The sequence below is a fragment of the Episyrphus balteatus genome, chromosome 3 (assembly GCF_945859705.1).
Source record: "Episyrphus balteatus chromosome 3, idEpiBalt1.1, whole genome shotgun sequence".
NCBI lineage: Eukaryota > Metazoa > Arthropoda > Insecta > Diptera > Syrphidae > Episyrphus > Episyrphus balteatus.
Genome location: NC_079136.1, coordinates 93,009,816 through 93,139,445, shown reverse-complemented (window position 1 = coordinate 93,139,445; position 129,630 = coordinate 93,009,816). Strand labels below are relative to the sequence as shown.

The following is a 129,630-nucleotide window of genomic DNA, read 5'->3' as shown; positions in this document are numbered from 1 at the left end:
TTTTGTTGTTTTTAACATTATGTGTTGTGTATGACTCAAAAAGTTCAAATTCAAAATTCATTTCTTTATTTAATATCAAGCAGATCTGCCCTTGCAAGATCCAAAACGTTCAAAAAATGTATTGTCTCTAAGCAGATTGCATATCAGCTCTGTAATAATGTCTTAACAGGACACTGTCTCAAAGGTAGACACGCCATAAGACTTGGCGTAGTCTCTATCGACTTCTGTAGAAGTTGCCTTGATGAGGAAGAAGAAGAAACAATCCAACATCTTCTCTGCTCATGTCCTGCCCTTTCCCAGTAGACGTAAAAAATACTTGGACAAATATTTCTTAGAAGATACTATAGTGAATTAATTAATACTGACATCTTCAACCTTCACCGCTTCATTAAAAGCTCCAACTGGTTTAATTAGTCAGGAATTTCCTTGCAAAATCATGGTATCACAACGGACCAATAAGTGGTCTAAGTCTAAGTGTGTCAGTCGTTTTCCTGACAGCCATTTCTACCTAACCTTATTTAATATTTAAAACCTTAAGATTTTCTTTTGTAAAAAATCAAGGTATAAATATTTGAGCTTCTTATTTATTATTATTTCGATGAATGAACATTGTAAGGTCAAGAAAATTGCATCAGTTGCAATTCATTTTTTCTATAAAAAACATAGTTTTTTAAGTTTTTCAAAATATGTAGCTTTACTCCTTAGAATTAACAAAAAAATAAAATTTTAAATCTGACTAAGAAAGAAACACAAAACAAATACAATGGTCGGAAAAAGTATTTTGACAAAATGAACATTTTTTTAACTGATGAGAATAATCTGTAACGGTTAAACATAAAATAAGGAAGTTGACGGTTACTTATTAAGTATATAATGGTGAATATCATGATGGTCAATGTCAGTCATATAGTTGGTATTATGCTTCGAGGATGCATTTTTTGTATAAAAAGTACTAAATTTTGAGGGAAAAAAGTATTTTGACAAACGTTCTTTTTCAACGTTGGTAAGGTAAGGTAATGCATTTTACATGTTTCAAGAACGTAAAAAACTGACAGACTTGTTAAGGCTCCGATTTGTAAAAAAGTGGACAAAACGGCGGAACTTAACATTGAATTTAGTGCATCATCTGTTGCAAGTCATAATTTCGGTGTGTCTGTTAAAAAAAACCTGTGGAGAACTGAATTTATCGCGGGAATCTATAAATTACCAAATATAAAGACACAAAAATGTAATTATACTATGCAAAATTTAAAACGAATGGACAAAAAATGAAAAAATGCACTAAAAAAACAGACGCATTTTGAGGAATTCACTTAAAATCAGGGACTGAGTCCAAAATCCCTGAATTTGGAAATGCCATTCTTTCATCAAAAACTTTGTTAGCAAAAGTTCCCTTTGCAGGAAGCTCGAGGAAGACAGTTTTGCATTATTTATGGGAAGATAGTACAGCATTTATCTCATAAAACAAAAATTGAAAAAAACTGAATTCTCAAAGAAACATATTGGTATGCTTCTTTCGTTCAAAAACAATGTTTAATGGACCACATTCTCACAAATTTCTAAAACAATGATCCGGGAAACGAAAATGAACTGTTGAAGCTCCGTGAAAATTTGGTCAAGTTTGTTCCAGAAGCGAAAAGCACAACAACATGTCCCTTTGAGAATTCAATTTTTGTTTTATGAGATAAATACTGTATTATCTTCCCATAAACATGGTAAAATTGTTTTCTTTGATCTCAATGCAAAGGGTACTTTTGCTAACAAAGTTTTTGATGAAAGAATGGCATTTCCAAATTCAGACTTTTTGGAGTCAATCCGCGATAAAGTGAATTCTTCAAAATGCTTCAATTTTTCTTAGTGCATTTTTTTCATTTTTTGTCCATTTGTGGTAAATTTTGAATAGTATAATTATATTTTTGTGTTTGTATATTTGGTAATTTTTAATTTCCCGCGATAAATTCAGTTCTCCACAGATTTTTTAACAGACACACAGAAGTTATGACTTGCAACAGAAGATGCACTAATTTCAATGTTAAGTTCCGCCGTTTTGCCCAATTTTTTACAAATAGGGGCCTTAACAAGTCTGTCAGTTGTATACGTGCTTGAAACACGTAAAATGCATTACGTTACCTTACCAACGTTGAAAAAGAACGTTTGTCAAAATACTTTTTTCCCTCAAAAATCAATACTTTTTATACAAAAAATGCAGCCTCGAAGCATAATACCAACTAAATGACTGACATTGACCATCGTGAGATTCACCATAATATACTTAATAAATAACCGTCAACTTCCTTATTTTATGTTTAACCGTTACAGATTATTCTCATCAGTTAGAAAAATGTTCATTTTGTCAAAATACTTTTTCCGACTCTTGTAGGTTGTACTAAAACAACGACCAAAATTATTGTGATTTGTACTCTCTAAATTACAATTATTGTTGAAATTTAGAAATTATAAGGCCGAATATTTTAAGCCTAGTTGTTTTAAACTTAGTAATACAAATTTTTGTGGTGGTACACACAGTCTTAAGTAAAAATAAATTGCACGACTGGGGTCGCACGTACTTGCTCTTAGAGTTAAAGTTGCTTAAATTTTTAAGACTTTTTATATGTATAGAAATTTGGAAAAAAAATAAAATTCGTTTAAAAAAAAAATAAAATAAAATCTGAAATTAAATTGCCCTCCAAAACAAGTATGCAGTTTTGATTGATATATTAACATGCATTTTTAGAAAAAAAATTTTCAAAATCGTTAGAGCCGTTTTTTAAAAAACTAATTTTTTATAAATAATTTTTTGGAAAAAAAGTTTTAAAATAAAATTGGTATGCCATTTTGTAGAAATCACTAATCAACATCTAAAAACAAAATTTCAAAAATATTCAATATCCCGTTTTCGAAAATTTGATTTTTCAAAAAAAAATTTTCAAAATTTTTTTAAAAATCCAAAAATTATTTTTTTCAAAATTTTATTTTTGGCTTATATATAAATTATATAAGTGCTTCTTCACAAAAAGTTTCGTTGAAATCGAATAAGCAGTTTCTGAAATAATCGGATTTAAAAAAAACGGTTCTATGGCAGGTACCGTTAATAATGATTTTCAAAATTTTTTTTTTTCATTGGTAGACCTTAGCTTAAAACTAACATTTGAATTTTTTAAACAAAATCGTTGGAGCCGTTTTCGAGATATTTCAATTTTACTAAAATTGGTATATGACAAGTACCGTTATTTTTGGTCCAAAAAAATTAATTCCAAAAACCCCTCTGGAGAGTCGCCAAATAACGCTACATACCAAGTTTCACATTAATCGGTCCATCCGTTTAGGCTGTAGCTCCTTATACAGACAGACAGACAGACTGACAGACTGACAGACAGACAGACAGACGGACTTCCGGGACCCACTTTTTTGGCATTGTCTACCATCGTAATGTCATGGAAAAATGTTATCTCAACTTTTTTTTTTTTTACGAATGCATAACTTGATATATAGTACCTATATCGCAAGTAAAAGAGTATTTTGACGTACTCTATCAGAGATATAGATTATAGAGTACACATACGTGAAATAGAGCAGAATACTTTTTTTTAGAGTACGGTTGGCAACCCTACTTCTTAGACTAGAAGCTAATGTATCTCTTTAAAGTCAAATTGTGTAAATTGATGACTCTAACGGCTATATTATTCACTCTGGATTAAAGTTAATTTTAAATACAATCATTTAAATCTGAATTTGATAAATCCAAAGATTTAATTTTTTGTTCATATTACACTGGTCTACAAAATTTAATTTTTTTTTTTTTTGGTGCCGAGACTATGATATACTTTTCTATAAGTTTTTGATGTGCTGAACTCGAATCTGAAGTCAGAAATATCCTATCAGCTCCCGTTTTTGAAATACAGTGGAATCTCGCTAACTTGAACACATACGAAACCAGGCCTGTTCAAGTTATTGGATTGTTCAAGTTACTGGAAGATATAAAAAAGTCTTCGTTTTGTATGAATTCAATTTGTTATTATAAATTAATGTAAATGACACACAACACGATTACAAAAGTAGTATCCTATATTGAGGAAATTCAAACTTCTGTTGAAATACAATTTATTTGTTCAACTTAAAGAGCTTCGAATATTTAAAATATTCAACTTATAGAGTCAGCAATAAAAAAGTTCAGCAAAATAGGATGTTCAAGTTATTGGATTGTTCAAGTTATGGTATGTTCAAGTTAGCGAAAGTCTACTGTATTACCGTTAGAAAGTTCGAAAAAAATCGTTTTTTGACTTTTTTGGAGTTAACAAGATCTTACCCACATGAACCAAAATATACTTTTCGGAAGGTTTTGGGTGTGTTGAACTCGAATCTGAAGTCAAAAAAATCCTATCAGCTCCCGGTTTGGAAATATTGCCGTTAGAAAATGCAAAAAAAAAACGATTTTTTACCACTTTTGATGTTATGCCTTAATTTGAGGAATTTTTTAAAAATATAATTCATAACAGTTCCTATAAGAACTATTTTCCTTCTTTCAAAAACTGTTTAAATCTTTGCAATATCTTTTTTACTGCCGGAGATATCTTAAAATGAAGTAAGTGTGTTTTTATCAAGAAGGAGATGAAAACGTGATATCTGTTTGATACATTACAATAACCCAAAAAACTAACGATATCTCGAACAATAAAAAAGATATCGAAAACATTTAAAAAGATCTTGAAAGAAGGAATATAGTTCTTATAGAAACCGTTATAATTTATATTAAAAAAAATATGTCTTCACATAAAAGCATAACCTCAAAAGAAGTTTTTTTACATCTTCTAACGGTATTATTTCAAAAACGGGAGCTGATAGGATATTTCTGACTTCAGATTCGAATTCAGCACACCGAAAACCTATAGAAAAGTATATGATAGCCTAGGCACCAAAAACCTTGTAGACCTGTGTTATTCACTCAAAAAAAAAAAAAAAAAATGATGTGATTATTCAATAAATTTTGTATAATTTGCATTTCTCTTTATTTTTCCTTCACAAAATACTAATATACAACTGACCACTGTGAAAATGAATTTTACATCTGGATTTATAAAGCTAAACAGACCGCCAGAGAGCAGTTTAAATTTATTTGGAATTAACGAGATAGGATTTAAAATTTTGGATTTAAGTTTTAGTAAACAAATAAATAATATGAAAGCAAACTTTGTATTTAGTTATTTAGGGGTATTCATGAAACGGCAAAGTGGTAAAGTGGTAAATTTGTCAACATTTGTATGGTTTTGACAGCTATTTACCATTTTTACAGGTTTACCGAAAGCTTACACTGTTTCATTGTAATTGTAATTTGTCGAGGTGGACAAACGATTGCGTTTGAATATTTGAAAAAAAGTAATTTTTAGGGATTTTAAAATTTTCAGTAGATACACTGTGGTGTATGCGTAACTTTTATTGAGAATTTTGTTTTTTGAATATCTTCTCTAGGTGGACAAACGACAGCAATTTGAATTTTTGAAAAATTGATTTTTTGGGATTTTAGGGGAATTTCAATTTTTCAGTGCAAATTTTTTTTTTCGAATTGCTCCTAAACAGAGGTTGGAAAAACGATAATATTTGGTATGTATAAAGAACTCGAGGTGGACAAACGATTGCAATTGGTTGTATACGTCTATCTAAAAATTTGAGCGTTTGAGACGATTTTTCATTTTTCAGAAAAACGAATTAGCTTTAAAATTTTTTTTGAAGGGTGGACAAACATGGACAAACGAATTTGTTTCAAAAATTTTGAGGTCGCATTTCGGGCTTCACGGAGCCTGGTTTAATGGCTATCTACTATAAACTTTGTTGATGAAGTGTGAATTATATCATTATTGTGAATGATTTGTTTGATATACTCGGTATTACGCATTACAACAAAATAGATACACATTAAATTTAATATCATATCAAAAACATTTTGATTCGAGTATTTTATTAGGCAAAATGCATAAAATATAAATGCGTTTGCATGGAAACATTTTATTTTGGAAATTACTTTTTGTTGACAATGTTTACTTCCATTCAAGCTATTCAGTTTCAATTCGACAGCTTCTCAATTTCCCATTTTTTTGCAAATGCTGCTTTTGACAACATCGCCATTGCAAGTTCAGGATTTTCCAAAAAATTGAATTCTGTTTAATTTTTTGAAATTTATTTTGTTACTGTTTCTAGATTCCAGAAATTAACCCTTTTATAGGAAGTGTTCTTGTATTTAGGGTTGCCAGCTGAATTTTTGACGTGATAACGTCTTTAAAATCGATGAACCATGGCAGCCACCACAAAAAAGTGACGCCATTATCTCCCGTTCCACTCTCGCACTTTCGCAGTGCGGCAAAAATTTCAATTAAAAATAAAAAATAAACTGTTAGAGAAACAAAAATCTTTTATAGCTTATTTAAAAGATATTAACCTAAAGTTAAATACATTTGAAGGACTTAAAAAAATTCCATCTTTTAAAAGGGTAAATAGGGATAAATCAAAATTTCAAAAAATTGACTATTTTCTAAACGCGACAATGTAAAGAGTTGAATTTTTTTTTAATCAGTACATAAATTTGTTGCAAGACTGACAATGGTATTGAAAAAATTCTAAAAAATTCAAAACCAAGCTATTTATGGTTTTCTAAAACTAAAACATGAGGTAGACCATTGACAAAGTAGTGATTTTAGGTAGGGGAATTTTTTTTTGACAATTTGAAAAACGTCATTCAAAAGATAATAAAAAAAAAGTTAGGGGTCTGATACGCATTTTTTTTTAATCTCTGCGTTTCGAAATATAAATTTTTGAAAAACACCTACTTATTTTGGGTGAGTTTTTATTTTTTTAAATATTTTATAGCATTCAAAAAATCTCAAGCTTATAAAACATGTAGTCTATGATTGTGCGCATACATATGCAAAAAATTGGTATTTAAAAATGGTTTTTGACTGAATAACGGGAAAAACAAGGTTTTTTGTCCCAAGTTTTTTGACCTTTTTTAACCGTTTCTTATTTTTATCTTTTTTCCTTTAACAGATAAATAAATGAAATTTATATTGTAGATAGATAATAGACAGGACCATATCTGTGCAAAATTTCAATTTCAAAAATTTTGTAGTCACAATTTTGAGATAACGGTAAAATAAAGTTTTATTATTCAACAGGTTCTATCTTTTGATCTAAAGCAAATACAAATCTGATTTAACTTTATTGAACATCTTGATGATGCTACCTTTCATTTGGTATATAACCATAACTGTACATTCACTACAAGCTACACAACACAATTTTGAATTAAAAAACTTGCAAAATACCTCAAAACACCTGTGGAGATCTGTTGATCATGAACAACCACCAGTGTGGGAAGTACCGTAATCTCAGTTTGGAATTTCGACATGGTTGGCTTTAAAAATTCTAACTTTTTTTCTAGGCATCGCAGAAATAAGATTGAAACGTCATATGAAAGGTGAAATTATAAGCTTTTACATGATATAAAATTTTGTATAGGTTGTCTAAAAAAATTGATTCACTAGCGTGAGAACATAAAATTATATGTTTTTTTTTTTTTTTGCTTTTTTTTAATGAAAATTGATCGAGTTCAAAAAATTCTAGCTCTTTTTGGAGATTCCTAATAGACATGATTGAGCTGAAGCAATAAGCTTTCAGGTGGTATAAAATTTATTATAGGTTGTTATATCAAAAAATTGAATTTTTGGGTGATGGAAATGAATTTTTCACTTTTTTCATAAGAAATGATTGTTTTTAATATATTATTTTAATACTTTTTGCGCATTGTAAAAATTTAAAAATGGTTTTATTATTTAGAAAAATATTTGGCTTTTTAATGGTATAATTTTTTTTTTGTAAGCTTTTAAGATAAAAAAAAATTAATATAATGTGAAAAGGAAAAAGGTAATTTTTTTAGCTTTTTCTTGTAAATTATGATTGTTTGAAATAAGTAAACGCTTCAATTGACTCATTTTAAAAGCACACAACCTGTTTTCTTACGACGTTATCACGTAAAATCATCGTCCGTAAACCGGCTTTACAGACAACCTCTTTTTTTTTTTTCAAAAAGGTGTCGTTAAAAGCATTTTGCACTTCCGCTATTAAAAGGCTAAGTGGCTTCATTTGGTAGGTATGTATTTCAATGTTAGGAATGTAGTTAAAATCCCTTTAAATGTTTGAACAGTTTAAAAAAAAATTTGAATTTTATAAAACTTAACAAAATTATATAAAAATTCAACGACTTTGCGAATAGTTAATCGCGAGAATAAAATGTGTAGTAAGGTGGTCCAAAAAAACATTTTTTTCGATATTCGGTCGGGCCATCTGCTAAATTTGTCCCACTTATCTATAACATTCACGTTGTAAAAATTCAAGTTGCTATCTTAAGCGCAAGAGGGTGCTGATAACAGTTCAATGTTTGAGTTTTGTAAGTAATTTTGATTTTTTTTTCATTTTGTGTTTATAATATTTTATTCAAGTTTTCTTTTCTTTAGAAAACAATATTTTTTATTAAAAAAAAAAAAATGTGAAGAATAACACCACTTAACAAAATATTATTTTTTGCTTTTAATTTGTTTTTACTCTATTATTAATAATATAAGCCAAATATCACGTCAAGTTTTATTTATACATATATCCACTTCAAGTTTTGATGCAGTTTCGGTTAGGTTTGTCATTAGTTAGTTATTGGTGTTTTTATCTAAATTTTGAAGAGTTAATTTGTTTTCAAATGTTGTTAAGAAAGTGTTAATTAAGCTAAAACAGTTTTTGCTATGTTTGTGGCAAAATAATTCTTGGAAAAACTAAAAGACCAATCACAGATGTAGTAGGGGAAGTGAGGGAAAGACCGCCCTTTTAGTGTTTAACTGCCTTAAAAACCAATAAAAAACATCATTTAATTAAAATAAATTCTTCATTCATTGAGTTATTTGTTTTCTGCAGGAACTCTCATTATTACATATATATCTCATAAAAATATAAAATACTGGATAAAAGATAATGGGACATATTCATAGTCATTTTTAGACCCCAGTATATCTTAGACTGGGCTTTATCCAATGTTATTTTAATAATATAAACTCTTAGAAGCAGCTTAGACATTGTCTATGAATATGGCCCAATACGTTTTGAAAAAAAAAAAAAACATCTAACAAAAACGGTCTTGCCCCCACATGGGGTTAAGGCCGCCCTATCAAATTCTGTGAGTAGTAAATCCGTGTCTTTCTTTAAAATTTTTTTTTTTTAAATAATCAGTCACGTATGATATATTTTCATCCGTTCCCACCTTTTATTAGAAAAAAAGAAAAAGTTAAGACTTTTAATTATTTCACTTTTAAAAGAAGGTAAAAATTATTTTTCACATGAAAGATAAAGATTTCATGAAAAAAAAACACACAAAATTTAACGTAACTCTTTAGGTTTTCAACCGAACTTGCTCATAGGGTAAATTCACAAACGTCAAATTTTTTGGTAGTGATTACGCATCACTGCTTTTTCGCGATGCTGATCGTTGCTCAGCTGATGACGATGCGATGCTGATCGACAAAAAGTTTTACGTTTAAAAACAATTTTTGCCTAATGATGGAAATGTACGAATAAAAACTTTTTGTTATAATTAAAATCTGGAGCCTCACATTTTATCTCCTCCAGAACATTCCTCCACAATACTGACTTCGATTTTCTGCCTCCAATAAATTCACCTTCATATCGCACATGTAGTACAAAAGTGTCACAACTCAAAAATCTTCATTTTTCAATAGAGGCGATAAACCAATTTACCGAGAATAGAATGAGTATATTTATTAATTAGTTAATTTTTAGAAGAGGAAATATACTTTTAACCAAATTCAGACAACCAGCATCCTTTAAATTATCTTAAACCTTGGAAATTCACGTTTTTAGAGTTGTGACAATTTTGGTGATCTTTGTACCCAAAAAATAATGTATTATTTTGAGTTCAGCCACTTTAGACAAATTTTTTTTGAGTTGTGACAGTTATGTTGTACTTGATTCTAAATAATTATCAAGTTTTTTCACCGCTTTCATATTTTGTTAAGAAAAAATTATTGAATGTTATTTCAATACAATGTCGTTTATTCATCACATCTCTTTTGGAGCCTTTCCTTATCTTAAACTGAAAACTTTAACTTTATTTGGAATATGAAATTATTCAGAAATTCTCTTTGGTATCTTGAGGTACTCATGGATCTCATTATTAACACTCATGTATCTCATTATAAACACCGTCGTAAAAAAAAAAACATAGGTTTAATAAAACTATAAGACCGAAGCACAAAATCACATTATATAAGAGATTTCGGTGAGATAATTCACAACAGGGATTTGAGATACTCACGTTAGGAAACCAACATTTTTTTTTAGACTAGCTTAATAACCTATAAGCCGTTGAAATATTTTATTCACCTAACTCATGTCAAAATATTGTTTAGAACACAACGAACGAAAAAATTTAATTTTGGATTTTTAGGCGAAGTGCTAAAAAATTTCAGACTTTTTTGAAGTCAGCATGTTTTTTGTAGCTAGAAGTTTATTCGTCTAAAGTGTCATAACTCGAAAAACATCAAAAAATGTATGAAAATAGGATTTGTTTTGAGTTGAAGTGTTTGTAAAATATATGCCCTAGCTAGCTTAAGGTTTGATAAAAAATTGGAAGCTTTAAAAAGCAATATTTTTAAATAAACAACAAAACTGTATTAACTCTAAATAACAACTTTTCATTTATCTAAAGTGTTGTAACTTAAAATAATACAAAGGGGATACGGTAACCTCAATCAACTAAAATGTCACAATTAAAAATGAAACAAATGCTTTGCTCCAGAAAATTCAGCAAAAGTGTTTCAATTCAAAATGCAACCCTCGACTTTCTTGAAAATTGTACAACTAAAATGACACAATTCAAATTAAGACACTTTTAATACTTATGAAACAACTTTTTCCAACAAGAATCACGTCACAACTAAAAATATGTCATTTTTGTCAAAGGACTTTTTTTTCAAATGAAACATCTAATGTCGTTTTCTATTGACGAATCTCAGAATGAGATTTGTGAATTTGACAGCTGAAAGGGGGGGGTGAAGAGGGGAAATAGTGGACAAATCTCAGATTTCATGATCTATTTGCGTCCTGAGATTCAAAAAAATGACAAAAAAATGAATCTGAGATTCAAGAATCTGATTCCGGATTTTTATCAAGATTCACGCATACAAACACACGCACTTTCACACACACTCCTCTGTTTGACATTTGTCTGAACATTTGTTGTTGTTTTATTTTTTTTATACGCACAAAACTAGATTTCATATTCTATTTGCAGTGGAAAATCTGAGAATTTTACACTAAAATCTCAAAAGTCAATAGAAAACGACATAAAACGACATTTTACCTTCTGGAATAGAAACTATTCAAATTATATCAATGGCAACTAGATAGATTTGTCCGGGAAAATTTCAAATATTTTTTTTTTGTCAAAAACTAAAAATATGTGTTTTTTGAGTTGTGACACTTTTGTACTACATGTGCGATATATTAATTTGATTTCTATTAGTTGTTTAATTTGTGTGGTGCTGGTAAAATATTCCCTAAATTTCTTCAAATTTATTCATTTATAAACAATTTAGAATTTGATTAAATACTTTTCATTGTCCTTTTCCTTCATTTTTACTCCAAATCGCATCGGCATCACCAAGTTATCCAGAAAATTCTTGATGCTTTTTTGTTTGATATTTGCGCATCAGTTTATCCAAATTTGCAATAATGAACGATTGACTTTTAAGTGATGCTATTTATTTGCGTTTATGAACGTGCTACAGGAATGATCGCAAATCATCTCTGCAGTGATGCGTTTGTGAATTTACACATACTTACAGACATGATCGATCATACTAGAAGCCACTTATTTTATACAAGTGTTGTCAATTTAATTTTTTTTTTTCATACATCAACATAGTTCAAAAACGGTCCTGCGCTCATAGGGGTCCTTGCCCCCAGTTCCCCTATTATGGGGATATTTTCAATACTTTCATAATTTTTGAACAACAACAAAAAACCGTTTTCAGTAGGTACCCTGAAATGTTGAGTCCATTACAAAACCACAAAATAGGAGTCCACATGTCCTTTAATTTTGCCCATCTAAACTTGAATTTTTTTCCCTGAAAACCTGGGCTGGGAAGACAAAAGCGATGAATATGGTGTACGTTTATATAGAGATTTGAAATACTATAGGAAGAGAGGTTTTTGGGATAAAAATGTATGATCTATGTAAAGAGAAACTGACACTAATCAGTATAAAAAAGCCTGTAATTTAAGTCATTTTTGATTTTTTATGATTTATTTAAGCAACATCTGAAAACTAGAAAAAAAAATACATTTTTGAAAAAACTTCACGTCCTAAAGAGTCTTATTGAGGGTTAATACTGCTGAAACGTTATAAAGTGATGGAATTAATAATTACTTAATAAGCAAAAAGTGCAAATAAAATAAATCTGTGTAGGTACTGCCTCAACAAACTATAGGGGGTTGTTGAAAATTATATTCTTTGCAGACAATCGTAGACTACCTTAATTTAGCATGATTATAGAATAAGCATTGAAAATTCCAACAAGTCGGTGCTTTTTTTATTTTTCATATACAAAAAAGTGGAAAGTTCTTTCCACATTTATATGAATACAATTAGACTGGACTTAATAAATAGATCTTAGCTTTAAAATAAGATATTGCTGATTAGAGTCTATTTCAGAAGTGATGTTTTTGTTGACTTGTTGCTATTTCTTTTGGTTTTATACATACTTAATTGATGTGTTATATTTTCCTTGGCTGAACTTCATTTCTATTATCATATTGCTAAGTTCTTCAATTTCTAGCACATAAATTTTAATTTTTTTCCAAAGGTAGCCAATGAATTTCCCTTGTCGAATTCCTGTATTATTTACTATCGATTGGTCCCAGAACTAGATATTTTAATGAAAAAAGTCACGAAGTGCATATAAAATAAATTTTTCAACTCCTTTTTTTGTCTGGCGTAATCACTGCCTTTGTCGTCGTGAAATGTTGGATATTTGTAACTATGTACGATATATTTGTTAGAGTTGAGATAAGTGAAAACAGTTAATCTTCGAAAGTTTCCACTGAAAACTTGTGTTAATTTCCTTTTGCATTTTTAATTTTTATTTTGTTGAATGTTTATAGACCAAATAGGGTAGAGTTGCCTATGGTATGGTTTTTTTAAATTTTACTGCCGAAACATACTATCGTAATTAGTGTTTTGTGGAAACAATTTCAGAGCTAATGCTTTGAAATGTTGTTTTTCTTATTAAATACATATATATTATTCTTCAAATAAAATAGGTTTTAAATAGGAAAAAGATGTGAATTTTGGTAATTTTAAGGGGGGCCGGAGATAGAACACAAAAAAAGCTTTGAAATTCAAGAGTTTCCTGTATTCGGCCCCCTTTTATTGATAAAAGTTTAAAAAATGGGGAAAAATAAATACATTTTTAAATCATTTGATGTTATAACTTATTAACAATCAAAATTGTTTCTAAATTCTTAAAGCACAAAAATTTAAATAAAAAACATTCAATTTATTTAAGTTTGACCTTATAAAGTCAGTGGCCGGAAATGGGACACTAGGTGGCCGAAAATAGGAAACAAAGGCCGGATTTAGGAGAATCGGACTTTTTTTATACAAAAACTTAAACAAAATATTTTTGGGAACTATTATTAACTATTTTTTTTTTACCATACTGAAAATTTATTATAAAAAGTACATTTTATTTCAAGAATTATTCGAAAATGTTGATATTTGACGTTTCTGTGCTTTATTTTATGAGACAGAATCCTTAAGGGGCCGGCTACTAGCAACTCTACCCTAGTTGTCATAAACTAATGTTTCTTACATAATTATGATTAATAAAAAACATTTCATTTTTTGCAATACAAAAATATCCCACATTTATTGTTATTTCATTTTATTTACAATGTTTTACAAAAAAAAAAAAAAATAATAATAAATTAAACAACCAAACATTTTTAAATATTTAAAAAAAGATAATTTTTAGTTTTAAATATAATATTAAATTAAAATTGAATTAATGTTTAAAACACTAAACAAATAAAAATTAAATAAAATATTATTTTTTTTTAGAATTCAATTAGCATTTCGATTTTAGCAACCAGAAACGTTTATAAATGTGTTCTTTGATTTTATATAGATACAATTTCAACACAGCGCCAGGCGTTGAGATGTTTCATTTTGAAAAATGAACAACATCAATATACATTAGGCATTTTCTTATCTCATTACTAGTTCCCAGCTGGAGAAGCAGCAGCTCCATTTCCTGCTCTGCTATTTAACTCATCGGCTGACACGAAATTAATAGACGCCGAATTGATGCAATATCGTTTTTTTGTAGGTTTTGGTCCGTCCCCAAAAACATGACCCATATGTGCGTTGCATTGAGCGCAGCGAACCTCTGTGCGTATGCGGTCTGGATATTTAATTAGTAGTAAAATATTTCCCCCTTTTTATTTTTGTATTTATTCAAATTGCATTTTTTTTTTTTTTTAATTGCAAAAAATTTGTTACATTTTTTTTTAAATAAAAAAATAATAATTTCACAAAAAAGAAACAGGCCAGGAGGTGGAAGGAAGTGAGGTGAAAATATGAAACATGAGAACACATAAATGGATGATAAATGACAAACACAAATAAAAAATATAATTAAATCAAGTGCAAAAAGCAAAACAAAAATATGTTTCCATAATAAATTTTATGTGAATAAGTTATTTGTTGAATTTACCAAAAAGCAAAAAAATATGATAGAACAAATAAATAAACAAAAGAAAATGAATGAATTAAAAAATGAGAGAAAATAAGAAAAAGACGATTAATTTTAATGTATATTAAGAAATAAAAATTAAATAAATTAACAATACCAATTATATTAAGCAAAATGATTAGTTTTGGTGATTGTATTTTTTTTTTTATTGTTGATGATATAATATTTTTTTTTTATTTCGTTTTAATGCACGTTGATAAAACATATTTTTTTTACCCCCACACAGGCACATAAGAAGCGGAAAAAGAAGAGAATAGAAAAAAAATATATATTCATTATTATAATATAGGACATCACCAAATGGAAAAAAAAAACAAAACAGAACGAAAATTCGTAAAATAAAAATTAAAAACATGGTGTTTTATGTTAAATTGTTGTTGTACAAGTTGATGTTGTGTACATTGTAATGTTGTGTTAATATAAGCAAATAAAAAATACCAAATTCAAATGAAATAGTGAGAAAACAGTGAAAATGGCTATGAGACGTGATGAAAAATGTTGGTTTAAAAAATTCTAATTAAGATTGAAAAATAGTCAAAAAAGTTTATAATGTAGGTACACATGTATCTATTTGTGCAATAAATACATAGTAAAGTTAGTAAATACAGTCGATCCCCTCTAAGTCGAACGCCATCTAAGTCGAATTTCCCTCTAAGTCGAACTTTTTCACCATTTTGAATGAACAATTTTTAAGAAAAAATATTAAATAAATCAATCTAACTCAAACCGATTTTCGAGTACCGTGAAAGTTCGACTTAGAGGGAGACGACTGTATTTGAGCTTCGTTTCAGTAAGTGTCCAAAGCTCGAATAATTAAAACCTAATATGTTACTCGAATAGAGTCACAATTTGAGTTATATCCAGCAAGGTTTATGGTCTTATTTCAACAATTCTTAAACAAAAGACCTAACCTAATAAAAACATATGTAGGAGATAGCAAGGACTTGTACCGGACACTGGCTGAATTAGCTTCTTGTTTACCTGACTCTGAAAATATTAAAATATGGATATTTGGCACGCATTTTAAGTAACTACTCGATTTTTTTTCTTATTAAAAAATAGCAATCTAATAATATACCAAAGAAGTTTTTTGCAACTTACTTTCTTTCACTTAAAAAAAAAAAACTAAAAAAAACACATTTTACTAGCACCTAGAGTGAAACAAACTGCCACATACCCTAACAGATAAAATTCAAAAATTGGCTTTTTGAAAGTGATTCTATGATATTCTAGCACCGAAATGTGACACTACTGCAAAATTCACAACTTTTTGTACATAATTAAGTTGAACCACCTTTTTACTTTAATACCAAAATTAGAGTTAAACATTTTATTTCACTAATAAAAGTAGGCGTCTAGACGAAAACGGAAACTGGTAACTGTCTCATAGGCAGATACGCCGCAAGACTAGGCGTAGTCTAAAACGATTTTTACCAACGTTACTTGGACAAAGAAGATATTATCCAATATTTTGTATGCTCTGCTCATGTCCAGCTTTTTCCAGTATACGTAAACTATAAACTATATATAGAAAAATACTTTCTAGATGATAGATGATAGAAGTGATCTAACTAACACGGACATCTTCGATCTCCACCGATTTATTTGAACCTCCAACTAAATTAATTAATGGAGATTGAGAAAACACTATTTCCGATAGGTTTTCCTATTCACTGCGTCGACCCACATTCTCCATCTGTTGCCTAGCAGCCTAAACTATCAATGTCCGTTCCCGAGTTTTCATAAGATTGCATGAGGTTCCAAAACTTTGAAGCCGTTTTTCTCAAAACTACAATTCTGTAGATTTGTGGTTTTGGCTTTGTGCCCACGATATGACTTATTAATTTTGAAAGAAACAACATTAGATGCAAATTGCTTGATTATTTCCTTCCATTGTTAGTGCGGTAATTCTAAATTTTGTTGAGTAGATAAAGTACTAACTGTATAAAAGCTATTAAAGTTAAACTTACTATGCTGAGTTATTGAGCACAACCCTATCACGTTTTGCTTAATCTCGACCATAATATGCACACAAAATTGGACGCTCTATGAGGGAAAGTTTAGTCAAAGGCACATATGCCACAGTGTCCGATTGAGTTTCAACCGTCAAAAATTGATAAAAATTAAAATTTGTTGATTGTTCTCTGTGTTTTTATATAATAAAATAACGACTGTTTACGTCAGACCAATAACTGTATTTTCAAATTTAAATTTCATAAGAAACTGATGGTTATTGAGTGTTTAACTATACCACATTGTCAGAAAAAGAAAACGGTATTCAACAATTATACAGGGTGTCCCGGGATGAGATAAGAAGATTTTGAGGGATGATTTTTGGGTATATTCTAAGAAAAAAATTGTTCTACAGTAACTCTCTATCTCCAAAATATCTGAGCAATAAAAAGATATAATAACATTTTTTAAATGCAGGTACAATGATTAGCATTTCTTCTAAAAATCAAGACATTAATGAAGTTTTTATCATAAGTATTAACGAAGTTATTAACATTAACATGAGTAAAGGCATACCAAAGTAAGCGTTTTCTTAAATCATCGCTAAAGGGTATCAACTTAGCAGATAGAGAGTTACTGTAGAACAATTTTTTTCTTACAATATACCCAAGAATCATCCCTCAAAATCTTCTTATCTCATCCCGGGACACCCTGTATAACTATACAAATGACATCTTTTTCAATTCTGTGGTCGAACTACGGCATACGTTCGTTAACGTATGATTGCTATGTGTCCCTATCTTTTTCTACTGATTAAATAGAGAGAGCAATAGTGAAAACGTTAACATATGATAGTAATCGTGTGCGGTGATTCGACCCCTGGATTTCCTGTTTTTTGTTAAGCGTTCCTCTTTCAATTCCTAAAACTGGGTTCAAAGAGAATGCACCACCTTAATTGTGTTTTGGAAAGTAAATGATAGATTTTACACAAAATAATTATATAGGTTTACTGTGTATATTATAAATACCTACGCATAAGAATAAGATAATATAATATAATCGTATAATTTAGATCATTGAGATAATTGAAAAAATTTAAGAGTAAAACCTAAAAAAAATGTTTAAAAAAATTAAGTTTTTCAAGCTCCACTAAACTATATTTGCAAACATTTACCTCAAAATATTTTATTCTAGCCACGAGAAATAGTTATGTGACTATTTTAACAATCCTTGTTCTATGATCGTTAAATTCTAATAAATATAATTGTAGTAAAAATAAAACATGCAGATTTGTATGTCGAGTAAAAAGTTTTTTTTTTTTTTGTTTTTAGGAAATTCTTAATTCTACTTAGATAAAAAGATGAATTCAATTCGCTATTGCAAAATGCTTTGTGAGAAAAAATTATAATAACATAAATGATGAATGAATTTGAGATATGATTTATTACATAAACAAAACGAAACAAATAGTTTTTTTTTTTTTTTTTTTTTGGTTGAGAAATAAAGAGAAGAAAAAAACATTTTCAATTAGAAACAACATTCTTTATTCGATTTTCATTTTATTATTTTTTTTTTGAAGCAATTAATTTAATTTTGAAGAAAACGAATAAGAAAACACATCAAACAAAACTAATTACAAGAATACAATAGGTTTCTTTTTTTTTTCATCTTTCTTTAAATTAATGTTAACAAGATTCTCATAAAAGCTTCGCCTCTTTTTTAACAGTTTCTTTTTTTTTTTGTTAAATATATATTTTTTTGTTTATATATATATATTTATTTTGTATATATAGGCACACACACGCACAAACAAATTTTCATATTCGAGTATAACTACAATTTTTTTGTTGTCGAGATCAATTGTTATTTAATTATTATTTTTTTTTTCTGTTTTGTTAAATTATTTTTTGTTTTGTTCATTTTCTGATTTATTTTTATTTTTTATAGAAACGAAATCAATTGAAGCTGAATTGATGCAATAGCGAACTCTTGTTGGTCCGGGACCATCATCGAATACATGACCCATATGAGCTGAGCATTTGGAACAGCGAACTTCTGTCCTCACCATTCCTAGCAGTTTCGAAACAACTACTTTAATATTTTAAGTGATTTCAAATCAAAAATTTAAATTTAAACAAAAAATTTGAAATTATAAAAAGAATAATAAACAAAAATAATAGTTTGATTTAATGAAAAAAAAAGGAAGAAGAAGAAAAATTGTACTATTAGGCAAATTTGAATTTGAAAATTTTGTTAACGATGCTATATTAGCTACTACAAAAATACAAAAATTTATTGTTTTTTTTTTTTTTTATTTTCGTTTAAGTCTAAATTGCTTGTGGTGTCCTAATTAAGTTTCAAATTGAGTTTTGATAAATCAAAAACTGTCAAATACACATATGTAGTTAAATCAATAAGAACCCAAGAGCATAAACACATAAACAAATTAACATTTATATACAAAACAAAATACATACATTTTTTTAGAATAAGAAGCATAACCATTTTGGCGTGTGTTGCATTTCAAAATATACAAGCAAACAAACAGATGAAACACAGTGTATTAAGAAGCCAATTAGCAAAACAGAACAGAATCACAAATTTTAAAGAGAATTTTCAATCGAAGAGTAACACCGTAAACTAGAGTGTGCAGATAGTGATGATGGTGCTGCTCTGTGATTGAAAATTATTAAATCATTTTTTAACAAACGAATTTTTTAAAATTAAAAAGAAAGTACATTTAATAAAAATTTTAAGGTTGTTGCATAAGAAATAGTTGGCAGTTCATTATCAAACGATTACAAACATAAGACATCTCGAAACTAATATATTTATTAATAACCTCGAGTGTAAAATTGGAAAGAAATTAACTTAGAGAGTTTTCACTGAACATACTTAAATGTTTACTATTTCAAATAGAAATAGTAAAAGCAGAAAATTAAAGCAAATTAGAGAGAGATAATTGTCTTAGTTGAAAAGATGTGGTTTTACAGCTGACTAATCAGAGGCCCGAAACCTTACTAACATTTTAGTCCTTAACGTTTCTGAACCTTACCATTGATTTTTTTTCAGTGTCGTGTTGAATTGTAAAGTTTCAATATTAAACCACCCCTTTTCTTGGAACAAATGGGTACCAGCACTGGAAAATTTGCTTAAATTGTCACACAACTGCGTCCGAACAGTAAAAAGTTAACCTCGAGGAAATTGAAGATTTTGGATCAAGGCTTCGCAATTCGGTAGACCTCAAAAGCCTTAATCAAAATAAACTTCTAAAATTGCTTTTGCTCGCATTTTATCACAATTCGGATTTGAGCCTGGTACTTTGCTGAATAGGAAAGCAAATTTTCATACAAAAATTGGACAATAAAACTGAAAATTTTTCTTATTGGAAAAAAGTTTATTTGGCCGCTTCAAAGTTCTATTTGATTTGAATAATGTTTTTTTAGTTTTGGACTCGAATTGGAGACTTTTGTATCGTTTCAGCTCAGAACTAGTTTTTAAACATAAAATAAGTGACCATTTTATCTTCATATTATAAATTGTATATGTATATGTATTTATGAAACTTTTAAAACCCAAAGAACAGAAAAAAAGCCTTTGGCCGAACGAACTTTCACTGAGAGTAAAAAGTAGCTAATTTGAATGTTGGCTGGATGGTTTTGGTACTTAAATGACCCCTTAGCTGTATCTCAATAATATATATTTCAAAGCTTCTTAGTAGAAGGTTTAGCATTATTCAAGTCATTAAGTGGTTTCCTTCACTTTAAAAATGATTGGTTGGGGTTTTAAAACCAAATTTTTTCAGCAATCGGGTCACAACATCGAATTCTACTAAATATGTATGCTAAACATTGACCAACAAGATATTTTCCCAGATGATTGCGCTTTGTTTTAGTTAAATTTCATATTCGTTTACAGTTTTTGTGAAACGAAAACAAATACATATTTGAGCGAAAAAATTAAGCAAGATTCTTGCTTAATAAATAAAATCACAGCATATGACTAAACAAGCTAATTTTACGTCACGTACTCACATTAGGTTCCAAAATGTAAACCCTGAATTTACATCTTTTTCCGGAACGACAATTCTATGTCGATGGTTGGATGTACATTACAAAATATTATATAAAATACTTCGAGCATCTTCTTGTAGCTATTCTATTGAGATTTAGGGTAGTTCCCAATGTGTTTTAGCAATGTTAAATCCCAACTTTTATGAATCTCAATCTATTTCTGAATCAAACTTTTGTAGTTTGTCTGTTCTTTATTTGAACAAAAATCTAGAAGTTTGGTGTCTTGATACATGTAAACAGTTTAAAAAACCTAAACTCACTATATATCTTTTGAATCACATGCAACTCTAATGAAAAAAAAACTATTTCTTAAATACAACAACCTCATAAACAAAATTAATAGAAACCATGTATTTTTGTCTTGGTGGTCTGAGGTGATTTACTGTGGCAGTGTTTGTATCATTCAGTTGTTGTGTCTATAAATAACTCACAAAAAAAACGACAGATGTCAACAAACTCATCTTACCTGGAATACTTGCGTCTTTATGCAGTGTAATCTTTCCTTGATCAAGAACATCATTAAATGCTGGCCAACCGCAACCTGAATCGTATTTTGTATCCGAGCTAAATAGATCTTGATGACACACTATGCACTGGTATACACCCTTTTCGTAGTGTTTGTTATAACATCCTTAAAGACATTAAAAGAGTTTTAGTTAAGAATAAAGTAACAAAGACGGAAGAATAAATTAATATGAAATTACCTGAAAATGGACGTTCTGTGGCTGCTTCTTGGGTAACTTGGTATTGTAAGGGAGTCAGTCGGGTTTTAAGATCCTTCTTATCTATCACAACTTTTTTATCCATTTTGTTTGTTTGATTGAATTTTCCTGTAGTGTTATCTAGATGAAAAATTAAAAAAAAAAATATTTTTATAGAAATTGTTAATAAATGTTTGTAAAATTATTATTATCTTATGACATATTAATGTTTTCATATATAAAATGAAAAATCAAAAATAATTTTGAAATAGGTATGATTGCTTCCCCTCGAGAATTTAATCCGGATTCAATAGTATGCAGAATTAAAATAGTATTCATTAATAGAATTCAACTTTTCGATTTGCTTTAAATTTGCATAAGTGCCCTTAATTATGAAAGTGGACTAAGTCACTGCTAAAAAAACGATTCAAAGTATAAAACTTATTATATTTAAGGTTTGAACTTCATTTAAAAGCGAAATTGCAGTAAATAGACTTTTTTATTTTTCTTCAATTGTTTCAAAAAAGAATCTTATTTTTATCTTATAGACTGGTGTTTGACAAACTCAAAAATAACCAAAAAGATAAATAAGGGATTGTGTAAGTATGACAATCTTTGGGTACCTGGTCCCAGTTATATCCACTTAATCGAATATGCCGATAAACTAGTTGGACAAGGTTTAACTCTTCCTGTATCCATCGCAGAAGAATTTGATTAAAAGTGGACAAGGGCAAAATATATGAATACACTTATAAATACTGAACTACAGGTGGAAAGTTTTGACAGATTGCAACATATCGAGGAAAGTGTGTTTCACCAACGACAAAAAATTCCAAGAAACTATTAGCTAGAACCAATCCTGACGTAAACAGTAGTAGCTGTAAGCAAAGGTCATTGACCGTTAGGCTAGCATGCTCTGAGACTACATACATACATAATATATCATACAAAAAGTGGGTCCTCCAATTCCGTCCGTGCGTCTGTGCGTTCATTTGTACACATTTCCACAGCCTAAACTGGTGGAAGGATTTTCTTCAAATTTGGTACAGATGATTTTTATGGAATTCTGAGTTGTTTTTTTTTTTTTTGCTTCCTTAGAACGTGTACCTCCCATACAAATTATAGCTAATTACTCTTAACGGTTTTAACGATTTTGATTAAACTTTGCATACGTTATATTCAAAGCAATTGCAATATAAATGCATTTTTTATGAAAAGAGTCATATAACAAAAAAAATTTTGGATTTAACCAAAAATTTGGTGCATATCGGCTCTTCCCCTAAATCAACCAGATTTCTTTAAAATTTATATGGAGGCAGCTCTTATAACCTAGTTGACTAAAATAAAAGTGCTTTGAACTGCAAGAGCAAGTACGTCCGTGAATAAAAGTTGCAAATTGAGTTTTATCATTCTAAACAAATTTTATCAATATTTTGTTACAAAATAGAGTATAAAAAAAGAATATTTTGATAAATTAATTGTTCCCATCTATTAACCAATATTTTAGTGAAAGAGTTGCTAAAATCAAAAATCAATTTTGGAAGGGAAGTAAAATACTTGTTCAATGTAGAGGGTTTTAGGAATTTCACAAGAACTCTATTTAATCGAAAACCGTAAAGATTTAGCTGATAGATAGTTATTTTATGTACCTACTTGAAGTAGGACAAAAATATATATAAAACAAAATCTGAAAAAAAAAAAAACATAATCACAATACCCAAAAAGGTTCATAATCTTTAAAACTACATTCTTATCGTATATATATTTATTTCAACTTAAGATAAGGATTAATCGCAAGAAAACAAACACATGACTTCAATTTGAAAGAAAATTCTACTTTTTACCTGCTTTTTAGAGTCCCTTAAATAATTGTATTTGTTTAATTACCTGTTGTTTAAAGAATCTTATCTGATTTTGAGATGAAAAATAAAATTAAATAACGATTTAGTCGAGTCAAATTAGACATAAAATTTGTAAAATCTCGGAATCCAGGGAAAGTCGATGCATCTGAAAAACGAGTATAGGGCTGCATTATAAAAGGGTCAAATAAGAAAGTTAAAAAAAAAAATTTCACCGCTCTCGATTACAACAGTTTTTATGGACCGTTAAATGTCATTCCGTATGCAAGCGTCAATCGGAATTGCTGTCTCATTTTAGATTTTTATCAAACTTTGTAGGGATGTTCTCTAGGACTGTAAGGAAGCAAATCCATGATGATTTAATTTTAAGTTGCGTGGTTTCCCCGCTACCCGCATTCGAACTTTTTCAGAAGGTCATTTTTATGTTATTATAGCTTTGCGTCTACTAAAGATATCTTTTTGTTTGAAACGCCATTTTAAAGCTTAAGAGTAGTAATTTTTGAATATATATTAAAAAATTACGTAATAATTATCCCTGAATTAAAAATAATTTTTGAAGAACTGGTAATTTTGCTGATTTTTCATGGTTTTTGACTGGCTCCAGAACCTTGGCTATTATATGTAGGAAGCTTATACTTACCAAATATTAAATATAGATATTTTTCAACAAAATAAATCTAAAATGAACTCGATGGCTGTACTCCTTATGTAAAATTTTAAGTTCAAAGTATTGAGTATTTTAAAAAAGCTAATTTTTATGCTGTCATTTTCTACGATTTGACTAAACGAAAAAATGTGAAACTTACAGTGTGTTAAGCTAAGAGTACGAACTAAATATACTATTGATTTCATGCTTCTATCTTATGTCAAACATAGTGCAATCATAGCCTTAAGTAGGGGTTTTTTTGGCTTTTTAGCATTTTTGCGAATTTTCAAACAAGCGGTACACTAAGAATATATGAAAATAACACAATTTTATTTAGAGGACTTAAAGTTAAAAGTTTCAACTTAACACACTGCTAGTTTCATGTTTCTATCTTTAGTCAAATCGTAAAAAATCATAGTATAAAAAAATATTTTTTCAAAAAACTCAAATCTTTGAACTTAAAATTTTTGCATAAGGAGTACAGCCATCGAGTTCATTTTAGATTTATTTTGTTGAAAAATATCTATATTTAATATTTGGTAAGTATAAGCTTCCTACATATAATAGCCAAGGTTCTGGAGCCAGTCAAAAACCATGAAAAATCAGCAAAATTACCAGTTCTTCAAAAATTATTTTTAATTCAGGGATAATTATTACGTAATTTTTTAATATATATTCAAAAATTACTACTCTTAAGCTTTAAAATGGCGTTTCAAACAAAAAGATATCTTTAGTAGACGCAAAGCTATAATAACATAAAAATGACCTTCTGAAAAAGTTCGAATGCGGGTAGCGGGGAAACCACGCAACTTAAAATTAAATCATCATGGATTTGCTTCCTTACAGTCCTAGAGAACATCCCTACAAAGTTTGATAAAAATCTAAAATGAGACAGCAATTCCGATTGACGCTTGCATACGGAATGACATTTAACGGTCCATAAAAACTGTTGTAATCGAGAGCGGTGAAATTTTTTTTTTTAACTTTCTTATTTGACCCTTTTATAATGCAGCCCTATACTCGTTTTTCAGATGCATCGACTTTCCCTGGATTCCGAGGTATAAAGCTAATTTGACTCCACTAATTCGAAATTCTAACGTCGGAAAAATTTGTGGATAGTTTCCATTCATTATCCTTCAAATTATAAAATAGAAAACATAAATTGAACATCAAAATATGTGTCTACATTCTTCCATAGATTAAATATTGAAAAGTAATTATAATTATAATTTGTATGTCAACACTTATAACAGCACAAATAATAAACTATATTTAATTTACTTATGCTTTCGTTGTAACCATGGGATTAGTGGTTGCTCAAAAAACTAGAATTTTTCTAAATTAAATTAAATTAATTTATGAAATCACCACCGAATATTCAAAATCCAATCAATAATAAATCAGACACTACTATAATAGCAGTAACCTTATTAATCCTTTCGCATTACAATTCACAATATTTACAAAGCACACGTAGCCATTGAAAAACCACACTTGACCGAGACTATTGACTCAGCTGAACATCCACACTTGCCATTAATTATTATAATTTTTTTTTCAAGCAAATCAAATTAGCAACTTACAACCGCAAGGACGCCTCTTCAAATTGAACTAAAGAAAATATTTTTTCTCCAGACACACAACTTCGCCAGCAAGTGAGGCAGCAGATAGGCATTATTTCTCTATTATCGTGTGAATTCCTCAAATAATCTTATGATCACAGTTTTTCCTATTATAAATACATGGTTGATCTAGTTTGTATAGTAACTACTTGAATGACAGTTTAAAAATTAGGATTTTATCTTGCGATGACACACACACAAAATGCTATAAAGTTTCACTTGAGAGAAGAGGCATAAAAGTGTTTTGCAAACTATTTTGCGCACCCCTCAATGGATTAACTCATAAAGGAAAAAAAAAGAAAACAATAAATAAATAAATCTCATTCAAATGACGAAGCACGTGAGAAAGAATGAATACTTAAAGATGTAATCAACGGAACACTTAAATTCAATAACAAAATCCTACAAAAAAACCAATGAAAATACAAACAAAAAAAAAATATATAAAATGAAAACAATTTAACACAGTAAACTACTATATTTTAGAGAGCGCCGAGAAAATAATTTGGTGTCGAAAAAGTAAATCCATGGCCGGATTTCTAATTGCATTTATTTGGTAAAGCAGAAACAAAACAAAAAATAATAATAATTATGCAATTGTTGGCATGCAAATGTTGTTCGAATTATTATAATATAGTGGGATATTAATTTTAAGGTCTTTTTATGCACTAAATCCAATAGAAGTGTTTCTTATTGTAACAGTCAATTAAAAAGTAAAAATCAATTTATTGTGAAAAGAGAACTTTTTCATGTGTAAACATCTTAGCTTCCGGTTTCGAATAAATCAAATGCAAAAAGGTATAATTTGAAAGTTTACATCTTATCTTTTTAATTTTAACACAAAAAAAAAATAAGAAAAAATTGTTAACGCCCTTGAAAAATATCCGTAGGAACTGATAGGCGAATAAAGAGTTTTTTCTTAAAAGGTCATTTTGCGATTTTTTAAACAATTTACGATTTCATTCTCCACAAATAATGGAAGCAATATCGACTTCAAAATGTCTTTATACTTGATAAGATCCATTATTCCATTTATTTGGAAACGCATGTGAAAAAGGCGCCTATTTTGAAAGCCGGTATACAGGGTGTCTCGCAATTAGATCGGGAAACTTAAGGGACGATTCTTGGGTATATTCTACAATAAGACTGTATGTGTATGTGCAAAGTTGATACCAATTAGCGATGATTAAAGAAAATGCTTTCTTTGGTATACCTTGACTCTTGTTACTTATAATTTAATTTTTTTTTTGTTAATACTTATGGTAGAAACTTTATTATGATCTTTATTCTTAAGAGAAATGTTATCCTTTGCAACTGCGTTTTAATAATGTACAAATCTTTTTTGATTGCTCAGATATCCTCCTGAGGCCATCGGTATCACTAGTGATACTTCTTTCCAGTAACTTTAAAACCCTGGGTCTAACTAGGATGGCAGATGGTTGTAGGTGCTGTAGAGATTCATATCCCATCAAGAGATGGTTCTTTAAACTAAACCATCTATACATGTTTTTTGTTTGAATTTCAAATTTCAGACTTTTATAAAAAAAAATAACGATTTGAAAATTCGACCTAGTTGAATTGTTGAGTAAAATTAGATTTTATTTTCGTTTTTTTTTTTTTTTTGAAACCTAGTTTTCTGGTATATTTTTTACATTTACTATAAAAAATCCTTTAAAAAACTATTTTTCTGTTTGGTTCATGCTTGGGTCACAAGAGGATATTAATGCTTAAAAGATGTACAATTTTTTGTTGCCTGGGCTAATTTTTTACCTTGAGGCAAATTTACTTCGAGAAATACTTGATAAACAAATTTTTATTAATTTATTCTTATGAAGGAAACAATAACAAAGGTTTCTTCTGCGAAAGACTATAATAAATCTTTCCAGTTTCTCTTTATTTGCTCGAGATAAAGAGAAAAATATATTTTGGTTCTAGTGGCAAAAAAAATTAACTATGTGTCAACCTTAGTTTAAAAAACTTCATTGTAAATGCACTTTAGTTTCGAGTTACCCTACTACCATCTAAAAGAACATTGCTCTCATACATCTGAATCAAAGAACCACCCAGGATTTTATGTTAACACCCACATCCACATAATCTCAGTGGGTCCATTATCTATCATGTGCATTTTGACCAAAACCAAGCTAACAGCGTCATTTAAAATGTACTTACAGCGTATGAGCTCTAAATTGTATGAGCTCATGATATAGCTTTTCATTTTCAGTCTCATAATAAATCTGTGGCAATAAGACAGAGTAGCTTATGTCGACTTAAGGAATTTCAATGTTATTTTTTTAAGGCTTTTAATTGAACTGACATTTTTGTTTTTACAACTAAGCGTGAATCTTAGCTCAATTTCTGTAATTTTGTTTTTAAATTAAAGCTTATGTGTAATAAATAAATGCAGATAAGAGTTGACTGGTTTTAAATTTTTTTGTTTGGACCTAAGCTACTGTCTTATTGCCACAGAATAAAATCACACTTCGTTCTTATTAATCGACTTTTTAGCAAATTTCGATACATATTTTTGGAAGAAACTAAATGGTCTGAAAAAAGACCTGCCTTGTAGGGAATAGAATGGATCACAAGGATTTAACCGTTTAGAAGATATTTTTTATTCAAATATCAAAATGTGTCAAAATTTTGACACATTATTATTTTTTTATTTACTTGAAAGTAAGGCTAGGACCACATGTGCGATTTTGATCGCGCGATTATTCAGTCGCAAAAATGGATCACAAGGATTTAACCGTTTAGAAGATATTTTTTATTCAAATCCTAACGCCCACTGATAGTTTTTTAATAACTAATTAAAATCAGTGTAAACTGGGAAGTGGCGGATCTTTCCATTAATATTAAGAAAAAAAAAGAGTGTAACTCTTTTAAAAAGTTTAAGAGGAGTTTCGCAATCCATTTTTCCGCGTCGGAACGAAAAAAACAAACATAATCGATTCTTTTTGACCCACCTTTATAAATAGTTCTATTAAATTTAAACTTGCTAATCGAGTTGTTGTCTCAAACAAACAAAGCTAGCAAATTTATCGAAATGAATCGAAATCTTAAATCATAGGTATAAAACCTTAAAATTATTTTTTTGATTTAACTCGAAAACCAAGCCTGACTTTGAAATGGTTCAAAGACACTTTTCATAGCAAATTAAATTTTCTGTCAAGTTAAGATGGTTAAAAAATTTTAAAAATTATTTTTGTCTAAAATTCTAACCTAAAATCAAAGAAAAAAAAGTTAAAAAATTGACAATTTTATTTTTTTTTACTAAATCAAGGGGCATTTTGTGTATGTAGCCGGGACGTCCAAACTTTGTACTAATGAAATAAAGTAGAGGTAAAATCCTTTGATAATATGCAATTTTTAATTTTTTTTGTCAAGAAACAACTTAAATGTACCTATTCAAAAATTAGCACTTTTTCTAAATTTTTGACTTTTTTAGTTAAAAGCAAGTTTTTAAAACTCGATAAAATCGTATTAATTGGTAACTTTTAGACTTTTAAAGTAAACATACTTCGAGGGATTGATTTAATATAAACTAAATATGACAAACAAAAAAATTTATTTGCATCCTTATGGCCTTTTGTGCAATTTTGTGTATGTGCATTTTTATAAATTCGGGTCGAATGGATGGACGGAGAGCCATTAGCTTTGGTCTATTGCATAGAAGAACATTTAATACCAACTCTTTTACTGTTTTCAATGGCCTGAAAAACAATTCTTGTAAAATCCGCGACCAACGAAAAGTTTCTCTTGAAAAACGAAAAAAATACTCTAATGAGTTTGAAACAAAATAGCTCAGGGAAATTAGTAAATCAAATTGCACTTTTCGCGGGACAAATTTTTTTCATGGAACGTATTTAGGTGAATGTCCTTATCGTAAAAGTGAATTTTTTGGGATGATAAGATATCGGGAACAGCCGCCATCTTGGAAAAGAGGTCGGTGCCGTTTTTATTTTATAACTCCATTTTTACTCATTTAAACCAAAAATGTCCGAGGGTAGACTTATTATCAATTAAATTATCTAAAAAATGATATACAAATGAATTCCGTGAGTTAGTTAAATTCAATTTTATAGTCGGTCAAAGTCCGGGTTCTTCTCGCAAGGTTAAGACAATATGACATTTTTTCAAATATCTGAAGAACTTTTGATTTGTTTGGGATTTTCTTAAAGAATGAATTATAGCACTTTTAATTATCTATGAAATGAACCCTTTATTGTTTTTGTAACCATCACATTGTAGAGGCAACCAAACGTCGAAGTCATGATATACGATTTTTTAACTGAACATATTTGGGATTTCAATAGTTCAAATAAACAATCAAAAATTAAACACAATAGTCTCGAAAACATAACGGCTTACACACCTCATATCTTGAGTTATACTTATCGTAATGCTGAGATTGAGGTGTTCATGTTTAGGAAAAATGACAGGGCATCAGTTCTTATATTTAGAATTTTAAATAGTGTCACTTGAGCTTATTCACATTAATTGGAAAATTCACTTCATTTAAAACCTCGAAAACCATATAAAGGTTAACATTAAAGATTTCAAACTTTGAATTCAATATTTAGACGAATATAGTTAAAAAACTGTTTACTTATATTTTGGTTATACCTCCACTTCAAAAATTTGCTCGGTCTAATAGAAGAAAACTTGTTATTTTCTCACTTTTGGATAGTAGAATGTGAACTTCGACGTTAGATGGATTATACATTATGTTGGTTACAGTAACGATAAAGGGCTCATTTCATAGATAATATAAAGTGCTATAATTCATTCCTTAAGAAAATCCCAAACAAATCAAAAGTTCTTCAGATATTTGAAAAAATGTCATATTGTCTTAACCTTGCGAGAAGAACCCGGACTTTGACCGACTATAAAATTGAATTTAACTAACTCACGGAATTCATTTGTATATCATTTTTTAGATAATTTAATTGATAATAAGTCTACCCTCGGACATTTTTGGTTTAAATGAGTAAAAATGGAGTTATAAAATAAAAACGGCACCGACCTCTTTTCCAAGATGGCGGCTGTTCCCGATATCTTATCATCCCAAAAAATTCACTTTTACGATAAGGACATTCACCTAAATACGTTCCATGAAAAAAATTTGTCCCGCGAAAAGTGCAATTTGATTTACTAATTTCCCTGAGCTATTTTGTTTCAAACTCATTAGAGTATTTTTTTCGTTTTTCAAGAGAAACTTTTCGTTGGTCGCGGATTTTACAAGAATTGTTTTTCAGGCCATTGAAAACAGTAAAAGAGTTGGTATTAAATGTTCTTCTATGCAATAGACCAAAGCTAATGGCTCTCCGTCCATCCATTCGACCCGAATTTATAAAAATGCACATACACAAAATTGCACAAAAGGCCATAAGGATGCAAATAAATTTTTTTGTTTGTCATATTTAGTTTATATTAAATCAATCCCTCGAAGTATGTTTACTTTAAAAGTCTAAAAGTTACCAATTAATACGATTTTATCGAGTTTTAAAAACTTGCTTTTAACTAAAAAAGTCAAAAATTTAGAAAAAGTGCTAATTTTTGAATAGGTACATTTAAGTTGTTTCTTGACAAAAAAAATTAAAAATTGCATATTATCAAAGAATTTTACCTCTACTTTATTTCATTAGTACAAAGTTTGGACGTCCCGGCTACATACACAAAATGCCCCTTGATTTAGTAAAAAAAAATAAAATTGTCAATTTTTTAACTTTTTTTTCTTTGATTTTAGGTTAGAATTTTAGACAAAAATAATTTTTAAAATTTTTTAACCATCTTAACTTGACAGAAAATTTAATTTGCTATGAAAAGTGTCTTTGAACCATTTCAAAGTCAGGCTTGGTTTTCGAGTTAAATCAAAAAAACTGAAAACCGACCAGTGTTGCCGTTTTCTCAGAAATGCACCAATGGATTTAGTAGCACTTTTGGGTGGAGTATTCTTGTATGCCAAGGAATCATAATCGCCAATAAAAAGTCTTGAACGAATTTGTTCTATTTTTGCTCTGGAGCTCGGGTCTATTAAATAGACTATAGGATTAATAAAAGAACATAAGATTTTATTTATATTTTATTATTCAGTCGCAAATGTGTAAAAATTTTGACACATTTTAATTTTTTTATTTACTTAGATGTAAGGCTAGGACCACATGTGCGATTTTGATCGCGCGATTATTCAGTCGCAAATGTGTCAAAATTTTGACACATTTTTATTTTTTTATTTACTTAAAAGTAAGGCTAGGACCACATGTGCGATTTTGATCGCGCGATTATTCAGTGTCAAAATTTTGACACATTATTATTTTTTTATTTACTTGAAAGTAAGGCTAGGACCACATGTGCGATTTTGATCGCGCGATTATTCAGTCGCAAAAATGGATCACAAGGATTTAACCGTTTAGAAGATATTTTTTATTCAAATCCTAACGCCCACTGATAGTTTTTTAATAACTAATTAAAATCAGTGTAAACTGGGAAGTGGCGGATCTTTCCATTAATATTAAGAAAAAAAAAGAGTGTAACTCTTTTAAAAAGTTTAAGAGGAGTTTCGCAATCCATTTTTCCGCGTCGGAACGAAAAAACAAACATAATCGATTCTTTTTGACCCACCTTTATAAATAGTTCTATTAAATTTAAACTTGCTAATCGAGTTGTTGTCTCAAACAAACAAAGCTAGCAAATTTATCGAAATGAATCGAAATCTTAAATCATAGGTATAAAACCTTAAAATTATGTTTGAAAAATTGCAAATTTTTGTAGTTTCTGAATCAAATTACACTGTGATAGTTCGATTTTGCAACAGAAGCGAGACACATCGATTCTAGTTAATTCGAGTATGCTGAATTCAGTGGTGGCAACCGTTTTGAAAGTTTGGCTCAAGTTTTCGAGATATTTTGAAAATAAAATCTTAGGTCGGGACTATTAAAATACTGATAATTTCGAATAATTAAGTTTTTTTAAGCAGTTTTTAGTTTAGAGAAAAGCTATTCCTGTATATAGCTGTATGTTTAACACTATTCCAACCTAGATTGTTATGTTTCGGTCGCTTACAAAGCATTTTATAAACAAAAACTTCACTTTTTCATGTTTTTTTTTTATTTTGTTGACTTTCAAAGCCTTTAATATTATTGTATATTATTTAAATAGCATATCATTCCAAAAATGAATAAAATACTGCAAACCTGAAAAAGTTCACTAGTCTATTAAGCTACGGAAATGTATTAAATAACACTGGTAAGCAAAATTAAACTTTTTTTTTGCCACAAGAACCAAAATATACTTTTCTGAAGGTGAAAGGGGTGCTAAACTCGAATTCGAAGCCATACATATTTATTTGGCTTCCTTTTTTTTTAAATATTACAGTTATAAAAGGGAAAAAATGTTATTTTGACTGCTTTTATCCCGACATGATGTAAGTATATAAGAACGTTTTTTGTTCTTCCAAAAACTGTTTAATTCATTAATTTATTTTCTGATATATCTTAAGCTTAAGCTGAAAATCCAAAAACTATCTTAATTTAATCTTAAGTTCAGGTTTTGATACATTTCCGTAGCTTAGTATGCTGATTTTCACTAGTGAACTTTTTCAGATTTGCAGTATTTAATTTATTTTTGGAATGATATGCTATTTAAATAATATAAAATATCCCGAATCAATGTTAAACTCAAATTGCCTCCATATTAAAGGCTTTGAAAGTCAACAAAATAAAAAAAACATGAAAAAGTGAAGTTTTTGTTTATAAAATGCTTTGTAAGCGACCGAAACATAACAATCTAGGTTGGAATAGTGTTAAACATATAGCTATATACAGGAATAGCTTTTCCCTAAACTAAAAACTGCTTAAAAAAACTTAATTATTCGAAATTATCAGTATTTTAATAGTCCCGACCTAAGATTTTATTTTCGAAATTTCTCGAAAACTTGAGCCAAACTTTCAAAACGGTTGTCACCACTGAATTCAGCATACTCGAATTAACTAGAATCGATGTGTCTCCGCTCTGTTGCAAAAAAAAAGTTCTAAAAACTATCACAGTGTTATTATCAACTGCTGTTTCTTTGGGCTTAAAAAAAAAACTTTAAAATAGTATAGGGCGAAGACTAACCTAGGGCTTCCATAAGCAAATTAAATAGTCATCACAACGATTTATTGATATCTCTTCCAGGAAAGTAATCTGAAGACAGAGGAGACATTCTTGTTTGAATCATAAAAGCATGATATTCAATGGATTTCCATTTAGGATTAATAAAAGAACATAACGATTTTATTTATAAACAAATGAGTAAAATAAAACCAGAAATGGAGAATATAGTCGTCAAGTTTTCAACACCAACCAAAACCGCCCCTGATTTATATTTGAAATCGAACATTTAATTTAAATGGGTGGTCGAGGTAGGAGGCAAGCAGAAGGGCAAACAGAAGAGGAAGCCAGAAGCAGAAGCCACTGAAGTATGTCCGCCGCTCCGCACTTGTTTATGCGCGCGATCTAGAAAACTGTATTTCTATTATTAGACAACTACCGTCGTCGTCGTGTGGATGTTTTATTTTATATCTGTTTCTTTTTTTTTTTTTATCTTACTTGTATTTTTATCAACAAAACAAAAAAAAAAATCATTTCAATTAAATTCAGGTCGATGAGAAACGAAACGAAAAACAGTGTGAGCGTGAGGTGGAGGTGCCCTGCCTAACAAAACACTCTTCTGCCTCCCTCTCGACTGCTTCTTATGGGCATATAGAATGTGCGCGGCACTGTGTCGCGTACCAACTAGAGCAAGTGATGAAAAAATCATCATCGAAAATGTTTTTAAGCAGAATGAGAAGATGATTTGTTTAAACTTTCGCCAGTCTAAAGGCGAATTTTAACAATCCAATTTAATAAACAACATAATGAATGATTGATTTTGATTAAATGTGGGCGAAGTAGGCGACAATTTTTTATTGGGGCTTCTTCTGAGACTTACCAGAACAAAATACAACTGTTTGCCTGTTGATTGAAGATGGTAATAAGAAGGCTGTGGCAAGAACCGAGGTGGCAGCAACCGTGGGAGACAACACCTGCAGAATTGACAAAGTATTTCCAAGTTTTGTTGCACCCCGACGCAGGAGGACACCGAGTACCATGTTACGAAAAGTCTCTAATATAAATGATGGTAGTTTTTTTTTGTGTTCTTTTTCAGCACTACAGACGGTTATTCAATAGTTTTTTTTTTGTTTTTAACTTCCTGTGATTCTTTTCAGAGAATGAAAAAAAAATTCTTAGCACTTTCAAGGACACATGAGGAGAACAGTGGATGACGGTCAAGTAAATGAAAAAAAAAAAAAAAATTAGAGGCCAAACTCTTTTTTAGATTTTATAATTCTCACACAGGTTAGATAGTATAAAAAAAAACTCACCTTAATGACGAAATAATTTTTGCATTGCAAATTTATGTATAATAAAATATAATGAGAAATTGTTTATGCGAGTGTGGTGCGCACGAAAAAATATACTTTTTTTCTCTTTCGTTTTTTTGTGGGTTTTCAAGTTCTTTCTAGTTGAGAACACAGCAAGAAAATCAGTAGAAAAAGCAGGAAGGTGACATAAGAAAATTCAACAATAGCAAAAATTCATTTTGGGGAATGTGTTCAATGAGAATGAATTTTTGAAGTGTCATTTTGATACGTCACTGCTAATGGAAGCATTCAGGATAGAAAATAAAGTTTTTTTTTTTTTTTTTAAATAAAAAAGTGCAAATTTTTAAAAATCTACTCACAACTTGCTTGAAATTCTTTGTCGAATTCCTTTAAAAAAAATTCGATTTGAAAACAATCTTTGGTTCAGTAAATAATCATGACCGGCACATTGTTTAGGACACATAAATCGCAGTATGATCAATTTTAATTCGACATTTATTGAAAAAGAAAATTTCATAGAAAATTTTGTACGAAGGTGGTTTAGCCTCGGATCAGGAATTTAACTCACCAATTTCTGCGGATTAGGTGCGTGTCAACTTCGGTTCAAGCATGGATATGTGGCTATTTTTACATAAATGTGAACTTTGGACCAGTGCTAAACCGCAACCTTACCACCGATTTCAGAAGATAAAAGTTGCTGAACCGCATTAAATATTTGTATAACTGGCCCTTAACGAAGCCAAAATGTAAGTTGGGATGAGCTGTCAAATGAAATGAGATAAATTGCAAGTAAAACAGTAGTATTCATGCAACGGCGAAAATTCTGGGTAAAGGCTTAACTACATACACCACTTTTTGAAAAAGTACAAAAGTGAAAATATTTTTTTTCTGACTAGCGCAATTGTTTTGTGGAAAATAGTATACAAATTGTTTTTTAGACCAAAAAATAAGCTTTCTGCATCATTTGTTTTAATTTTCCAGCCTGAAAAACTATACAAAAATAGGTTTGAAAATTTTCACTTTTGTACTTTTTCACTTTTTGAGCCAATGTAGTTAAGGCTTTAGTGATGCAGAAAGCTTATTTTTTGGTAAAAAAAAAAAAAAATTTTTGTAGTTTTTTTTTCCAAAAACAAATACCGCTAGAAAGAAATTAAAAATGTTTACTTTTGTAAATTTCAAACTTTTTAGGCCATTGTAGTTATGGCTTTACCCGGAGTTACACCGTTTCATGAATACCCCTACTATTTGGGTAGTTTCCGATTTTTATCTCTCTTGAAACACGAAACAAATTCAAAACAGTAAACGACTTTTGCACAGCAATAAACTCACTCCACTCTTCTAATCGAATGAAATTCGTTTCACCTCGACTCAGACTTACACAGAGGTTGAAACCGAACTCAAATGCGTACGTAGGTAGTATTTGATCATCCCATTATCTTGTAAGATTTACGATATTCAAAATATTTTCATATGGCAATACCTTACTTCTCCTCACTAACATGCCTGTTTTAAAATTTGTTGTTGTTGTAGTACGGCTAGAATTTATGACATAAAGAAAACAATGGCAAGGGATGATACAGAAAAAGACTGACATATTCGTTTTTTATTTTTTTTTGCGAAAAGAAAAACAATTAAAAATATTTTAAATTAATTGTACATTATTCACACAATATTCAAAATTAGTTTTACAAAAAGCTAACGAGTTCTTTTTCCAAAGAACATTCATTTCAAACAAAAATAATGTTCGAAATAAGAAACAAAAACACAGTATGTTTCAATTCGATGGTAAAAACTATACGAAAAAGTGTTGTGGGCACTTATCCATCCTGCCACATCCCAACTCGTTTAGAGGAGCGTCGAGCAAAAGCAAGAATTCTAAGGTATGTTTAATTGTGTGTTCCCAATCATTAAATTCATTCTCTATAATGTTTTTTTTTTTTTGGCTAAAAAAGACAAGAAAGACGTCGCAAGCCAGACAAACCCGATGACTTTGTTACCTACGATGATTCGGGAAGTGACGAAGAAACTCCTCAGCAGCAAGAAGAAGTACTAAACACATCGTTTAATCTGACCGATTATCTACGTAGTCGAGAGTCTAGTTTTGACGAGGTAAGTAATCAAGTTCTCAAGACATGGTCACGGTGTCTTCTAAACTTGAAAGTCAGGCAACATAATTTTTGGTCAGGGAAAGTTAGGCAATTTGGAAAGCGATCAGGAATTTTTTTCTGTCATTTTATATTCGCTAGGAAAAAATGTAATTCTGATGAATATGTTGTTTGTTTCGATGAAGTACATATGTACTTAATAAAGTAGCTCAAAAAAGACAAACGGATTTCGTTACCTAGATGCACTTGTTAATTTCTGTAGTTCAATTCAGCAAGATGTGGTGCATTTTTTGTCGATAGAACAAAAGCTTTTGATTGATATTGCTAATCACAGTTTTCTTCTGAACAAACTACAAAACGTTGGTTTTCGAGGATTCTTCCACAGTTGGTTAGAATCTTAATTGAGTAATCAAAGACAAAGAGTAAATGTGAGCTTTGATTGACTCGATGAATATTAATGTAGGGGTACCTCAAGGATCTGTCCTTCGGCCCATTTTTTTTTTTATTGATTTACATCAACTCCTTATTCGAACTTCCATTTATATATATAATATACAGGGTGTCCGGTAGAAAATGGATAAGCCTGAAATGGCTGATAGGTGCACTTTTGACTGTTCTGAAACCGAATAGAAAAAGTTTCTATTGCAACCAGTTTAGAAAATATTAGCTTTTTTTCGTTCAGTGTACTTTAAATTTAATCATCTTACGTTTTCTTTAATCACAACCACGAATGAATGAATTTTATAAATTTCTTCCTTTTATAATTTTCTAAAAAATTTGGCTCACTACATAAGAAGTTAAAAGTTTTTATAACTGTTGCATCTTTTCTTTAAAAAAAATTTTGAAATTTGTTTTTCCATGCAAAATGTGAAAAAAAATTTTTTATGAAAATTTTCAAACACCTGTGGTATAAAAAAAAATCCATAGGAACGTAGGTGCCCAACTTTTTTAAAAATATGCGCGTCCAAAGAGGATTGCAGAATGGTAAAGTTTTTATCAAATCTAGAGTTACTAGTAAGTTATTGGTACCAATGTGCAAAAAAGGCCTATTAATTTAATAAATTATTTTAACTGTAAAATCTTAAGTTTTTCACATTGCTGCCACAAATGCATGGATTCCATCAGTTTTTTTAATCAGTCATATTTTACAATAATTCTTCTTACACATAAGCCTTAGTTATTAACGTTACAATTATTCTTATATCTAAATTTTACATTATAAATTATTAAAAATCACAATGAAATAAAAAGACATTCTTTAAATTTACTACATTTGAAATTTTCATTAAATGATTCGATTAGAAAATAATAATTATTGAAAACTGAAACCAATTGATTTAAAGGATTATTCACACCATTATCCCTTTGTTTTCCGGTGGTTACAATAAGAAACCACCTTTTAAACTTTATTTTTTTTCTTCTTAATTAAATATATCAGCAATTACCTAGCTCAGAAGTTTACTAATATAATGATATTTACTAGTGCAATGGATATATTTTTTTCTGGCGCGATATTCAAGAAATATTTAAAGTTTTTTCAACGTTTTTTTAATTTTTTTGAGAAAAAAATTGCTCCGGGCAACAAAGGGTTTTGTTCTACTTAATATAGGACGTAAAAGAAACTGACCTTTTATGCTAGTTTGACTGTAATTGAAATTCAAACGACACAGAGCTAATGGGGACATTATTGTACCATTGATTAATTTAATTACATGACAAAGTTAGTACATATATACAAATCACGGGTCGTTTGAACGCGACACTACTCGAAGTGTCTTGCACTCCAAATTTTTTGATGCAGAAATGTTTCTAAATAGTAAGAAAAAAGCTTTTTCTAAATCTTCTATCGAGCTATTCGTTTTTTTGCGAGCATAATTAGTTATGAAAAAACGTACTTTTACGTACTTTCACTCACGTTTTTTGTTAATTACTCTGTTAATAATAATGGTAGAAACTCTATTTTTAGAAGAAATATGACTCTTTTTAACTGCGTTTCAATCAAATTGGTGTCATTTTTAGATCTTCAGATATTCGAATCTAAGTCCGTTCATTTTTTCTGCCCTAATCGATTTCACTAATCGAAAAGTTTTTTTTTATAGAAGTCAAGGTATACTTTTCTAATGGTTTTTCGTATGCTGAACTCGAATCCGAAGTCAAAAAAATTCCATCATATCAAGTTTTTCAGATATTACCGTTAGAAAATCAAAAATACCCTTTTTTAACAGTTTTTGAGGTTATGTCCTTTTGCGTGATAATTTTTTAAAATTACATTTGTAGAGGTTTCTTAAAGAACTAAATTTCTTCTTTTAAAATCCGTTTAAATCTTTTTAATATCTCTTTTCCCCTCTGAAAAATCCTAAGATGAATTCAACATGTTTGGTGCATATTCTCTATGCAAAAAATCTTATGTTCGTTTGGCGTTTCATGGCAAATGGACTTAACCCATTATTATTCTGAACGCCTCAATTGTCAGAAACAAAACCAAATTAATGCTTTTCTATCCAGATTCAAATATGGTGCATTATATCGAGATTCTATTCCACGCACCATTTTGCAAGAGTTTCTGTATATCAAATCAAGAATGCCTTAGATCAAACTCAAAATATAGAAATTGTAAGGGTTGGGGTCAAAATTCTGCTTTCAAAATTCTGCTTTTCATAATTCCTTTTTACAAAATTCTGCAAAAAAAATAAAGTTTTTTAATTCTCACTCATAATCTAGTGCTTATTTAACTACTTACATACATATTTTTTTTGTTTGATAAATAACTAAATTTGCAAATATTAAGAAAAGGTTTTCGCAAAATAATTAAAAATTTATTAAACTATCAAATAAAGATGAATGTTCAAAAAAATAAGGAAAGGAGTATTTTGTATCATACAACATCGTTTCTAATTACATAGTACATAATAGATTTTAGTTGAAAGACAGTCAGTCTATGCATTTAAAAATATATTTGCGACATAAATAAAAAACCTTTATTAAAGTACTAAAGTTGAATCACGTTAATGAGGTGTATTTTTTCTTAGCCAGTACCCGCTCATAAATTGTAAATATCTGGGGGTTAAAATCAATACTTAAAATGAGCTGTTCACATTTCGAACTTAAAGAAATATTTCCTGACAACAATGCAATGCATCTTTCGTCTCAAAAAATTCTGTTTAAACTTTTAATGTTCACCGCACATTAAAAATATTATTTGTTAAATTGTGGCATTAGTTCTATTTAGTTGAAATATAAATGCTACAAACTGTTCTCTTATTTATTTATATTTATATAAACTTTTCATTAATGTAAGTTATCATCAAATTGTTTAAGAGAAAAAACTTACTACCACGCATAGTAAAAGAAAGTATAACGATTGTACTAAAGGATCTAAACAATTAACGATTGATCAGTCTATTGAGTCGAATTTATTTGCAGTAAAAAACGTTGAGAATGGTTTTAAAGCCAATAAGTTCATTACAAATAAAAATTGGTACTACAGGAGAAACAGAAATTTTAAACTCGAATGCAGCAAATTAATTATTACTGTAGTCTCCAAAGTGGAAGAAAGAAGTCCGTTGAGACATGATCTCGTAGCGGATTTATCGAGTTTAAATCCCAGAAATTTTTATTTCAATAATATGGGTCAATGCTATTGGTAACCGAGAGATAAATCTTTCAAAAATACAAGGTTTGTTCTTTTTGTCTGAAATTTAATGAACTCCATTCAAATTTGTACATTTTCTACCATTTGAAATGATATTTCAAAACAGTATTTTTTAGTCAAGGAAAATTTTTAAATTGGTTTAGGGAAAGTCCGGGAATTTTATTTTGAAAAAAAGTGGACACCCTGCATGATGCACTTTCATAACGTTTAAAAATATCTTATCTTTAGACAAGAGGTGTGAATTTCGAACATGCCAGTCGATACGTTCTCACCCACGATATGTTACGAGAAACACAAATTAACTTGGGATACATCAATAAGGTGTTTTGCTCCAAATGGCTTAGCAATCGACAAGTTGTGTTCGGAACAAAGTGCAATAAGGTCAGTCAACTTTAAAAAAAAAAACCTTCCTGCCCTTTGATTAAGTTTTCTTTTATCTATTTCCAGCTTTTAGTTTACGACGTTAATATGCGTCGTGTTGATGCAATTCCAACATTATCAAATAATCGTGCTAACCATCCAGAAGTTCAGGGTGGTCTCCATGCAATCGAAATAAATCCAAGTCGTACTTTTTTGGCTACCGGTGCGAGAAATTCGGCAGACGTTGCTGTCTATCGATTGCCAACACTTGATCCTGTGTGCGTTGGAGAGAACGGCCATCGAGACTTGATAATGGGAATGTGCTGGCTTGACGACCAGTTCTTGGTGTCGGGCTCGAAAGATTCTAAACTATCTATTTGGAGAATCAATGAGGATTACATGGATTTCCCAGATGGTGGTAAAGAGGCGTGTCCAACTTTTGCCACAATCAATCCGCTCTGTGTGAATACTTGCAGAACGGCACAAAGAGTGAGTAGGTATGAAAGCTTTGTGGAACTTAATTTGCATGTTTGTTTGTTTTCAGATTCGTTCGCTTTGTTTCAATAAGGAATTTAAGGAAATAGCTGCACTCTCGCTTAATGGATATATTCATATATTCAATGCAGAAACTTTCAAACAAAAGCTCTCTAGAAAATTACCAAATTGCCAAGATAATGTCAGCATAGCATACCATAACGATGGACTTTATGCAGTTGGGTGTAGATCATATACCATTTTACTGGATGCCAGAACATTACAAGTACGTTTTAATTTATTGTCATGATTTCTTTCCTAGTCATAGCCGTATTTAGGGTTTTTGTTTAAGGGTTGTTGTTAATTGGAACCAATTTAAATTTTACTATATGGCCAGTTTAGGATTGGTAAACAAAAATCGAACTCGAGATAACAATCAGAAATGATACCTATTAATAAGTTAAAAAAATAGACTTTTTTTTTTAAATTATAATAATGCGGTATAGAATGAAAACTGTGGCTTTCTCACAATTTCTTCCGCTTGAAAAACGCTTTCGTTTTTACAGAATTTGCTCGAGCTCTGGCCAAGATAATAGGAACACTTTATAAAAATTAATTTTAGACCTATGTATGTATTTTGAAAATTCATAAAATTAATTCTTGAACAAAAGCCTTTGAGTAACCGTAATTTTTAAAATTTAAGAAAATTTTGAAAAAAATACATTTTTGGAGTTTAAAAAATTTACAGTTTTTTTTTTTTTTGAAAAATGAATTATTTTTAAAAATCGGCTCTAACGATTTTCAAATATTTGTTTCTAAAAATTCCTTTTCATACAAGAAATAAGATGACAAACTTTGTTTTGTGATGTCATCAATTTAAAAAAAAAAAATAGATTTTATATATTCCTTTAATAATTATGATTTAAATTAAACTATGATTTGTTGCAGACAATAAAAAAGATCACATCACGCTATAGCGGCTGTGGAATACGTGCCACCACATTTGAAGGGAATCTTCTAACCGTCGGCACCGGCTTGGGAATGCTTTTATTTTACGATATACGTGCTGGTAAATATCTCGAAAGCAGTGTCAATGCATCACGAACAGTTGCATTAAAATGCAGCAAAGGCATTGTGGTAAGAAAAGAGGTAACAAATAATTCGCACCCAATGATCTTAATTTATCTATTTTGTTTTTCTTTCAATTTTTCTTTCAGTATCCTGAAGATGAAATGGATGGATTTCAAGTAAAATATGTTCCTGCAATTTATACTCACTGCTATGATAGTACTGGTATGCGACTGTTTGCCGCTGGCGGCCCACTACCCGCAACTTTAGTTGGAAATTATGCTGGAGTTTGGCAATAGTATTTAAAGTTATTAGCATGATTATATCGTATAATATAACTGATAAAAATATGTTTAAATTTAAAGTTATTATGATTTAAATGAACGTTTTATAGTAACAAATTGACTGAAAAAAAAAAAAAAAAAAAATAAGAACAAAATTGCTTGTGTGTTCAAATCGCAATAACTTTTTTGAACTTTATAAAATTAACAAAAAAAAAAAAAATCAAATTAAATAGAAATGTAATAAAAATATGTATTAATTTAAATTGGAAAGATATTATGTAAGAAAACTACATACACATTGGTTCATAATGTGCAGAACATAATTATGTGCTAAATAAATCGAATTAGAAAGATCTTCAAAGGAAATTTTGCTGTTGATTTATTTGTATTTTTTAAAGTTTCTCCAGATTAGGGTTATACAAGTCATTTTCAATAGAGGTATGTAGATAAAGTTGAACAATTTTGTCAAGGGGCACAAAAGAAATGTATGTATCACGTTCCAAGTATTTGAAAAGTTTTTTTTATATTAGAAAAATGTGTTACTGCTGTTTTAAAAACAAGTGCTCTAAAAAGTCTATAGTTTTGGTTTTATTTTATTTAACTGAAAAAATAAACTCGCAAAGACAATTTGTTTCCTACTCGTAGATATAACAATTGAATAATTGCTATTAGCAGTTCGATTCTCCCCCACAATCACAACGTGTGAGAGCCACAAAGAGAATGAATCCTTGGGTGTGTACTTCTTTATTCAATCACATAATTAAATCTTCTCAAATGTTTGCCAAACATGATTTATTGTTACTTCGGTAACCAGTCCGGGCCTAGCTGCAAATGATTTACACCCATTAAATTGCAATTGTAAGTTGTATTCCAGAGGTCTTTTTTTCGATTCAAGATTCACTTTTATCGTCAAGTAAATTTTTATCACATACATAAGTCATAACTAGTCGTACATATATAATATTTGTTTTTATTATTTACATTGACTATAATATTTACAAGTTTAAAGTATTACAAATATTTGTATAAATAATAATTTATATTAAATCATAAACAATTTTTTTATTATTAAACAAACAAAAAAGAAAATACTAAATTTTGAAATCTTAGTAGAAAAAATGCATTCAATTCAACTTTTAACGATATTAGCTAGTGTTCCAGCTCGGCAAGAAACTTCCCCAACTTCGATTGTTGTTATCCAAAGCTATAAAAATAATATTCATGTTGATTAAGAATCTATCCATTTATTTTGTTAAATATGAAATTTACCTTTTCCTTTAGCTATATTTTGAAGCATTTCCATTTCGCTTGGACTAAGTTTTAGAATTGTATTCAGAACAGGTACCAAGCGAGTACGTTCGTCGACATTGTTCAGAGAGATAAACTATTGAAAAAAAGAATTTAAAAAAAGTCGAGTTTATTAGGGTTAACGTTTCTGATACAAACAAACAATATTATCGTTGTTGGTACGTTTATGTGAATAAGAACCATCATTCTGTTATGAGCCATCTGTTTATATGAAAATTAATATTTAATATGTATGTACCAACATTTCATATCAAACTTTTGACATTATGATTAAAATTAATTTTTCCGTTTTTTAGTAATCCTTCTCCTTCAGTTTTTAACGGTAAGAAATGACTTTCTGCAGGATTTAAGATTGATTACTTCATTCCATTAATTAATCAAAATTCGCGATTTTTGAGTTATGACAGTATTCAAGTAAATGAGCGATATGTATTTAAAGCTTACATTCCTACTAAGTTTTTTTTTTAAATATTCCCACGCCTTTTTCCCCCCCAGATACCGCACGCGCTGGGGTCCATTTTCACCGAGTACGAAGTCATTTGCAGATGATTATCGTATCGGCACTTTTTAGTGTTTTTTGAAGGTAAAAACAAATTAAAAAGAACTAAATAAGTAAAGAGAATGGTGATACGAATATCAAAGGAAGGTCAAAGATTGGGACTGCTTAGTACAAGCATTTTTTATATCTATGCAAAATAAAAAAAATTTAAAATGAACAAAAAAATAAATTTAATATTTCATGTTTAATTTTCAGAAAGTGTCAAAATTTTAAAACAAAAATGTTTTAATAGTCAAGAGTGTTGATAAAAAAATAATTCAATATACATATGTACATACAATTAGGTATATAGACATTAAATGAGAAAAGAATCAGTAAACATTGAACATAAATACAAAAAAAAAGTTTATGTGCGTGGTACACTGGTTTTTAGTATTTTTTTCAGACTAGTTTTATTAATATTAAAATCAAACAGATTAGTATTCAAATTTACAAGCTTACACATGCGAGTTAAGGGCACATGCATACCATAATTAGTACGGTGTTGGGGTAATTTTATTAAATCTAAGCTACGAAAGTTATAAGCACCTCTCCGGTAGTTAAAATTAATAGAATTAAGCAGATCCGGGCCATCAATTACACCCGTTATAAGTTGATGAATAAATACAAGGTCGTTATTTACTCTCCTTTGAGACAAGGTTTGGATCTGCAGTAGGTTGATTCGATGCTCATAGGAAGGAAGGTTAAAAGGGTCCGTCCATGGTAAGCCTTTTAAGGCAAAACGAATAAAATTACGTTGGACTGATTCTATTCTTTCTATATGGATGCTGTAAAAAGGTGTCCAAACTTGAGATGCGTATTCTAAGTGGGGGCGAACTAAGCAGTTGTAAAGAGCTAATGTAACGTAAGGGTCCCTAAACTCTTTCGACCAACGCTTGACAAAACCTAACATAGAATTGGCCTTGTTTACAATCAGGTTTATGTGCTCTGTGAAATCGAGGTTGGAGTTAAAGTTAACACCAAGGTCTTTAAAGCTATGCACACGGAGTAAAGTGTGATGAGATATCTTATAATCATACAGACTAGGAGTTTTTTTCTTTGAAAAGGTCATCGTCTGACACTTAGTCGGGTTGAGATTTAAACCGTTCTTTGTACACCAAATAGCAAATCTATCAAGATCATCTTGCAAGGATATGCGGTCATTCACAGAGTTTATGCTTTTGTAAATTTTCATATCATCTGCGAAAATAAGAATTTCACTCTTACGTAAACATAACGGTACGTCATTTATATCTAAAATAAAAAGAAGAGGTCCCAGGTGACTACCTTGCGGGACGCCCGATTTGGCAATGAACGATTTTGAGAAGGTCCCTCCGAATATCACCTGATATGACCTATTTTTAAGGTAAGAAGAAATCCAAGTGATAAAACTTATAGGGAAACCAAACATTTTTAATTTAAACTTTATGATGTCATGAGAAAGTTGATCAAAAGCCTTAGAATAGTCTGTATAAATGCAGTCGAGTTCCTGTCCACTTTCTAAAGCGAAGGAGCAATTTTGCAAAAATGAAAGTAGATTCGTAACCGTTGATCTTTTTTGCATTAAACCATGTTGTTGATTACAAATAATATTTCTACAGTAGAACGTTAAACTATCACAAATAACTTGCTCAAAAAGCTTTGGAATACATGAAAGTTTAGATATTGGCCTATAGTTAGTTATGTGGGCTTTATCTCCCTTTTTAAAAACAGGAGTAATATATGCGCTTTTCCATATGTTTGGAAATATACCCGATGAGTATAATTGATAATTCCCATATATGGACAGGTGCTACAAAAACTCACTTGAGTTCATTGGATAGATTCCATTTCAGATGATTTAGCAGTATGCATCTTCCTCTTAAAAGATTACAGTGTAATAATCACGCATCAAGAAACCTTAAATTTTATATGCATTGGTGATTTTTTTTGAAATATTTCCCTATTTTCTAAAAGCTCATACTATTTATAGCACCTTTAGTGAACGTAAATTTTAAATACGAAAAAATATTGTTTTGACCAAGTGCCTGCCTAGCAGTCAAAAATTTTGTTCTCAAATATGAATAATGATGAAAGATTAAAAAATTAAACTACACTGTAATTAAAATGATATAGCTTTTGAGAATTAAAAAATAGATTTTGTATGAACTTTTCAGATTTTAAAAGTCGCGTATACGCCACAGTGAATAAAAGTTTTTTTTCTATTTAACTTACTGTATGGTATTTAGATAACGTCTCAAAATCGTAACAAAACTCTATAAAAATTTGCAAACACGTTTTATTTGCCTTAAGAATGAAAGGAGGAAGAGGTTAACCGAAAAAGGTGATGCAATATATAAGCAAATAGCAAATGATTTTGAAATATTTTCTGACGGATACGGCTGTTTTTCCGTCTTCTTTATCACTGTTGTGAGTTCAAGGCTGACATTTTAGCGATTAAGAAAATTTATTAAAGCCGACATCGACATTAAAAAACTTTGAATAATTCTGCGTGTAGAAAGATGTTACAGATTCATTTCGTATCATAATTAGCTACTATGTGACATCACAGTCGTCAGTAACTTATACCTAACGATTATTGCAGGATCCGTTAATTTTCATAAAAAAATAACCACAATTTGCATTTAAGGGATTCACCCTAAGCCAACGAGTATGAACAAAAGACGGTTTATTTGACTAAATTTTCTTGCCCGTGTCAATTGAATTTTTTTAAGATCAAGGAAATTAAAATAAATAGATTTTTACGAGATTTTGTCAGTTGAAATGGTAAGAACATACTTTACTAAAAATTATCAATAAATGTTTTTTTTTACCTTCAAAACAACATTCTTTAGATATTCTGAATTATGCATATGCTTCTCTCTTTCAACTGTTCTTTCTTGTCTTCGGACTTCTTCTTTCAGCATTTCGTTTAATTGCGTCAACCTTGCTAAATCTTGTTCACTCTCAGCTAACAATGAAGTTAAATGCCTAACACGGCTTTCTTGCTTCATTAGGCGTTCTTTCGTCTCTTGCAATTCAATCGATGGTGATAATGACTTCCTCCTTTCTAAAACTGAATACGTGCTATCAACCATTGGTGAACTCAATAACTCATCAAGTGGAATCAAATCATGACTGGATCGTTTTCTCGGTGGTAGATATTTAGGAATTTGTGTTGTTTCAGCTTCAGATCCTTCGGCATCCTCACGTTCCAACAGACTATAATCATGTTTATCATATGGTTTTAATTTGTAATTTTCTGAATCTTTTTGTTGCATTGATTTCAAGTCAGCAATTTCTCGATTGTATTTAGCGTGTAATTCTTGAATTTGTTGGAGATGACATGAGTCTAATGCTTCAATTTGTAGGCGGTGTCCTTTTAAAGTTTCTTGATATGTTTCAAGTTGTTTTTTATTTTCTCGTGCAATACTTTCTGATTGCTGACGAATTTCTGTTATCTTACTTTGCAATTCAGAATTGCGATTTCGAAGGCATCTGTTGTCCTCGTGCAACTCTTCGATTGCCTTTTCACTCGCTTGATATTTCTCTACAAATGTTTGCAAGCGGTCGGATAAATCTTTATGTTCTCCTTTGACTAGCCTTAATTCTTCTTCTAGCTCCCGCTCTTTTGACGATTCTTTCGTTTGATTTTGACGCAGTACAGATTGAGCTTTTACCTTGTAATTAGCAAATTCGTTTTGGAGATCTTGGAAAGAACGCTCGGCGAGTGTAATTCGATTATTTGACGCAGTTAATTCGACTTCTAAAGAATTAATTCTTTGAAGTAAGTTTTCTTTTTCTTCAATCATAAGGATTCGTTCGGCGTCTTGTTTCTTTGTTAGATGTAACACATTCTCTTTAAGTTCTTCTACTTCCGATTGCAGAGTTTGCTTGTCATTTAGACATTCATCCAACTTTGCTGCAATCTCCTGCTTCTTATGTACAACATCCTTTAATTGATTTTGAAGTTTATCAATCTGTTTTTTTAGTTCAGCTGCATGAACAATCTCACTCTCTTTACTTTCTTCAAGTATTTTATTTTCTTTTTTCAAAACTTCAATAGCTGATTCTTTACTTTGAAGTGTTTCACGCATAAGGTCATATTCAGCTGATTTCGCTGTTAATTTAGCAGTTGTTTCATTTAAAGACTTTTCAAATGCCTCAATTTCAAGATTTAAAACATTACTTTGTTTCTTTGAAACCTTCAACTTACTCACTTCCGCTTTGAGTGATTCAATTTGATTTTTACAAGTTTTTAATTCTTTTTGTAGTGAATCTCTTTCACCTTCCAGTGAGGATATTTTCTCATTTAAATCAGTTACTTTGCTGTTTGATTCAGCAATTTGTTTTTCGAGCTCAACAATGGAAAGTGATTGCTCATGAGACTTTTTCTTCATTTTAACAGCTAAACTCCTTAGTTTATTATATTTCTCTTCAAAACTCTCATCAACCTCACGCAAACGAGCTAGTTCCTCAGCCCGTGATATTGTCGAAGTTGAAAGGGCTTCACTTTGAGCATCGTGGTTTTCTAGCTGAGCTTTCATATATGTAATTTCTTCGTTAAGCTGTTTTATTCGCGATTCATTTTCTCGCGAAGCATTCTGTAGTCGATTGACTTCTTGCAATGCTGATTTATTATCTTCGCTAAGCTTGCTGATTTTTGTTTCTTTGTCCTTAATTAATTTTTCTTTTGATTGTAAATCAGCTTCGATTTTGGATAGAGCATTCGATGTTTTTTTCATTTCAGCTATCATTTCTTGATGTTTCGCTTGTTGCTTGGATATTACATCACCTCGACCTTTGAGTGCTTCGTTTAATTCACGCATTTCATTTAATAAATCAGTATTCTCACGCTCTTGCTTTTCGAGTTTCGTTTGAAGATCTTCACAAATGTGATTGTTTACAACAAGATCATTTTTAAGTTTGACCAAATTTTTTTTACCAACATCTTCGTTATTGGTTTTGGTTTTGGAAAGTTTTTCTTTTAGTTTTTCATTTGTTTCTTTTATGTGTTCAAGCTCTTTGGTTAATTTTACTACGAGTTCTTCATTATTTTCTTCAATATTTTTATTATTTAATGTATTGAGCAGCTCACTTTGCGCTCTATGTTCCAACAATGCCTTTTCACAGCAATCAATTAAACTTGGTAGATATGATTCAATTATATTTATTTTTCTTTCAAGTTCGCTTTCACCAGTGTCATTGGTGAGCTCTTCTTCAAGTTTTTGTATTTTTGATTGCATTTCTTTAAGTTTTTCATCAGATTTTGTTGTTTTATCTTTAAGATCTGCATTTTCGTCCTGCAATAAATTTAATTTAAAATTGATTAAATTTTTTTTTTAATAATAAACATAATAATAATTAAGCAACAAATTAAACAGGATTGATAAATTTATAGCATATCATCAAATATCTTCTTGTAATCTTCCCATGAAGTAAAACAAGTAGACCAGTGCCAATCCGGTTTTCAGAGGGCAAAAGTTGAAAAAATTATTAGCGGCAAAAGGATGGTGGGAAAATTTAGGATAAATGGTAGGTATATGAAAGGGGAAAAATAAATTGCCCACAAACAAATTGGGGAAAAGGAGGTGGGTGGGCGAAAAAGTTGTGTTTTTTTACGATTTCTGTCAAAAGTAGATCTCCTATCGAAAAAAATTAAAAGCAGAAGTTGTAGATAATATAAATGTCTACAACTTTTACTCAAACCATTTTTTTATATAACCTCAAAAATATTGAAATAAATCCAAAAATACGATTTTTTGATTTTTTATCTTTTACAAAAATTGTTGGATTTTAACAAAACTTGGTTAAAAATTACTTTGTTATGTTTTCTATCTATTAAAAATGTTTTTTGAGAAAAAAAATAATTTTTGACGAATTTAATTTGAAAAAATAGCTATTTTTTCAATCAAAAAAGTTACCGAAAAAATTTTTTATTTTTGAAAAGTTTGAAATGCAAGATTAAAACCTTTTATTAAAGATTTTGTGGAAAAACTATACTTTTGTTTTAGAAAACATTGAGAAAAATTGAAAAAAAAAACTATTTTTAAGATTGATTTTTCCGTAAATGACAGTAATATTGGCGAGAAACAATTTTCAATAGAAACTAAATTATATTTTTCCAATGGCCTTTGACCTTTTCAATTTGAATCTACCATTAGAATAGTTCAAACGTGCAAAGTTTTTGAGATATCGAATTTTGAACGTCCAAAAACCAAAACACTATTTTGAGATATTGAGTTTTGAACGTCCAAAACACTGTTTTTGTGATGTTTTGACATGGTAATATGTCAAAAACGAATTGTTATAGAATTTTTTTGACTTCGAACTCAGCGCACAAAAAACCATTAGAAAAATACACTTTGATGTCTAGGTATAAAAAAAAAAACTTTTTGACTAGTGAAATCGAACAGGGCAGAAAAAATCGAATGCAATATTTTCAAAAATTATTGGCACTGGTCTAAAGGGATAAATCCTTCTGAGGGGCCATTTTTAGAAAAGGTCTCACAATCTGGCCTATTCCTCTTTTTTTGTAAGAGGGACAAGCCTCATGGTTTTGTTTTGTTGTATTTGTAAGGCCACCTGAAATATTTAGCCCTACTCTAAATGAAAACTCCTGGGGAAATATGTTCGTTAAAACTTACGAAAAAGCGAAAAGAGAGTAAAATTTATAAAATCTTTTCGATTGCGAACCTTTTGATTTTGGTGATTATATATTTAAAAAAAAAACAAAAGCGATTATGTTGCTAAACTAAATTTAAAAAATATGTTTAATAATAATTTTACTTTAAATACCTTCAAATGTTTCATATCCCTTTCGGCCATGCTATGGATGGTTGATTTTTCTTCTTCCAACTTTTCTTTTTCGTTGGTAATTGTAGATATCTGCATTGTTAGGTTTTCAACCTTAGCCTTAAGAGTATTTATTTCGGTTTCAAATTCACTAGCGCTTCCTTCGGCTTTGTCTAGTTTTTCTTGCAAGTGTTGCTTTTCGGACTCAATGAGTTTTATTTTATCTTCTATAGCTTGTTTTGCATTAGCAGCTTCTTCTCTAAGATTACTATTTTCGATTTGAAGTTGTTCAAGGGTTTCAATTTCACTAGCTCTTCCTTCGGCTTTGTCTAATTTTTCTTGCAGATGTTGCTTTTCGGACTCAATGAGTTTTATTTTATCTTCTATAGCTTGTTTTGCATTCGCAGCTTCTTCTCTAAGATTACTATTTTCGATTTTGAGACGTTCAAGGGTTTCAAAATCTTCATTTCTAAATTCCTTATGATCTACTTCATCACCAGACTGGGTTTTAAGACCGTTTTCTTTCAATTTCTCATTTTCCATTTTAAGTTGATCAATAAGCTCATTTTGATGACGGTATTCTACAAGTGCCTTTTCACAGTATTCAATTAATATTGGCAACTGGGGCAAGGCTATGCTATTGTCTACATCCTTTGTCTGAATTTCATTTTTAAGATCGGTATTTTCTTTTGTTAGAGACTGTATATGATTGCAGAGTTGCTCTGATGCTTGCATTATTTCTAATTGCCATCTGGATATTGAATCGGCATATTCATGATGGCTTTCAACCAAAACTCGTTTACATTCCTTGAGTTGTTTGAGTTTTTTATGAACTTCAATGAATTTATCTTTTAAGCCTTGGAATTTGTTACGTTGTTCTGTGTTAATTTCTTTAAGGTTCTGACATTTTGCAGCCAAAGCGTGTGAATCATTTTTGATTAGATTGTATGATTCGGTTAGTGTTTCGTGGGATTGTTGTAAGTCCTGGAATTCTACAGCGAGTTTTTTACTTGAGGCCTCGTATTCTTTAAGTTTTTCTACTTCGAGTTCAAGAAGGTCTAAATGTTGTTTTTGTTCTTTTCCAAGTACATTGACCTGGAAAAACATAATAAAGAAAAAAACCATAATAATAATAAGATGTACTAGTTAATTAAAAACATAATATTAAGTTATTTTGAATTATTTTATATATTTATTTTGATAAAATTAAATTTTTTTAAATTTATCTTTCGGTATGTATTTTTTTATGCAAACTTAAATCAAGACCACTTGTCGGTATGGAATATATGCTAGGGAACATATTAATAGAGCGACATTTCTTCGCATCGAATAAATTCCAAGTTTTTTAGCAAGAAATGATCTGAGAACATCGACTTTTGAATGTACCCTACAACTGCAAAAATATTTAAATAAAAATTGAAAAGCTCTGGCGATTTAAAGAAGATGATAGAAAATCGATTTCTTTTTTATTATAAAGATTTTTTTAAATAAGGGGATTGGAAATCCAAAAAAGTAAAAATTTTCTTCTCTACCCTTCTCTTCTGTATTCTATGTGGTTTTAGATGATTCGTAACCAATGAAATCTATTTAATGGGAATAAAAAAGCAGCAAGGGCTTCAAGCTTCATATTTTAATTATGGACTAAAAAAAAAAAAAGAAAATTTAGCCCAGATTTTTCAATCATCAGTTAGACTATCCAACGAAAAAATGTTAATATAAAAAAAGATATTCCTAGGAATAAATTTCAACTGAGGTTTATCAGAAAAAAATAAAAGAATAAAATAAACAGCAACAGACGAAGAAACACCCCTTTCAACAAACAAATATTTTCCAAGTTCCAGGTCCTTTTTTACTTGCGATATAGGTACTATAGGGTAAGTTTAGGATTCGTAAAAAAAAATCGAACTCGAGATAACAATTTTACATGACATTTCGATGATGGAGAATGCCAAAAAAGTGGGTCCGGCAATTCTGTCTGTCTGTCTGTCCGTCTGTCTGTGTGTCCCTCGAGCTACCACCTAAACTAATGGAGCGATTTCCTTCAAACTTGGTAGTTAAGAGTTTTGGGTGATTCCCTAGAGGACAAATTGAAATTTTTTTTGTAGGACCAAAACTAACGGTACCTTTCATATAACGGAAATAGAAAAGTTAATTTTTTTCAAAAACAGCTCTAACGATTTTGACTAAAATTTTTGTGTGTAGTGTAACACATAAAAGCTTCCTTTGGAAATAAAAAAAATAATTTTTGAACCGTTATTAACGGTACCTGCCATAGAATGGTTTTTTTTATTTATGAATTTCTCGTAAACGACAAAACATATGTCGACCAAAATTTTTGTACAGAAACGTTTAAACTATCGTTATTTAAAAAAATTTTAAATTTTTCAAAAAACACATTTTTGAATTTTTAAAAAATATTTCAAAATTTTTTTTTGAAAAATCAATTTTTTGGAAACGGGTTGGTAAAAAATTTTGAAATTCCGTTCTTATGTGTAAATTATTTATTTCTTCAAAATGGCATACCAACTTTTTTTTTTGAAAAATGTTAGAAATTTTTTATATATAAAAAATTATTTTTTTTAAAAAACGGCTCTAACGATTTTCGATAAATTTTTTTCTAAAAATTCCTTTTTATACAAGAAATAAAATGGCATACTTTGTTTTTTGTAAAAGATCATTTAAAACGGTATTTAATTATTAATAAAAAAAGATTTTATTTTTTTTTCCACTTATGAAATTATCATATACCTTATTTTGTTCAATGAAGAGCTTTAACATTAGAGTAACTTTTACCATAACAGCAAGTACGTGCGACCCCAGTCGTGCAATTTATTTTATACTAACCCGACGCGACTTAATTTAAAATGTTTCCTTACAAAATATCGATTGATTACAGGTATGTAGTTTTAAAGAGGTGTACTTCAAAATTCGGAAAAAAACTTTAAAAGTTGATAGAAAATTTTGAAAATTTGCAGCATTATAATTTTAATGATAATGAGAATGACGGTTAATTTGTACTGGCTCAGACAGAAGGTTAAACAAATTTAAATATTTGTTTCGTTCACATAAAGATAGGGACTTCACACTTGGAGAATATTTTTTTGTATTTATTTCGAAACTTTTGAGCACGTATGCGCATTAAAATTTAGCAATGATCGGAAAAAGGGACATCCCAACCTACACATGTACATATATCAAGATTTCAATAATGAATGAATTCATCTAAAACACTTTATGAACCTAATTTCGAATAGATACTATTTAATCAATGTTCCATTGTAAATCTTACTTTCAATAAAAATTCTTTGAGTCATTTATAATCGATTGGTGGTGTAGCAAGGATTGCTTTTGGGAAAAGAACCAAGGATCAAAAAAGTCTATAAAAAAAAGTTGGGTGGAAGGATATTTTTTTGCGGACAAGAGGGAAGGGGGTGAAGGTCAAAAATATAGTGAAAAAAATTGTTTGTGGAATATCATCATATGACACATGCTTAAAAATATTTTTGGTGAAAGAGTCTACAAAATTATCTTGAGAGAAAGGGTGTGTTTTTTTAAGAAATGATGAAATTGGGAATCAGTACCAAAAAAAACTGGGGAAAAAATGTTACACCAATGAAAATTGGTTACAAATGTTTCATTTATAACAGAAACCAAGAATCTAAGCAATCTATACAAATATTTTATGTGAAAGGGTGTTTTTTTTTTTTGGGAAATAAGGAAAATCTGTGATAAGTCCGATAAAATGATGGGTATAAAAGGTACGTTTACGAAATTTTTTAAAAATGTTGTCTTTCCTATGAATAAAATAAGCCTATAGGGTCAATGTGGGTAAATGTGAACAATTTCATGTCTTTTTTTTTCTTTTGACTTTAGATTCTAATATGTTTTCACGGAACAACTTGACAGGTATGAATATTCCAATGCAAATATAAAATGATGGCAATTCTTTTTCATAAATATAAACAAATATTTCCCAAATTGTTTAAATTACTGTCAAATATGGCATGTTTACAAATACCCCACCATGTTTATGTTTTTTTTACAAATTCGGGGTAAATGTAAACAGTGGTTTAAAATTTAGAATTTCCTCTTTATCATATGGATAACGAATTGAAAAACGTTCAAGAAGGTATTTGGCAAAAACTTTTTCAAATTCCAATAAAAGTTTTTGTTTTCTTTCTTTGATTCTTTATATAGGCACCCAATATGCATAATGAGCAGCTATGAACGTCATATTTTTTTTTACGTCAAAGACCGATTTTGCAACATCATCCACTGAAAATGATGGTGTTGGCTACTTTAAAATGTGACTCCGCGGCACTTTAGCAACAGTAATTGACTAAAAATACATGATTTCGATCATGTATCATACTTTGTTTTTATTAAAACCAATAATTTCAGCAAAAATATATGTTTACATTTACCCCCAGAATACGTTGTTAACATTTTCCCATTATGAAAAATATTCTGGGATAAATGTAAACAAATGCAAATCGACATAAATGTCCTGTATTTTAAAATTTGTTTGTTTCACATAGAATCTACATCAAAATTCAAAAATTAAAAAGTATTTGCAAATTATACTGACTTAATTGAATCTGCAAAAATATTTAATTTTTCTGAAAGACTAACGACTTGTTTGGCACTTTAAAAAATTATCTTTCACGGAAAATACGCTCGTCGAATGCATTGAATAAGAAGTACTTCTTATTCAATGGTCGAATGAATTCTCTCTTGTCAGCAATGAGTTTGACGTATAAGTTATGTAAAAGATACACGCGTCCGCGATTTGTACTTATGTATGCGTCAAAGAGATTTAACTGAAGCTTGTTATGAGCCATGTTTTCATTTACCCCTGTTTACATTTACCCACATCGACCCTACATTTTTTTCATGTGAAAGGGTGTTTGTTTTAGGTGTAGAGAAAACGTGGGTTTATTGGAAAAAGTAAGTACATAATTATAGTTTTTAAATTCAGCAGTTACTTTTGTGATTAGAAACAAGAAGAATTAAATGTGTATAAGAATATCACGGTTAAAAGGGTGGTGATGGGCCACCATAGTGAAATTAGTAAAAAACGTTGAATTTGGGATGGAAAGCAAGAATACAGAATTTTCATAAAAAAAAAATTTCCAAAAGACTAAATCCAATGATTGAAAGGGTGTTGTTTTTAAATTTTATTTTTGGTTTTGATGACAAATTGAACGTTTATACTTAAGTTCTTAGACGTTTTACACAAATAATTGACTTTTTGGGACCAATTACGGATTTTACTGTCTTTTCAAAAAAAAAAAAAAAACCCCTTCCACCTAACTTTTTTTATAGACTTTTTTGATTATTGGTTCTCATCCCAAAAGCAAACTTTTTGCCAAGTTTGATGAGTGTAACAATTTTGTTTAATGCCTATTTTACCTGTACTAATTTAGCATTTCTTCAATTCAAGCCAAAATCCTGTCCCAACCTTAGCTTGAACAAAATCTCGACTTGAGTGACGACTATGAATTCCGCTCTTAAAGGGACCAAAACTACTTTGTTTGTTTGTTTCTATTTTCACTTTTAGTGAGGCGGCTTAGCATCTAAATCGTGCACTTTGTGATAAAAGCATGACATTTATATCATGGGTATTACTCAATATTAGAGTTATTTTGAGATATTGGGCCACTTTGTATTCCATCCAGGAGCGTAGATACAAGAGATTTTCTGTGTTGCACCCGCATTGTTGCATATCATAGTATAGCTGATGAAACCTTTTTATTAATATAATACATGATTTCAAGGTAATTTTTAACGCCCGATCGAATAAAACCAATAGCAATATGCCTGGACCGTCATGTAAAAAGTTATTGCACTTTTTATAAATTGTCTTTTACTCAAACAGCAAGATTCAGAATATTACCAAGTACTCCTTGAAAAAAAGTGGTAGGTTGATAAAATTTAGTGTGGACTTTTCTAATACCATAGAAAAAAATAATAAAATATGTCCATCAAAAAATTTCAGGTCAAAGGGTGTTTTTTTTTAGCGAGAAAGAACACTTTTGAAATGGTACCATTGCAACACACTGAAAATTTATGAATTTTTTTGAACCGCATATATATGTTTTATACATCGTATGAGAATCAAAAATAATCAAAAAATGAATTATATTTACCATGGAATGTTGAATTTTCATGCAAAACTTAAATTGCTTGCTTTTATTTTTTATTAAATTTTCATACAAATTAATATTTTGAAGGAATGAGGTGCAAAAGTAAAAGTATGAAAAATAATTGTGCAGTTTGTGACAAAGGGATCAAATTAATAGGATTGTTAGTACAATATATAACCCTCATTTAAAGATATTGGGCCACTTAATATTTTACCTTTAAAGATGTTTATAACGATGCACAGAAAGCAATTTAAATGAAGTTTTGTGAAATTTGTGATTATTAGATGGCTCATGTACATCCTCATAGGTGAAATATTAAAAGGCCCAATATCTTAAAATTTGATCCTTTTATCACAAACTGCACAATTATTTTTCATACTTTTACTTTTGCACCTCACTCCTTCAAAACATTAATTTGTATGAAAATTCAATAAAAAATAAAAGCAAGCAATTTAAGTTTTGCATGAAAATTCAACATTCCATGGTAAATATAATTCATTTTTTGATTATTATTGATTCTCATACGATGTATAAAATATATATGCGGTTCAAAAAAATGCAAAAATTTTCCATGTGCTGCAATGGTACCATTTCAAAAGTGTTCTTTCTCGCTAAAAAAAACACCCTTTGACCTGAAATTTTTTGATGAACATATTTTATTATTTTTTTCTATGGTGTATGAAACGTCCACACGAAATTTTATCAACCTACCACTTTTTTTCAAGGAATACTTGATAATATTTTGACTCTTCCTCTTTGAGTAAAAGACAATTCATAAAGAGTCCAATAACTTTTTACATGATGGTCGAGACATTTTGGTATTGATTTTATTCGATCGGGCGTTAGAAAATACCTCGAAATCATGTATCATATTAATACAATATTTCATTGCCTATACTACGATATGCAACAAATTAAGTGCAACACAGAAAAAGTCTTGTATCTACCCTTCCGAATGGAATACAAGGTGGCCCAATATCTCAAAATAACTCTTAAATTGAGTACTACCAACGATGTTAATTTCATGCTTTTATCACAAAGTGCACGATTGAACTCTTTTTTAATGCTAAGCCGCCTCACTATTTATACAATTAGGAAAACAAACCTGATTTAACTGCTCATCCATCCGATTAATATCTTCTAGTAAGCTCTCGTTGTCTTCTGTAAGTCTATTCACTTGCCGTCGTAAAGCTTCGTTTTCAATAGCAAGCATTTCTTTTTCTTTTCTAACACTCGTGTGTTCTTCTATTAGCGATTTATTTCTACCACGTAGCTCACTGATTTCCGAAGCTAGTTCAAGTTTATTTTGTGTGAATTGCTCAAGCATTTCTTTCATCGTGAGGAGGGATTTCTTATCTGCTTCACGTTGTGTCTCAAAATTTGTCATGTTTTCTTTGAGTTTTTGGTTTTCTTCAGCAAATTCTACAAATAAACAAAATCAAAATAATAGATTTTCTTGAATACTTTATTTAAAAATTACCATCTTTTGCTTTTTTAGCTTGTTTTGCAATTCCTAAGAGTCCTTTGCATTTGTTTATGAGCTCCTCCCTGCTCATAGATTCGATGGTGTTTTTCTTAGCGTCCACCTTGAAGTGAAAATTATAGTTTACTCGATTAATATGTGTTTTTTTGATCAATATTATTAAAGTAATATACCCCAGCTGATTGACTTGTATCCATTTTAATGTAGACAAATATTAATTAATTAATTAATTATTATAATTTACGAAAAAAAAAAAAGATTTTAAGGAAAAAATTTCAATTAAATTATTTGCATTGTCAAGTTTAACGACGTCACTTTATTTTTCTTGATGTTTTCTTTTCTTTGAATTGAATTGAATTGAATTTTATTGAGTCTTCAAAGTTAGGTTACATTTTATATCTTATTCTAACAATAGCTTTTATTGTACTAAAGTGGCTATAAAGTATTGCCTTCTTTTTCGAGTATTTTTTTTGTAAAGCCTCGTGGCTGTCAGTATTTATATAAAACTAAATATATGGTTGGACTGCTTTTGCTCATAAGCATTTAGTTGAATTTGTTTGTGACGGTAGTCACGAATACATATATACAATAAACTTAACCTATCTTAAAACTACATATATACGAAAACTGGCCAGTGCAGTGATATGCTTAATATCTAACATATTGCTTGAGATTTTTATTTTTTTTTCGTTTCTTTTCTTTTTTGTTTCTTTTGAGTTTATGAAGCGAGAGCTCCATATATACATTAAACATACAAGTAAAATCACATTGTAGCAAACAATAAAACATTCAATTTAGATGAAATTAAATCAATTAACTGGCGAATATGTTTTAAAGTATTTTAGATGTACTAGGGAATATGCTTTCAGTTTTAGCATCAGGTGTTTCGATGCGCCGTTATGATTCGTACCGCTTACTTGTATGGATATAGCGTGCGATGAAATGCCGCTATTTACTGTTGTGGTGTGTTATGTTGTACTGTTAGCACAGTTTAACTTTTTGTACATACTAGTTTCCCTGTTTTATGGCGATGTAATTATCCATCCTAGTCACTTTTTGTGTTATTATTAGCTGTGGCTAATTGTCTGTTGCTGTTGATGATTTATGTCGACTTCAAAGTCGCACGTTCTTTGCAGGACACACGAACGGGTTGGGGCATCCCGCAGACCCGTAAGTGACTCGTCCGGATCTCCATCACTATTTGGATTAATTAGCTGTGGCTAATTATCTATTGCTGGTGTTGACTTATAAGTCACACGTGTTTGTTGGACTTACGAATGGGTTGGGGCAATCCCACAGACCCATTAGTAACTCGTCCAGATAATATAACTTTACGTTAAACTTTTACTAGCTCCAAGAGCTGCGACTGCCTTCGGCCACGGTTACTTCTCGACTTTTCTTTTCTTTTCTACTTTTTTGTTTGATGTTTTCTTTGGTGACAAGTTGACAGCTGACAGAGGCCTGTTTGTGTACTTTGTTATTATTATTATTAACCCTGATTTTTGGCCCATCTAAATGATTGACAACATGCCTTAAATTTTGCCTTTTTATTTTTCGTAGTCTCCCATTTTTTTTTTTTTTTTAATAAGGGCAAGCCACTAGAATTTTTTACCAGTTTTTATGGCAAGAGGCCAATGCGAACCACAGTACACATAATAAGGTAATATTATCCGAAAAATGTCAAAATTTGTTTGTCAAAAAATGGGCACCAATCTGTCAGGCCGGCCTTTAATTTTTATATTTCCATCGCAGTAAAGCCTGGTACGCTGCTCGCGCTAAATTTTTGGCCGAGATAAAATTCCCATACAAGTTATCGATAATTTGTATGGGACTCATTTTAGCTCGGCTAAAATTTTTCGATAATTTGTATGGGAGCTAAAATTTAGCGCGAGCAGCGTACCAGGCTTAAACAGGAAATTTGTTTTTGTTTTAATTTATAAAATATCATTTGAAAAAACTATAAATTGAAAAATAACAAATTTTCCGCGTGTTTCGTCTCGAAAATAATAAATAAATGTTAAAAAATTAGTTGTGTGCGTGGTTTTTCGGTTTTTGTGCGTTTTTCGTCGGTAATTTAAACAATTAAGAAGTACGGTATTTGACATTGGTCACCAAATTGTCATGTTTTGACAATTTAATACGCAGATTTGAGCTATATTTTAGCTCCCATACAATATAATTCCAAAACTTTGGAAGAGCTAAAATTTACAGCCCTATTCTGGGCAACCTCACTGATGCCTCACAAGTCACAATAACCTCATAACTCGAAACGAAAACCTCACAGTCACAAGAACCTCATAAGGTGTACCCTCACAACTTGTGAGCCTCATAAAAATTGTTAAAATTGTGATCTCCTTCAGAGCAGGTCACTACTCACAAATTACTAGAGTTTTGATATTTTTTGTTTCCATAAATATTTTGGGAACAATTTTAAGTTTTGTTTTTATTTTTGACTTAAAGCCTGGTACGCTGCTCGCGCTAAATTTTAGCTCCCATACAAATTATCGAAAATTTTTAGCCGAGATAAAATGGATCCCATACAAGTTATCGATAACTTGTATGGGAATTTTATCTCAGCTAAATTTTAGCGCGAGCAGCGTACCTGGCTTTAACAAAAATTGAATTAGATTTTGTTTTGTTGCATCTTATTGCAGAAAAAAATCAAAATCAATAACCAATAACCAATTCCAAGAAGACACCCTAAGCACCTTCAAAGATTTTTGTTGAGTTTCTACATAGGAATCCATCAACAGCAAAAATGACTTGCACATGACCGTAAACTTGCGGTAATAGTTTATGTTTTTTTTGGCGTCTTCGTTGGCAATGATATTGTGAGCGACACTCTCGAGGACCAAAACTCTGTTGAAAATCTACAACTCTAGCATTTTGTCTACGTTGTAATGATTGGTATTGCCTTCCATGTATCTCTGCAGACATTCGGTTGCCAAGTCAAGCTGCTTGCGTGTTGTGTCCAGCAAATAGAGCATATTGAATACATGTCGTGCCTTTCATGAATTGATTATATTTCCTTGGAAGAATGTATATATATCGAAAATATTTGAAAAAATAGTAGATTTTTATTTATATTCAAAATGTGTTGTTTTTTTTATCTGAATTGTTCTGACAAATCAGCTGACTGTCAAAATAAAAACTCACCTCTTCTTTGGTGAATTTGCTGTGAGGTTTCTTATGACAACCTCATAAGAAACCTCACAAAAATAACCTCACAAAAAATTGTGACTTGTGAGCATCACCACTCTAGAATAGCCCTGTTATTTGAGAATTTCAGCTCAGTTGTGCGCAGATTCATCTAGAAAAATCACACATTCGTCTCTGAGTATAAATTTTGTATCTGTCACAATTTAGCGAACAAAAAAAAAACGAAGAAAACTGGAGAAAAAATGTCAAATAAAATTTAGCGCGATCTACGCACTAGGCTTGATTATTGGGAGAGCCTTTAAAAAATTAGTTTTATTTTTGAGAATCCAAAATAAATTTTTCAATGTAGCGATGTGGCCCTGCCTTAAATATAAATTGTTCTAAATCCCACGTTCAGGGTGAGCTACATGCAACAAGTAAAACGTCAAAATATTTTATAAAGAAAACATAACCAAACTTTTTTGCATGCAAGTTGTTCGAAATAAACAAACGAAACCATGCAAACTATTCGTGAATTTACCCGCAAAACAAAACGCGGAAATATTTTAAAAGTAAATTAAATAATAAATTTTAATACAACAAATAGTTAAATGAACAAAAATAATATATAATATATTTCTCTTCTAGATTGTTCGTGAGCACTATCTCCGAGATGACCTAGGATGTGGATCGCAGCTCTGTAAAATTTGCCATCAAGACGATTTAGAACTTCATTTGGCAAATAATGCCAAATCCAAGAGTTCCATGTTTGATTTTCCTCATTACCTATTGCTCGACACAAATGTCGTTTTGGATCAGATTGATGTACTTGAAGAAGATGCTGTTTGCAATGTTATTGTGTTGACGACAGTTTTGCAAGAGGTTAAGCATCGAAGCTCGTCGGTATACAATCGGTTTCGAGATATTTTCAACCATGCGGCGAGGAATTTCTATGTTTTTGTTAATGAACATCATAAGTAAGTATAAGTATTTTATGATACAGGCTAAACTTGAATGGTTGAATGAATGCTATTTACTGACTATTGTTCCTTGAGCTGATAGAATTTGTTCCCCAAAATATAGCTTGATTTATTGCATGATTGCTTTAAATAAATTTAGTATTTTGGGTACTTCCATAAAATGTTATTACTTTTTTTGGACTTATTTCAATATCTGCATGTGGCACCTTTTTCCCAGCCATGTTGAATGTTGAGGGTGACTTCTTAGCTTGCAACTTGCAAGTGTCCGAAAAAATTCATGTGACAATTCTGTCCTAGCATTGTAGTATTCAAAAAGCAATTTCTTCTTTGAGGGCGCCGAATTCGGTCTGTGTATTTACGATACTCTATATCAGGCATGTCAAACTCAATGGTTACAAGGGGCCAAAACAGCGAGATCAAAATTTGTGTGGGCCGCAGAACATGTTAATCTACAATTTTTATATATAAAACAATTTTGTAAAAAAAAAACAGCAAAAATGATGAAACTATTTTTTTTTTTTTTTTTTATTTACCATTTTTTTCTCGGACCAAAGTTAGTTATTCAGGATTTTATACCTACCTACTGTGAAATTTGCAAACGATTTTATATAACAGTTTTCAAGTGCACAAAAATACTTATAAAATCGAGCATTTTAACGAATTTGGAACTTACTTCGAAGTCAAATAAGAAATCGCTTTCCTCCATTTTCACATGATTCGGCATTTATTTTATATTTATGGAACAAATCGAAAAAAAATCAAGAGAACTTGTCTTTCAAGAAATATTCGCAAGCCTTTTTCGTATTCAATTTTATAGTTTAGATTTTTTGCGTAGTATTTTTGATACGTAAAATCCTGGTTTACCTTCTGATGTTCCAAAAGAGCTAGGTTGCATTTGAATGCACATTTGCATTTGAATGTGACATTTGTTCACATATTCGTTATATTATGAATTTTCCTCGCAGTTTTGAGTCTAACTCAGATAAATTTTTTGCTACATCTAGGTAGGTATCACGAATTATAAACTCTGCAACCATTTTAGATAGCAAGACAAGCTGGGGTGGAATCGACTAAAATGATATTTGACTATCATATTTTTTACTATCAAATTTGATAGTCAACTATTTTCCAACTGAGTAAGGTGATCGTTTTGAGATCAGTTTTAATTTTGCTTTACTTGGTATCCGATGAAGAGTTTCAGTTTTTCACTTCCATAGCTACAATAATTGAATCATTTATTTTCAAAACATGATAAGTCCATGATTTTAAATTTTGCAGGAGAAGAAAAAAACGTTCTATTTTCTTTTGTTGTCTGTAGCAAAATTTATAAAAAATATATTGTGTAGAACTTTTGCCTAGGTACAAAATACCGTTTCGATTTTAATTTTTTGAGAGATAGTTCAAAAGATAAAAAATAATAACGCTTTTGGACTTATCATACTTTGGGCCTTACTAATAATCAAATTTAAAGCTCGCTTTAATTTTTACCTTAATTCTAAATATTTCACAGTACCAAAAACCAATTAAATAGTCAGGTTAAAGGCTAACTCTTGGTTAAATCTTATAGTTGAGTTTCCCAACTATAAATTTTAATCGAGCATTAGCCTTTAACTTGACAATTAAATTGGTTTTTGGAATTGTGAAAAATGTAGAATTAAGGTAAAAATTAAAGTCAGCTTTAAATTTGATTATTGGTAGGGCCCTTTGAAAATAAACGGATGTGAAATTAGTTTTAAAATGGGTACACAATTTTGCTTTCATCCCCAGTCTATCACAAAATTGTATTTGAGATTAAAATATAATGTCCGGAGTGCTTCTTTAACTTTAAAGACTCTTTAAACTTAAGATTTTCAGCCAGTACCTTAATCATAGAGAAAGGAATACCTAGAGAGCCGACTCGTACCCCCCTTGCCTAAAACACCCGCAAATTTAATTTCAGATAATCTCTCTTATTTTTCTCTTGTTTTTCTATCTGTTAATACGTGTGAAAGGTACAATTCGTTTAATACCTTCCTTTCACCAGTAGATGTCCTCACAAACTTTGAATTTAAACATGATTTTGGTTTGTACATGAACTTGAATAGCTCAAATAGCTCACTCCAGACACCCACCTTTCAATAAATATGTACAGAAATAAAAAAAAGGTTCGTGTTTTGAATTTATTATATTATTTTTTTATGAATTAATTCCTCTACTGAGCACTTAAATTGGTTTTAATTGTTTTGAGCCCAACTCCACAGTTGAATGTGTTGGTGCCATTTAAAATGCACGGGAAAACTATCACATATAAGCACTGTGGAGTTTTTCCTCTCATTGCAGCTTGTAGGGTGGAAGAGAAAAACCAACCGAAGTCGCGTCTCTAGGTATTCCATAGAGGAAGGAATACCTAGAGACGCGACTTCGGTTGGTTTTTCTCTTCCACCCTACAAGCTGCAATGAGAGGAAAAACTCCACAGTGCTTATATGTGGTAGTTTTCCCGTGCATTTTAAATGGCACCAACACATTCAACTGTGGAGTTGAGCTCAAAACAATTAAAAACAATTTAAGTGCTCAGTAGGAAATAAATTCATAAAAATATTTTATATAAAAAATTCAAAACACGAACCTTTTTTTTTTTATTTCTGTACATATTTATTGAAAGGTGGGTGTCTGGAGTGAGCTATTTGAGCTATTCAAGTTCATGTACAAACCAAAATCATGTTTAAATTCAAAATTTGTGAGGACATCTACTGGTGAAAGGAAGGTATTAAACGAATTGTACTTTTCACACGTATTCACAGATAGGAAAACAAGAGAAAAATAAGAGAGATTATCTGAAATTAAATTTGCGGGTGTTTTAGGTAAGGGGGGTACGAGTCGGCTCTCTAGGTATTCCTTCCTCTATGAGGTATTCCTTCCTCTATGACCTTAATATAGCATTTACACATAAAAAAGCTGTTGTTTATTTTCAAAAGATGATAAGTCCGGGACTTATCCTGTTTTTGATACTAAAAAAAAATTTCGCTTAGCTGTAAAATCGAATATAGATGGAGTAGATACTTCATTATTTTGAAGATAGACGTGGTTATCCCTAGAGTAACAATTTAGTAAAAAAAAAACGAATTTTGAAAAAAGTGGACTTATTATGTTTTGAAAATAAATGATTCAATTGAGAAGACAATTATTAAAAACGTAAGTTAATATTTTTTAAAACGCTTAAAATAATAATTTATAACTTATCTACCTAGCAAACAAAACTCGAAAAGGATCGCTTAAAAAGAATCCCACAAAATATTGTATAAACTTTCAATTCAGATGGCAAATCCAAAATGTTGAATATACTCAAAAAAGTATCTTATGTTATTCGAAAATTTTGTACGAGTCTATTAAAAACACGAAAAATTTTAATTTGTTCCTCAAGTCTGGCTCTTCTATTTTCTATTTCATATTCATTTACTTTATTTTAATTTTGTAGGCTTAAAATAATTGCACAGGCACAAAAATATTCATTTTTCCCAAACAAAGTAAAAGCACCACAAAAACCAAGAAAAAAATATGCTACAAATGTTAAATTGTATCAAATTGACACCTAAATAGGTGTTAGCTGAAAAAGTCAAAAAAATATGATAGTCACTTTTGACTATCATCTTACACAGATGAATTTGACAGTCAACTATCAAAAGTCAGCTTACACGATTCCACCCCTGGTTTAAAGTTTTTTATCATTAAAAACTAAAAAATTTCCTAAGCCCCAAAATCGTTTGTAGGTTAACTCAGAATATTTGCTTCCTAGTTCACTCAAAGAAATCACATAACTTACCCTGATTTAAGCCACAAGATCTTATAAAATTTGTTATTTTGTTTGGTTTTTTCCCATATTTATTTGTTGATATGGAAACAAAATGAGGTGCATGTGTGTCGAAAGCTGTGAACATAAAATCTAAATTATAATCTAAAACTCAAAATTAATAAAAATGTGGACTGGGCCGCAAAGTTATTGATTGTGGGCCGCATGCGGCCCGCGGGCCGCAAGTTTGACATGCCTGCTCTATATGAAGAATGAAGGTATCTCAATTGTTGGTCTATTTATTTTGACTTTCACAAAGGCACCCCTAAGATTAAGATTAAGATTAGGGTGAGAGGTGGGAATAATTCGCCTTATCACTGCGGCCTCTGATGGGCCTCTGATTTCCTCTTTTAAAGTTCACGTAGAAATCCTGAGTTTAGAAAACTTAGTATGTTTTTGGGTGAACTAGCGGCGATGTTTTCCGCTTCGAGATAATACTCTCCGAGGTGACGTCGACGTGTATTGATTAAGCAATTACAGTGACACAATATGTGTTCTGCTGTTTCTTCGCCTTCGTTACACATTCTGCAGGTATCGTCTTGTGTAATGCCCATGGTCTTGAGGTGTTTTTTTACTGAGCAGTGTCCAGTAAGAAAGCCTGTGGTTATGCGAATCTGACTCCTGGTGAGTGTGAGGAGTTGTTTCGTTCTGGCGTGGGAGATGTTTGGTATACATTTTTTGGCTTGTCTGTTACCTTCGGAATGCGTCCAGTAATGATTAGCCATATCTCTTAGCCACTTATTTATGTAAAGTTTTGCAGTGCTTGTTGGTATGCCACAGAATGGTCTTGGCATCATGAATACAGATGCGGAACCTTTTCTGGCTAGTGTGTCTGCTATTTCATTCCCAACGTGACCGCTGTGACCAGGTATCCAAATGAGTTGAACCAAAGATCATATAACTAGTACTAGTTATATGATCTTTGGTTGAACTCTGTTTGTACTGGCAAGTTGGTGTAGAAGCTGTATACATTCCCATACCAGCTTTGAGGTGACTTCATTGCTCCTAAGAGCTAGGAGTACGGCCTTGCTGTCAGAGAGAATATAAATTTTTTTGTTTGTTACAGCTCTGTTTAAGTTTTCTCTGAGGCAGAGTTCAATTGCGAATATCTCTGCTTGGAATACGGAATTGAAGCTGTCCATGCTCTGGTGCAGGTAAGTTTTGATGTTCATTCAGAATACTCCGGCCCCAACACCTTCATTTGTTTTGGAGCCATCTGTGTACCATACATGAGACTCGCTATTGAAGATGGGTCTGTTCTGTTCCCACTCATGTCGTGAGGGGAATGTGACCTTATAGTTTTGTGTGAAGTTATATCTTGGGAGACAATTGTCTACTAGAGATATTTTAAGTAATTCTTCCCTATTTAATTCAGTGAGAATATCAGGGTAAATTATCTTTGAATTAGAGTTATCTTCTGCGATGAGCCTGTAGCCGTTGACCATGGCTTCTTTCTTTAGTAGGAGATGGAGTGGTGGTAGATCTGTGATAACTTCTAACGCTACTGTGGGGGCTGGCACCCCTATATTTTACTCTAATTCTTTTGAAAGGCGCCCCTAACCTACATACAATCTATTTAACTTTTTCAAACACACTCCTAACCCTACACTTTTTTGAAAGACGTAGGCTCCTCCAATATTCGGTTGATATTTTGGCAAAGGTGCACCTTTTTTTGGCCCTACTCCTTTTTAGGGACAGAGGTGCCTCCAATTTTCGTTCAATTTATCTTTTTGAAAAACAAAGGCACTTGTTCTATTTGTTTTGACTTTCACAAAGGCGTCCTTATTTTTAACCAATTCCATATTTGAAGCAAGAGGCGACCAATTTTAGGATTCTTTTAACTAAGTTTAAAAATTTTCATATCTTTTTTGGTTGTTCAGATATTATTTTTTAAAGGCTGTTATTTTTTCTTACTCTAGATAATTATTGGCTTTGAGGCTAATTTTCTTCGAGAAATGTGTGGTAATCATAATATTTTATTAATTTATTCTTATAAAAAAAGCAATGATAAACATAAAAATTATTTAAAAGTTTACCAGAAAACTAATATATTTTATAATACTTGAGAAAACCTGTACCAGATAAAATCTTTAAAAAATGTAGTTTTTACTTTAATATTAAAAAGATAAGAATACAAAGTTATTATTTACAATGCAGTTACAACAAATATTTAAGGTATCCTCTTTGATTTTGTATGCATTGTATGCCCGTTTTTTCTGGATTTTATTGCGAATACTAAGTCTGTTTGGGTCCTACCTAAAACAGAAATATTTGTACTTGTTTTCAACATTAGTTTAAAAAACTACACAGTTTCAGAGTACCCATTTAGAAATTATGTTAAAAATGTTGAAATATGTCTGTTTGAGGCAGTGCCCAAATAGACCCATTAATTGAAAGAGGTTTAGGACCATCAAATTACTAACAAGATGAGGCTTCAACCCACTACGGTAACGGAGAATACTCTCTTGTCTGTGAAAAATTTGGCTTCGTTTAATTAGTTTCGTGAAACTTTTAGAAAATCAGCTTTTATAAGAGAGCTTAGGAGTCACCAAGTTTCAATAAAAAAATGCTTCTTTAACGAAATAAAATGGATAACATGAATATTTCTTTGCGCTAACAATAACGCCACGAAGTACTTGTGGCCCTGAAAAACATAAACTGAATTCTACAATTAATATGAAGTTTTCAAAAAATGTATGTATATATGTATATACAATATATGTACATTAGGGTGGGTAAAAAAAATCGAATATCTTTTTTTTTGATTTTCTACTCCGAAAAATCAATTGCTACATACTCACCAAATATGAGCTCTTAATATTAATGGGAAAATTCTCCGCTTCGCAGTTTTCCCTTTTTACATCAATCTCATATTAAAAAAAAAATCATTTTTTTATCAATCGACTTTTTAGAAAATTTCTTTACATATTCTTTTAGGAAATTGAATGCTCTGCAAAAAAAGCCTTATACACTTTTTTCGTTTATCTAACCGTTTCAATTTTGAAAAAATAATTACAAATTCGTTTTTTGTTCTTAATTTTATATCAAATTGAAAAATTATAGTAATCAAACAGGAAAACATACTCTTCCTAGAATGAAATTGCGCACAAAAAAGGTTTATAAACTTTTTTCATTATTCTAATTATTTTTTTTACTTTTTTAAAGTCAATCTGTGTTTATAAGAAAATGAGACTAAAAAATGTAAGCCACTTCGACAAAAATACATAAACATAAACAATGTTCCTGATCCTGGTGCATAAGAAAATATTTTTTATTTGATTTTATTCAATAACACAGATGGAAAATTTTAGAATTGAGTGGAAGCGTTTTAAACTGTTTCATTGGATTTCAGAGTGAGTGAAATCAATCGAAAACGTTTAGTTTTATTTGTTTAGTTTATATTTGTTTATTTTTGCAATACTTAAAAAATAAGAAAAATTTCAAAACTTTTGATTCTTATTTGAAAGCATTTTATTTTTTTTTTGGTTACATAAGTAACTATGATGAAAAAGAAGAGAACGATTTTGTTCACTAGTACAAGTATTTATTTAATTTCGATTCGGGTTTGTTAGCACCAGTTTAAAGTTGTGATTCACATTATTTCACGTTGTTTACGTACACTGTGGCGTATACGTTATATTGACGTTATGAGACTAAATTTAAAAATAAATTAAAAACAAAAATTACGAAACTTAAAACGTGCAATACCGTACCGTAGTTCAAGGTCTCCCAATATCCCCCTATTGGCTTTTTGTTTAAACTGCGAATGCAAGAGTAGGGGAGGGGTAATGTAACATTATATAACACACATTTTAATCGCTCCTTGGACATCTTAATTTTAATGCTTTGTATTATTTAAGGGACACCTATGTGGAACGCAAGCCAGGAGAAACTCAAAACGATCGCAATGATCGTGCCATTCGATGTGCCGCCAAATGGTATGATGAACATCTTCGTCAAAGTCAACGGAAATCGGGTGACAAACGTACACGTGTAATTCTTCTCACAGATGATGCAGGTAATCGGGAAAAAGCTGAAGCTGAGGGTATTCTCGTCGCTTCAGCCAAAGACTACATCAAGTCATTGATTGATCATCCATTTTTGTTGGACAAATACGCACACAAAAATTTCGATGTTGAAAGTAGTCGACTTCCATTATTTCCACCACATTTGAGCATTGTCGAGATCCATGAAGGTATTCGTGCTGGAAAGCTTTTGCAGGGATCTTTTATGGCGTCCAGAGAGAACTACCTCGAAGGGTTTGTTAGCCATGAAAACTATGATAGCATGGTATAATGACAAAAAATATAAATATTCAAATATGCGTAAAGTTTACTTAACTTCATTTCTTGCAGATTTTAATTCAAGGACGTGAAAAACTCAATCGTGCTGTAGATGGAGATATTGTTGCAGTTGAATTGTTACCCGAGGATCAATGGTCAGCTCCCAGTGAAATTGTACTCCAAGAAGATGACAATGACCATGGAGACAATCTCGATGACGTCGAAGAGGATAAAGTATTTGAGAAAAAGAAAAAAGGGGAAAAGGGCAAACCGACTGGAATTATTGTTGGAATAATCCGTCGCAAATGGCGTCAATATTGTGGTATTCTGCAACAGAATACTGTCGAAGGTTCTACTAGACATGTTTTTATACCAGCCGATCGAAAGATTCCAAGAATTCGCATTGAAAGTAGACAAGCTGAAAAGTTGTACATGCAAAGAATTATCGTTGCAATTGATACTTGGCCAAGATCTTCCCGTTATCCTCATGGTCATTTCGTAAGAGCTCTTGGCCCACTTGGCAATACAGAGACGGAGAATGAGGTTATCCTTTTGGAACATGATGTCCCACATAGTAAGTTCTCAGATGAGGTACTCAGTTTCTTGCCGCAAATGCCATGGACAATTACAGAGGAGGTAAGAACTCTCAATATAATAAATTAAAAAGTATATTTAAAAAAAAAATCCTTATATCAACAAGGACTATGCTAAACGTGTTGATTTACGTGACTTAAATATCTGTTCTGTTGATCCTCCTGGATGCACAGATATCGATGATGCTCTACATTGTCGTCTTCTACCAAATGGCAATTTAGAAGCTGGTGTACATATTGCCGATGTGAGTCATTTTATTCGACCGGGAAATGCTTTGGACATGGAAGCAGCTTCACGTGGTACAACTGTTTATCTAGTTGGCAAACGTATTGACATGGTTCCTGAGTTACTTAGTTCGAATCTTTGTTCTTTGGTTGGCAATCAGGAACGATTTGCATTTTCATGTGTTTGGGAATTGGATCATGATGCAAATATTATAAACAAGCGTTTCCATAAAAGTGTTATTAAATCAAAAAAAGCCATGACCTATGAAGAAGCTCAAATAATTATCGATGATAAAAATCAAAACAATGAATTGGCCAAATCGTTAAGAAATTTGAATAAATTAGCTAAAATTCTTAAGAAAAAACGAATGGATAATGGGTAAGTTTTAAGTTTAAAAGTATTATGTTTTAAACTAAAAACAAAATCAAATTTTTTTTTAAAATTGTAGCGCCCTTGTCCTAGCATCACCAGAAATTCGTTTCCAAGTTGATAGTGAAACCCATGAACCTCTTGAAGTGGAAGTTAAGCAAATTCGAGATACCAATTCTATGGTTGAAGAGTTCATGTTGCTAGCTAATATCTCTGTAGCTGAACACATTGCCAACGAGTTTACTGAATGTGCTATGTTACGTCGCCATCCTAAGCCACCGCCAAATAACTTTGATCCCCTAATCAAAGCTGCACGAAATCAAGGTTTTGAAATCAACATCGAATCGGGAAAAGAATTGGCTGAATCCTTGGATTTGGCTGTTAAGGAAGACAATCCGTATTTCAATGTTATGATAAGGATATTAACTACACGTTGTATGATGCAGGCATTGTATTTCATTAGTGGAACAGTGTCTAGAGATGAATTTTTCCATTATGGGTTAGCTGCTCCTATTTATACACATTTTACTTCGCCAATTCGAAGGTAATGAATTAAATTCTTACTGTGAATATTGATTTAAATAAGAAATTTTTTTAGGTATTCCGATATAATTGTGCATCGTTTGTTAGCTGCTAGTATTGGAGCCGATAGTACCTATTCTGGACTTTTAGACAAAAAAGCCAATGAAGCTTTGTGTCAGAATTTGAACTATCGCCACAAAATGGCTCAGTATGCTGGTCGAGCATCTGTTGCAATGAATACGCATTTGTTTTTCCGTGGAAAGACACAAGATGAAGAAGGGTACGTAAAAGTTATCAAGAGCTTCAACTTATTTACCAAATTTATTTCGTGTTTTTTCAGTTATATTTTATTTGTTCGAAAGAATGCCTTGCAGGTCTTAATTCCAAAGTTCGGTCTAGAGGGTACAATCTACTTGAATGGAAAAGACGACAGCAAAAAAGATTCCGATGTTGCTTTTGTATATAATGAAGATGTAAGTATTAAGACTGTATTATTACTTTTTATTGTAACTTTATATTTTTTCTTTCCCTCGTAGGACCACACTCAGCGTTGTGGTAAGTTTGTATTCCATTCCTTTGATCCTGTTAGAGTGCGATTAAGTTTGGACTCACGAAATGTTCAACATGAAAAATTAGTTTTTCAAATGGTTGAACCATACATTAAAGGATTCAGTGCAGAGCCTATTGTTGATGAGCCAATGGATACTGCTAAACCAACGAGTGCAAAGAAACAAAAACTTGATGCACCAAAAAAGAATAAGAAACAAACAAAGAAAAAGTAATACTAAAGAGAAATAAATTTTGTTTTAAATATAAATATCTTTATTTATTGCTTTGAATTTCGAAATATTTTTTCTCATGGAGTTTTGGTACTTGATAAAATTTTTGTCAACAAATGTGCTAATGTTGGGAGGTCTTACAAACTTGTACTTGTAAACTAGGTTAACAACAAGTTTATTTTCTTGTTGAAAAACGATTTATTCAAAAATCATTATTAGAGATACCTCCCATTGAACCATTTTTGAGATTTACGTGTTGATGGCCTTAATTATGAATGGCAAATCAGTCAGTGATGCACTTTTCAAGACAATGATACTCTTGGAGGCTTTTGTCAATATCTCGCAAGAGGTAGTCAGTGGTGGAGGCTGGAAATCGAATTAGCGAATATATGATTTTCATAACACCACGCTAAGCGTTTGCTACGATTTTGAGATTCATGTTATTTTTGTTTGTTTGTCGATAGATTGCATGTGAGCCTCAAAAAAACATTTTTATTTTTGGTTTAGATCGACTTTCTCGTTTTACATAATCTACTATCTTTTTTTCTTCAGGTCGATTGTTAACTTCACTATCATTTATTTACCGCTCGTTTCATATTACTTAATACACCTCCAGAATAAAAAAAAGGAATAAAATTCGTTCGTTTGGACAGTTCTAAGAATTTAAAAAGGAAAAAATAATGAAAATTACTTTTATTTTCAGCGGAGTGGAATATAATTCAATTTTAAAAGTTGAAGTGACCTCAACTATGACTCATACACTTTTGCGTTACGATGGTTTTTTACATTCACTCCCCAAACCTCAAATGTATGCCCTCATTATAAATAGCAAACTCGCTTATTTCGTATTACTAATATCGAGAAAATCAATACATTTGGTACAAGTTTTACATACATATGTATGTATGTATATATGAAACAAAAATAAAAAAACACAAAATTATTCAAAAAAAAACAGCATCTTTTAGCATCAGCATGAATTTTAGCTCCAAAAAGTAGCATGCAATTTGATTTTATTAAGTGCATTTTTAGAACAAGAAATTTTAAAATCTTTAGATCCATTTTTTGACAAAAATTACTTTTTTGTAAATAATTGTTTGAAAACAAATTTAAAAAAATCTGTATGGCGATTTGTAGCAATTATAATCAACACCTAAAACCAAAATTTCAAATATCATTTTTCAAAAAAAAAAAAAAAAAATTCAAATTTTTTTAAATAAAAAAATTAAAATTTAATTTTTTCAAAATTTAATTTGTATTTGTATTATACATATTAAAACTGTATAAATAAATTTGTATAATTTTTTTTTGTTGAAATCGGACTGGTTGTTTTGAAAATAACTGTTCTATGGTAGACACCATTACGATTTTCGAAAAAAAAAACTTTTTTCATCATTTTTTGTGTTTTGTATTTTTCAATGAAAAACAATCTTTTGTTTGCAATACAATTTTTTAATGCAAAATATTTTTATTTGCAATAAAAATTTTATTTTCAATGCAATTTTTGTTTTCATAACATTTTTTAATGCAAGTAAATGAGTTTAAAATTAAAAAAAAAAAAAAATAATTTTAATGCAAATATTTTGGATTTGCAATTATACATATTATTTTTGTTTTTTGAATTTCAAATGCATTGTTTTCAATTGATATTTTGCTACAATTTATTTTTTTAAGCAATCGTTTGTTGTTGTTTACAGTGTGAAATGTAAAGAGGTTAACCTACGCAACTTATTAAATTAAATGCACGTCTGGGTAAAACATACTTGGTCTTATGGTTCATTAGAGCAGTAAAAAAAAATACAATTTTGTTTATTCAATGTTTCAAACATTTAAAAAAAAAATGAATTCACATATAAAAATAAAATGTTACCATAAACTCATCAACCGGTAAAAAAACTGATTTATCAAAAATAAAATGAAACTTTTTAAATTAAAAAAAAAATCCAAAAATGTGTTTTTAAAGTTTTCCAGTTTTTGTTAAAATCGGATGAGCTACTAACGAGAATTGAGATATCAATACATAAAAAGTTCGAAGCAAATCGCTTCAGTAGTTTTAACTGTGCTCAAAATAGAGACAGGCAGACGGATAGACCACAGACAGACAGAATTGCGGGACGAACTTTTTTCGCATTCTATATCATCGAAATATCATGTCTGATTGTTATTTCGAGTTCGATTTTTTTACGAATCCTAAATATGGTCTAAAATACCTACCTATAGCAAGTAAAATTTTTGAATTAGAATTCAAATTCACGAAATTACCAAATCAAAAATTAAATAGCCTTTGTATTTGGATTTTCATCCAAACCTGATAGTTTAGCAAGCGATTAGGTGTAAAGGCATATGTAAATAAAACATTTATATTCTTCAAGATATTCGATTTTTTTAAATAATTCCTTTTGCAAAGAAATTAAAAAAGTTCAAGGAGTAAACAATAAGCCGATGTAATAGAACGCTAATGAAACAAACATGTTAGAACTATAAATTATTACAATATACCTACAACTAATATTTGTTAAAATTTGTTTTAAAAATTTTGCAAAATGACGTTAATGAGAATGGGCGGGTTCAATGCAGATCACCTGAACATTAAGTTCTGAATTTTTTGGTCAGATGTTACGAGTATACAAGGTTAGGACTTTCATTATTTTTCTCGACATTGAGTAACGGCTATCAGGCAATAATTTGGGAATACATTAGCATATTTTTTTTATACTAAAGGGTTGATTTTAGAAGCACCCCTTCCTGTACCCTTAATGTTCCCTTTTACCATAATTTTCTACTTATAGAAGATTTATTAACTATGAATCAGGAATATCATTCTGTATCTCTCTGTCTTTTTCTTACTTGACCATTTCGTCTGTATGATAGTACCAATCTATGTATGTATGTTCCTTTATAACTTCTTAACTACTTTTCAAAATTTCTTAAATGGGGTATCAATTGTTTAGAAGATATCGCGATTTTAAAATGTGTCAAATTTTGAAAATATAAAGATTTTTTGAATATTATTCTTAAACTTTGAGTCTTATCGAATAGTTGTATTTGAAAAACTTGTAGATTATGTGCTCCTCCATATAAAAACATTTCTTTGTTAAAGCTATCATTTTTGATTAATATTCGTTTAACAGTTTGATAATCTTCTCAAAAATATTTGAAATCAGGCCTAAGCAACAGTTTATATAAATTTTTTTTTTGCATTATTATGAATTGCTCAACAATTGAAGAACTTCCACGTAAAGAACTTCCTTTACTATTGTCTCAATTTTCAAGGAGATAGAAAATACGAACTTTTCTTTTTCCCGTTATAAAATATAAAATACTTATGAACTTATATTTTCTTGCTCGATCAACAGTCTTCTTATCTCCTGCTATTGTATATGCCGCAAAACAAAATAAATTAAAAAAAGCAAGTATACGCCACTGTGTACGCGAACAACGTGCAAATAATGTGAATATATGCTAACACATCCCTTATAGCAATTAAAATTAAAAATTGTGCTCAATAATTGAACAAAATGTTCATCTTCATGTCATTAGTGTTAATTAATAAACAGAAAAACGAAATCCTTTCAAATATAATCGAACATTTGAAAATAGTTCTTCAACCTTGTTCTTGGCATTTTTTAAACTATTTTTTTTAATAAATAAAAATGTTCAAACATTTTTAAAACAAAAACTTGGAGTTTCATTCTTAAGAAATAATTATATTAGTAGAGTAACTAAAGCTCAAAAAATGACAATATTAGGGAACCCGGCCGAACAGTTCTGATTTTGATGATCTTTTTTTTTCAAACGTCGGTAATTAAAAATACTTTAAAGTCTATAGATTAAAATTTGCCGCTGTTGCCGTTTTGATTTTTTAAATTTAATTGAATTTTTTTTCCAAAAATTTTGCTTAAATTTCATAAATTTACTAATGCCAAAAGATTTTCTAGGGTCTAGGCAATAAAAGGAAAACAATTATATGGGAACGAAGGACAATATTCCATAGTTAAGGCAATAAATGCAATTTTCTCAAAAATTGACTTCAAACACAAAAAAAATATTTGAACACAACGGCAACACCTACAATATTTAAATATACATTTTTAAAAAGCTAGAAGCTTATTCATATTTGTAAAATTAAAATTAAGTAAATTCAGGAAAGGGTTTTTGAACAAATGGTAATTAAACTCAGACTTTGAACAAAAAAAAAAGTTTGGAAAAAATTTTAACATGATCTTTTAAAAGCTTTTTCGTAACATAAAATGCATTTATTTTTCAAATTTTTTAGGCCACATTTATTATTATTTTAAATAATAAAAAAAATGTCAATGTATTACAATTTATGAAAAAAATTAGAAAGTATTTCATTTTCGAAGAACATTTTTAATAGAAGTTTTGAAAAAAAAAAATTAACTTTTTTTTTTTTGAGTTCAACATTTAAATATAAAGTTATTTTTTCTTCATTCAATAGCCCTTATTGTTGAAAGGAAAATAGCAAAAGTTTAATGTTCTTATTTGCCAAAGTCTTTGATTAAATCAATTATTTCAATGCAAAAATTCAGTTTTTATCGAAAAATCTAATGAAATTGAAGTAATTTTTAATTTTTTTTCAAAACTATAATATATTACCTTTTCTTCTTCGGAATTTAACTAATCATTTCTATGGCCATAAAATTTTTAAAAATAAATTCATATTTTATTAAGAAAAAGTTTGAAAAAAAGTCATTAAAATTTTTTTAAATAACTTTTTTTTTAAATTCTGAGTTTAAGGACCATTTTTTCAAAAACTATTCATAAGATTTTGTGGATTTAAATTTTATAGATAGGAATGAGCTTTTGGCTTTTTTAAAATGTGTTTTTTAATATTGTAGGTGTTGCCGTTGTGTTCAAAATATTTTTTTTTGTGTTTGAAGTCAGTTTGTGAGAAAATTGCATTTATCGCTTAAACGATGGAAGATTGTCTTTTACTTCCATATATATTTTTTCCTTAAATTACCTAGAGAATCTTTTGGTATAATTTATTTTATGAAATTTAAGAAAACAAAATGGTTTTGTTAAAAAAACAATACGGCAACATCGGCAATTTTTAACCTATAGACTTTAAAGTATTTTTAATTACCGACGTTTGAAAAAAAAGATCATCAAAATCAGAGTTGTTCGGCCGGGTTCCCTAATAATTTGCTTTAGTTACTCCACTATATGTACAATTGTACATACATACCTGCTTAAAAACAAAATTTCAAAAAAGTTATCAACTCTTTTTCAAAAATTTATTTTTCAATAAATATATACATAGTTTTAAAATATACATATATAAAAAAAAATCCAAATGTTTCAATTTATTTTTGTGCAAACGTTTTGACGTTTTTTGAAAATAACCAAACTAAAGGATTCATACCAAAGCTTCAGTGCACCTAACATTATTTGGCAACGTTATTTTGATTTCAAAAGTTTTATGTTATGCTCTTTCCAAATACCTTTGCCAATTTAGTTTTATATAAATTTTTTCATAACTTTATGAAATGCATTTTTGTGCACTTGAATAGTGGTGGATTAAGCTTTCTCACAATGTCGAAAAATTGCAGATTTTATTATTTTTGTATTTTTTAAAAATTGGAATGAAATCACCTGTTGAAGAGCAAAATGCACTACTAATCGAACTACAGTACGAAAGAGTATTGAAATATGAAATCAATTTCTTTGAAACCATTATTCTCAGAGAAAAATGATTTTATTTTACTTTAAGTCGTGATGGATTAAGAAATCGACAAAAATTTTATAAATGTGTAAAACTCAAGTATCTATTCACCAATGTGAAGGCGTTCAGAGATTCCTAACAATATATTTATAAATTTTTGAACTAAAAAAACATTCATTCAATTGTATTAGAACATTGTTTTGGGTTAACTCCAGTTCAACAATCTTAGATTATAACATTAGACCTTTTTTATTGTTGCAGTAAACAATTTCAATGACCTTTTATAAAATAAAAATAATAAATTATCTAGAAAACATTTTTTGAGTTCAAATTGAAGCACTGTTCAACATACGTACCACAAAATTTAATTTTGTAGAAATGATCGAAACTCAATGTTTATTGTTGAAGTTGTTGCATACATTAATTCACAGTTGTACCCATTAATGCAATTTTCGTTTCCGATTCTTTAAAACGAGGAATAATTTGAATTTCTTAATGAATACAGCTAAGTAGAACGAATTTGCTTTTAGTTTTTCCTTTTTTTTTTGTATTCAAATATCCAAATGAAAAAACCATCGTTCTAACAATAAGAACAGTAAAAAAAGTATAGAAAAAATCTTAAAAATAGGAAACAATTTTGTTCAGGAGGATTTTTGGTATAAGGGTTTCACATTGATCCGAGTTTCTTAATTCAGATTTCAGGGGTCAAAGGTTACAGAAATAGGTTTTGTTTGTTAATTTCTTGGAAAACTGTTCATTTTATTAATTTGTATTTTTATTATGTATTCAAATTCAGTTTAGTGATTGTGTACCTACTATTACAATATTTAGGTACCTTAAAGTGTATATTTCAAAATGGGTGGGTAAGGGTATCACACCTTCTGGGTAGAAAATCTAAAATTTTAAATTATCTTTAAAAGTTGTTTCGGGCTTTCAAATTTGTTCCTAACAATGTTTCAAATTTTTGGGCCTCTAACATCAATATTTCATATTTCGAAAGTTAGGGACTAATAACAAAAAAATCTATCCCTCTTTTTACGATTTTTTAAGTTTTTCAACTTTAATAAAGTGTTCTGAACATTGTAAAATGTTCAATACGATCACGATAACCAGAAAAGATTAGTTCTTAAAAAGTGGTTCAGCAAAAAATTTGGATTTTGTGGTTGGTAAAAAAAAAATACAAAATTCTTTCTTAGAGATAGAAGAGCAGTTTTTAGTTTTGTATGTAAGACTTATTTTATAGGTAGGTATTATTTCAGTTTTTTTTTTTAATTTGTAATTTTTTGTTTTTGTATAGTCCAGTAATTTTAGGTTTTATCTGCGGAAAAATTCCTACTGGGCTGAATTTTGGTGTACAGCTTAATGACGGCTTTTTTATGAAGATGTGAAAAATCGACATTGATATCGTGTCCGCGTTAAGAGTTATAGGGGTCAAAAGGTCACAAAAACTGGTTTTTCACGATTTTCAGCAAAACGGTAAGTCTTATCAAAAAATTTTCAATGCAAGAATTGTAGACCAGATTATTATATATAAAAAGTGTCATGACACTTTTTTTCCTAAGACCCACCGTTTTTTAGGTATAACGATTCAAAAAGTTGAAGTTTAGTTGTAATCGTCATAATCCTATTCCTGAAAAAAAAAACTCCTAACTGAAAAGTTCCTGAAATTTCATTATTTTTTTAGCTTGAATTTCGTTCCTCAACTGTTAAGAATATAGGGAAACCAAACAAAAATGGAAATTTTCGCCATTTTTCCGATTGGGGCCCTTCTCCCGAAACCATTTCCCTGGGAATTTTTGTTTAGAATATGTCTGAAAATATACAGGGTGTGCAATAGAGAATGGACAACCCTAAAACGGCTTATAGCTACACTTATGATTGTTCTAAAAACAGATAGAAAAAAGTTCTATCGCAACCAGTTCATAAAATATGGACTTTTTTTCGTTCAGTGTATTTTAAATTTTATCATCTTATGTTTTCGTTCACTACAACCACGAATGAATGAATTTTATTTATTTCTTTTTTTTATAATTTTCTACAATAATTGTATGAGTACATAAATGCTTAAAAAACTGCACAGCTATTGCACATTTTTGTAAACAAAATTTTGAAATCTGTTTTTTGATGCAAAATGTAAAAAAAGTATTTTATGAAAAATTTTAAACACCTGTGGTATAAAATAAATCTATAGAAACCTAGGTGGCCATCTTTCTTAAAAATATTCTCCTTATACCAGAATATTTTTAAGAAAGTTGGCCACCTAGGTTTCTATAGATTTATTTTATACCACAGGTGTTTAAAATTTTTCATAAAATACTTTTTTTACATTTTGCATCAAAAAACAGATTTCAAAATTTTTTTTACAAAAATGTGCAATAGCTGTGCAGCTTTTTAAGCATTTATGTACTCATACAATTATTGTAGAAAATTATAAAAAAAAGAAATAAATAAAATTCATTCATTCGTGGTTGTAGTGAACGAAAACATAAGATGATAAAATTTAAAATACACTGAACGAAAAAAAGTCCATATTTTATGAACTGGTTGCGATAGAACTTTTTTCTATCTGTTTTTGTTTTTGTGACCTTTTGACCCCTATAACTCTTAACGCGGACACGATATCAATGTCGATTTTTCACATCTTCATAACAAAGCCGTCATTAAGCTGTATACCAAAATTCAGCCCAGCAGGAATTTTTCCGCAGATTGGGCTTAAAAATGACTAAAATGACTGGGCTATAAGATTGAATGAATTTGTTAAAGTCTCAAATGATATGAGTTTCAATTAAAACACATTATATTTACCTAACTAAAAACGGTTAAAAATATTCGAGTTACCAGGTACGTAACTTCGTGAAAAGAGTGAAGATATCGTGGACACAGTTTGAGTGTAGGTACAAAACTAAAATCAGTTGAAAATTAAAGAAGCTTGAATTTTTGCATTGGTTGACGGTCCAAGAAACCTTGCGGACTATCCATTTCCAAAGATCAAGAATCGTAAACCTTTAATTTGATATCAATATCGTCATTAAGCTCCATGAGATACACTTTGCCACGCCAAACGTTCCAGGATGCGGACGGGAAGACCCATGGTTTTCGTAACTACCATAATAGTCCTCTTTCACTTCCAATTTGAAATTTTCTTTAGCTCGACTAGTAAAGCGTTTCTGCATCTGCAGTGGCCACCCTAACTAATTTACGTCTAAAATTAAAAAAAAAAAAAAAAAAAATTCGATGTTTTTTTTAAATTTGAATGGAGTTCTTAAACTATGAATTGTTACGATTGCCAAAAAGATCCATGAGGAGTAGAAATAGTAGAAAAGTATAGAAGAAAAACTAGTTGGTAGGCAATTTTAAAAGGATTCATAGGCAATCCTATATAAACCATCTATTAAACTCACCGAATTACATAAAGGAAATTAAACTACATACTAATTTACAAGACCTTCATAGAAGCGATTATTATATCATATAGTGGAAGCTTGGGCTCAACGTTTTGAAAATTGAATAATTAGAAGGTGTATGTGTGAACTGCAAAATCAAGATGTTTGTCTGGTAAGTGTCTCGGTAATGTTGTCATGAGAAATTTTGTTGGACAACAAATCAGCCTCCAAAAACCCATTAAATTGTGTATAAAAAACAATAACATCAGAGTTTTCTGATTTTTTAAAGTCCAAAAACTGAACAACTAACAACTAGGTAACAAAAATTAAGAAACCAATATGAAACCCTAATTGTAAAAAAAAACTTTAAAAAAAAAACCAAACCGAGTGACTTATACACATTATGCGTGTTTTGTCTAAGTAAAAAAGGGGGAAAGTATTCACGTAACCTACCAAAAAAATTAATTCGAAAAAATTCAAATTTTTAATTTCACTTGATATCGCACCACCAGCCTTGCTGTCCTTTTCTATAGGTAATGTGCTAAGTAATCAATGTCATCAAAGTGCAAATCTAAGCCGGTATCAGTCGGACATATACGCTAAGGCTGAATAGATTTTTTTTTTTGAAACTTAGTTCATTCAAAATATCCCATGAAATAGGTTCATAATATTTAAAAAATATATTTCCTGGTGAAATCAATGTTTTTTTTTTGTTAGAAACTGAAGAGAAAGAAGTGAAAAAAAGTGCAGAAATCTCTATTTGTGGAAATATTAAATTAATATATCAAAAAGTGTTCATAAAGATTTACTCAAATAAAAATCTTTGCAATGGATATTTCTAAACGACAACAGCCCAAAAACAGCAGTAAGGACTTGTTTTTTTTTTTTTGTTTTATTTATGTTTTCAATGTTATGATACAGGAGTTGATCTCTATACGGTGTTTTAAAATTTGTGTTTGAATATTGATTGTATTAATTGGAAAAAGAACGAAGATCTTAATAATTGTATATTGGATTTACGATACCTACATTTTTAATTAAAAGAGCATTTAAATCTACAGATTCTTTTTTCAGATTACCCTGTTTTCAAATACTAATCAAGTACCTATTATTTTCGGGTACTTTGTATTTCAGTGTTCTACACACTCGAAATTCAATATGATTCACTATATTACTCGAGTTCTTATCCATTCTTAGTTATTAACATAAATTAGCACAATTTCCCCCCACTGTCCTGTAAAAAAATTTTAAATGAAATTGAAAAACATAGGTACAGACAAAATTAACATACATAAATCGGACACAAAAACAAATCGGAGTGATATGACTCACAGAAATGTAAATGTTTATACATTAAGAATGAATCTATAATTGTAAGTATGCCTTAAAGCCACGGAGTTGGTCACCACATACACATACTTTGAAAACCCATCACCAGAAAATTTGGCTTATTGCAAGTTGAAAAGTTTGAGTAGCTTTCCTACGTTGGTTATTAGAATTTAAATACAAAAATGGAATTTAATTTTGAACTCCACGAAAAGCTACTTACGAATTCTTTAAACATGGGCCCAACATAAGGCCCATGAGTTGATTAAAACTTAACTATGTGCATTGGTGTAACCCCCTTTGTTGAGATATTACAAGATGATCAACTTTCATTCATTTTCAAATTTTATTCTTTGTCACACCATAAGATTCAGAAAAACCAAGGTCTGAGCCCTTGTCCCGTCCAAGCCCCATCAACTACATCAGCTACATTTTTACTACATCGAGACCCTTAAAAGTAACAGTATTTGGAAATATTGTTTATAGTCAGAATAGTTCAGAAATCCTATAATTTTATCCGCGAGGTTCGATGAGACGGATATATTGAAGTTTAAAGTCGTTGATGTATCTCGACGAGTAATAGGACCCCGTTGACATAAGCTCTCAACCTATTTTGTGTTTCTATTTATAAGATATACTTTCGGCGACCCTGTCAACGGAGGTGGATTCGAATGCACATTTACATCCCACTAACAATTACAATAAAACGATCAAGAATAAAAGTTCTGCGTGGTCCTGATTTATACAAAAAATCGGGACCCCCTTATCGTTCTTGTAATACTCTCCCCCTTATTTTCTACTAGTTTTGTCAATTGTACACATATTGTATAGGAATTTTTTATCAATCATATTTGGTCAATATTTATGAAAATAAATACTAGCACTACAATACTAGTGGGTGAAATGGTAACGGAGTTACGAATACCAGAGTTACGGGCGACAGAGTTACGAGCGTCAAAGTTACGCGAAACCGAAGTTACGAAAAACTAGAGTTACGAATTCTAAAGTTATGTTAAGCTATGACATGTGATTTTTGGGTTGGCAACAATTGCGAGGAACGATATGGAAATATGGAAATACAAACAAGAGATTAACATTTTTCTCATTAGTCAGAACTCAGAACTAAATGAGTTAAACGAAAATGGGTGTTATTTAATCTTGTAAAATTTTGATTGGATAGGTATAGATATACAAAGTGTGTATTACAAAATATCCAATAGAAAAAAAAAATACGTAGGTGCAATATTAGTTGGACAAATAAGAAGTTAGTTTCAATTATGTCCCCAAAACTTACATAAGTATACTAATGTTTTCGGTTTCGCGTAACTTTGACGCTCGTAACTCTGTCGCCCGTAACTCTGGTATTCGTAACTTCGTCGGTTTCCCCTAGTGGGTTAATAACGGGGACCTGAGGCAGCTTTCTCATTTGCGTCGATGTTGAATCGGCAGTCCGCACATTGTTAAACGTGAGGTTCAATTAAAATCTGAGATATATAGCTATCTCAGATACAGTCTGAAGAAGCAGAAATATGCATTTAAAATCTTAATCTGGATGGTATCATGGCTAAACCATGGTCTGCAAAGCGAGAGTTCCGATTAAACCAATCTATAATAACAGATGTTCATACATGCAAATGTATGGAAACAGATGTTACCCTGGCACTATGTATCTATAACACTGTGCAAGTCGAAATTCTTGACAGGCGCGCGAATAACCTATTTCGGACCCAAGAAATCCATTGGCATCATTAGTTTTTCGATTTATCGGTACGACTTCGAACAAAATTTTTTTTGAAAGTTTTTTCAATTATTTTGAGAGTTTCCCACTGTTTTTAGTCATTTTTCAACCAAAAACAATATTTATATTGCTAATAATTCTGCTCAAACGTTATTTGCTACCAGTAGAAAGACATTATAAACAATTTTGAAGAATTTTTTTGAAAGTTTTGTGATTTTTTTGAAAAAATTAAAAAAAAAATCGAAATTTTTTACATTGTTTATTTTCGCTGTTTTTGTTCTCTTTTGCACAAATACATTGAATTTTTCCATTAAAAATTAATTTAACTGTAATTTAGTGTTGGTTAAACTTTGACAGTCTATCGATAGCATCGATAACAAACAAAATATCGAGTATATCGATACTTCACAAAACAATGGATTTCTCGGGTCCGAAATAGGGTGAAACAGTCAATCGCGCACCTGTCTCAAAATTTTTTTTCAAAAAACTTGCACAGTGTAATTACTAGAGTTTGAGTTAGCAGACATCTGTATAAATCTCAGTCTGCGATAGCAGAAATTACTTTAATCTACAGTTCAAGATCGTACTGATGTTATTGAAGTGAAAAATCATCAGCCTGTAGTTTGAAACGATATTCTTGATGCATTTCTTCAAAAAAGTCCCGATCCTTGGAAATTGTCACTTCTGGGGATGTCGCAGTTGTTGATGAAGTTGTTAGAGATGATTGTGTGGAAGCCTTTTCAGTCAAAATTTTGAAATTTCAAATTTTTTGTTTGGAAACTATTACCTCCTTCGTATAAGGTACTCATTTTTAGACTTTCGTATAAGTCACTTGCTGGATTATTATTGTTTCCATTTTTTGAAATCCCAATCATACTGCTTCAATATTTGGTTGCTGATGTTTAAAGTTCGTTTATAATCTGAGGCGTATGTTGATTTCGATGTGAAGAAACTTTAAGAGCTACTGGATATGGCTTCAAATTCGTCACTTGTTGATATAATACAATTGATTTTCTTTAAACCATCACGAAAGGGTACATGTTTAATAGCTTCAGCTTGCGAGTTGTGTAACTTCTTGAAATTTTGATGGTTGTAGTATCTAGCAGAGTTCTCCATTCTAAATGATTATGATTATGGTGACTGTTAAATCGGTTGTTAGCAAAATAGGTTAGCTTATTATAATGGAATGGCTTAATGTTTAACGCTCGGAGTCGCTAGATATTCTTGCGCAAGTAAAGTTTTAAAAATATAAGTCTACCAATACTAAATAATTGGTATTTTTGTAAAGGTCCCTTCTTATTCTTCCTTAAATTTAGCGCTGTTATGATATCGATCTTAATGTTTATTATAGAACAGTATTTGTTTTCTTTACTAAGTTTGTTATTAGACATATTTCAATAGTTCCAACAATTTTTTAAGGTTCATCACGGATACCAGATGTTCATGATTCTGTTTATCTCGAAGCCTATAACGAATCAATTAAGAACCCTGAGGAATTTTGGGGTGAAGCAGCTAAAGCCTTGGATTGGCACAAGGAATGGGACAAAGTGTTGGATAACAGTAATCCACCATACACAAAATGGTACACTGGTGGCTACATAAATGCATGTTACAATGCTGTAGATAGACATTTGGCTGATGGTCGTGGTAATCAAGTGGCACTTATTCATGATAGTCCACTTACAAACACCATCAGGCAGGTTACTTATCAAGAATTGTACGATGAGGTAAGAAAAAATATGCGGTCCTAAAATCCGAATAAGGAAAAAATATTAAGAGTCTTGAGTTTTTAAAGATAACTTTGCTGGCCGGAGGAATGCATAAGTTGGGTGTAAATAAAGGTGATAGAGTTGTTATTTATATGCCGTTGATTCCTGAAGCTATAATTGCAATGCTGGCTACTGCACGTCTTGGAGCTGTTCATTCAGTTGTGTTTGGCGGTAGGTTTTTTAATGTCTTTTAATTTCGGAAGAAATTAATTAAATGTTAACTTTTATTTAGGATTCGCTGCAAGTGAACTATGTTCTCGTATCGAACATGCTGAGCCCAAGCTCATAATAACATCCAACTGTGGAGTGGAACCGGGAAAAATAATTCAATATTTGGACATTCTACACAATGCTGTAAATTTGTCTAAATGGAAGCCTTTGTGCAATATTGTCTTTCAAAGAGACAACGTTGCTTTCACTGTTATTAACAGCAAAACAGACATTCTTTGGACAACAGTTCAAAATCTAGCCGATCCAATTGACTGTGTACCGGTTGAGGCAAATGATCCTCTCTACATCCTCTACACGTCCGGTACTACCGATAAACCCAAAGGTGTTCAACGACCTATCGGAGGACATCTGGTTGCTTTAGTGTACACCATGAAGAAACTCTATGGTCTCCAGCCTGGGGATACATGCTGGTCTGCATCTGATCTCGGTTGGGTAGTTGGACACTCCTACATCTGCTATGGACCACTTTTGTGTGGTGTGACGGGTGTGATGTATGAGGGAAAACCTGATCGTACCCCAGATCCAGGTCAATATTTTCGAATTATTGAACAGCACAAAGTGAACGCTTTGATGTCAGTGCCAACGGCTTTTCGAGTTATACGTCGTGCAGATCCGGAAATAAAATACGGTCGCAAATATAATTTAAAGTCATTGCGAGCAATTTTCATAGCTGGCGAGCATTGTGATATGGAAACTAAGAACTGGATGGAAAAAATTTTCAAAGTTCCTATTTTAAATAATTGGTGGCAAACTGAAACTGGTTCAGCAATAACAGCGACCTGCATGGATTTTGGTCATAATCTCAATCCACCAAAGTATACAACTGGATTGCCATTTGTTGGATACGATAGTAAGCTATAAATTTTGAAATAATAATATTCTTGTATTTAATATAATTTTGATGAATTTTTAGTTCGTATTTTGGAACCTAATGGCACAGAGTGTAAACCAATGCAATTGGGCAGAATTGCACTGAAATTGCCTCTTCCACCGGGTAATATGTCGACGTTGTATAAGAATGGGCCACTGTTTGAGGATATATATTTCAAAAAGTTTCCGGTGAGTAGGTTTTGCATAAATGCAATCTGATGAAGGATATTTCAAATTTTGAAATGATTAAACTAAAATAAACGCGTCATAAAAAAACAACCAGACTAAGGCGCATTATTTCAAGGTTGCTTATTATCGCTCAAGGCCATAGCAAGATTCGAGCAATGCTTTTTAAAATAAATTTTTTTTTTTTTTTAATCAATTTTTTTAAAGATGGTCCATAAAATTAATATAGAATGGCATACCATTTTTTTTTGTTAAGAAAAATTTTTGAAATTTTTATATACAAACAATTATATTTTTTTTAAATGGCTCTGACGAATTTGTTTTTTTTTTTTTTTTCTGAAAATGTTTCGCTTTACAAGAATCATTGCATAATTCGTTTAGAGGTTACAGCTTTTAAAAACGATTTTTTCACAATATAAAAAGCAAATTTTCTCATTTGTTTTAGTTTCTTTTACTCTTAAATCAAAACTATTCTTTTATGAATGGCCACATAAAAAAGTTTTTAAATTTTAAGCAAATGTTACTACAAAAGCAACTACTTGTCGTGCATTTTTTATGTTCGGTTTCCGTTGAATTTTTTGAATGCAATTTTTTTATATTTGTAATAAATTTTTATGCTGGTTTCGTATCCAAAAAAATCGAGGTTTTTATCAAAACAAACATAACGATGATGGAGAAAGTGGTTTTCGTCAGGTCGTCCGTCCGTGCGTGTGTTCATCCCCCTGTACATTGAGCCAGGGCCTTGAGGGATAAACGGATTTGTTTGAAACTTTAGTTCAGATGATTTTCACGTGATTTTGAAGACCCATTTTTTTTTTTTAATTTTTTATTACCTTCTATTCAATATTACGTTTTTGAGGTCTTGTAACTTTCTTAAAAAAGGTTTTAACTATTTTGATTAAATTTGGTGTTCTTATCCAAAATATCGGATAAATCAAAATATGAACCCCTAAAATTGAAGCACCCACAATATGCATTTTTTAAAATTATATTTTTACAACCCTGCCTATTCTTTAGGTATGGTATTGAATTCGAAAAAATCAATTTTTAACGTGTAGTAAATAAATTAGCTTGAATTACCTAGAAATTTTCTTTTTTTTTGTTATAATTTCCTTAAAACGGCATTCCGATTTTATTTCTAAAACTTTTTACAAATTTGTTTATACAAAAATGTTTTTAAAGAAAACCGTATTGTATGTATTAAAACAAAATGTCTAAAAACTATTTGTTGCACAAAAAAGTATTTTAAAATGGTTTCGTAATTTTAAAAGAATACATATTCTCAAATATGGGCTTTAACTTTGGGATCATGGTTTTTCCGTAATGCGTAATTTTTCCAACCAATTTTAAAGGAAATCTTCCATATTCCATAGACCATACAAATCAATTCTTTTAATTTTTTCGACACATCGCCAATACTTGCTATATTGCAACAAGTTTAAAATAAATGTATCATACTTTTGTTGCTTTGATACGCTTATAAAATTGGCCATTAATTCAAATTAAGAATAAAGAATGTTCTTTTGGTTTTGCACTGTGGTTCATTTTGCCAACGTTAGCCGATTATAGCCCAAATTTTATTTTCGCTATCCTACACTTAGTTTAAAAATTATAGAAGCATTATTCTGTATTCACTTCACAAAAAAAAAAAAAAAAATAGTACGCATACACCACAGTGACCTTTTTTTTTTAAATTTATAATTCAGAAAAAGTAAATTCACTGGTGTGGGCATTGAGCCTTATTTATTTGATTAAGAATTTTGTATTGATTTGAATGTTGTCCACATAACATTCCTGTTAAGAAGCTTAAGTTGATTTGATTTATTTCACCTTAAAAAAACACAAAATGCAAATACCTATGTTTTCAAGTTTTTTCAAAAGTAAAAACAAACATTTCTTTTTTCAGTACATGAATAGAACTTTTTTAGTACTTTCTCAACTAACCATGGTAATTCAAACAAATTACATTCCTTTTTTCGCTAGCCCACCCTTAGTTCAAAAATTATAACAGACGAACTTATTTCAAAGTACAAATCTCTTAAAAATCAAAATTTGTTTTTTTTTCAGTGTTAAAATTGTACTTTTCAAAAGTAGTGTAATAAGGAAAATTTTTACACTAAAAAACTAATTTTGATTTTTAAGAGGTTGGTAATTTGAAAAAAGTTTGTCTATCATAATTTTTGAACTAAGGGTGAGCTAACGAAAACAAGTGATAGGATAGGATAGGTAGGATATGGAAAATAAAAGTTGGCCTATCCTGGGATAACCTTGGGCGAACAAACGATTTTTTTCACAGGAAAAAAAATCATAATTTTTTAGGTTTCTGATATTTATTGTATCTTTTGAAAAAATAGAAATGGAATAAAACAAAATCGGCTATGCTGGGCTAACGTTGGGCAAATGAATCAAAAGTACAAAACCAACAATTTTTACACTGAATAAAAAAAAATATTTTTTTGTGATTTTTGAAGTGAAACAAAATAATTCCGTTATAATTTTAGAACTAAGGATGAGCTAGAGAAAAACATCTTGGGCTATCCTGGGCCAACTTTGGGCAATCAAACCACAAACATTTGAAAAACAAAAATTAGAATATGTGGGTGCCAACTTCACCTGAAATTGTGTTTTCCCAAGAGAAATGAAAATATTTTATTTTCTGATGTTTATTTATGTTGAATAAACATCAATTCTATTCCATATTTTGTTGAAAGAAACAAAAAAATATAAATTTCACTGATTAAAATTTATTTATTTTAGAATTTCTACGATACCATGGATGCTGGTTATATAGACGAAAATGGATACGTCTACGTAACTGCTCGTGACGATGATGTCATTAATGTTGCTGGTCATCGAATTTCTACATCAAGTTTAGAAGACGCTGTTCTACGTCATTCAGATATAGCCGATGCTGCTGTGTTTGGAGTCCCTGAAAATACAAAAGGTCAAGTGCCACTGTGTTTGTACATTACAAAAGATGGTAAATGATATTTCCACCCCTGTAAACACTGATTGACTGTTTTTAACTTTAAATTAATTTTTAAGGCACTACAAAATCCCGTGCAAAGATTTGTGGTGAAATAATATCTATCATACGAGAAGTCATTGGACCTATTGCCTCATTTAGGCTTGTTGCTCCAGTGAATGCATTGCCAAGGACACGTTCTGGTATGTTAAAAAAAAGACAACCCATAATCCATTTTTATGTGATTTTTTTTTGTAGGAAAAACAATGCGAAAAGCAATGGCTGATTTTGCGAAAAATCAGTTAGTTGTATTACCAGCGACTATTGAAGATCCAACGGTTTTTGTAGATGTTCGTCGGGCCTTACAGGAACTTGGTTATGCTATGAACACACCAGAACCCGTTGTATCAAGTGAAACATAGAAATTTGTTTGAATGTTTTGTTTATTTTTATTTATAATTCTAATATTTTCTGTATGTCGTCAATAGGTTGCATTTATTTTGACTTTTAGTTTATATTAGACAAATTTTAAAATTTAATAGAAATTTAATTAGTAAACAAAAAAAAAATCATTTATAGATAGAACTAAAAGTTGAATATTAGGTGTTTTTTTTTATTTTCTTGCAAAGTTCTTCCGCAACGCAATCGGGTCCCGAAAAAATCATACCCGCTGTATTGTTTTCAAAATTTTTCCCTCCAGAAGGAAGGAATGGGCTCCGGCTTCTATGAGAAAGGACTCTTTACGGTTTATTCCTAAATAAAAACGACGATTTTCTTGGAGGTCTGGTTGAAAAATTATGTGCAGTCGAAATATTTTTTTTTTCTTCATTCGGAAGCAGATATTTTCGGATCAAAGTCTCGAAACAAGGTTTGGTTTACAGAAATGAGATCACAGTGAACAGGCCTATGCATTCAGCTAAATAAATTACAATTTATCGAAAATTATCCAAGGGGTACGTACCCCTTGTCTAAAAAAATGGAATTTTCAAACATTTTTACTTGCGATATAGGTAACTATATGCATTCGTACAAAAAAAAAGTTGAGATAGCATTTTTTCATGACATTACGATGGTAAAGAATACCAAAAAAGTGGGTCCCGGAAGTCCGTCTGTCTGTCAGTCTGTCAGTTTGTCTGTCTGTAAACGAAGCTACAGTTTAAACGGATAAACCGATTGATGTCAAACTTGGTATGTAGCATTATTTGGCGACTCTCCAGAGGGGTTTTTGGAGTTAATTTTTTTGGACCAAAAATAACGGTACTTGTCATATACCGATTTTAGTAAAATTGAAATTGCTCAAAAACGGCTCCAACGATTTTGTTTAAAAGATTCAAATTATTCCAATTATGTAAGTTTAAAGACAAGGTCTAACTTCTAATAAAAATTTTTTTTTTTTGAAAATCATTATTAACGGTACCTGCCATAGAACCGTTTTTTTTTTTTCAAATCCGATTATCTCCGAAACTGCTTATTTGATTTCAACGAAACTTTTTGTGAAGAAGCTTTAATATAAGCCAAAAATAAAATTTGAAAAAAAAAATAATTTTTAGATTTTTAAAAAAATTTTGAAAATTTTTTTTTGAAAAATCAAGTTTTCGAAAACGGGACATTGAATTTTTTTTAAATTTTGTTTTTAGATGTTGATTAGTGATTTCTACAAATTGGTTTACAGGGGAAACCGACGAAGTTACGAATACCAGAGTTACGGGCGACAGAGTTACGAGCTTCAAAGTTACGCGAAACCGAAGTTACGAAAAACTAGAGTTACGAATTCTAAAGTTATGTTAAGCTATGACATGTGATTTTTGGGTTGGCAACAATTGCGAGGAACGATATGGAATTATGGAAATACAAACAAGAGATTAACATTTTTCTCATTGGTCAGAACTTAATGAGTTAAGCGAAAATGGGTGTTATTTAATCTTGTAAAATTTTGATTGGATAGGTATAGATATACATATATGGTTTTGTTTTTGTGAAAAGATCGCAAAAACGTTGAAATAGAAAAAAAAAACATGAGTATACTTATGTAAGTTTGGGGGACATAATTGAAATTAACTTCTTATTTCTCCAACTAATATTGCACCTACGTATTTTTTTTTTCTATTAATTAATATAATTATTCATAGCGTATTTTGTAATACCCACTTTGTATATCTATACCTACCCAATCAAAATTTTACAAGATTAAATAACACCCATTTTCGCTTAACTCATTTAGTTCTGACTTCTGACCAATGAGAAAAATGTTAATCTCTTGTTTGTATTTGTATATCCTCGCAATTGTTGCCAACCCAAAAATCACATGTCATAGCTTAACATAACTTAAGAATTCGTTACTCTAGTTTTTCGTAACTTCGGTTTCGCGTAACTTTGACGGCCGTAACTCTGTCGCGCGTAACTCTGTTATTCGTAACTCCGTTACCATTTCGGTTTACAGGTATGAGATCACAGTTAATAGGCCTATGCATTCAGCTAAAAAAAATTACAAATTTATTTTTTTAAGATTTTCGAAAATTATCCAAGGGTTACCCCTTGTCTAATAAAATGGAATTTTATAAAATTTTCTCCAAATCCATCGAATGAGACATCAAAAGAAAGGACTCTTGAGACTCTGTTCATAACTGAAAACCAAAAGTTGGTAGGAGTTCGGGTTGCTGAATTTTTTCTTCTTCTTTTAAACTGAAAACCTCAAAATGCTTCTGCGGAAAACTAACAAAAATTGACTAATGAATTCTTGCATCAGTTCTTTTTTTAAATATTTTAAAAAATGTTCAAAATCCTTAAAGATTTAAGAATATTAATTGTATGTATAGGTGATTTTTGATCCTTCATCACAAACAAACATAAATCAATCATACCAAAAGTTCCACCCCTCATATTTATTTAAGTCCAACAACCTGTTGAATTTCGTGGGAAAAAATCTCCATTTTTAAAGCATCTATCATTTTGTGGTAGTACTAATTTGAAAAATACCTTTATAAGATGATTTGACTTCCTCAAGGCGGTTGTTCTCTTGAAAATAGCAAAAAGGAATTGAGTTAAATGATAGCTTGGATTATGTCTGAAAATACAATCAAATGTGCGATAAACGTGGGTTGAATATATATTTTACAACCGTGCGCAACAATTTTCATTGAGGTGTAAGTAAAGCAAGAACACTTGCACTGAATTGAAGAAAATGATTGGAATAAAAATCCAAAATAGAAAAAAAAACATTTTCTCCTATTCGCAAGAGAATCTTATGAATTGCATTTACGGCGGATGGACGTAGGGTAGTTTAAACGAAGAACAAAATAAAAAAAAAGAAAGGAAGTAGGTATATAGTTGGGTAACTTTGATTTTGCCTTTTTGCGCCTGTAGTGAACCCAATTATGTGCCACGAGTTATGCATGTATATTATTATCATCATAGTGTTATCCCACACAAAGGAAAACAAATCATCCCTGATCAAATTTAGAAAGGGCCATTAGCAATTGGAGATGGAAGTTAACATCAAACAAGAATAATAAGGCTCTTTGTGGCATATTAGATACACAAACACCTCTGCAATATAAGGACATCATGACTGATGCATCAATTACTACGAAGATGCGATGTATACTTATCATCTTAATTTTATTTTCAAAACAATCATAATTAAATTTTATGGTTAATACTATGTTTTTTTCTTGTCAAACTGTTTTACTACTACTTTATCTGGATGTATCTTCAAAAAAAGACTGTCATCGTTTTGCTATTATAAAAAAAGAAAAAAATAATAAAATTCCTTTAATTTAACAGTTAATGAGTTTTACTTTATTATAACATATTGACAAGAGTATGTATTGAAAGCCTACCACAAACTGAGTGCAGTAGTTTGGCTGGCGCCCAACGAGTGGAAAATAAATTCTCATTTAGTTTGGCCTATTAGGCACCCTTGAAACCAACGCTTTCGTAACTTATTCATGGATGTGTCAATAGTTTTTTTTTGTTTCTTATTTCCTTCAATCATATGCAAATATGTGTAGTTTTATTTTTTCTATATATTGGATGGCCGCGTCAATTGGAGTGGCAACAACTTGAAATGACATCAAATTTTAATACATTTTTTGATCGAAAGTAAATCCATAAAAGAATTATTCATGTTAACTTAATAAAAAAATATTTTAAAAACAAAGAAGGAAGTTTCATTGGTGTTTGGCTTTTGTTTTAGTAAGTCGTAAAATCAAAATCTAGCGTTCCAAAATGCACCTGGCCCTCAAAGCAAGGTCATCTCTGCAAATAACACTGGGTGACAAAAAGAAGGTTGAAAAATATATGCGGGCGGAGACATATCACGATTTGTAGAGCTAGTTGCACTGATTACAAAACGTTGTTTAAAAACTCCGTAACAGCCCTAATATCTGGAGTTAGGGTCAAAAGCGTACCTTCACCCATTCCTCAAATGTGTACTCATTTTAAATTTCTTTACAGTTTTGGATAGAAGACAAAGTTCAAAAATTTAATTTTTTTCGTCATTTACCCAACTTTGACATCAATTTAAAAATTATGTTTTCAAAACAACATGCTATTTTAAATATATTCTATTAACTTATTTTTAAGCCAAAAATTGGCTTGAAAAAAAAAATGTTACGATTTCAACCCAGTGACAGAAATTCGAACGTTTAGACATCGAACCAAAATGTTATTTTGGCACTTAGTACGATAACTAAGGTGCCAGGATTTGATAACAGTTTTTTGTAGAGGAGTTCAATACAATCATTTCTTACTACAGTTTTAAGTGATACCATTTTTTGAAATCAATATATTTTAAACAATTTTTTTTTTAAATAATCGATTTCAGTTAAAAATAGGCAAAATAAATTTTCGAAAAACTCATTTCATACTATTTTTGTCCCAGACTCTGAATTTATATACAAAATTGACTGATTTTTAAATCTAAAATGGGTTCACATTTGACGAAGCTTGAATTTTTTTTCAATGGGTGAAGGTCTAAAAAACCGTTTTTTGTCCCTAACTCCAGATTTTGAAGGTGTTACGGAGTTTTAAAACAACGTTTCAATCAGTACAACTATCTCTACAAAACGTGATAGGTCTCCGCCTGCGTATATTTTGAGTGTAACACAGTGTATCTAATTGGAATTTGTAGATAAGATAAGAAAGAAAGGTTTGATACTTTTTTTTCTTTATTTCGTTACGTTTTCGTAATATACAAAAAAATTCCCATATTACCATTCGGTCTCAGTTTAGAAAATGGGTTTTAAATATGGGTAGCAAAATTTCACATTTTGTTATCCATTTAGAACGAGAGTCCACAGCAAATTTTGGGTATGGAAGTATAACCAAAATGGGAATATGCAGTTTTATAGCCCTATGCGTTCTAATAACAAAATCAGAAGTTTGGCAGCTTTAAATCGCGACTTTATATGGTTTTCGGAGGGTAAAAAAACGAGAGTGTTCCAATTAAAGTGAGTAGGTTAAATTAACATAAATTCGCACTCTGAATATTAGTACTGATGCTCTGTCATTTTCCCTAAGCCTGAATACCAAAAAAGAAAGAAAGAAAAGTCTTCAAAACATAGCCGCTTAAACTGCTTATATCTTGAGTTTTATTGATCACATCGCCAAGATTAATGTCTGCATGGCATGGTTAGGAAAAATGACATAGCATCAGTTACTTTATAAAGAATATGAAATAGTGTCAACTATAGAGATGCCGCGAACATTGATTTGGCCGAATACCGAATACCGAATATTCGGCCACATTCCTCGGCCGAATACCGAATATTCGGCCGCCGAATATTCGGCCAAGGACACTCAGAAAAAAACTTTAGTAATTTAAAAAAATTTATACTTTGTCTCAAGAATAGATGTGGCTTAAAAAATTCCCAACAACATAGTATTGTAATGATGAATAACTGAACTCCTTTTAAGATAAATGTCTGAACACACTACCTACTACTGCAAAGGTAGACATCTAAAATCGAATTATATATGAGGACTGTTCGCCAAGATCGAACGGCGGACCCATACAAGTAGTGGTCAACACATACTACAAAATTTCATATTTTGAAAACATTTGCAAAAGTCTACCTTTCTTCTCCTGGGACAAGTGTTTACAGCGAAAGACTATTTTTCAAAGCAGGAATAGTCTACGAAGATAAACGTAATCGTTTACTACCAACATATGCGGAGCCAATAGTTTTCATTCGCCACAACTTGCCTTTAGTAGATTATGGGCCATTTTTTTCACTATTACTCAACTTTGAGAAAAATCTGAAGTTGGCAAGCTTGAGAGTTAGCTCCAAATCGAGATTTTAATCAAAAGCTGAAAATTTGTTTTATTCATTAATTTTTTCTTAGCTCCCTTGTTCCAAACTCAAAGTTGCCCAACTTGTTGTTTTAATAATATCCCTAGGTTATTTGTGACAGTCAATTTCACAAACTGTCAATTTCGAATATTATTTTGAATGATGTGTCGTTTAAATTGAAGTTTCATAGGTTTTTTTTTAATTAATGGTTTTATATGTTTATTGATTTATTAAAACCAATAAGATTTCGAGGGAAACGCACCCAATTTACAATGAAAAAGTAGATTTTCCAAGATTACAAAAGGAAACTCCTAAACAAAAATGTTTTTTTGCAGAGAAAAAAATCAAACAAATAAAATCAATTTTTATCACACAAATCACTTTTGCATTTATTTTAAATTAAGCCCTGATTTTTCAATCGTCAGTTAGACTATCAGAGGAATAAATATCAATATAAAAAAAAAAACTTTTATTCCTAGGAATAACCTCTAACTGAGGTTTATCTGACTATTGAAAAATTGGCCATATGACATTTAAACAAACTTTTAAAACAGAAATAATAATAAATAACGACATTTTTAAAGTAAAAACTCAAGTTTGCTCGAAAACCTCTGATAATTCCTGAAGTTGAAAAAATTAAAGTTGATAAACTTTAGATTTGAAAATTGAAAGTTAAAAACGTCAACTTTCAGTGAATGAAAACAATTTTTCAAGTTGAGAATAAAAATCCTCGAGTTGTGTTCAACTTCGAGTGAATAAAATCGCCCTATATGTACTAAAATTAAAATTTTGGTATAATAATTTGTCTTTTTTCTTCTCCGTTTGGTATTCGGTATTCGGCCGAATAGTTAAACTATTCGGCCGAATATCTGAAAAATAGGCCGAATACCGAATAGTGGCCGAATGTTCGCGGCATCTCTAGTGTCAACTAAATCTACTTATATGAATTGGAAAACTCAAGTTTTGAACCTTCCGAAAACCATATAAAGCCGCTATTTAAAGCAGCTAGACTTTTGAATTCGTTATTAAAACGCATAAGGCTATAAAACTGTATACTCACATTTTGGTTATACCTCCGTTCCCAAAATTTGCTGTAGGCTCTTAGAAAAATGTTTGTTTGTTCATAGTTTAGGTATTAAGTTTAACTTATAATTGACTCTCTAGGTTCTTTGACCCAATGCTGTATTTCTTGTCTCTGAAAGTAATATGTAAAACTGAATATGCCATTTTCACTGCAACTTGAGTCACTGGGTTGACCGAAACATAAAAATAAACAAAATAAAGGTTTCTTTCAGAACTTGACCGAATATGAATAAAGGTTATTGACCTTTATTGAAAATGGCAAGAAATATAAGAGTTATTATAGAACCTTTCAAAAGGTTGAGATTTATTTCTGATCTCTGATATCAACACGAGTTAAAAAAAAATCACCAGTCAAAAATAACCTTAATTTGAGAGACAAAATAAACTTTTTTTAACGAAACATAAACCCTGGTATTTTGATAAGAGGAATTATTTTGAGAAGTTCCAAAAATCTGTGTAGCTCTGAAATAAAAACTTCATGTTTTTTTGCTAACGTTGTTCGAAAACTTTTCGAGCAACAAGAAGGTATTTTTTTTTTTACACATATCCGTTTTTCTCGAAAGAGCTTTGGGTGCCCGATAACTCAAAAAGTTCTCAACCCATAATGTTGAGATTGATTGTGATTTAACTAATGAAAAAGTTCATGCATAGAGGCGCTAAGGTTCCATCAAATTTTCGACATTTTTCGATAAATTGGTGCCATTTTATAATAAATTTCATAAATCTCCCAAGCTTTCATGAAAAAAAAAAAAAAATATATATATATGAATTAATTGTAGAAAATATATTTTAAAAAATGCTTAAGTGGCCTTTTAATTGTACCCCACTTTAAAATATCAAATACGCATTTATTGGCAAAACAAACCTTTTTATGTTTTTTTCCCATATAAAATAAAGCAGTTCTAAAAATTTTATTTCTTTCCCTACATTTAAGCATTCAGAGCAAAGGTAGTATAACATCAGGCCAATTACGAATTTGGTACAGATGTTTGCTATTGCTTTAAGATTCGGGAAATTTCTAAATGCAGATTTGTTCATACATTCATAGGCGGATCCAGGGGGGGGGGCCACGGGGGCACGTGCCCCCCCCAGAACTTAAAGTTCATACTTAAAGGAAATCAAACTATAAGAGTTTTAAAAATATATGAATAATAACAGAAAGAACTTGAGTGAAACTCTTGTCTATTTCTGGCTGAAAATGCGAATTTTGTTGATTGTTGCATCCCTTTCCCATGAATAGCTCCACCTCACAAATAAATAAACGGCTATTTGTTGGGTACACACGAATTTTTTTTTTTCGATTTAAAAAAAAAATGAATTTTCAAAGTGATTTTGGTGAAAAATTTTGATATGGACATCGAATGACATTGAATGATATAAAAAAAATAATTGTATATGCAACTCTATTTTTTCATACAGAGGGGTCAAAAAATTTGCACTTTTTTCGTTGTTTTTTTTTTAACATTAGTGTTTTTAAAATAGCGGAACACGTCACAAAATTGCATAAACTATAAATTATAGAACTGCTGGATATGTAGAACAAACTTGCATTTCAGAAGTTTGCCCAAGTTTGCACCCCGAAAATAAAGATCCCTTGAAAAAAAACTCCTCAAAAGCGACCCTTACTTATAGATTTTTATAAATATTATTTTATTGAGAAAATTTCTCCAGGGATACCTCTAAAAATATGTAAAAAAATAGTGTTCCAAATTTCAAAAAAATCGGTGCAGTAGTTTTGAAGTTATGAGGAGCACCGGCGTTGAAAACATTAGTTGTGGGGATAACGATTTAAAGTTTTGAACTCTGGACTAAAAGACTAAAACGTTCCTAAGGGAAGTATTAAAATACTCATAACTTGGTCAATTTGGCTCCAAGAGACCTACAATTTGAACACAATATTCTTGAGGTATAAAACAATTTAACCCCTTGTAGCCCCATGTGACATTTCTGTAACAAACCGAAAAAGATTGCATAAAAGCTCTACAAACAATTTTTTTTTCTTTTGAAGCTTCTTATATTATAATCTTTAAGTATTGCTTTATCGAAATAGTACTTCAAATTTCTAATAAATAGCACCAATAGTTTTTAATTGACAGTTAATGTTGAAAGTTGGGCTTTTTTTGAAAATAAGCAAATTTGTGTAAAAACTACGAAATTCAGAAAAAAAATAGTTTTTGTTAGTAAACCCCACGGGGTTTTATTTTTGGATTTTAGGAAAGTGCCTAAAAATTAATATTAGATAGTTTTTTTGCTTGAATTTTTGCATTTTTATATAAAAAATAAATTATTTAAACTTTTTTTTTACTCCCAAAATATCGAAATAACTAAGTAAATAATGACTTTATTGAATTTTTAAAAAATATGTGTTTTATTAAAGATAAAGGCCAATCGATTGACTTATTAATTTTTAAATTTACGACCTTGGGTTACAAAAGGTTAATGCAAATTAAAAAAAAAAAAAAAACTGGGTTTCCCGGCAAAAAAGTATGATTCAGTTTTTTTTGTTATTCTTAGGAACTTTAATATTTATTAGAATGATGTCTTTAGTATTTGACTAAAAACTACTAGGTCATTAACTAATGGTATAATTATGTCCATAATATTGCAAAATTTTATACAAAATCAATTAAAAAACGTAAACATTTTTTTTTTCAAAATTTCATCTTTAAAACTTAATTTCTCAAAAACTATTTGGTGAAACAACTTAAGTGAAAAAATTAAATAAAGAATTGTACGTGCATTTTCTGATTTTTTATATTTTTTTTCTTCCGGCTAATCCAGGAGTAAGAGGGTTAGCACTTAAGTGGCTTTTACTGTAACAAGAAAATGAAAATTTTTCCTTCCGAATAACTTTTTGGTCATTTGGTACCTATTTGATGTGGGAAATGTGCCTAAATATTTTTGGCCAGGTTTTAGACCACTGTGGGTCGTTAAAATTTTCTGCTTGTTAGTCAGTCGTATGGTACTTCACTTTATTTCTAACTGTTATTGCTGTTTTTTTTGCCAACCCGTCCCTTGTGCCCCCCCCAGAAAAAAATCCTGGATCCGCCCCTGCATACATTTGTTTAATTAAGATTTCAAATTCAAATCGATTACACAATTAGATTGAGTAATCGGATTTTATAGGGCTGTTTGTTAATATGTGTTTTGATCTATGCATGTGGCGTCAAAATTTTATTTGACTCTCGTATTAAAAATTTAAACAAATAGGCAAAAATTTTTTAGGTTTTATTTGGGCTTTAATGATCTTTATTTTTGGATGCAATTAATGAAACACTAATTCATCTTTTTGTTACCCTATACGTTTCGCCGGTTTCTTTCCAGCTTTCTCAGGGGATTTTTATTTGATTTTAGTGGTGAAAATTAAATTTTAGTACATTTTTATTATTGTTGTTTGAATTTAAAATTTTAAATAAATAATTTAATAAATTAACATGAAAAACTAAACAAAACACTACAACAAAAACTTAGAGCTATATCACAATTTCTTATCACAGACTTTAATCAAAAGTCTGATAGGAAGAAATCACCAATTTAGAGCGACGCACAATGGGCCCAAAGGACCATTTGCGTCTCAAAAATGGTTTTTATGAAATTTTAATTTTTATTAATTTCTTTACGGAAATGAATCAAGGGAAAGTCAATCTATATGTTTTCATTGAAAATTGATTTTTAAAATGAGTTTCTCTATTACAAAATTGTATCTGAAGTCTCCACTTGAAAATACTTTGTTTGAGTAACAAAATAAAGCAAATCTTCACGATACGTTTTAAAAACTGTATTTGAATAAATTATATAAGTGTTGTATGTCGTTGGAAAGCTTATTTTAACTGCTATTTATATTGCTGATAATAAAAATTTTTAAAAATATAATATTTTTAATTAATATTATTTTTTTCACACAATAAGCTTTTATTTGCAGTTTTTTAATTTCGAATTGAGTTTTAAATGTTTCCGCTGTCTACTTTTTTTTCACAATTTTGTTCTTTGGTTTATGTACTCAAAGATACAAAAAGAATTGGCTGCTTTTATCTGCTTTTGTTTGATAGAGAACGATATATCTGTCGAAAGACATAGTACAAAAAAACGTATTTTGGTGCATCCTGACCTGTTTCAATACATATTTTGAGTTCTATTGATCGCACTATCAAGATTGATGTCTTCAGGCTTTGGGGAAATGACACAGCATCAGTCCTTATATTCAGAATGTGATTTTGTGTTAATTTAGCCTACTCACATTAATTGGAAAACTCGCGATATTTAACCCCTCGGAAACCATATAAAGCCGCGATTTAAAGCTGCCAGACTTTTGAATTCGTTTAAAAACGCATAAGGCTATAAAACTGCATACTCACATTTTGGTTATACCTCCACTCCCAAAATTTCCTGTGGGCTCTTAGACTTAGTATATGCACCCGAAATTGAAAATATTTGTACTATTAGAAAAAGTCTAAGGTAGCAGAAAAATGTTAGAATTTGATATTGTAATTGTTGAAAAAAATTTCATCTTTGCAAAAAGTTACATAGAGGTTTTATTTACTGATTTTAATTTTACTCGAAGATTTTCAAAAGAGCCGTTTAAAGTATTTTACTAAGAAGGATTTTCGAAAAATTGACAACCAGTTTTTTTTGTGATTTTTTTCTCTTTTCCCAAAAACATAGTTTTTCGACTATTTCACTTTGCCTTAAAAACGACTTTATTTAAAATGTGTATAATCAATATTTTTCTTATAATTTTCAAAAAAAAATAGCTTAAATTTCAAATAACGTAACACAAACAAACTACATTGAAATTTATTTTTTCTATACTCATAAAAATAGTTAAGTAATTTTAAGACACGAAAGGAAGGAAACCAGTTTCAAGATACAGATTTTTGAGACGTTGTAGACAAGTCAAAATCGTATTTTTTAGCTTTAAATAAACTTTTTATTATTAAAAAAAAATATTGCCTAAAAAACGGTGTGTCAAATTATTTATAAAACATTTCAGGTAATATTATTCCTAATTTGAGTTAATTATTTCCAGACTCGAAAAAGTTAGAGATTTTTCAAACGCCATAGTCGAGCCAAAATTGTACTTTTTGAACTTTGCCTAGCTTTTTAAAGCTCAAAAATAATTTGCATTAAAAAAAAACTATGCTTTATGATTTCTGATATATTAGAGATTATGTGTTCCAAATTTGGTTTAATTATTTCAGGAGACAAAAAAGTTACAGATATTTTTAAACACCTAAATCAAGCGAAAATCGCACTTTTTCAACTTTGACTAATTTTTAAAAAAAGTAAATTGAATGATTCGTTATATAACAAAGGTAATATATTCCAAATTTGACGCAATTATCATAAAAGACAACAAAGTTACAGATTTTTGAGACGCCTAAGGCCATATGGGCCCACTGTGCGATGTGCAGCGAGCGACATTTTTAAATCCGGAAAACAGGCTCAATTGTGGATCAATTAAGGAGGCGCTCATTTGAGCTACATATAATCTATATCTATAATGTCATTTACTTCGCGTCTGCAAAAAAACTTTTCTTGAAAAAAATAGTTAATTTATCAAAATTGTAGCCAATTTTCATAATGAAACCAAAAAAATTAGCAAGTGAGTAGAATGAATTAATTCCCTAAGCCACTCAATTTTTGAGAGTAAAAAAAAAAACATGATCTTAAATTACTTTTTTGCATATTTCTTGCGACTTTATACATAATTGAATAAATGTTTTTTTGCATTTGTAGGGTGATATTTAGACCTTTCCAAAACCGTTATTAAAAATGAAATTAGTCCATTTTAAGCTGATCTATTACAAAAAAGGTGAAAAACACATTTTATTTTTTTTCTAAAAAAACCATATTTTAATTTTTTTTTTTAAAACTGTTTTTGAAGTAAAAAATTATGATCTTTTCAATAAAAATAGTTTCGTGATGCGATGGTTTTTTCACTTTTAAGCTGTTTTTTTGCAATTTTTTATTTTGATGATTCAAATTTTTACATAAAACGATAATGAGGCTCGGCACGAGTACGATAACTTAGGCGACAAGAATTGATAACGGTATTTTGTAGAGGAGTTCAATACAATTATTTTTTACTATCGGAGGAGGGGTCTATCTCCTCTGGTTTAGGCGGGAGGGGCAATTTTCTAAAATATGACGTAAAATACTAAAAAAATTATTAAAAATCAACGGCAATACTTACAGTTATAACTGATATCTTTCTGAAAAGCCAGAATTGTACACTTAATTCTAGTTTTTAAATCAAATTTTTCAATTAATTTTTCTCGAAATAATCAACTTCAAAGTCAAAATTTGGGGGAAAAAGTTTTTAAAAAACACATTAAATACTATTTTTGCCAAGACTGCCATTTTAAATATGAAATTAATCAATGAAATAAACTGCCTCAATCAATTTCTTATCAAATACTGTAAACCAGATGCTTCTATACCTTCTAGTTTTTGAGAAATTTTTTTTTTTTTTTTTTTTTTTTTTTTTTTTGTCCGTGGGTAGGTGTTGAAATCTTCAAAAGATTCTATGAGGACCGGAAAACGCGAGCTCATAGATATGTGGGACTCTTAACCACTAAAACCACCTCCTCCTCCCGATTGCAACTAAGTTCAGATGGAACTTATCTAGCAATTTATCTTTCTCGAAGTTAAGTTACGTGTTGTAGGTAACTTTCCGATGAAAGTTCCTACTGATGATATTTAAAAATAAATAAATAACTTTTGTTTTAAATGAAATCATTAAGTAATGGTTTAAATTTTTGTTATCAAAAAAATATTTTAAAGGAAGTTAAATAAATATTACATTACATTACATATTAATCTAATCCGAAGATAAATCTACGGACTAGACACACACTACATTTAAATTTATATTAATCAATGCCGATATTTTTGAGAAAATTGAAAATAAGAAAATTATCTTTTTATCAGATTTTCATTTTTTTTTTGACTATTTTCGCCAATATTAACAGCTTTTTAAATTAAAAGTATCATGCCTGTCCCCCTTCGCGGGCTCTGAGGATTTTAACTTCCTTTTTGGGTCCTCTGTCCCGCTTCTCTTAGGCAATTTAAAATGGGGTTTTTTTTTTTTATAAAAATGGTAAAGGTATGAAGTTCAAGGCGTATCAAAGTGAGATGGGTAAGAGGGGGCATGCTGCCCCCCTGCAACCCCCCTGTCTGGGCACACTATAGGATTTGGGGTGGGGTCAAGGTTGGGTTTTGGGTAAGTACAAAGTTTATTTTGGATTCGAAAAAAACTTTTAAATTCTGAAGAAAATTTGCCTACACCCAAACTTGCACCCACCCCAAATCCTATAATAGTGAGCCCAGGCAGGGGGGTTGCAGGGGGGCATATATTACCTTGTTTAGTATACATATGTGTTGTGTACTGTGCATCGAAACATCAAGTTTTCAAATGTTAATTTTAAGATTTTTTTTAACATTACTTTTTTACTTTTTTTTTGCTTTTGTTTTTCGATGTAGGTTTGATAACCAAAGAAACTGGAAAGAAGAATGAATGCAAATAAATACGCACAATTTTTTAACGATTGGGCACCCACGTTTTAAGAACCAAATTTTTTTTTAACGAATGCAAAATGCAAGTTTTCTTAAACAGCTATTTATGATCAGTTTAAAATGCAGTTATCTTTATCAAAAAGTGAACTAACAAGACAAACATAAAGTCCTTAAGTCCGATATTTGTTTTGCTAATCCAACTTTTCAATATAGAACATTTTTATGTAAACGGATTTATCTTACATAAATCAAACATCTACAAATTAAGTGAACTCTAACCTTCTTCTTTAAATCAAATTTTTTAGAACGCGATTAAGATAACAACGTTTCACAACTTTGAAATACAAAGAAAACAAACTTTCTAATATTTTTATTACAAATACTGGTCAATATCCATAAAAATTGATAAAAAATATTATGTCATTATAATTCTCAGGTATAACTGGGAACATAACAAATCTCTTCTTTTTACTTCATAATAAAATCTATCAGAGCTTAAATATTGCAAACTAGTTAAAAACTCAAACATTCTCGCTGCTTACCTTTTGTATCATCATCGTTAACAGATAATAATAAATCCTTTGCCCAACATATGGTCATATGACTTCTTCATCGCCATAAAAGCCATTTATATGTAGATATATCTGCTTGCAACAGTTTTTGTATCTCAACGTATATAGTAAATGTTGAAATACAAATTTCCTCCTTCAAAAATCAAATATGTAACTGTGAGCATAGAAACAAAAGAAAAATGCTTCATAAATTTACGCATATAGTAAGTTAACATTTTACCACCCACTCACATTATGCCCTCGGTTTACAATACCTACAACAATCAAAAGCATGCGTTGAGATGTTCTACTAAGGATTTGTTGTACTCTTTTTTTTTGCAACCAATCACAAGTCCGAATAGTCCATTGATGGGAAGCTTTTATTAAGTATAAAAGCGAGTCCTTTGGCATTGTAAGTCACACAAAACGTTCACAACTCATCGAGTACAAGTGTATTCACAAAGCAAAATAAAAATACAAAGAATTTTAAATAAATTTTTGAAGTTTAAAAACAGTTATAACAGAAATTCTCTCCATATACAAGGTGAGTATTTTTTTTTTTTTAGTTTGGTTTAGTTTATTATTTAAAAAGTGTAACAAGTTATATAAAGTTAATATTAATGGTGAATTTAACCGCGTTCATTCGCTATGTAATAATTTGTGAGATAGTACCTAATTTGCAGATATTTTTCGGTCTACTTATTTTAAATAAATACAAAGATTAATAGTCAAGAGGTTTAGAGAAAAAGATTCAAATACCTCGAGAGTGACTTGTGTTTTGCAAATTTTGCCATTTTTCAAATGAAATTTTTAAAAAACTGATAAAAGTAGGTACATACATACCAAAATCAGGCAGTTCGCAATTTTTACTTGAGAAAATCATTTCATTAGTTATGGTTCTGTTTGGTTTCAAACTTTCTGAAGCTAATTTTTTAAATGTTGCAAGGCTTTTATTTAAGTGTCCTTCGAATTCTATAGAATCTGCAAAATAATTCTAAAACTAGAAAATCATGCGATACATCGGATTATGTTCTTTCTACGGTTTTTGAAAAAAAAAAAAAAAAACCGTTCAAACTATAAAAGCTTATATAGAGTTCTTATTATAAAAGTTTTTTTTTAAAAAAACGTAGGGTTTTTAGCAGAATTCTGCCATGAAAATCAGCATATGAAAACTTTGTTCGGTCACCCATATGTTAAATTTTTTCAACATTTGGAACATCAACTCAAATGATTAATGCCTTGAATTTATTACTTAAAAACCTGAAGACATTTATTTCGGTAAATTTTATTTGTTCCGAAGCAATTGAAATTGGAAGTAGTTTTAATGCTAGTTCTAGCTTCATTATATCAAAATATATATCTGCCTTTCAGTATTGTGAATAGTAGTTGTTTAACATTTCAACCCCTTTGAAGTTTTTTAAGAAAGCTTACTTACGTTATTTAGCCTTTTTTTATGAATCAGTATCGTATAACACTACACCCATGGCACCAGTGCATATTTAAAAGCATTATTTTCTGTATAATTTTGATAAATACTAGCATTTTGGACAGGGTTAGAAGCAACTTGTTTTTTCCGCATTTTCAACGTTTTTTAATGCATTTTATAGAATTCGGTTGTTTGATTTTTTAAATTTTTATTCCATTTTATCATTTTTTTGACATCAAGATTGACAATTGAACTTGTCAACAAATTATTGGTGAAAACACCTTTGTAAAACATTATTCTGTTAACTATAACAGTTTACACATCTAATGAAAACGGAGATTCTTTCATGCTTTTCAACTTCAAAACGTACAAACTTCTAGTTTTTTTTTTTTTTTTTGTTCATGTCAAAAAATTATCAGTAATAGTTTTTTTTTTTTATAAGGTTCTTCTTTTAATTCCATTTATCACTGAAGCCATTATTATACGTATTTTCTTGACATTTTTGTAATAGGTATATGATGAAAATCCTAATCTTATCTAATCCTATTTATTTGGTAATGTTGACGTCATAATAAATAGTTTGATTTTTATTTGGATATAAAGCAATTAAATCTGACAGTGAAACTATTGTAATCTTTTATTTATTTAAGTTGAATATTACAACTAATTTAGATTTTAACTATTCATATCAATCAAAAAATGAGCTACATACCAGTTAGTATTGTTTCAACATGGAAACACAGTTTTTAATCAAGGAAATTCATTTCACCGAACTCAAAGAAAATCAAACATAGAGTAGGAAATTTTATTTATCTGTTTTTTGCTTTAAACATGGCTAATCTTCCATTGCAAAGTTCTCTAAATTTAAGTTCAGGTTTTTTTTTTTACAGCAGACAGTACGAAAATTAAAAAAATCTAGGTTCATGACTTGATCAATGCTTAAGAATTTGTGGGCATGATAGACGATTTTTGTTTTGTATTTCGAAAACATCATTCAACATAATGTCTTCATAAATATTTATGTAATATTTCTGATATATTCCATTTGGAATATAAATTTTCTTCCTTGTGAACTATTTCCTTCTTATTGTTTATGTCTTAATTTTTGATTTCATCGGAACCAACACTATTTTTGCATTCGAAAAAACTACAACAAAAACAAATTGTTGTACTTACATCTGTAGATGAATGAATTTGCAAAAAGCCGATATTCTACAAAAATGATAAATTAAAAGGCTCATAAACCTTTTCACCAATTAATGTTATTAAACATTATGAGCGCTCATTAAATTTACAACCCCACTTAAATTATAATCGTTATCTCCGAAAAAAACTTTAAGAGCCGTTTATGAGCGTTGGAAGAATATCGACTTAAGTCTATAAAAAATAGCAGAGGCTGTGATCTCAATTGTTTTACTATTCTCTTTAGCTCTACATAAAAAGTTTCAGAATCTAAATAAATTATTCACATTATTATGAATTCAGGTGATTCATGTTGAACAATTAAAGAGAATATGATATCCCAACTAACATTTCAGCTTCGGTTAAGGTATTAAAAAAGCTACATTTCAGCTACTTTTAAACTTTAGTAAGGTTGTTGGGCATGGAAAAAGGAGAACGTTATACAAGTTTGACTCTCTATAAGGATCTTAAACGAAGCTTTACCGAAGCTCTACCGAAGCTCTACCGATTGAGATTTGACAGATAGCTTCGGAACAGCTTGTATAGCTCTTTTACATGTCTTATCGAAATTAAAAAAAAAAAGAATTCTTTTTTAGCAGGTTTTAAATCATGAATTTTATCTTTTGACCTGATATTATATATAACATTCCATTAGTATTTAAGTTTATCTATTAATAATAATTTGAAAAGTATATAATTTTTTTACAACACCCAGGAATCGAACTTCGTATCTGCTTGGAAGTAGTCCATCACTCTACCCACTCGGCCATCCTAGTCTATTCATTAATGAAATCAAAAACTTAATCAGTTCAAATAGCAGAAATGTCAAAGAAAAAAATGTCCGAGCTAGATTATTCAATATCAAAACCAAAAATCAAATAAAAACTTGGTAATTTCTGTAAAGCCTCTATAAATTCACTAAGCAGGCTTATCCGAAAAACAAGCTTTCTTCGTTTAAGTTTCTTTAACAGTATTTAAACAACTTATTAGAATTTGTTAAACAAGTCCGAACTTCTATAAGCGATTAAATTCCGAAGCAAGCTCAATACAAGCTGTATGCAAAGCAGAACCTGCGAGACCTCAATTTATAGAAGCTGTTGTGCTAGTTGGGATAAATTAGAGAACTAAAAATACAATTTCGCACTATTTCAAAATTCTCCTAATTATGTTTCGAAAACTGAAACATCGCACTCACAACTCTTGCCAAAAAAATTATAAACAACTCCCTCTTGCTTAGTTGTTAATTTAATTTTCTCCACCTTCCGTTGAAATTTGCAACAAAACTATAAATACAAACCCAAGTTACTTTCCGATATTTTGAAATTAATGAACATCCTTTCGGGCACGATATTATGTGTTGTTCTGCTATTATGTCAACCATAAATAATCTGTACTTGCTACCTGTTGGAAGGAGTACATTTTAACACATTCCGTGCGTATATTCCACGCAAAGAAAAAAAAAATCACTAAATCAATGAGTTATCATCATCCTTTCGTAAACACATTAAAAATCCTCTCACTAATTACATCCACATGAATTTTGTGGTCAATTTTGAAAATTGCAATGGTAAAGACTCCATTCTCGTATATAAATCCTTCAACAAGCTGCATATGCTGCAAACATAGATTTTCAGCTCAATGATGTTTTGGGCCATAGTCTATTATTATTTGCATTAACCTTCGCTTCATTTTCATTGTCCTCCCCCTCAATCTCCCACACACACACACACAAACACAAAAATTTTGCGTTGCATCAGAATTCTATCTATACTGCATAGTATCTATATGTACCTTACCTATATATCCAAAGGCTCTTTATCTTTGAATATCCCATAGCCAGGTATCTCCATTTACAAGTTGATTCTGTTTCGTTGCCGGTGTTGCTTGCGAAAATTAATATTGATGTCCTGTGTAAATTTACACTCGCTGCAATCATCTATCATTAGGGAGGTAATCTGTTGCGCCTTCTTCTTCGTCGTCGTCTATTTTCCCAGGAAATTCGAAAAACAGTTTACTTCAAGGCTTTAGCTATGTAGGTATTTATGCTCTTTTATCTTTTTGTCCTCATCATCACATACGGATAAGACATCAATGCCTTGACAAAGAAATGGCTCTCAATTTGAATTCATGACCAGCTATAAGAGGTAAAGTAAAAAAAGTAAAAGTATTCCAAGGATCCTTGATATAGTTGTTATTGGCACATGATAGAAAGGATATTCTTCCAATAGAGTAATGGATAAAAATTGCCATGGAAAGAGTTACTATATTTTAAATGACATCCTTACACGTTTTATACTGATGGATATGCCAGAGAACATACAAAGTCATATTGTTTACTCCCGTGCATAATCTTTCAGATTACAGCTTATGCAATTTACTAAGGGAATCTTTTGTTCTATCCCTGCTGGTTAATATGCCTGTTGGGGAGGATATATGCTTTTAATCAAATTTATTTCAATTTTTGTCATACTTTTTTTGTATAAGACTTGTAAGTCAACAGTTATAAGGATGTAGGTGTTTATGACTAGGTACCTACATCATATAAGCTCGTTGACAAGTCAACGATATCGTTAAGTAGGATTTGGTTATTTTTCCTCCAGCAGGATATACGTAATGTATAAAAAGTGGTAGCTGGATCCTTTAAGGGTTGCACTCCTTTTCTTTGAATAACGATACCTAAAGTACTCACGTATAAAAAATCCCACCAACTTAACCTCATAATAATTGGATTTGTTGAAGAACAAAGATGGATCAGTTGTGTATTTTTCTATGAAGACTAAAAAAAAAAAAAAATAATTGCACACAAAACTATGATATCCTTGTGGTCGATAACAAATGATGTTCGGTGTATCTTTGTATAATATTCAATACTTGGAATATTTATGGATTTGTTTAAAAAAGGAGATTGAATATTGCATAAAGTTACCGCATTGAGTAAAAATTAAAAAGTGTGCAATACCTTTGGGAACAAAAAGTTCTTTGGTTGTTGCCCTTTAGCTTAGCTGTTGGTTTAAGTATTTTAATATACTTTTTGCAATGTAAACTTTACTTCTGGTGATGACTTGAAGTGCAAAGTGAATTCAAAATAATTGAAATTCTTGGGCTTTTAAAAAAAGAACACGATAAAAAGATTTAATTAATATTTCGTTTTTTTTTTTTTTGTTGAGAATATTTTAGTTTAATACAATGGCGTCTAAAAGGGGTAAGACTGGTAGAGGTTTATAAAGACAGGCCTTAACAAAAATTAAAAAGCACATCTTTACAAATCAGTAAACTTGAACAGTATTTTTAAATCCTATCTGAAAAAATGAACAACAATATAATTTTTTACTAACGACCTTATTTCTGTTTGTTTTATTTCCATAGATGTCATCCCATATTATTGCAACACTCATCATCTCCTCCGTGCTCTTGGCCATTTTTGGAATGGGACAAACTTCAAGCGTTTCCATGGCTCCACTTTGTGAACCTGGTATTATTGATGAAATGCCACAACACATCAAGAAAGTGTGTCTTGCTTTGGAAAACTCTGATCAATTGTCAAGTGCGTTGAGGGCTTACATCAAGAATGAAGCTGCTGGTAAGTTTAATATTTACTTAGGTATAAAGAAGTTACATTTTACTAAAATATTTTTATTTTTTTAATTTTTCTTTAAAAGCTCTCATGTCAAAAACTGATGATCTTGTCCCATTGAACTATGGCAAGCGAACAGATGTGGATCATGTGTTTTTGCGATTCGGCAAAAGGCGTTAAGCTTATATAAAACAAACAAACAAAAAAGGAGAAAAATGTTAAATGACTGTTTAAAAGATTTTTGCAAAAATGTATTTCCTCTAAGCCTGATAAAATGAGAAAAAATCACAAAAAAAAAATACAAAAAAAAAAAAAAAATGTTTTTATCAAAAAAAAAAAAAAATTATTATTTTTTTTTGAGAATGCAGCACACACACACAAAAATTCAAACACATGTTATAAATTGATCTCTTTTTTTTCTGAATTTACTGTATAATTGATTTTGTTGGACTTAAAATAAAATTATTTATTAATGTAAATTTTGTAATATATTTAATGATAATAAATTAATAAAAAAATCCTCTAAGTTGGTTGCAGTATATAAAATTGTTGTTTCTTGTTATAATTCATTTTTAATTACATATTTCATTAAAGCATAATTTCATATACACATCGTCGTCGGCGGAAAGCAAAATTGTTCTAAATCCACTTTTTACCGAAAATGAGATAATGATGTAGTTTAACTAATTTGAGGTGCTCTTTCCGAATTTGAAAAGCGTTTTTGTTCAAAAAAATTTCTAAAGTAGATAATATAATTTAATGGCACATAGAACAATAAAAACATGTACCTAAGAAGCTTTCTGAAAATGAGAATCGAGTGTTCTTAATTGTTCTAAGTCCCATCACATTTTGTTCTAAGTCCACTTTTTTTTTAAGGAAAGTGCGTACTTGTATAGGAATTGTTCTATGTCCAATTTTGGGTTTTAAATTAAAAAAAAAAGAAATTAAAAATAGTATGTATTTAATAATGAAGTAAGTTTGTATGGTTTCTTCAAAAGGAAAGAACAAACTTTATAAAAAAACATAACTTGAATTATTACCGACGAGCAAAAAAATATCGCTTTCAATCAATTTAAATCTTAAAAATCGTCCCCTGTAAAAATTTGCTTTTTGTGACTTAGAACAATTTTGCTTTCCGCCGACGATATGTAGTTCCACATGATAAAAGTAAAGTAGGTATGGGAACACGAGTTCCGCCATAAAAAAAAAACGCGTAAGTTTCTATAAAGTTTAACTAATGCTAACAACTGTAGCTTCTTTAAGGCTTTATAAAAGCAAAATTTGTAGGGCGGGGACTATGCTAAAAGCCGTTTTATTTAACATTATTTCATTCACTTTTTTTGTAAAATGTGTAAAGATAAAATAGGGTAGAGTCGCCAGTAGCCAGCCTCATAAGGATATTGCATTTATTAAATGGAAAGCCAGTTTAATAAATAAACAAATAACAATAGAATTTTAATCTTATCAAAAACTTTGTTATGTTATATTTCTCTCAAATAAAATTCTATTTAAAGCACAGAAACGTCAAATATTTACATTTTGAAATAATTTTATTGAAGTAATGTTGTACTTTGTTTATTTCTTTTTAGTGGAATTAAAAAAAAGTTAATAATTGTTCCAAAAAATAATTTATTCAAGAATAATCCGTTTTTCCTTTTACCAGCCTTTGTTTCTTATTTTCGGCCATCTAGTTTCCCATCTTCGATTACGGACTTAATTATGTAAAGCTTAAATAAATTAAATGTTTTTAACTTCAATTTTTGTTTTTTTTTTTTAAGAATTTAAAAACAATAATGAATGTTAATATGTAAGTAGTAACATCAAAGGATTAAAATTTTTTTTTTATTTTTTTAAACTTTTATCAATAAAAAGAGCCGAATATGTTTTATTTCCGGCCACTCAAAATTAATAAAACTCACATTTTTTAAATATTTCGAATATGTACATAATGTATTTAATTAGAAGAACAACATTTCAAAACATTCACTCAGAAATCGTATACACAAAACAGTAATTGCGATAGTAGGATTCGGTGGGCTATGTGAAGTTGGCATCACCAAATGCTAATTTTTTTTTCCAAACCTACCTGGTTCGATTGCCCAAGGTCAGCCCTGGATAGCCCAAGTTATTTTTTCGCCAGCTCACCCTAAGTTCTAAAATTATAACGGAATTTTTTTTTTCTCCTAAAAAGTCACAGAAGTTTTTTTTTATTCAGTGTAAAAATTGTTGGTTTTGCACTGTAATTCGTTTGCCCAACGTTAGCCCAGAATAGCCAAACCTTTTTTTCTTTATTTCACTATTTTTTTTTCAAAAGATACAACAAAAAACTTTTTTTCATATCAGAAGCCGAAAAAATTGTCATTTTCTTTTTCTGTGAAACAATCGTTTGCTTAAAACGTTGGTTTGTTTGCCCAAAAGTTAGCCCAGGATAGCCCAACTCTTATTTTCGCTATCCTACGCTTAATTTAAAAATGATAGATGAATTAGTTTTTATATTCACCATACACACAAAAAGTACGCATACACCACAGTGACCTGTTTTAAATTTATAATTAATAAACATAGAATCCGCTGGTGTTTATTTATTTGACTTAGAATTTTTACTTGATTGAATGTAGTCCATATAACATTCCTGTTAAGAAGCTTAAGTTGATTTGTTTCATTTTACCTTAAAACCACAACATTCAAATATTGTTTCAAAATCATTGATTTTTTTGGTTTGCCATATAAGCACCTAGAAAAGCTATACATGTATAGTAAAATCTATCCAAACATTTTTCAAAAGTAACAACAAATAAAAAGTGGTTTGAAGTGATTTCTTTTTGATTTCTTTTTCAGTAAAAGAATAGAACTTTTTAGACCTTTCTGATCTATCCTTAGTAATTCCAATAAATTACATGACTTTTTTACGTTAGCCCACCCTTAGTAAAAAATTATAACAATACATTTTTTTTCAAATAACCAACCTCTTAAAAATCAAAATTTTTTTTTTCAGTGTAAAAATTATCCTTTATCCATTTTCTTCAATTAACAATGCTGATTCCAACAAATAACTTCGCATTTTTTAGTTAGCCCACCCTTAGTTAAAAAATTATGAAAAAAACTTTTTTTTTTCAAATTGCCAACCTCTTAAAAATCAAAATTTGTTGTTTTTTTTTTCAGTGTACCTAAAAACTATCGTTTTTTCACTTTTACCTACTTAATAAACCATGCTAATTCAAACAAACTAAATCACTTTTTTTCGTTAGCCCAGAGTTAGTTCAAAAATTGTACAAATTATAATTAGCAGTTTTCAAAAAATGGCGAGCGTCAGTTTTTAAAAGTGACGCGCGTCAGTTTTCTAAAAGAGAAGCACGTCAGTTTTCAAAACGGGACGCGCGTCAATTTTCAAAAGTGATGCGCGTCAGTTTTCAAAAAGTGACGCGCTTCAGTTTTCAAGAATGACGCGCGTCAGTTTTCAAAAGTGACGTCTGTCAGTTTTCAAAAGTAACGTGCGTTAGTTTTCAAAAGTTTTCGACGACTACAATTATTGAAGTCGCAAATACTATACATTTTTTATTAATTTAAAAAAAATCTTATACTTTCTCCTTTAAACTTTAGTACACATTTTAAAAATTTTAAAAATAAAAAAAGCGTACCAACATACACTTACGATTAGATATTCTTTATTTCGTTTAACCAATTTACACTTACGATTACTTTTTACTTGAATCAATCTTTTATAAGTTTTTCTTACATATCGACAAAGCTGAAGGTTTAAAATAAATGTATAAAGTTCTATCAAAGTTAAAAAAGCCATTATTTGCCTTAAAAATTGAACTCAATTTATGTTTAGTTTTTAAAATTAGTTTCAAACACTTCCAAAATCATTTTTAAGTGTTTAAATTTTTCCGATACCATTTCAAATATAAAAATCAACGAACTAACTGAAATCGAAATACAATAAAAATGAAATGCTCCCATTAATTGTTTTATAGAAAAATACGCCTGAGTCTTACTGCTTTCCTTTGCAGATGGTACTTTTATATTGAAAAATAAACTATAAATTTTATCCACGTGTCCATGGGTTCTCAATTGATCAATTTTGTTATTAAATTCTGATGTCATATAAGATAACCTTGTCATAAACATACATGTAAATCTTGTCAAAAGAGGTTTCTTAGCCAAGAAATACATTCGTCCTTTACTGTAAATAGACATGTGTTCTTTCGATGCAAAAAATGCATATTTTCCTTCAGTTTCAAAAAATGTTTCCATTAGATCGGATGTGTTAAAAAACACAATATTGTTCTTTAGCTCTGGTATACCACTATTTAAAGAATAGGTTTCTGTAGTAGCCATAAATTTATAACCTTGCTGAATTGCTTCGTCAAAACTGTTGGGCCGGACGCCAATAGGTCGTTGGTGGAAAATTTTAAAAACTGAACCTTCATACAAACTACGTATAATCAAAAAACTCGCAACGTATGGTCCAAGGATAAACCAATTATAAGTCCCAGTACGATGACCAATAGGCTTCTTGGATATTGTTTCCCACAAAAATTTAGCAAACCATTTGTATATGGAAAGACATAAAATAATAAGCCATGTGCATAAGTCGAAGGGCAGAACTAATGTCTTTAAAGAACTAGCCGAAATTTCCGTTCGAAAAACTATGTATTTATGATACGTGTTATAGTGACTTGTTGCAAAATATTTAGCTCTCTTTTCAGTACAAATATTATCTCCAATCATTAAATCTCCAACTCCATCGTTTAACTAGAAATAGATCAAAATAAAATAAGTATTTTATTATTTTTTGCTGCTGAATGTGCTACGAACTCACCAGTTTAAATCCATCGGTAAATGTTTGATTATCAAATACATGTCCTGATGGAGAACGTACAATTTTTATAGAAAAATTCAAAACACTTGCTAGTTGTTTTAAAAGTAATCCATCAAAACCTATAAGTTCTCCATTATCTATATCAATAAATGGTGGTTCTGTCCCAACAATAACATTCAATGGACATTTCCAAAAATTAGTGATTTTGTTTGGAAAGTGCAATCTTTTGTATGTAAAAACTCCATTTACAAAACGATTATTGATTTCAGGTGAGATATCCATGCAGCGGTATTCTTTGAATGGAAAATATGTGTATAAAGTAACAATTCCGTCTTGATCTTCAATCAGAGCATTAACATTAATCATAGATAGTTTCCAAAATATTTGAAAAATTTCTCTCAAAAGATGCAAAAAATTCGGAATTCCTTTAGGTAGAATTATTATGTAGAAATGATCTTGGGGAAAAAATTTTTTACCATGATCCTTGTGAAGATGATTGAAATTTCTTAAAAGAAACATAAAGAAAATACACATACATAAGTATTGTAAATAAAAGAAATTAAAATGAGTAGGTATTCCAAAAAAAAAAAAAAAAACAAAGTGCCGTTGAAGTTTTCTAAAGCTTTTATTTTGCCCTATAGAAATTTCAATTGAAAAATAAGCGCCCTCCAGTCGTCCAATAAATATCCGTTGAAGTAGGAATGTCAAAAAAAAACCCTTTGGAAAACAAGGTAGACATCGACAAACTTGCAACTCAAGTTGCTAACACACATACGCCGAACCATTGAATAATTACAATTGTAATTATTCAATGCGCCGAACACAAGCTAATCTCATGGCCGAAGTTTAAAATCGGGTCTTAAGAATAAAATTCAACGGCTTTTTCGAAAGTAGGAAACTCATGGCTACAAGAAAAAAGTCTTTATGTCATCCGTCGATCTGTGCGCCCATCATTTGCATATTCGTCATAGGAGGATAAATTGATCACAACAAAAACATTACTGTTAAAAAAAGAGCCACGTTCTCCTATGTTGAAATTATGCTAGCACAAAAAGTACTGAAATGTAAAAGTGTACAAAGTTCTAAAGCTTGGCTTTAAATTTGTATAAATAAAATTTTGGTTGTTAACTTGGCAATTTAACTTTAAATTACCGATTTTTAAAGCTATTTGAAAAATTGCCAAGTAAACAACCAAAATTGTATTTATACAAATTTAAAGCCAAGCTTTAGAACTTTGTCCACTTTTACATTTCAGTACTTTTTGTGCTAGCATAATTTCAACATAGGAGAACTTGGCTCTTTTTTTAACAGTAATGTTTTTGTTGTGATTTCACTTCTTTTTGCAAGGTTTTGCTGTAGAAATTAAAATCTCTATAATTGATGAAAATTCAGATAAAATGGGAGGTTACCACGCCCCTTGTCTAAAATTCTCAAATTTTAAATTTTTTCTTTTGTAATAACTATCAGATCTACCATTTTACCAAGTTTCAAGATTCTACGATAATCAGAAGTGCTTTAAAATATTTGATGTAAATTAAGCGAAAATGGGCGGTTACCACGCCCCCTGAATTGAAAATCTCAAATTTCAATGTCAATGTCAATGAGTCAATGTCAATGAGTCAGTTACGGTTTTAGCGATTTTTGAAGTCCTATATCTCAGAAACTACTCATCGTAAGAAGCTGAAATTTTGTGAGGAATTTGGGTTCGGCCAGCTCAACAAATGTAGCGAGTTTGAAATTTCTGGCATATTTGGTGTGGAAGTTAGAGGGGGGTCGAAAATGGCCTGAGTTGTTTCCTGTAAATAAGGGTGTAGTGCCAAAGAACTTGGCTGGGCACTACCGTGCCCCTTGATTTTTTTTAAATCCGGTTGATAGTTTTTTAAGTAATTTTTTAAAACATGTTCTTTTTATTTAAATAATTTAATTTTTTTTTTCCTCCAGGGGCAGCAGGTATAAAATGCCACAAAAATTTTAGGCAAGGAAAACTAAATTAGTCTCGTGTTTGTATGATGATCCTTGTGAAGATGATTGAAATTTCTTAAAAGAAACATAAAGAAAATACACATACATAAGTATTGTAAATAAAAGAAATTAAAATGAGTAGGTATTCCAAAAAAAAAAAAAAAAACAAAGTGCCGTTGAAGTTTTCTAAAGCTTTTATTTTGCCCTATAGAAATTTCAATTGAAAAATAAGCGCCCTCCAGTCGTCCAATAAATATCCGTTGAAGTAGGAATGTCAAAAAAAAACCCTTTGGAAAACAAGGTAGACATCGACAAACTTGCAACTCAAGTTGCTAACACACATACGCCGAACCATTGAATAATTACAATTGTAATTATTCAATGCGCCGAACACAAGCTAATCTCATGGCCGAAGTTTAAAATCGGGTCTTAAGAATAAAATTCAACGGCTTTTTCGAAAGTAGGAAACTCATGGCTACAAGAAAAAAGTCTTTATGTCATCCGTCGATCTGTGCGCCCATCATTTGTAGGTATATTCGTCATAGATAGTCTAAGAGCCGGCAGCATATTTTGGCAGTTTTGATATAACCGAAATTCGAGTGTGCACATATCTAGATATGCACCACAGTATATCAACGGAAAAAGTCTGGCAGTGATCTTTTTCAGCTTTCCCTTGCCAGACGCATCCAAAGTGCAGCAAAAAATCAATTTTTGGCGTTTTGGTATAACCGAATAAATGATACACCAAAAAATCATAAAAAATCCCCTGATTTCGAATCTCTGGGTACCGCAAGTTTCTTTTTCAGCTTTCCCCCCGCCAGACCGCTTTGAAGCATTTTGAAATGCATTTTTCTAATAATAAATTGCACGACTGGGGTCGCACGTACTTGCTCTTATGCTTAAAGTAACTATAATGTTAAAGCTTTTTATTCAAGAAATTTAAAATTTGATATTTTGAAGAAATTTCATAAGTAGTATAAAAAAATTAAATCTGTTTTTATAATTAATAAAACTCCGTTTTAAAATATCTTAAAAAAATACAAATATGCCATTTTATTTCTCGTATAAAAAGGTATTTTTATTATTATTTTTATTATTTACACCCAGTCGGCACACTATCGTGGCTAAACGCCAATCTAACCAACCCAACTCAACCAACCCCTCAACTGGACATCCTGGTCTGAACACCCCGAGGACAACCTAGTCAGCAGACTTTTTAAATTAAGTTTATCCATGTATAATATTTATTTATATTTTATAACTTAGTCATTGTATAAGGTTAGGCCCCTTCTGTGCCAACAAAATTTTATATCAACCAATGTATCTTAGAAATAAGTTAATTTTAAGTCAATTGTAAATAACAAGTTCAATAAACTAAATTGAAATTGAAAAAAAAAAAAAAAAAAAAAAAAAAAAGGTAGTTTTAGAAAAAAAATTTTGAAAATTGTAGGAGCCGTTTTTTAAAAAAATTATTTTTTATATATAAAATTTTTTTTAACATTTTTCAAAAAAAAAATTGGTATGCCATTTTGAAGAAATAATCAATTTACACATAAAAACTAAATTTCAAAATTTTTCATTGATCCGTTTTCAAAAAATTGATTTTTCAAAAAAAAATTTTGAAATATTTTTTAAAAAACCAAAAATGCGTTTTTTGAAAATTTTCTAAAATTTTAATATTATCTTTACTTACACACTTTTGTATAAAAAATTTCATTTAAATCGGGGTAATTTTGTACGAGATATTCAGAAACGAAAAAAACCGTTCTATGACAGGTACCGTTAATAACGGTACAAAAAATATTTTTTTTATTTAAAAAGTTGGCCCTTATGTGTAGTACTACACAAAAAATTTTAATCAAAATCGTTAGAGCCGTTTTTGAAAAAAATTACCTTATTTCTATTTTCGTTATATGGCAGGTACCGTTAGTTTTGGTCAAAAAAAAAAAAATTTCAATTTCCCCTCTAGGGAATCACCAAAAACTGCTAACTACCAAGTTTGAAGAAAATCACTTCACTCGTTTAGGCTGCAGCTCCAGATAGAGACAGACACACAGACAGACAGACAGACAGACAGACAGACAGACAGACAGACAGACAGACAGACAGACAGACAGACAGACAGACAGAATTGCCGGACCCACTTTTTTGGCATTCTCCATAATCGTAATGTCATGTAAAATTGTTATCTCGAGTTCGATTTTTTTTACGAATCCTAAACTTGCCCTATAGTACCTATATCGCAAGTAAAAAACCTAATAGCTTATTTTCTGTTGGGTATAACCGTATGATGGTAACAAATTAAAATTCTATGTCTATTCCTGGTTTAGAAAATATAAGTTTAAGCCAGATATTTTCCAGCCTTCCCTCTGCCAGACGCCCTTAAAGGTTTCCCAAATAGGTTTTTCCATAGAAAAAACACCTAGTTTCTGTTTTTTTCTTATAAAATTGAAATAATATTTTTTTGTTTAGAGTAACCATATGATGGCCAAATATTAACTTTCTCTGCCTTTTACTGATTTAGAAAATGTAAGTTTAAGCCAGTTTTGTTTCAGCCTACCCTCTGCCAGACGCCCGAAAAAGTATTTCAATAGTACGGGAAAGTTAGATTTTGCTATATGGGGCATGAGGGTCTGGGAAAAAATCCGAAATGCATTTTGACTTCAGGGCTCGAAAGGCATAAAGACCACGAGTCGTAAACCAAATTTTGTTCAATCGCACTAAGAGTCATTTGGCCGCCATTTTTTTTTTTAATACAAATTTTAGTTTTTCACATAACTCGCGTATTTTTGAACCTACAGAAAAAATAATGTATGACAAACTTGAAATAATTTAATTTTCTACAATATATGTTAAATAACATTTTTCGATTATCCCTTTGGTTTAAAAGTTAGGATGTGTTTTTTTTAAACACGTCAAAAAGTGATTTTCTTATTTTTGTCATAAATCTCTTTTACTTGAGCGTTTTTTTAAAAAATTTGTTCGTTGTAAAAGTTGTAGATCTTTTAATTACCTTCATTTGTTACAATATTGGTTATTTGATTTGACAGACCGTTTTCAATCTGTAGGCAAAAAACTTCAAAAAATTGCAATTTTTTGTATAGGGACAAACAAAATGATTCTTGGTGCGGTTGTACAAAATGTGGTTTTAGACTCTTTCGATCCCTGGGTTTATGCTCTTTTAATCCCTGAAGACAAAATGCATTTCGGATTTTTTCCCAGACCCTCATGCCCCATATAGCAAAATCTAACTTTCCCGTACTATTGAAATACCTTTTAGGGCGTCTGGCAGAGGGTAGGCTGAAACAAAACTGGCTTAAACTTACATTTTCTAAACCAGGAATAGACATAATTTGTTACCATCATACGGTTATACCCAACAGAAAATAAGCTATTAGGTTTTTTATTAGAAAAATGCATTTCAAAATGCTTCAAAGCGGTCTGGCAGGCCGAAAGCTGAAAAAACAACTTCTGGTACCCACATTTTTGAAATCAGGGGATTTTTTATGATTTTTTGGTGTATCATTTATTCGGTTATACCAAAACGCCAAAAATTGACTTTTTGCTGCACTTTGGATGCGTCTGGCAAGGGAAAGCTGAAAAAGATCACTGCCGTTGATATACTGTGGTGCATATCTAGATATGTGCACACTGGAATTTCGGTTATATCAAAACTGCCAAAATATGCTGCCGGCTCTCGGTCTAAGAAGGATAAATTGATTTTTTTAAAAATACGGTTGATAGATTTTTAAGTAATTTTCAAAACATGTTTTTATTAAAATAATTAATTTTTTTTTCCTCCAGGGGTAGCAGGCCACAAACATTTTAGGCAAGGAAAACTAAATTAGTCTCGTGTTTGTAAGGTGAAGAAAAGGCTTCAATAAACAATAAATCAACATTCCTTTTTTTCTTCCTAGCTGAAATTATTTTTTACAGATTTTTAGTTATTTGATTAGAACAAAAAGTTAGTCAAATATCATATTTTTGATTTTTTTTATCAAAAAAGGGTCATAACTGACATTCACATTTTTTTGGCTAAAAGTTTTAAAATTATGACCATGTAAAAAAAAAAAAAATTCAAAAATAAAAATATATTAAAAATATAAATCCAGAAAATGTTTTATTTTTATTGGCTAAGAAAAAGTAGTATACATTATTATTATTAAATTATATTATTAACCCTTAACCACCTACCAGCGGTCTCACAGACTGCAACGGTTTTTCAAATTCAAATATTTCTTTGTGTGTGTGTCGTGCGATAATGTGCTTCTATGTACCTTTTCCACACCTGAAACAGCATCACGCATGAGCTTTGAGCGTTAATACGTGCACGCGTTCGGCCTAGGTTAGTAAATTTATTTCTCCAGCGGTCTCCGAGACCGCAGGTAGGTAGTTATGTGACATTTTTTTGGCCGTTTTCTACAAATAAGTGAAGATTTATCGAGCTTACCAAGTTTAGAAAAGCTTAAAATGCGAAAAACAAGCTCCATTTGCGATCCCAAAATGAAACGGGAGACAGTTTACTTATGTTTCATGTACAAAAAAATAATTTTCTTAGAGTTCCCGAGCAAAATTTGCACTGATTGTAGCGAAAAATTGTGAATGTTGGTGCCTTGCAATTTTGTTGAAAAAAAATTTTATGTTCCATTTTTTATTTTTATTTAATTCTTTGATATGTTAGTTTTTAACAATTAATACAAAAAATTCGAAATTTTAAGTTCCTACTGTAACAAAGCTCAATGTATGAGCACAGTCATTTTTTGCTCTAAAAGCGCCAATATATGAAGTTTTTGATAAAATTACAAAATATTAATTAAATTTATATTATTTTAGTCGTTAAAATAATGGTTTAATGTATTATAAACAATATTATTGATTAAAAAAAAAAATATTCCAGAATTTGCGAGATGGAGGTAAAATTCTGCAGCGGTCTCCTGGACCGCAGGTAGGTGGTTAAGTGACTGAAATAGAGGGTAGGTGGTTAAGGGTTAAATTTATTATTATTAAAAAAATATTTTCGCCGGACAACTTTTTTTGGTGATCATAGAAAGTGTATGTTACTCAAATTGAACATGAGAGTAAGATAATTAAAGTTTTGTTATTTATTGTTTTGGAAAATAACTTTTTGCTATTCATATTTCTTAATTGTAATGTTTATGACACGATAATACTGAAAAAAAAATTTTAATATTGATATCCATAGTTTGGGTTCGAATGGGTAAACTGGGTTTAAGGGTTGCAACCCATATAAGCAAAACTTCGCATAACCAACTAAACAATGGTCTCTCAACGAAAATCAAGGCCTGACTATACTTTATTTAATTTAATTTGTATTATCCGTTAACATTTTCTCTACAAAAAAAAAAATTACGCATACACCACAGTGACCCTGTGATTTAAACCACAAAAAAAAATAATTCAAAGATTTTTTGGTTAAATGCACAACTGCTCTTATGTAAAAATTCATGAGATTTAAGAAAAAGATAATATTTATAATTCAATTTTAGGAGAAATTCGAGATATTAACAGGTAGACAGAATTGCGATAAGATACCCACATTTTTCCCCTTCCTTATCATTGTAAAATCATGTCTGATTGTTATTCGTGGGGGATTAAGGTTGTTTTAAAAATTACAAGAACATATTTTTGAATGGTTTTAAATGTTGAAACGAATTGTGGTTTATGGCATTTGATTTCTTGTATAACAACAAGTTCTTTTGTGTGAGCCGTTTAAAAAAAATATTTTTTTTAATACCTACCTATAAAAATCTATGAAAATATTTTTTCTAATTTTTTTCAATTAGTAGTGGAGTAACTAAAGCAATTTTAGGGAACCCGGCCGAACAGCTTAGATTTTGATGATCTTTTTTTTCAAACGTCGGTAACTAAAAATACTTTAAAGTCTATAGATTAAAAATTGCCGGTGTTGCCGTTTTGATTTTTTAAATTTAATTAAAGATTTTTGTGAACAAAATAAATTTTTATTCAAAAATTTTTCTTAAATTTCATAAATTAATTGATTCCAAAAATTCAAGGATACAAAATATATAGGAGTGAGGGACAATCTACTATCGTTCAAGCGATAGATGCAATTTTCTTATTAATTGACTTCAAACACAAAAAAAATATTTGAACACAACGGCACCTACAATATTTTAATATACATTTTTAAAAAGCTAGAAGCTTAGTCATATTTGAAAAATTAAAATTAAGTTAATTGAATTAAGGGCTTTTGAAACAATGGTATCTAAACTCAGATTTTTGAAAAAAAAAATTATTGAAAAAATTTTAAGATTACATTTTTTAAACTTTTTCGTAATATAAAATGCATTTATTTTCAAATTTTTCTGGCCGCATTTATTATGATTTGAAATTATAAAATGAAATGTCAATATGTTTTACGGTTTATGAAAAAAATTAAAAAGTATTTCATTTTCGAAGAACTTTTTTTAATTTAAGTTTTGAAAAAAAATGTATCTTATTTTTTTTTTTCAAAGTTCAACATCTAAACATAAAATTATTTTTTATTTATTTAATAACCCTTACTCTTGAAAGTTAAATAGCAAAAATTTAAAGTTCTTATTTACCAAAGTCTTTGAGAAAATTAATTATTTCGATGCAAAAATTCAGTTTTTATCAAAAAACCCATTGAAATTGAAGTAATTTTTAATTTTTTTTTTTTCAAAAGTGTGATATGTATTACCTTTTCTGCTTCGGAATTCAACTGATAATATTTATGGCCAAAAATTTGTGTAAAATTAATTCATATTTTATAAGAAAAAGTTTGGAAAAAAGTCATTTTTAAATTTTTTTAATAACTTTTTTTTTTTAATTCTGAGTTTGAGGATCATTTTTTCAAAAACTCTTAATTAAATTTAGTGGATTTAAATTTAAGAGATAAGTATGAGCTTCTAGCTTTTTAAAAATGTATTTTAAAACATTGTAGGTGTTGCCGTTGTTTTCAAAATATTTTTTTTTTTGTTTGAAGTCAGATTGTGAGAAAATTGCATTTATCGCTTAAATGATGGAAGATTGTTCTCTACTCCCTTATATTTTTTTTCCTTAAATTACCTAGAGAATCTTTTGCTATCATTTGTTTTTTGAAATTTAAGCAAAAAAAAATGGTTTTGTTCAAAAAAATTTTAATGTTAATTTTTAAAAACAATACGGCAACATCGGCAATTTTTAATCTATAGACTTTAAAGTATTTTTAATTACCTACGTTTGAAAAAAAAATCGTCAAAATCAGAGCTGTTCGGCCGGGTTCAATAATAATTTGCTTTAGTTACTCTACTATAGGGTTATTAAATTTTTTAAATAAACTTTTATTTGTAAATACCGTTATTAACGATTCAAAACTCTTTTAAAAGATTTTTAAACGATTAGAACTCTTTTTAAAAAACAACCTTTTTCATTTTGCTCATATGACAAGTACATTTAATTCCGATCCCTTCCATAGGGAATCGACCAAAACCCTAACACGCTTGAAGAAAATCGCTTTAGTGATTTGGGATGTAGCTCGTGAATCGTGATAGAGACAGACAGACAGACAGAACTTCGAGACTAATTTTCGTTGATACTATCTTATGACCTTTGTTGGAATAATTTCTTCCACTTAAATAGAAAATTATTTGATGCAAATTTTAAGCAAAATTCAATTGTAAAGGACTGAACTAGTGAAGTTCTACATTTTTTAAATGGGTACCTTAGACCAGTTTGTTTTTCACAAACATATATTAATATGAGTATATAGGTTATTTTTAAAAAGCAGCAGTTAGGTATTTTGTGCATTAATTTTTTTTCTTTTGGAAAGTAAAAATTTCTAGATATTTGTTGTTTTAGTTTTTTTTTTAATTATGATAAAATCCAAAGATTTATTTTGAAATGATTTTCTCTTATCAAACTCACTCCAGTGATGTCAATGATTCGATGAAGTAGACTCGAAAAAAAATTGCATAACTTTCACTTTGAATATTTGTGGCCATTTGAAAGGTAGATCTGTTGATTCTCCTTCTAAAAGCAACTGCTGTATTAATAAAATCATCTTTAACAATTGGATTTGTTGCATCGATATTAATTTCAATATTTCCCGTCATCCATTCGTCAACTTCAGAAACAATCCTAAGCAGACATTCGACTATTTTATTTTGCACCGATGGTATTTCCGTCAAAATTAATTTCCCACAAGCAACTGAATCAATTTTTAAAACAACAACAACTATCGACAATGAAAAAAACAAAATAATCCGAGAACTACCCATTGCTTTAACTTCAAATGAAAAACTGAGCATTGAGCAAATATTTTCCACAAATTTATATTTGACGATTCGAAAGGATATGTTGAAATAAATCAAATCAATTTTATCTTCTCTGCGTGTGGCACATGTTGAAACATAATATTTACAAATGTGTGTTAGACAGGATGAGCAAAAGGGACTTCTGCATAAGGCGACATGTGTTTTGGGGCGGCAAAAAGAAAACATTTATCGTTTCAAATGTATGAAGGAATTTTCTTTTTACGCTTTTAATATGTTAGAGGTTAATGTACACATATTAACCCAGCGAAACAAAAAACAATCCTGTAGCTGAATATTGTTCGTATACTATTTTTTACAAGCTAAATTAGACGCATTGTAGGGCCACATCAACAGTTACATTTTGTATACTCCTTTAATTATCTTATTAGAAAATAATGAGCTTTTGTGACAATTTTTTTTAACTTGCAATAAGGTTATATTGGGCAAGTTAAGGATTCGTAGAAAAAAAAAACGAATTCGGGATAGCAATTAGACATGAAATATCGATGATAGAGAAAGCGAATAAAGCCAGAATCTCATTTCTATCTGAAAAATTTAAATCCACTAAATTTAATCGAGAGTTTTTGAAAGCATTGGTAATCAACTCAAAATTTTGGAAAAAAAAACGTTATTAACTTTTTTGTAGTAAAATATGAATTTATTTAGAAAATTTTTTTTTGGCCATAAATAGGTATTATCAGTTGAATTCCGAAAAGGAAAAGGTAATATATATC

At 30.1% G+C, this 129,630-nt stretch overlaps 7 protein-coding genes across 21 annotated transcripts; 4 read left to right on the top strand and 3 right to left on the bottom strand.

The window, feature by feature from the left end:
* Positions 1 to 14,054: 14,054 nt before the first annotated feature.
* Positions 14,055 to 35,295, bottom strand: LOC129913684 (methionine-R-sulfoxide reductase B1). 11 transcript variants are annotated; one of them, XM_055992482.1, is made up of 5 exons: positions 25,183 to 25,222; positions 23,479 to 23,536; positions 21,595 to 21,732; positions 21,357 to 21,521; positions 14,055 to 14,546 (listed from the first exon to the last, which is right to left on the bottom strand). In XM_055992482.1, exons 3-5 carry the CDS (start codon positions 21,695 to 21,697, stop codon positions 14,329 to 14,331), a joined length of 486 nt encoding a protein of 161 aa, XP_055848457.1. In that variant the 5' UTR covers positions 21,698 to 21,732; positions 23,479 to 23,536; positions 25,183 to 25,222; the 3' UTR covers positions 14,055 to 14,328. The 11 variants fall into 11 exon arrangements, with proteins under 11 accessions (XP_055848457.1, XP_055848458.1, XP_055848455.1 ...); XM_055992474.1 differs by lacking the exons at positions 23,479 to 23,536; positions 25,183 to 25,222 and adding exons at positions 34,693 to 34,993; positions 35,126 to 35,295 and having other exon boundaries at positions 14,058 to 14,546; XM_055992475.1 differs by lacking the exons at positions 23,479 to 23,536; positions 25,183 to 25,222 and adding exons at positions 34,693 to 34,961; positions 35,126 to 35,295 and having other exon boundaries at positions 14,058 to 14,546.
* Positions 35,296 to 36,676: 1,381 nt separating this feature from the next.
* LOC129915695 (DDB1- and CUL4-associated factor 12 homolog) lies at positions 36,677 to 43,206 on the top strand. Of its 2 annotated transcripts, none has more exons than XM_055995350.1 (7): positions 36,677 to 37,005; positions 37,078 to 37,234; positions 41,111 to 41,263; positions 41,330 to 41,731; positions 41,787 to 42,002; positions 42,665 to 42,853; positions 42,934 to 43,206. In XM_055995350.1, exons 1-7 carry the CDS (start codon positions 36,866 to 36,868, stop codon positions 43,081 to 43,083), a joined length of 1,407 nt encoding a protein of 468 aa, XP_055851325.1. In that variant the 5' UTR covers positions 36,677 to 36,865; the 3' UTR covers positions 43,084 to 43,206. The 2 variants fall into 2 exon arrangements, with proteins under 2 accessions (XP_055851325.1, XP_055851324.1); XM_055995349.1 differs by having other exon boundaries at positions 42,665 to 42,865.
* An 818-nt stretch (positions 43,207 to 44,024) lies between these two features.
* On the bottom strand, positions 44,025 to 108,168 carry LOC129913035 (GRIP and coiled-coil domain-containing protein 2). Of its 4 annotated transcripts, none has more exons than XM_055991386.1 (8): positions 107,875 to 108,168; positions 107,622 to 107,805; positions 59,315 to 59,420; positions 58,940 to 59,256; positions 51,692 to 52,783; positions 47,728 to 50,196; positions 44,338 to 44,452; positions 44,025 to 44,272 (listed from the first exon to the last, which is right to left on the bottom strand). In XM_055991386.1, exons 2-8 carry the CDS (start codon positions 107,634 to 107,636, stop codon positions 44,214 to 44,216), a joined length of 4,173 nt encoding a protein of 1,390 aa, XP_055847361.1. In that variant the 5' UTR covers positions 107,637 to 107,805; positions 107,875 to 108,168; the 3' UTR covers positions 44,025 to 44,213. The 4 variants fall into 4 exon arrangements, with proteins under 4 accessions (XP_055847361.1, XP_055847362.1, XP_055847360.1 ...); XM_055991387.1 differs by having other exon boundaries at positions 107,622 to 107,833; positions 107,883 to 108,168; XM_055991385.1 differs by having other exon boundaries at positions 107,883 to 108,168.
* On the top strand, positions 62,828 to 74,072 carry LOC129913036 (exosome complex exonuclease RRP44). Its single transcript, XM_055991388.1, has 9 exons — positions 62,828 to 63,027; positions 63,104 to 63,432; positions 71,123 to 71,552; positions 71,618 to 72,181; positions 72,246 to 72,742; positions 72,813 to 73,277; positions 73,332 to 73,535; positions 73,596 to 73,728; positions 73,792 to 74,072. The coding sequence occupies exons 1-9, from the start codon at positions 62,974 to 62,976 to the stop codon at positions 74,035 to 74,037; spliced, it is 2,922 nt and encodes a 973-aa protein (XP_055847363.1). The 5' UTR covers positions 62,828 to 62,973; the 3' UTR covers positions 74,038 to 74,072.
* Positions 83,641 to 92,986, top strand: LOC129913037 (acyl-CoA synthetase short-chain family member 3, mitochondrial). The gene is made up of 9 exons (XM_055991389.1): positions 83,641 to 83,763; positions 83,821 to 83,968; positions 87,587 to 87,894; positions 87,963 to 88,107; positions 88,169 to 89,017; positions 89,081 to 89,226; positions 91,981 to 92,203; positions 92,269 to 92,391; positions 92,447 to 92,986. Exons 2-9 carry the CDS (start codon positions 83,932 to 83,934, stop codon positions 92,608 to 92,610), a joined length of 1,995 nt encoding a protein of 664 aa, XP_055847364.1. The 5' UTR covers positions 83,641 to 83,763; positions 83,821 to 83,931; the 3' UTR covers positions 92,611 to 92,986.
* Positions 108,041 to 114,126, top strand: LOC129913039 (dromyosuppressin). The gene is made up of 3 exons (XM_055991390.1): positions 108,041 to 108,174; positions 113,605 to 113,818; positions 113,898 to 114,126. Exons 2-3 carry the CDS (start codon positions 113,605 to 113,607, stop codon positions 113,990 to 113,992), a joined length of 309 nt encoding a protein of 102 aa, XP_055847365.1. The 5' UTR covers positions 108,041 to 108,174; the 3' UTR covers positions 113,993 to 114,126.
* Positions 114,127 to 117,338: 3,212 nt separating this feature from the next.
* Positions 117,339 to 128,860, bottom strand: LOC129915133 (uncharacterized). The gene is made up of 5 exons (XM_055994599.1): positions 128,857 to 128,860; positions 128,508 to 128,790; positions 118,638 to 119,142; positions 117,710 to 118,570; positions 117,339 to 117,356 (listed from the first exon to the last, which is right to left on the bottom strand). Exons 1-5 carry the CDS (start codon positions 128,858 to 128,860, stop codon positions 117,339 to 117,341), a joined length of 1,671 nt encoding a protein of 556 aa, XP_055850574.1.
* Between the last annotated feature and the right edge of the window lie 770 nt (positions 128,861 to 129,630).

Bases quoted from the DNA above. Each gene is read 5' to 3' on its own strand.
- LOC129913684 (XM_055992474.1), bottom strand. From the start codon at position 34,852: ATGGTACTCGGTGTCCTCCTGCGTCGGGGTGCAACAAAACTTGGAAAT. The intron at 21,522-21,594 runs GTAATTTCATAT...AATGTCTTTAAG, and splicing joins CACAGAACGTCCATTTTCAG to GATGTTATAACAAACACTAC. The intron at 14,547-21,356 runs GTAAGATGAGTT...AAAAATAAAAAG, and splicing joins TAAAGACGCAAGTATTCCAG to GGGGAAATATTTTACTACTA.
- LOC129913035 (XM_055991384.1), bottom strand. From the start codon at position 59,514: ATGGATACAAGTCAATCAGCTGGG. The intron at 59,421-59,490 runs GTATATTACTTT...TTTCACTTCAAG, and splicing joins ATACAAGTCAATCAGCTGGG to GTGGACGCTAAGAAAAACAC. The intron at 44,453-47,727 runs GTAAAAAAAAAC...TTTTTTCAATAG, and splicing joins TAAAGAATGTTGTTTTGAAG to TTTATCTCTCTGAACAATGT.
- LOC129913039 (XM_055991390.1), top strand. From the start codon at position 113,605: ATGTCATCCCATATTATTGCAACACTCATCATCTCCTCCGTGCTCTTG. The intron at 113,819-113,897 runs GTAAGTTTAATA...TTTCTTTAAAAG, and splicing joins CATCAAGAATGAAGCTGCTG to CTCTCATGTCAAAAACTGAT.
- LOC129915695 (XM_055995349.1), top strand. From the start codon at position 36,866: ATGTTCGAAATAAGAAACAAAAACACAGTATGTTTCAATTCGATGGTA. The intron at 41,732-41,786 runs GTGAGTAGGTAT...GTTTGTTTTCAG, and splicing joins CTTGCAGAACGGCACAAAGA to ATTCGTTCGCTTTGTTTCAA. The intron at 42,866-42,933 runs GTAACAAATAAT...TTTTTCTTTCAG, and splicing joins GCATTGTGGTAAGAAAAGAG to TATCCTGAAGATGAAATGGA.
- LOC129913037 (XM_055991389.1), top strand. From the start codon at position 83,932: ATGGATATTTCTAAACGACAACAGCCCAAAAACAGCA. The intron at 88,108-88,168 runs GTAGGTTTTTTA...ACTTTTATTTAG, and splicing joins TCATTCAGTTGTGTTTGGCG to GATTCGCTGCAAGTGAACTA. The intron at 89,227-91,980 runs GTGAGTAGGTTT...TATTTATTTTAG, and splicing joins TATATTTCAAAAAGTTTCCG to AATTTCTACGATACCATGGA.
- LOC129915133 (XM_055994599.1), bottom strand. The intron at 119,143-128,507 runs GTGAGTTTGATA...GTTTCTTTTAAG, and splicing joins GAATCATTGACATCACTGGA to AAATTTCAATCATCTTCACA. The intron at 118,571-118,637 runs GTGAGTTCGTAG...ATCTATTTCTAG, and splicing joins TTACCGATGGATTTAAACTG to TTAAACGATGGAGTTGGAGA.
- LOC129913036 (XM_055991388.1), top strand. From the start codon at position 62,974: ATGCAAACTATTCGTGAATTTACCCGCAAAACAAAACGCGGAAATATT. The intron at 71,553-71,617 runs GTATAATGACAA...CATTTCTTGCAG, and splicing joins ATGAAAACTATGATAGCATG to ATTTTAATTCAAGGACGTGA. The intron at 73,278-73,331 runs GTAATGAATTAA...AAATTTTTTTAG, and splicing joins TTTACTTCGCCAATTCGAAG to GTATTCCGATATAATTGTGC.